Raw genomic sequence first — 118,890 nt, 5'->3', positions numbered from 1 at the left:
CTGCGTTTTTGGGTCTGGCATTCTGCATCTTCCTTTTCACAATACCCCACAGATTTTCTATGGGGCTAAGGTCAGGGGAGTTGGCGGGCCAATTTAGAACAGAAATACCATGGTCCGTAAACCAGGCACGGGTAGATTTTGCGCTGTGTGCAGGCGCCAAGTCCTGTTGGAACTTGAAATCTCCATCTCCATAGAGCAGGTCAGCAGCAGGAAGCATGAAGTGCTCTAAAACTTGCTGGTAGACGGCTGCGTTGACCCTGGATCTCAGGAAACAGAGTGGACCGACACCAGCAGATGACATGGCACCCCAAACCATCACCCAACCATGCAAATTTTGCATTTCCTTTGGAAATCGAGGTCCCAGAGTCTGGAGGAAGACAGGAGAGGCACAGGATCCACATTGCCTGAAGTCTAGTGTAAAGTTTCCACCATCAGTGATGGTTTGGGGTGCCATGTCATCTGCTGGTGTCGGTCCACTCTGTTTCCTGAGATCCAGGGTCAACGCAGCCGTCTACCAGCAAGTTTTAGAGCACTTCATGCTTCCTGCTGCTGACCTGCTCTATGGAGATGGAGATTTCAAGTTCCAACAGGACTTGGCGCCTGCACACAGCGCAAAATCTACCCGTGCCTGGTTTACGGACCATGGTATTTCTGTTCTAAATTGGCCCGCCAACTCCCCTGACCTTAGCCCCATAGAAAATCTGTGGGGTATTGTGAAAAGGAAGATGCAGAATGCCAGACCCAAAAACGCAGAAGAGTTGAAGGCCACTATCAGAGCAACCTGGGCTCTCATAACACCTGAGCAGTGCCAGAAACTCATCGACTCCATGCCACCCCGCATTAACGCAGTAATTGAGGCAAAAGGAGCTCCAACCAAGTATTGAGTATTGTACATGCTCATATTTTTCAATTTCATACTTTTCAGTTGGCCAACATTTCTAAAAATCCCTTTTTTGTATTAGCCTTAAGTAATATTCTAATTTTGTGACACACGGAATTTTGGATTTTTATTTGTTGCCACTTCAAATCATCAAAATTAAATGAAATAAACATTTCAATGCATCAGTCTGTGTGCAATGAATAAATATAATGTACAAGTTACACCTTTTGAATGCAATTACTGAAATAAATCAAGTTTTTCCAAAATATTCTAATTTACTGGCTTTTACCTGTATATATATATATATATATATATATATATATATATATATATATATATCTACATCCTGAAAATATGTAAACAAAACTGTGTTTAGATCATTGATACTTCAAACTTGCATAAATATAACATGAATATAACATAACTTGGCTTCTGAGAGCTTCAAAATGTAATAAATAAAATGCTAAAGTTTTTGATAAACAAACAATTATTTTAATAAATAAATATGGTCATTTTAAATGAATTATTGTGATAATTTAAAATTAATTATTTCAAATATGTTTATTTTAATGTACTGGTATAATTCTATGGATTGATGTAATAAGGAGTCAGAAAAAATAAAAATTAAAATAAAAATACAATTAATGTTGATGTTTTTAGCAAAATATAGTAAACATTTATTTAGGTTGTTTTTTTTTTATTAATAAATATATTTATTTTTAGGTAAGATAAACATAATAATACAATGTATCTTTAGTCTGGATGATTTAGTTCTTGTCACCCTGTTGTCCTCCTGTCTGATAATAGGCTGTCCTCACTTAGGTCCGCATGGAGCTGGAGGGGGCGTGGCCTCCAGCTCCGGCTGGAAATCGGGAGATTTTCGGGAGAATATTTGTCCCGGGAGGTTTTCGGGTGAGGCGCTGAATTTCGGGAGTCTCCCGGAAAATTCGGGGGGGTTGGCAAGTATGGCTTACACACAATTTTACTAACTATGTGTCTTTTTTCAAAAGGATTGACTCACTTTTCCAAACACAACATTGAATTTTCTTAGTTCCTAGATTATTTGCAAAATGACACACTTCGGTCAAAACATATGCCCATTTTATCAAAATAAAGCAAGGATTTGTAAAAATGCAGTTTTATTGTCATCTTACTCACACACTTCAAATGATAAGACACTATTGGAGTGAGTTACCCAGAAAAGTGATAAATACAAAACACATTTGTAAAAAACCCTATTTTACTATAAGAAATCACATGTTTGGGGCATTTTGCCCGACCTTTTTAGCATATTTGATGAATGATTACTGTAATTGACAAAATATATTGGCAAATCCATAGCAATTGTCATTGTTTACTTTGAAGTGGGCCTATACGTAAAGGACCTAAAGAGAAAGTAAAAATATCCTGTAATCTTTTCAAGAACTGCTCAACAATGATGCTGCAATGTGAACATATTTATTTTTACCACAGTCAGGTAAAGTAACATATCACAGTAGTCAACAATGGCATGTGGTACAAATTAAAATCTGAGACAAATAAAAAGGTTTGAAAAAAATCTGGAGATAAAAATTACAAATGGAAAAAACTGTATAGCAGTAGCACCCACTGAAAGCTGTATTTTCAATTTATCACAATCCTTATCTTTGTGTAAGGTTAAAGATGTGTGTATCACTATCGTAGTGTGTGTGTAAAGTGGGAAAAAGTGTGTATCACAATCGTTATCTGTGTGCAAGATGGGAAGGTGTGTGTAAAGCATTGTGTGTAATATTTCGCAAATAATGTGAAGCAGAGTCTATGCCTAATATTAGGCAAATCTGCACAGTGGTTTTGTTTACTGTGTGTAGACTTTTGTTAACTGTGTTAAAATGTAAAATTTAGTGTGCAAACAATTGGAAAAAACTTTAATATGATTTCGCACAACTGCATTTTATTGTATTGTACTTAATGTGTTACACCAGGGGTGTCAAACATACGGATCAGGCTCGCGAACTGGTTTTATCCGGCCCACGGAAAGATTTTGCTCAGTACAAAAATGAGCCAACATTTTTTAATGAAAGAAATTGCTGTTTTAAATGTGTCCACTAGATGTCGCAATAGCAATTATTTGTATCTTTGTAGATTATGTTACATATTTAAAAATAATAATAAACCACATTATGTTAGTGCACCAGTCGAGGAAAATGAGCAAACTACATAAATACCATCCTGTAATTTGATTTTGATGTTAATTTTTGTATCTTGATAGATTGAAAATGAACACCAATGAGTTGACTGATGAACATTATCAGATAATTTATTCAGAAAGTATAACTCACAACAAATAAAAATAGAATACTATTAACCGCAACACGGAAGTGGAAAAAAAAAACCCCAACAACATTATGATTTGTACATTTTCAGAATGTGCTTGTTCTATTTATAAACAAAGAAAACAATCTGAAGTTGTCTTTATTTTTAAGTTATCGTGCCGTGATTTTACCAGGCCGGCCCACTTGGGAGTAGATTTTTCTCCATGTGGCCCCCGATCTAAAATGAGTTTGACACCCCTGTATTACACTGTGATATTTACAATGTTGTTTATGAAAGTACAGTCAAACTTGTCTATAGTGACCACTCAAGGGAAACAAAGGAAGTGACTGCTGTACAGGTGGCCACTATACGCAGGTTGGCCGCCATTATTAATTTCCTTGCATGTTGACCTTTACACAATTACCTATGTATTCAGTTCAGTTTCAGTTTATTTCGAACATAAATACAATACAATGTAATTCATCACATATTTTCAGTTGTTTCATTACAGCACATGCGAAAAGGAGTAGGAAGAAGCTGAGCTTATTTAATCCTACCCCATTTCATATTATAGCAATTTTATCCTATTTCCTTGTTCTCTGTAACATAACAGTGAACAAATAAATACTAAACAAATAATATACTATAGTATGTAAACAAATATTAAATACACAAATAATCTTTGTCTCAATAAAAAATAAAGGTAACACTTTAGTATGAGGAACATATTCACCATTAATTAGTTGCTTATTAACATGCAAATTGGTAACATATTGGCTCTTAATTAGTCATTATTAAGTACTTATTAATGCCTTATTCTGCACGGCTTTATTATACAACTAACCCTAACCCTAACCCTAACCAAGACACTCTAAATTAAGTCTTTGTTACTTAGAATATGTTCCCCGAGTGTCCAAACAACTCTAAATTAAGTCTTTGTTAATTAGGATATGTTCTTCATACTAAAGTGTTACTAAAATAAAACTAAAAAAAGGGTTCAAGATATTTATCATAATTCTTGTTCTGTGTACTTTGTGAACATTTGTAGTTTGAACAGTCTCTTAAACTGAATCATATTGGTGCTTTGTTTGATTTATTTGGTTAATCCATTCCATAATTTAATTCCACATACTGATATGCTAAAGGTTTTAAGTGTTGTACGAGCATACAAATGCTTTAAATTAGATTTTCCTCTAAGGTTATATTTCTCCTCTTTTGTTCAGAATAATTGTTGTACATTCTTGGGTAGCAGGTTATCGTTTGCTTTGTACATAATTTTAGCTGATCGTTGAATTTCAATATTTGTGATTCAATAAAATAAGGGTTTGTATGTTCTCTATATCCAACATTGAGTATTATTCTAATTGATCTTTTTTGTAACACTGTTGGTGAATGAAGTGCAGATTTGTAGTTGTTTCCTCATATTTCTACACAATACCTCAGATATGGTAACACTAGCGAGCAGTAAAGAATATAAAGAGATTTTTGGTTCAGAACATGTTTTGCTTTGTTCATTATTGACGTGTTTCTTGCTACTTTGTTGTTATTTTTCACATGAGATTTCCAATTAATTTTTTCATCAATTGTTATACACCCAAAAATGTGTTTTCTTTTACCCTTTCAATGTCTACACCATCTATTTGTATTTGTGTTTGACTTTCTCTATTACTGTTACCAAATAGCATTATTTTAGTTTTACTGAGATTCAAAGTTAGTCTGTTTTTGTCAAACCATCTTTTTAATATGTTCATTTTTTCTGTTAATGTTTGTATTAGCTTCTGTGTGTTCTCTCCTGAACAAAACGCAGTTGCGTCATCTGCAAATAATACCAACTTTAAGTACGTATGTGTCCTGAATTGTAGTAAATTGTTTCTAAAATACAGTTTTGCAAGCTTTCTAAGCTTGAACAGTGCTATTGAATGTGAGCCTGCTCATTGTTGCTCATGTGAAGAGGATGCAAGTTTTCCATTCATGCTAGACTTTTGGGGATTAGTCTACTATGTAAACCTTAGGGGAGCTTCGATGACACGTACCGAGTCCCGGCACGGCTGCGTGATCTGGCTACACGCTCCCCTGGTTGGGATCCCGTTGCAGCCACCGCAAATTGCACTTAAAAATTACATTTCACGGACAGTGGTATAGCAAATTTTGATATCGGTGGCCGCTATACAGAGTCAAAAAACTGTTTTGGGATGCAAAATTAATTAAACAAGTGGCCGCTATAGACAAGGTATATAACACTACTTTTTTCTGCAGGGAATATTTTTGTGGTCGCTATTGGCAAATAACTGCCATAGACAAGTGGCTGCTAACAAAGGATCGACTACATTGTGGTACTTTCATTGATTGATTGATCGATAGTATTGTATTAAAAACAACAACTAAGAAATCACATAAGTATTGACAGCCTTTTCAATTAAGCTCAAAAGCAGTGTTGGGTTAGTTACTGAAAACCAGTAACTAGTTACAGTTACTAGTTACTTTATTTCAAAAGTAACTGAGTTACTAACTCAGTTACTTACACCAAAAAGTAATGCGTTACTGTGAAAAGTAACTATTTAGTTACTTATTTTTTTCTCCTTTTTTTTAAGGCTCCCATTAATGTCCTTTTAGCCTTCGTTTCAGTACTGTTATTGCACTGGAGAATAATACAATGTGTTGATCAACTTGACATGCATTTGCATCACTGAACTCTGCTAAGCAATGTGCTCTACATACAACACACAAAGACAAAGATATGTTTCAAAGGGCCAATTTATTTCAGGCCACAACAAATTGACAAAACTATTTTAAATAGCTGCAACATAACATACATAAGTAACAAACCGCATAATAACAACATAGCTGTAAAGCTGGCTTCACCCAAGGAAGGCACACATGACATACACAAAGCCTAATCAGGCATTTTTTTTCTCTCAAGGAATTGTGAAATAAAATCATGTATTCAGGAGATCAACACTGTAGTGAAGCCCAGAAGACTCTACACATTTCCCCAGTTTTAGTTTAGAGAAAATGAAAGATTGGCCTGGCCCACTAGCATCCCTCTTTATGTTTGTGAACTTTATAGTCTATACATTTAGAGTGATGTGATAATCAAACACCCTAGAAGTCTAGAATGAAATAGTATATAAGAGAATTGACAGTGTGTACCTTCAATGATGAGCAGAGGCAGAGTTTGGAGTGTTTTCTTTAGCTCGCTTTCCATGTTTATGTACTCACTGTCCAGGTACTTGGAACATGTTTTCTGTGCCATTTGTTGTTTGATGCCGGTATCATGCTATTTAGCTGCCAGAAAACGGGTGACTCCACTGTAGAAATAGCCTGCATGTCTTCTAGCACATACGCTGCAATGGCTCTATCAATGTTGTCCTGGCTAGCAGTCCCTCCGTTAAAATCCTTAGGTGGAGGTGAAGTGGCATCGGAGTCTGTGTCTCTCTTTACTAGCTTCGTCAAAGCATGTTGCTTATGTGGCGTGGCGAAGTTGGGAGAGTGGCCGTGCCAGCAATCTGAGGGTTACTGGTTCAATCCCCACCTTCTACCATCCTAGTCACGTCCGTTGTGTCCTTGAGCAAGACACTTCACCCTTGCTCCTGATGGGTCCTGGTTAGTGCCTTGCATGGCAGCTCCCGCCATCAGTATGTGAATGTGTGTGTGAATGGGTGAATGTGGAAATAGTGTCAAAGCGCTTTGAGTTCCTGAAAAAGGTAGAAAAGCTATACAAGTATAACCCATTTACATTTATGTAGCTGTTTCAGCAGATTTGAATTGCTGTTTTGGGCAGTATTCCCGGGTGCGGTCACTGTTGCTACTCACTGCTCCCCTCACCTCCCAGGGGGTGATCAAGGGTGATGGGTCAAATGCAGAGAATAATTTCACCACACCTAGTGTGTGTGTGACAATCATTGTCACTTTAACTTTAAGTAGATGGGATCTTTGATCCAAGACACAACTTACATTTAACTAAAATGTTATTTTCTTTGTGCTCGACAAAAGAAAAGTAGTGACAATGTCTCCATGTAACTCGACTTCTGGCTTCGCCATGATGTCTTTTTAGTTGTTATGAGAGTAGCGTGTGTGTGTGTGTGTGTGTGTGTGTGTGTGTGTGTGTGTGTGTGTGTGTGTGTGTGTGTGTGTGTGTGTGTGGCCCTTTAAGATATGACAGCATGTGAGGTGAGTGACGTCAGTGAGTGAGTGGGCGAGAGAGGCGAGGGAGCGCAACAGTGGATGCGTGCAGGTGCTCTAGCTTGGTGGATGGCTGCGTGCAAGACACAAATAAAGTCACAAAATTGCAACAAACCGCCGGCCTCGTCATTCACCCTCGAGTCCGGAGCTGTAAAGACCCACTGCCGGGTAAAGTGAAGGGTGTTAGCCCCGAAGTACATAGGCCCTGGAGGAACGTCTCCCCTGCGCTCCGCTCCTCGGTCGAGGAAAGCACGCCTTTTCTTTTCCTTGTGAGACAGAAGGACGACACTTCTTCTGTTTCTAGCCGGTACTACATTAAAAAATAACGTAAAATAACGCAGTAACGCATCATGTAGTAACGGTAACTGAGTTACTGGATATAAAAAAATAACGCGTTAGATTACTAGTTACCGCCGAAACTAACGGCGTTACAGTAACGCGTTACTTAGTAACGCGTTAGTCCCAACACTGCTCAAAAGTGACGAGCATCCTGTCTCAACTGATCATCCTTGAAATTATTTGGAAAGGCACACAACCATATAAAGTCTCACACTAACACTGCATGGCAGAGCAAAAACCAAGAATGAAATTGAAAGAATTGTCTTTAGACTTCCGAGACATAATTGTCTAGAGGCACAAATCCGGTGAAGAGTAAATATCTGCTCCCTTGAAGATCCCAAGGAGCACAGTGGCCTCCATCATCCGTAAATGGAAGACGTTTGGAACCACCAGGACTCTTCCTAGAGCTGGACAGCCGTCTCAACTGAGCAATCGGGGGGAAAGGGCCCAAGTCAGGGAGATGACCAAGAACCCGTAGGTCACTTTGCCAGAGCGACTGCGTTCCTCTGTGGAGAGAGGGGAGCCATCCAGAAGGACAATTATCTCTGCATCAACTCACCAATCAGGCCTGTATAGTAGAGTGGCCAGATGGAAATAATGTCTTAGTAAAAAGTTTGCCAAAATAAACCTCAAAACTCTCAGACCATGAGAAACAAAATTCTCTGGTCTGACCAGACAAATATTGAACTATTTAGCGTGAATGGCAGGCGTCATGTTGGGAGGAAACCAGGCACCGCTCAGTACTAGGCCAATACCATCCCTACAGTGAAGCATGGGGGTGGCAGCATCATGTTGTGGGGATGTGTTTGAGGGGCAGGAACAAAGAGACTAGTCAGGATAGAGGAAAAGATCAATGCAGCTATGCACAGAGACATCCTGGATGAAAACCTGCTCCAGAGCGCTCTTAAACTCAGACGTAGGTGGTTCATCTTTCAGCAGGACAACAACCCCGAGCACACAGCTAAGATATCAAAAGAATGGTTTCAGGACAACTCTGTAAATGTTCTTGATTGGCACATATAGCCAGAGCCCAGACTTGAATCTGATTGAACATCTCTGAGAGATCTGAAAATGGCTCTGCACCGACGCTTCCCATCCAACCTGATGGAGCTTGAGAAGTGCTGCAAAAAGGAATGGACGAAACTGCCCAAAGATTTGATTTGATTTTTGATTTTTATTAAGGATCCCCATTTGCTGGTTGCCACAACAACCCACTAGTCTTCCTGGGGTACACAAACTCAATACAATTACAAGTAAAAGCATATAATTCTAACTACACAATACAGAAAAAAAAATAAAAGCATCAATAAGAAAACAAGCAAACAATTTACAGTCACAGAATAATAATTACCATATACATATAACTACACAATACAAAACCAAACAAAATCATCAACAAGCAAACTAATTGAAAGACTCAGATAAAATATTACTTTCCTTTTAAAAACCTGTTTACTTTCAATGCCGGTGAGAATTCGAGGCAGGTTATTCCAGAACGATACAGATCTATAAATAAAATATTTCCGCAAAGCATTCTTCCTGGGACGAGGGGGTACAAAATGCCCCTCGCTAGACGCCCTGGTATTATGATTATGTATAGTGCTACTGTGAACTATTTGGGCCATGAGAAAAGCATGAGTTTTACTACCGGTTACTGATTTGAACAATATTAGAGTATTAGCTGACAACCTGTTCTGCACTGTTCGCCAGGAAAGAGAAGCATGCATTTGGTTAAAATTGGTTCTTAGTGAACAACCCAGAACTAGCCTTGTTGCCCTATTCTGGACAATCTGCCCAAAGAGAGGTGTGCCAAGCTTGTGGCATCATATTCAAAAAGACTTCAGGCTGTAATTGCTTCCAAAGATGCATCAACAAAGTATTGATCAAATGGCCTTAAAGATTTTTTTTTTGTAAATTTACAAAAATGTCTATATAAAAAAAAAACACTTTCACAATGTCATTATGCGTTATTGTGTGTAATGCCCAAAAATTTATGTAATCAATTTTGGAATAAGGCAAACATAACAAAATGTAGAAAAGTGAAGCACTGTGAATACTTTTCGGATGCACTGTAATTTATTTAAATCTTGTTTTCAAGATAGATATCTATGATAGACACTGGTTTCACTTGCTGGGTGAATCAACAGCTCAAATAGTCACAAAAATATAATATTATTAAGAAAAATGCATTGATACAAATAAAGGTGTCCTCTAATAAATACATCACACCTACTAGACACTTGCAAAGCTCTGTAGTTAATTTCATAATTTTCCTGTATTTTAATCACATTGTGTTAGCTATACGTCAGAAACGTACTATCAAAAAAGTCATAAGTGGGGAAATGCATGCACACGCCGGAGTAAATACAGGAATTTTAAACATATTTTTTTCCATGGTATTTGTAATAACGCCATCCGCAAAGGGGTCCCTTTTCGGTGTTACACAGGAAGTAGCCCGAATGTAATTTAATGTAACGCAGCCAGACGCCTTTTCCGGTCTCTTTTCCCTCGGCCAGTGGGTGAGAATGGTAAGCAGTAATATCGTTCTGTTAAAATCTTTGGACATCATACAAATGTGACACCCATCGACTACAAATTGTACATATTTTACAGATAGCGAAACCCAGCCACTGGTTTGTTCTCGTATTGTTTGAAAATAAGCACATATTTGACTTGTTTAGCGCGTATTCTGTAGTAGCTAACCGGCTAGTGGATCCTTTTCCATATTAGAGACCCTTCGATACCATCACGTTATATTGAATTAGTGTTCTGTGGTAACTTTTTACTATAATAAATGTTTATTGGGCTCGCTTACATCTCGCCACTGTGCAGTGGCTTTAATTCAAATAGTTATTTGAGAACTAAGCTAAGTGGTGGCTAGCGCCGTTAGCTATCCGCGTCTTGGAAGTGCAGTAGTTTCAATGTGCAGATGCTAGCAGTATTACCGACATGTGGCCCAAGTGTAAGATAAAAAAACGTTGCAAAAACTAAAAATATACGTCAGTTTTGAAGTGACTGTTTGCACCATACGTCTTGTCAGTGATGTTCTCAATGTCCGAACCAATGATAAAATGTGATTCCAGCATATCTAGATAACTGAGACAAGACGTAGCAGTGCTTTTGAGTAAGAGGTATTTTGGTACCGATGGCTTCTGATTGTCTGCATCTTACGTTTTCCAGACGAAGGGAACATCATCTTTTGGTAAGCGCCGGAACAAGACGCACACCTTGTGCCGTCGTTGTGGTTCCAAAGCCTACCACCTGCAGAAGTCCTCCTGTGGCAAGTGTGGATACCCCCAGAAGCGCAAGAGAAAGTGTAAGTTTGGATTGTACTAGTGGTTTATTTGGGGCACTTTTAATGTGTAAGTAATACAAGTAATCTAAACAATACTGATACAGAAATATACATATGTGCATTATGCCTGAGGATCTCCGATTTTCCCCAAAAACATTTTTTTAAAGAAACCAGTGAATACAAAGGAACAGCAATAATTCAAAACACATTTAACTTTCATTTTATCAAAAAGTAGTGTTTTGAAATCACAATGCATACACTACATCTTAGCGAACTTGTATTGTTTTAGACCAGACATACATTTTACTTTTCATGAAATTTTCAAATAACTTAATTTGGCGCTTGCTTTTAGAAGGCAATACTTCTGTCTAGACAATAATTACCAGGCATGTGATTTTACCGTCTTTAGTCACAAGTCCGTCTTTTTATCCCTGTAAAAATATAAAAAATTATGTTCCGTTTTTCTTTTTTTCCAACCATGTGTGTTAAAATCTCGATCCGTCTCTTTGCCATACCTACCAACAACTACGGTTTTCTCATAATAAGTACAGTTTTTGATAATCCAGTGGTAAAAACTATGGTTTCCCATTTTAAAAATGATGAACGTAAAAGTTGAAGCTACGTAGCGAAGCAACTCCACGGGCAGGGGACAAACTATACGGGAAACATCAATGATGATTGGTTGGTTTACATATTAAAAAAATCGGTGGTTGGTTTGTATACTAAGATGCATCATGATCGCTTAAGCTTAGGGAAAACATTACAGACAGGCCAATCAGAGTCCAGGTAGGGCGGGTCATCGCACATCCCAAATGACAACGAGAGAGTCAGAAGAGGGAATATTTTAGCGGGCGATTTATATATTTAAAAAATTAGTGGAAGATGGCAGAGGGATTCTCTTCCTTAGATTTTAATTTTATCGATGTATACGACGTCCAGGAAACCTACAATGCGTCTACTTGGTTGGTCACATTTGGACAAATGTATGCGTCTGCATAAAACAATGCCCAAAACATTCATTTTACTTGTTTAGATTAGCATGTAAGCCCAAATCAAAACTGCTCTCTTGAATAAATTACTTGTGGAAAAACACTAATGTTCAATTGTTGCGTTTATATTTTTCTTTAGTGTGTGTTGGAGCAAGAGGAGGCATAACATTGATTTTTTTATTTTAATTCTTTTAAATCATCTGACACAGAACTTGAATTTATCGATTATCGCCCAGAACCAACGTGCATGTAGAAATACTAAGTTACGGGAACACCAACAAATGAGTAAATAAATACCCCAATATTAAACAATGTAAACACTTTGTGATTATTAGAAGCAGCAATTAACCTATTTATAAGTGCATGCACTGACATTGAGCCATTATGACGTGTTAAATGTTTTATAGACAACTGGAGCGCTAAGGCCAAGAGGAGGAACACCACTGGTACTGGCCGTCTCAGGCACCTGAAGGTTGTCTATCGCCGATTCAGGTAAGATCATCTGGATGAATGATAGACTGCTTTGGTCCACGCTAAAACAAAGGGCCTCTGTAGAAAACGACTTCATGTTTCATGTCGCAATACATCAAATGATTAAATTGGCAAAATCGACTGTCAACATTTAACGTTAAATTTGTTTATTCGGTGACACCACTTTTGTGGTATTGTGTATTTATACGGTATTATCAACTGCTGTAAACTGTCCATACTGCTTTGTGAACTAGTGGCCTCTGTTCCAAAAGATGCTGCCCACCAATTAACTTCTGTGAGCATCATCCACTTAAAATTCATTTAATCGTTTCCTGCTCAGGGATTAAAATAGCATGTCGACCACTCGGTGATGCCACCATCGCACAATCCTTTCACAGCTGACGCAACTTTTGTAAATTTGTATGCGTGACTTTTGTAAAGTTGTTTGGAAAGGGCTGCTCTATGCAGTGAGGAGCTGTGAAACATTTTGTAATGGAACATCATGTGTGTGTCGTAAATGCACAATACTCTGCAGTTGAGTATTTTAATATTTGTGCCACTATTTGAGTATTTTTTGAAATTTGTTTGAAGAATTATAAACAGGTTGTTAACCAAATACTGCTCAGCTTGATAATATATTTGAGTTCTGGTCGCAACAACTTGAGCACTGCTTGCCATTGATGATGATCTTATAAACCAAATGTCTGAACAACTGACTTCAGAGTGATTATCCTTTTTATCTGAGGCAAGTGTAGCAGAACAAGTTGTTGCTTATGATGTCCCACATGTCAAGTCTTGCATTTATCTCTTAAATGTTTGTCAGAACCATAAAAGATTTAAAACCTGGGTGTTGTGTATTTAACATATTTCACATCTTATTATCCAGAAATGGCTTCCGGGAAGGAACCACCCCCAAACCCAGACGTGCTGCAGTGGCCGCCTCCAGCTCCTCCTAAATGACACATTTTTGTTTAAATAAATGTGATGAACAAACGCCATCAGATTTTGTTTCCTCAATGCACACAAAGTAAAATTTTGTTAAAAAGGCACTTGATTTCTCTTTGCTGTTCTAGATTGTCAAGCAACATATGTTCTCTTTTGGATGCTTCACACAAATGCTACAATAAACAGTGATTTCAGTAATGTACTTTTGTTCTGCTAGACTGGAGTCTGCTCAATAACATTCTACAAATCAATGTACTGGCTTGTTTACGCAAGCTGAACCATTTGGTACAGGCTCAAAACGTGATGCCCCTCCTCAACTTAAGTTACTCAACATCCTCATCAAAAAGTGTCTAAATATTTGGATTTTTTTCCCCCCTCTTGACAGTGTAAGCCAAAACGCACCATTCTCACGGTTTCAGCTGGAAGACTGAAAATAGAGGTCTTAATAGTTAAGAAAAACAGACATGTTGGACATCATATAATTATGTTGGTTCGAATTGTAAGCTTGTAGCTTTTCGTCTGACAAACTGGTTTGGGGTTCAAGAAATTTACAGTTGGATCTATCTGTGTTGGCCCTGCGATGAGGTGGCGACTTGTTCAGGGTGTACCCCGCCTTCCGCCCGATTGTAGCTGAGATAGGCTCCAGTGCCCCCCGCGACCCCAAAGGGAATAAGCGGTAGAAAATGGATGGATCTCATTTCTCACCCCCCTATTGTCTGGAGAGTATCATGCTATAACCACCTTTACAACTCAATATTTGCAGTGTCGTCACTTTACTTTCTGCTCACAAAACATTTATTTGCATCTTTTTTTTTTTTTATTACTTTGGATGATTATATTAAATCTCCGCAGGGACTTAAAGATGACCAGCAGGGGGTGATATTGTGTGCCAGGAGGCGGGCCCCTGACCCCGCTCCACTCCTCCCTCTGTGGCCGCAGGTAATAGCTCGCTGGGCGGGCTGCGGCTCTCACACACAGCGGAGGTAACCTCCTGTCGACTGGTTGCTGACTCCCAATTCCTAACGCGGGCAATTCTATCACCGGCGTGGATTTTAAGGTTGTTTCCTGCATTGGGATGAACCTTCGTTGAGCTGCTGTAATGAGATGTCAGTCGACTTTTACTGGTATTTTTTTTGCACATTATGCTTTAAAATTGATCCTGTTTTCCTCCTGGGCGAAGCCTCTATACTAGGATCCTTCTGTGCTCTGCTCTTGTTGCTGCGAGAGCCTGCATGCCGAGGTGATGAGGTGACTTCCAGCAAAGGTAAGCCACAGGTCAGCAGGTCACGGGGAAACAAATTGCACTTTTTGTATACTTTGCTTATCGTCTTTGAAATGTGTCAGCTGAACATTCTTTTGATCATCACATCCCGACAAGCCCCAAGTGTGCTGACACAACATTTAACTAATACTTTTCAGTCTCTTTGATGTTTGTTTTTGTAAAGTTCATAACGTGGCACAATCCATCTTGACTGTTGGTTCCTTGTAGGAAATAATGAAAACTGAAATAGTCTGTTTGGGTCAAACTCATGCAAATAGCTGCACATGTTCCTGTTTTATGTAAAACAATACTATTTGTAAAAGGTGTACAAGTGTAAAAATATGTTGGAATTTGGAGGTAATCCTCCTTTTTCATTGTCCCATGTACTCTCTGTAAAGCACCAGTTCCATTGGCAGCAAAACAGGCCAACACATGTCAAAAGTGGTAAATGAATGGCTAAATCAGGCTAGAATTAAGGTTTTAGAATGGCCTTCCCTAAGTCCTGACTTAAATGTGTGGACAATGCTGAAGAAACAAGTCCATGTCAGAAAACCAACAAAGTAAGCTGAACTGCAGCAATTTTGTCTAGAGGAGTCGTCAGAAATTCAACCAGAAGCTTGTGGATGGCTACCAAAAGCGCCTTATTGCAGTGAAACTTGCCAAGGGACATGTAACCAAATATTAACATTGCTGTATGTATACTTTTGACCCAGCAGATTTGGTCACATTTTCAGTAGACCCATAATAAATTCATAAAAGAACCAAACTTCATGAATGTTTTTAGTGACAAACAAGTATGTGCTCCAATCACTCTATCACAAAAAAATAAGAGTTGTAGAATTTATTGGAAATTCAAGACAGCCATGACATTATCTTCTTTACAAGTGTATGTAAACTTATGACCACAACTGTATATATTATTATTTGGGTTTTTTTTTTTCTTCTATCTTGTTAAAATGATTTTGTGCTATAAAGATCTCTTAAGTGAAGGAAAATGCAAAAATAGTAACGTCATTATCAAAGCATGACGATTTAGCATCACCTTATGGAATGTTTACAATGGAAATACAAATATTTTGTCAATATTTCTGAATATTTCCCTCCATGGAGTAATATTGGTTTACATATTGCTCTCATCCTAATATATTATAACTGCTACCAGTGATTGTTTCCTTGATTAAAAACTGCTAAAAAAAAAAAAAAAAAACTATTATCATTATAATAGTTGTTGTTTTTTTTGGTTGGAAACTAGAAGGGATTTATGGCTCTTTTTGGATCTTGTGGAGCCGTTCCTTTCAAAGAGTCGTTCAAAAGACTGACTCGTGTCAGTCTTTTGAACGACTTGAATGATTATTGACAGATGTAACAGTTATTGCGCACGTATAGAAACCAACTAGAGATGTCCGATAATGACTTTTTTGCCGATATCCGATATTCCGATATTGTCCAACTCTTAATTACCGATTCCGATATCAACCGATACCAATATATACAGTCATGGAATTAACACATTATTATGCCTAATTTTGTTGTAATGCCCCGCTGGATGCATTAAACAATGTAACAAAGTTTTCCAAAATAAATCAACTCAAGTTATGGAAAAAAATGCCAACACGGCACTGACATATTTATTATTGAAGTCACAAAGTGCATTATTTTCTTTAACATGCCCCAAAACAGCAGCTTGGAATTTGGGACATGCTCTCCCTGAGAGAGCATGAGGAGGTTGAGGTGGGCGGGGTTGGGGGGGGGGGGGGGGGGGGTGAGTGTAGCGGGTAGTGTATATTGTAGCATCCCGGAAGAGTTAGTGCTGCAAGGGGTTCTGGGTATTTGTTCTGTTGTGTTACGGTGCGGATGTTCTCCCGAAATGTGTTTGTCATTCTTGTTTGGTGTGGGTTCACAGTGTGGCGTATATTTGTAACAGTGTTAAAGTTGTTTATACGGCCACCCTCAGTGTGACCTGTATGGCTGTTGACCAAGTATGCATGTATTCACTTGTGTGTGTGAAAAACTGTAGATAGTATGTGATTGGGCCGGCACGCACCCAATATTGTTGTCTGGGTGGAAACCGGGAGAAATTCGGGACAATGTTTGCCCCGGGAGATTTTCGGGAGGGGCACCGAATCAGGAGGGTTGGCAAGTATGACTGGGAGACGCCACTGCTCTGTACTTCTCCCTACGTCCGTGTACCACCCTTTACAGCGGCGTTTTAAAAAGGCATACATTTTACTTTTTGAAACCGATACCGATATTACATTTTAAAGCATTTATCGGCCGATAATATCGGACATCTCTAAAACCAACTATTGTAAAAATAATAATAAAATACAATACAATAAAACAGTCCACCCTTACTTGACAAGTGATAATATGCATATTTTAGCGCAAGTCCGCTGACTTCGAGTAACTTCCGATGTCACTGAAAAGCCGAGAACTTTTTTGAAGTCTTGTGTGACATGATAATATCTTGTCTTACTTTATCTGTTCCATTATTAATTTCTGTTTAAATTTGATTCATAAAGGTGCACACTAATTGGAATCAGTTTAAAATCTGGTCTCAGGACAAGTTGTTCTTGTCGCAAAACAGCCTTTTCCTGTCCAACTGACTTTCCAACGCCCCCCAACCTTTTAGAGACACATACACACACACACACACACACACACACCCTATTATGTTATCAGCTCTTACACAGGTGAACAAACAGTTTCACCTCCTTCTCATCTCATTGCAACTTTATCTTCTTAACGAGATTACACATGTTGTACTTTTTCTGATGATACAGTCATCTATCTGTAAGATGACACTTTCTCTCCATAGCAGGCGGATGAGGTTTACTCTGAGTGTCTTTGGCATGGCAGCAAGGCCAAAAAAGGGGTGCTGCATGAGCCAAGAAGGGCATGCTGTAGCACGTTGGTACGCACTCTGGCAGCGTTTCCTTCCATTTGGAGTTGGGAGGGTTTTTATTTTTTCCCCCTCACTCTCTCTACACAATGAACTAATCTGGAATTAATTTGTGTGCAAGGATGATGGGAATTGGGAATCCTTTGGAAGATTTGGTTTCCCCGAAACGTTTAAGCTTTCCTTCACCTGTCGGGTCGTGTTAAAGAACACGTACGCGCCCACTTCCTCTGTTTGGACAAGAGCACACGTCCCTCGTGTGTGGTTTTTGGCCCACGGGTATCTGACGAAACTATAAGGGAGTTAATGTATCTGTGAAGATAAACGTGACACACAATACATATTTTATGTATGACTTATACATAGTACAATTTTTATCGCTATTTCACACGAAAAGAGGAGGAAAAATGTGATTATCTACTTTGTCATACAAAAAAAGTACATAAATCAAAATAATATATCACTGCATACCAGGGGTGTCAAACTTGTTTTAATTGAGGGCCACATTGCAGTTAAAAGCCTACTGAAATGCCATCCATCCATCCATTTTCTACCCCTTATTCCCTTTGGGGTCGCGGGGGGCGCTGGAGCCTATCTCAGCTACAATCGGGCGGAAGGCGGGGTACACCCTGGACAAGTCGCCACCTCATCGCAGGGCCAACACAGATAGACAGACAACATTCACACTCACATCCACACACTAGGGCCAATTTAGTGTTGCCAATCAACTTATCCCCAGGTGCATGTCTTTGGAGGTGGGAGGAAGCCGGAGTACCCGGAGGGAACCCACGCAGTCACGGGGAGAACATGCAAACTCCACACAGAAAGATCCCGAGCCCGGGATTGAACCCAAGACTACTCAGGACCTTCGTATTGTGAGGCAGATGCACTAACCCCTCTGCCACCGTGAAACCCGCCTACTGAAATGTGATTTTCTTATTTAAACGGGGGTAGCAGGTCCATTCTATGTGTCATACTTGATCATTTCGCGATATTGCCATATTTTTGCTGAAAGGATTTAGTAGAGAACATTGACGATAAAGTTTGCAACTTTTGGTCGCTGATAACAAAGCCTTGCCTGTACCGGAAGTAGCAGACGAGTAGCGTGACGTCACAGGTTGTGGAGCTCCTCACATCTGCACATTGTTTACAATCATGGCCACCAGCAGCGAGAGCGATTCGGACCGAGAAAGCGACGATTTCCCCATTAATTTGAGCGAGCATGAAAGATTTGTGGATGAGGAAAGTGAGAGTGAAGGACTAGAGGGCAGTGGGAGCGATTCAATAGGGAAGATGCTGTGAGAGGCGGGTGGGACCTAATATTCAGCTGGGAATGACTAAAACAGTAAATAAACACAAGACATATATATATACTCTATTAGCCACAACACAACCAGGCTTATATTTTATATGCCACAAATTAATCCCGCATAACAAACACCTCCCCCCTCCCGTCCATATAACCCGCCAATACAACTCAAACACCTGCACAACACACTCAATCCCACAGCCCAAAATACCGTTCACCTCCCCAAAGTTCATACAGCACATATATTTCCCCAAAGTCCCCAAACTTACGTATGTGACATGCACATAGCGGCACGCACGTACGGGCAAGCGATCAAATGTTTAGAAGCCGCAGCTGCATGCGTACTCACGGTACCGTGTCTGCGTATCCAACTCAAAGTCCTCCTGGTAAGAGTCTCTGTTGTCCCAGTTCTCCACAGGCCAATGGTAAAGCTTGACTGTCATCTTCCGGGAATGTAAACAATGAAACACCGGCTGTGTTATCCGGCACACCAGTCAAGGGGTGCATTCTACGGTGGGGGTGCGTTATCCGGCACAACACCTGCCGCAATACACCGCTTCCCACCTACAGCTTTCTTCTTTGTTGTCTCCAATGTTCATTGAACAAATTGCAAAAGATTCACCAACACAGATGTCCAGAATACTGTGGAATTTTGCGATGAAAACAGACGACTTAATAGCTGGCCACCATGCTGTCCCAAAATGTCCTCCACAATCCGTGACGTCACGCACTGACGTCATCATACCGAGACGTTTTCAGCAGGATATTTTGCGCAAAATTTAAAATTGCGCTTTAGTAAGCTAACCCGGCCGTATTGGCATGTGTTGCAATGTTAAGATTTCATCATTGATATATAAACTATCAGACTGCCTTTAAGGCCGCCCTCAGAATATATATGGATATTAATGTATAAGAAATTTCCTAATGCCATCCATCCATCCATCTTCTACCGCTTATTCCCTTCAGGGTCGCGGGGGGCGCTGGAGCCTATCATTACATAATTGCCTTTGCATTTGATTATTATATTTTTTTACATACACCGTCAAACACCATCGTTATAATTTAAAGCAAAAACTGGCAACTCAGTCGCCAGAATTGTACTGTAAAATTTAGCCATTTTTGTACAGCATACTACTTACTGTAAATGGCAAAACGGGTACCACAGTTTTGAAATTGGAAATGGAAAAAATAGGCGAACGAGCTGCAAGTGTTTTACTGTAAAATTTACAGTTGTTGTTTTTACAGCAAACAATTGGATGGATAACTTGCTTTGAAATCAGAAGTCAAGCAGAGATTTAAGTATTTTTTATTTTAAAAAAAGACGTTTGGAATGTATGATAATATATTTGTGGGATTATTGGATATTACTGAAGTTTAAAATATGTACAATTGCATGCAGTATATGCATTTTTTTCTGTCAATATTAATGCATTTTGATGCATAGTATTTTCAGGCTTTTGCAAGCCACATACAATGACATGGCCGGCGGGCCTTGAGTTTAACACCTGTGCTCCATACCAGTGGTTCTCAACCTTTTTTCAGGGATGTACGCCCTGTGAACATTTTTTTAATTCAAGTAAAAGGGACGGCGTGGCGCAGTGGAAGAATGGCTGTGCGCGACCCGAGGGTCCCTGGTTCAATCCCCACCTAGTACCAACCTCGTCATGTCCGTTGTGTCCTGAGCAAGACACTTCACCCTTGCTCCTGATGGGTGCTGGTTAGCGCCTTGCATGGCAGCTCCCTCCATCAGTGTGTGAATGTGTGTGTGAATGGGTAAATGTGGAAGTAGTGTCAAAGCGCTTTGAGTACCTTGAAGGTAGAAAAGCGCTATACAAGTACAACCCATTTATCATTTATTTATAAGTACCCCCTAATCAGAGCACAGCATTTTTGGTTGAAAAAAAGAGATAAAGAAGTAAAATACAGCACTATGTCATCAGTTTCTGATTTATTAAATTGTATAACAGTGCAAAATATTGCTCATTTGTAGTGGTCTTTCTTGAACTATTTGGAAAAAAAGATATACAAATAACTAAAAACTTGTTGAAAAATAAACAAGTGATTCAATTATAAATAAAGATTTCTACACATAGAAGTAATCATCAACTTAAAGTGCCCTCTTTGGGGATTGTAATAGAGATCCATCTGGATTCATCAACTTAATTCTAAACATTTCTTCACAAAAAAAGAAATCTTTAACATCAATATTTATGGAACATGTCCACAAAAAAATCTAGCTGTCAACACCGAATATTGCATTGTTGCATTTCTTTTCACAGTTCTTTTTGACAGACATTTTAGTGAGGGTCAAACCATCATGGCTTGGTGGAAACTCTGAGTTTATGGAATGGAATAGCCTACTTGATTTGATGTACAGTTTATGAACTTACATTCATATTTTGTTGAAGTATTATTCAATAAATATATTTATAAAGGATTTTTGAATTGTTGCTATTTTTAGAATATTTGAAAAAAATCTCACGTACCCCTTGGCATACCTTCAAGTACCCCACCCCCATTTGAGAACCACTGCTCTATACTATTGTTCACTTATAATTAATTGAACAATTATTATTGTAGTTTAGTGTTGTACTATCAATCAATCAGTCAATCAAAGTTCACTTACATGGCCCTAAATCACGAGTGTCTCAAAGGGCTGCACAAGCTACAACGACATCCTGGGCTCAGATCCCACATCAGGTCAAGAAAAAAGTAAATCCAATGGGATGACAATGAGAAACCTTGGAGGGGACCGCAGGAGATTATCTTGAGTGGAGACAGGTCAGCAGCGCAGAGACGTCCCCAACTGATGCACAGATGAGTGGTCCACCCTGGGTCCCGACTTTGGACAGCTAGCGCCTCATCTGTGGTCACCGAATCTGTGTGCACCCCCCCCACACACACACCCTCAGTGTGACCTGTATGGCTGTTGACCAAGTATGCATTGCATTCACTTGTGTGTGTGAAAAGCCGTAGATATTATGTGACTGGGCCGGCACGCAAAGGCAGTGCCTTTAAAGTTTATTGGCGCGCTGTACTTCTCCCTACGTCCGTGTAAACAGCGTCGTTTTAAAAAGTCACAAATTTTACTTTTTGAAACCGATACCGATAATTTCCGATATTATATTTTAAAACATTTATCAGCCGATAATATCGGCAGTCCGATATTGTCGGAAATCCCTAGTCACAAGTGTCATTAATTACAATATTGATGGGAATATAAGACGACGATATGATAAAATATGTTTCTTGTTGGAAAAAAGAGGCGTCTTATATTCGGGGTCTAGAGACCCTTGGCGAGTCAGAGCTGTTCTTCCTTTCAACTACGCACACATGCATGCAGCCATTACATAGACCCCCACAAAGTGTCTCAAAGGCAATGGTTATGAGTAAAACAGTCATTTAGCAACTACAAATATATATATATATATATATATATATATATATATATATATATATATATATATATATATATATATATTTATATATATATATATATATATATATATATATATATATAAATATATATATATTTATATATATATATATATATATATATATATATATATATATATATATATATATATATATATATATATATGTGACATTACAAAAACAGATTAATTATGTATTTTTATGTCGTCCCCCCCTCAAAAAAAAGAGGGGTGGTCATATTTTTTTTATTATTTTGTATTTTCCCAGCTGTATCACTCTGGGTCACTGTTGTATGTGAAAGAAGGGGTAAAAAAGCTCTGTTTTTTTTTTTGTCATTGACATTTCTCCCCCCCCCCCCCAAAAAAAAAAAAACCTCAGCAAGAGGGCGTATTATACATTTTGCAACTTTTTCCAGCCACATCACTCTGCGTCACTGGTGTGTGTGAATGAAAGGGAGAAAAGCTCTGACTCATTTGGTGCCACCCAATGTAAAAAAACAAAACTATTTTATACTGCTCGTGCCCCAACAGTGATCAAGAAACACCGCTGTTGAACATATGCAATTGCATGTGCAACATTTTTCTGTAAAAATTAAAAGAACAAATACATTTAGCCAGAAACGGCCTTTTTATGATGTTGTGTGCCACGTAACATGATTTGGCATGCCAAATTAAAAAGACGTGGCTGGCCACGTAATTGACTTAGCAAGCCACTTAAAATGATGTGAAGGGCTTTGATTGATTGATTGATTGATTGACTGAAACTTGTATGAGTAGATTGCACAGTGAAGTACATATTCCGTACAATTGACCACTAAATGGTAACACCCGAATAAGTTTTTCAACTTGTTTAAGTCGGGGTCCACGTTAATCAATTCATGGTAAACATAATGGTAACGGGCCACGATAAAAATGATGTAGTGGACGACATAAAATGCCACGTTAGAATTATGTGGCATGCCACATTAAAATTATGTAGTGCTCCACATTAAAATTATGTGCGGTGGTCCACAGTAAAATGATGTAGGGGGCCACATTAGAATGATGTGGTAGGCCAGATTTGGCCCCTGGACCTTGAGTTTGACACCTGTGATGTAGTTAAAATGATACACAATTAGTGGTGTCCGATAATATCGGACTGCTGATATTATCGGCCGATAAATGCTTTAAAATGTGATATCGGAAATTATCGGTATCGGTTTCAAAAAGTAAAATGTATTACTTTTTAAAATGCCGCTGTACGGAGTGGTACACGGACGTAGGGAGAAGTACAGAGCGCCAATAAACCTTCAAGGCACTGCCTTTGCGTGCCGGCCCAATCACATATTATTTACGGCTTTTCACACACACAAGTGAATGCAATTCATACTTGGTCAACAGCCATACAGGTCACACTGAGGGTGGCCGTGTAAACAACTTTAACACTGTTACAAATATGCGACAAACTGTGAACCCACACCAAACAAGAATGACAAACACATTTCGGGAGAACATCCGCACCATAACACAATAGAACAAATACCCAGAACCCCTTGCAGCACTAACTCTTCCGGGACGCTACAATATACACCCCCCGCTGCTCCCCCTCAACCTCAACCTCGCCCACCTCAACCTCCTCATGTCCCAAATTCCAAGCTGCTGTTTTGAGGCATGTTAAAAAAAATGATGCACTTTGTGACTTCAATAACAAATATGGCAGTGCCATGTTGGCATTTTTTTCCATAACTTGAGTTGATTTATTTTGGAAAACCTTGTTACATTGTTTAATGCATCCAGCGGGGCATCACAACAAAAATTAGGCATAATAATGTGTTAATTCCACGACTGTATATATCGGTATCGGTTGATATCGGAATCGGTAATTAAGAGTTGGACAATATCGGATATCGGCAAAAAAGCCATTATCGGACATCTCTACACACAATTATAACTTATATTTGGTCGCAGTATGACTAATTTGGGGCTTAACTGTACCCAAAATGAAGAAGGTCGAGAAACTTGAGAGGGCAATTGATTTTCCATCCGGTTCCTACAAAGGAAGTGCATTTCATATGACACTTCGTTATGTATTTCCACTATATGGTCCCAATGGTTGCTTAATGACTATTGCAGCGACAGCCTGTCATTGCCTTTCATTCATTTTTTTTATCATAAAGTATACAATAAACCAGATGTTGCAGCAGCTGTAGAATGTCCTCTTATGTAAGAAAATGCTTCCCAGCAGGCCCAAGACATTAACACAACGTTGAGAACTTGACGTTGAGCAGAACTCAGACATAACGTTGAAACAACATGCTTTTTTTGACGACGTTCACACTGCAAAAAGTCAGTGTTCAAAAACAAGAAAGAAAAAAAATTAGGGGTATTTTACTTGAACTAAGCATAATGTTCTGCCAATAGAACAAGAAAATTCCGCTTGTCAAGACTTTCCAAAACAAGTAAAATTAGCTAACCTCAATGAACCCAAAAATACCTTCAAATAAGTATATTCTCACTAATAATAAGTGCACTTGGTAGAAAAAAAATGAGACCTTTTTGCTCAATATGTTGAAAAATATTCTTAAATTAAGTAAATGCTAGTGCCATTATCTTGATATGCATGATTTTTTGTTCCATGCTTGAAGTAAGAAATTATTACTTTAAAAAAAGTAGTTTTATACTTGTGAGCTTTGCATCAGTTGATATTCTAGTTTCAAGCATGTTTTACTCAATATAGGTCATCAAATCTCAGCTACAAGCTGTAATATCTTACTGAGATCATTAAGGACCAAAACCCTTAAAACAAGTAAAACACTCTAACATCAAATCTGCTTAGTGAGAAGAATTATCTTATCAGACAGAAAATAGGCAAATATCACCCTTTTTTGAGATATTTAATCTTACTTATATTTCAGTTTTTGCAGTGTAATCAATGTTGAGTTCCGTTGAAATGTGGTCATTTCCCAACCAATATTCTACGACACAAATGCAGCGTTGAAACAACATGCTTTTTGACAACGTTTATTCAACGTCAGATTGTGACGTTGATTTGACCTTTGAAATGTGGTCATTTCCCAACCAACAACGCGGATCTGGCGTTGGACACCGTCGTTGTCTCAATTTACAAACTATTTTGCAATGTTGTTTCAGAGTCAGCTTTAAAGGACATGTACGTATAATCAACGTTGTCTCAATGTCATGTGCCTGCTGGGTTATATCGAGTCTTCTTCGCCTCTTTCTCCCCTCTGCAGTGAACCCGTGCTGTTACTTCCCCTGCCAGCACTGGGGAGTGTGTGTGCGATACGGCGAGGACCAGTACGAGTGTGACTGCACCCGCACAGGTTACTATGGGGAGAACTGCACCATCCGTGAGTCCGTTCATCCCAGCCCACCCTTATGACATTCATTCATATCCGCTGTAGACTAGCGAGGAATTTGAAATATTCTGTGCTAGCAGGGGAGAGAGTGCCTGTTAAATGAGAGAATAAAACCGTTGTCTTAATGGTTTAGACCAGGGGTCGGGAACCTTTTTGGCTGAGAGAGCCATGAAAGACAAATATTTTAAAATGTATTTCCGTGAGAGCCATATAATATTTTTTAACACTGAATACAACTAAATGTGTGCATTTTTAAGTAAGTAACATTTTAAGAGTATAACACCGGTAAGTATCTTATTTTTTTTTAATAACATTGTTATTCTGAAGCTAACCAATAATGAATAAAATAGTTCTTACCATTAATGCGACTTCTTGAACAGGTGCGGTAGAAAACGGATGGATGGATTAAAATGCATGATAATGTTTTATATGTTGAACGTTATATTTAACACTGTGAGTACCAGCGGAATTATTCATTACTTATCGCTGTGTTTTTCAACCACTGTGCCGCGGCGCACTAGTGTGCCGTGAGATACAGTCTGGTGTGTCGTGGGAGATTATGTAATTTCACCTAATTCTGTTAAAAATATTTTTTGCAAACCAGTAATTATAATCTGCAAATGTGCCATTGTTGAGCGTCTGTGCTGTCTAGAGCTCGGCAGAGTAACCGTGTAATACTCTTCCATATCAGTAAGTGGCAGCAGGTAGCTATTTGCTTTGTAGATGTGGGGAACATGGTTTGTCGTGATCACTAAGTGCCGCTAAGAAAAGGCATTGAAGCAAAACGAAACCAAAACTGAACTGGCTGCAAAGTAAACAAAAACAGAATGCTGGACGACAGCAAAGACTTACAGTGCGTGGAGCAGACGGCGTCCACAAAGTGTAGACATAGACATTTTTGAAACTACACTTGTGTGGATGGACATGGCATGACAATCAACAATGTCACCACAAAGAAGGAGTGCGTCCGCACAACTTAAATAGTCTTGATTGCGAAAACAAAGCAGCGGCGAGGAATAGCATTCAAGGAAGACATGAAACTGCTACAGGAAAATACCAACAAAAGAGGAAAAGCCACCAAAATAGGAGCGAAAACACCAAAAAACTCAAAATAATTACGGCGTGATGAGACAGGTGGTGACAGTACACCTACATTGAGACAAGAGCTATAGTGATGCATGCTTGGTTATGGTTTAAAGTCATATCCAACAATTGCGAGAACGACTTTTTATTGTCAGTATCGGCTACTGAGTTTCATTTGTTTATGTTTTCTGCTGGTGGTGTGCCTCAGAATTTTGTCAATGAAAAAAATGTGCCTTGGCTCAGAAAAGGTTGAAAAACACTGACTTATCGTGTTAAGCAATGTCAGCTACGATTTATCTGAGAGCCAGGTGCAGTCATCAAAAGAGCCACATCTGGCTCTAGAGCCATAGGTTCCCTACCCCTGGTCTAGACCCTCCACCTCTACCGCTCAGCTTCACTGGAACAAAGAAGCCTCACAAAGTCTTGTTATGCAATCACATTGGTTATTAACGATTAACCACTGAAGCAGAAAAGTCTCACAGGACATGCCAATTACTCAGTTCATTGAAAGTGTTTTGTTTTATCCCAAAAAAGAAAGTTTACTGGCAAACTGTTGCTGCCAATTTGAGGTTTGCTCACTAGAAATGCTAACTTAACTATCAATCAATCAATCAATCTTTATTTATATAGCCCTAAATCACAAGTGTCTCAAAGGGCTGCACAAGCCACAACGACATCCTCGGTACAAAGCCCACATACGGGCAAGGAAAAACTCACCCCAGTGGGACGTCGATGTGAATGACTATGAGAAACCTTGGAGAGGACCGCATATGTGGGTAACCCCCCCCCTCTAGGGGAGACCGAAAGCAATGGATGTCGAGTGGGTCTGACATAATATTGTGAGAGTCCAGTCTATAGTGGATCCAACATAATAGTAGTAAGAGTCCAGTCCATAGTGGGGCCAGCAGGACACCATCCCGAGCGGAGACGGGTCAGCAGCGCAGAGATGTTCCCAGCCGATGCACAGGCGAGCGGTCCACCCCGGGTCCCGACTCTGGACAGCCAGCACTTCATCCATGGCCACCGGACCTGTGCCCCCCCCCCTCAAGGAAAAGGGGAGCAGAGGAGAAAAGAAAAGAAACGGCAGATCAACTGGTCTAACAGGGGGGCTATTTAAAGGCTAGAGTATACAAATGAGTTTTAAGATGGGACTTAAATGCTTCTACTGAGGTAGCATCTCTAATTGTTACCGGGAGGGCATTCCATAGTACTGGAGCCCGAATAGAAAACGCTCTATAGCCCGCAGACTTTTTTTGGGCTCTGGGAATCACTAATAAGCCGGAGTTCTTTGAACGCAGATTTCTTGCCGGGACATATGGTACAATGCAATCGACAAGATAGGACGGAGCTAGACCGTGTAGTATTTTATACGTAAGTAGTAAAACCTTAAAGTCACTTCTTAAGTGCACAGGAAGCCAGTGCAGGTGAGCCAGTATAGGCGTAATATGATCAAACTTTCTTGTTCTTGTCAAAAGTCTAGCAGCCGCATTTTGTACCAACTGTAATTTTTTAATGCTAGACATAGGGAGACCCGAAAATAATACGTTACAGTAGTCGAGACGAGACGTAACGAACGCATGAATAATGATCTCAGCGTCGCTAGTGGATAAAATAGAACGAATTTTAGCGATATTACGGAGATGAAAGAAGGCCGTTTTAGTAACACTCTTAATGTGTGATTCAAACGAGAGAGTTGGGTCGAAGATAATACCCAGATTCTTTACTGATTCGCCTTGTGTAATTGTTTGAGGATAATGACACACTGAGGAAAAATGGAGTATTGTTAAACATAATGATTGTAATTGGGGGCGTTTGTAAACAATTGGTAAGCCATTACCACTAACATTAAGTCGGCTACATACCAGGAAAGTGACTGTACTTTTAAAAGAATGATATGTGGATTATTAATTTCCACCACTTGTTGTTAGGCAGATTTCATGGGGCTCACTTAGAACTGCCCCATTAAGCCAAATTAACACAATTAGTGACAGTCAAACCTACTTGGTTACGGTACTTGGAATGACCAACTAGTTTTATCTATACACATACATTTTTTTAATCACATGTTATAATCAGGCAGAATGGTGGGACAGGGGTTAGTGCATGTGCCTCACAATACGAAGGTCCTGGGTTCAATCCCCGGGCTCGGGATTTTTCTGTGTGGAGTTTGCATGTTCTCCCCGTGACTGCGTGGGTTCCCTCCGGGTAGTTCCCCTTTAATGAAACAGAGTAAATGTAGCGCATTAATACCCACCTTTGATCATATATGAACTTTACTATGTTCACTTCGTGGCACGTTTTGAGGCCGAATGTTTTTAGAAAGTTTACTTAGCTGCAGCAACAAAGACAGGGCGCCGTCATCTTGCACTGACGTCATTAACGTTGTACATGAAATGTACATGACATTTTAGGCTTTAATATCATGTATTTATGAAACATGCCTGATTTACTTGAGTTAGATGTGTTTTATGTACAAACAAAAGAAAAAACATGTTAAAATGAAAAATTGGACCAAAAATCTGCAAATTTGCGAGGTCACAACTGCTGAATCGGGAACATGTAGGAACTGACTGTTCTCCAAATCCAAAAACAACACTACAAGGGTTATAGTTTATTTCGAATAATCGCTCATCCTAATGACCATGATCAAAATCACATGTAATTTTAAAAAATGGAGAAAAAAATGATTGGACCAGCCTCCACCACTTAGCTAGGCTACATACATGGATATTTGCTGTAATTTCTCTTTTTTTGGTAGAAAAGTCATAATTGATAAAACATGATAAATAATTAGATTTTTTTCATGGGAAATTTTATATTAGCTGTGTACTCTTGACTCTTGAACGCATCATAATAATCCCCTCAATTCCCCCCAAAAATGGATTAACTCGCTGGAATATAAAGAGAATATAACATACATCCATAAACGTGGATGCATCTGCAAAAGTGCAATACATTTATCTGTACAGTAATCTATTTATTTATATCTGCACCTTATTGATTTTTTATCCTGCACTACCATGAGCTAATGCAACACAATGTTGTTCTTATCTGTACTATAAAGTTCAAATTTGAATGACAATAAAAAGGAAGTCTAAGTCTACTTTACAAAATATTGAGGTTTGTTTGACCTGTTCTTGCACACAGTTGCCCAGACATTTTGTTGTGAGGTAGATTTTATAGAGCTCAATCACAGGGAAAATGTGTCAATTAAAAAATATTTGTATCTTTTTGTCCCATATTGTCCCTGCTCTTTATTAAATGTAGACTACATGTATATTGTATTATACTCCAGAAACAGCACAAAAAGGGTTATACGTAGGGATGTCCAATAATGGCTTTTTGCCGATATTCTGATATTGTCCAACTCTTTAATTACCGATACCGATATCAACCGATACCGATATCAACCCATATATGCAGTCGTGGAATTAACACATTATTATGCCTAATTTGGACAACCGGGTATGCTGAAGATAAGGTACTTTAAAAAAATAATAATAAAATAAGATAAATAAATTAAAAACGTTTTCTTGAATAAAAAAGAAAGTAAAACAATATAAAAACAGTTACATAGAAACTAGTAATTAATGATAATGAGTAAAATCAACTGTTAAATGTTAGTATTATAATTAGTGGACCAGCAGCACGCACAATCATGTGTGCTTACGGACTGTATCCCTTGCAGACTGTATTGATATATATTGATATATAATGTAGGAACCAGAATATTAATAACAGAAAGAAACAACCCTTTTGTGTGAATGAGTGTAAATGGGGGAGGTAGGTTTTTTGGGTTGGTGCACTAATTGTAAGTGTATCTTGTGTTTTTTATGTTGATTTAATAAAAAAAACCAAAAAAAAACCGATACCGATAATAAAAAAATGATACCGATAATTTCCGATATTACATTTTAACGCATTTATCGGCCGATAATATCAGCAGGTCGATATTATCGAACATCTCTAGTTATAAGCACTAATTTTCATTCACTAGTTGGTATTAAATGTAACATACACATAAGAATCACCTCCTACGTGCATCTGGTCCCCGAATAATAATTGTTTATAGTCAACCACTTGTCTTCACACAGCAAAGTTCTGGACTCGTGTGCATGACTTCCTGAAGCCCAGACCGGATGTGGTGCACTACATTCTCACCCACTTCCGCTGGATATGGGACGTCATCAACTACACTTTCCTCCGGGACGTTCTGATGCGACTTGTTTTGACAGGTCCTGACAGTCACTCCAGGAAATTGAATGAATGTCTTTTCTCGATAGCGAATGGCATACATGACATATTGTTTCCTTTCGTGCATGTGTGAAAGCAGTGAGGTCCACTTTAATTCCCAGCCCTCCAACCTTCAACTCAAAATATGGTTACCTCAGCTGGGAGTCTTACTATAATCTGAGCTACTACACTCGGATTCTTCCACCTGTGCCAGAAGACTGCCCTACACCTATAGGGGTCAAAGGTTAGTTACTATTTATGTTTAGGCCTGCTATTTACAGTATGTATAGATATATAAAACAATGTCTAAATGATCTCCTCATAGGCAAAGATGGCCTGCCAGACCCTGAGCTGCTAGTGGAGAGCCTATTGAAGAGAAGAACTTTCAGGCCAGACCCGCAGGGCTCCAACCTCATGTTTGCTTTCTTTGCACAGCACTTCACCCACCAGTTCTTTAAGACCTACAATCGTATGGGACTGGGCTTCACAAAGGCTCTGGCACATGGGGTCGGTTCATGTTATAGTTCCCAGATGCTTTTTTTTAATGAATCATTGCTGTGGAAATGAAAAAAAAAATGGATTGAAAGTTTGTATAGTTTCGCATACAAAATATTAATTGAAATGGTGCTTACAATGGACTCTTGGGGGATACCACAATAGATAGATTGAATAAAAAAAAAAAAAGTATATATATATATACATGTATATATATATATATATATATATATATATATATATATATATATATATATATATATATATATATATATACAGTATATACTTGTTTTCATATGTACTGTATGTATGTGCGTGGGTGCGTGCATGTATAAATATATGTGTGTGTGTATGTATGTGTATATATATATGTATACATATATGTGTGTGTGTGTGTGTGTATATACATACTCATACACGTATACATTATACATATAAAAGCATATATATGTGTATATATGTATGTATATACATACTCATACACGTATACATTATACATATAAAAGCATATATATGTGAATATATGTATGTATACATATATATGTACATATATATATATACATATGTGTGTGTATATATGTGTATAGATGTATATATGTACATGTGTATACCTGTATATGTATATATGTGAATGTGTATATATCTGTGTATATGTATATGTACAGTATATATATATATATATATATATATATATATATGCGTGTATACATATACCGTACATGTGTATGTGTATATATATATATATACAGTATATATATATATATTTAAAAAAATGTATACCATTTAGTGTTAAATTTTGGAGTGAAAAAAACATTCATCCATTTTCTACCGCTTGCAAAAAATTTAAAACTTTTTTAGATTAAAAATGTATTTTTTTTTAAATGTATTTTTATATATATATATATATATATATGTGTTTTTTATTTATTTTTTTTATTTTGTGGAGACGGGGTTGATATTGTTCCCATATTGAACATCTTCCTACCATTAATCTTTATTGGGAAAATGAAAAAAAATGGATTGATGGTTTGAATGGTTTTGTTTACAAATGTTAATTGAAAGGGTTTTTACAAAGGACAATTACGGGACACCATAATAGATGCAGCGGAAAATGTTAGTTTTTTGTTGAAAATCGTTTAATTTAATATTTTTGAATGAAAAAACTATTTTTAAAAAGTATGATTTTTTTATAATAAAAAACAAGTAAAATATTTATTAGATTTTTATTGTTGTTGTTTTGGTCCAGGTAGATGCAGGACACGTTTATGGAGATAACCTGCAACGTCAGCTAAAGCTCCGACTTCTCAACGACGGGAAACTTAAATATCAGGTGCACTTTGGTCTTGAAGACAATTCCTGATACTTTTGTTGTTGTTTGTTTAATGATATTTTCCAGATTTTGTATTGAAATTTGAACGATAGATCTTTGACTTCTGCCTCTTGTATTGTTGTTGCCTTATCTGAAGTACATTACATTGTTTTGCCCATCAGTTGATTGATGGAGAGATGTACCCTCCCACTGTAGCTGAAGCCCCCGTCAGGATGAGCTATCCCCCGGGCGTTGCTCCGGAGGATCAGATTGCTATTGGTCAGGAGGTGTTTGGACTCCTGCCCGGATTGGGGTTGTACGCTACGTTGTGGCTGAGGGAGCACAACCGAGTGTGCGACGTGCTCAAAGTGGAGCATCCCACCTGGGATGATGAGCAGCTGTTCCAGACTGCACGGCTCATCATTATTGGTAAGCAGGGTCAGCTCTTTTTTTTTTAACTTAATCTATCTATAGTTGAGTTCCTATTTTCAAGCTGTTGCTTGGCAGAGCTCATCGGGCTCAAATAGATATGCCCCCGTAGAGGCCAATAAAAACACTGGCATATGTCAGCCAGTGTTTTTATTGTAAAAATTTGCATTTTAAGGTTTTTGTCATTGATCACTGCTCTGTATTGATGATAAAATGTACAAACCCTGTTTCTATATGAGTTGGGAAATTGTCTTAGATGTAAATATAAACGGAATACAATGATTTGCAAATCCTTTTCAACCCATATTCAATTAAATGCACTACAAAGACAAGATATTTGATGTTCAAACTCACACACATCGCACTGTATGGAATGGCCTCAGTCTCGTTACCTTGCGTAATGACAATAAAGCTGATTCTGATTCTGATTCTGATAAACTTTTTTTTTTTTTTTGCAAATAATAATTAACTTAGAATTTCATGGCTGCAACACGTGCCGAAGTAGTTGGGAAAGGGCATGTTCACCACTGTGTTACATCACCTTTTCTTTTAACAACACTCAATAAACGATTGGGAACTGAGGAAACTAATTGTTGAAGCTTTGAAAGTGGAACTCTTTCCCATTCTTGTTTTATGTAGAGCTTCAGTCGTTCAACAGTCCGGGGTGTCCGCTGTCAAATTTTACGCTTCATAATGCGCCACACATTTTCGATGGGAGACAGGTCTAGACTGCAGACGGGCCAGGAAAGTACCAGCACTCTTTTTTTTCGAACCCACGCTGTTGTAACACGTGCTGAATGTGGCTTGGCATTGTCTTGCTGAAATAAGCATGGGCGTCCATGACAAAGACGGCGCATAGATGGCAGCATATGTTGTTCCAAAACCTGTATGTATCTTTCAGCATTAATGGTGCCTTCACAGATGTGTAAGTTACCCATGCCTTGGGCACTAATACACCCCCATACCATCACAGATGCTGGCTTTTGAACTTTGCATCGATAACAGTCTGGATGGTTCGCTTCCCCTTTGGTCCGGATGACACGATGTTGAATATTTCCAAAAACAATTTTAAATGTGGACTCGTCAGACCACAGAACCCTTTTCCACTTTGCATGAGTCCATCTTAGATGATCTCGGGCCCAGAGAAGCCGGCGGCGTTGCTGGATGTTGTTGATAAATGGCTTTCGCTTTGCATAGTAGAGCTTTAACTTGCACTTACAGATGTAGCGACGAACTGTATTTAGTGACAGTGGTTTTCTGAAGTGTTCCTGAGCCCATGTGGTGATATCCTTTAGAGATTGATGTCGGTTTTTGATACAGTGCCGTCTGAGGGATCGAAGGTCACGGTCATTCAATGTTGGTTTCCGGCCATGCCGCTTACGTTGAGTGATTTCTCCAGATTCTCTGAACCTTTTGATGATATTATGGAGCATAGATGTTGAAATCCCTAAATTTCTTGCAATTGCACTTTGAGAAACGTTGTTCTTAAACTGTTTGACTATTTGCTCACGCAGTTGTGGAGAAAGGGGTGTACCTCGCCCCATCCTTTCTTGTGAAAGACTGAGCACTTTTTGTGAAGCTGTTTTTATACCCAATCATGGCACCCACCTGTTCCCAATTAGCCTGCACACCTGTGGGATGTTCCAAATAAGTGTTTGATGAGCATTCCTCAACTTTATCAGTATTTATTGCCACCTTTCCCAACTTCTTTGTCACCTGTTGCTGGCATCAAATTCTAAAGTTAATGATTATTTGCAACAAAAAAAATGTTTATCAGTTTGAACATCAAATATGTTGTCTTTGTAGCATATTCAACTGAATATGGGTTGAAAAGGATTTGCAAATCATTGTATTCCGTTTATATTTACATCTAACACAATTTCCCAACTCATATGGAAACGGGGTTTGTATGTTATAACGCAAAAGGGGACACAAATGGACAAGCCGCATTATTGTTTCACTTTGTTTTTCCTCCGAAAGGTGAAACCATCCGAATAGTGATAGAAGAATACGTGCAGCATCTCAGTGGCTACCTGCTGCAGCTGAAGTTTGATCCCACCTTGCTGTTCAACACCGACTTCCAGTACGGGAACCGCATCGCCCTGGAGTTCAGCCAGCTCTATCACTGGCACCCCTTAATGCCAGACAGTTTTTTTATAAACGGAGACGAGCTCAACTACCCACAGTTCCTCTTCAACACTTCCGTGCTATCACGCTACGGCGTGGAGAAGCTGGTGGACGCCTTTTCTCGGCAAGTGGCTGGCCAGGTAACGAACAAAAGATAATACTGTGCATTATAGTACTCAAATACTTGAGTGATGGTTTTTGGCATCCACGCTTTTTTACACTCCTTTTCCATTAGTGGTTCAGTTGGTAATGTCTGACAGTTTGTGGTCGGGCATGATTAGACAATGTCTTTTTTTTTATGAAGTAATGTTGCATCCCAATACTGGATTTCCAAAAATGTTCCAAACAAAACAGGCAAACCGAAAGTACAGTGCATATGAAAAGTATTCACAGCGCTTCACTTTTCCCAAATGTTGTTATGTTACAGCCTTATTTCAAAATGGAATACATTTTTGTACTCAAAATTCTACACACAATACCCCATGATGACAATGTAAAAACATTTTTAGGAATATTTTCAATTGTATTCAAAATATAAAATCACATGTACATAAGTATTCACATCCTTTTCCATGAAGCTCAAAAGTGGGATCAGGGGCATCCTGTTTCAACAGATCGTCCTTGAGATGTTCCTACAGCCTAATTGGAGTCCACCTGACATGATTTGGAAAGGCACACACCTGTCTATATATAAGGTCCCACACTTGACAGTGCATGGCAGAGTACAAACCAAGAATGAAGATCTCTGAGACAGGATTGTCTTGAGGCACAAATCCTCCATCGTCCGTAAATGGAATAAAATTTGGAACCACCAGGACTCTCCCTAGAGCTGGTCTAAACTGAGTGATCGCAGGAGAAGGGTTCTAGTCAGGGAGGTGATCAAGAACCCAATGGTCACTTTGTCAGAGCTACAGCATTCCTCTCTGGGGAGAGGAGAACCTTTCAGAAGGCTGACCATCTCTGCAGCAAACCACCAATCAGGCCTGTAGGGTAGAGTGGCCAGACGGAAGCCATTCCTTCGTAAAGGTTTTCCAAAATGCACCTGAAAGACTCTCAGACCATGAGAAACAAAATTTTCTGGTCTGATGAGACAAAGACTGAACTCTTTGGCGTAAATACCAGGCATCATATTTGGGGGAAACCAGGCACCGCTCATCCCCAGGCCAATACCATCCCTACAGTGAAACATGGTGGTGGTGGCAGCATCATGCTGTGGGGATGTTTTTCAGCGGTAGGAACTGGTAGACTAGTCAGGATAGAGGGAAAAAAGAATGTAGTAATGTACAGAGACATCCTGAATGAAAACGTGTTCCAGAGAGCTTTTGAACTCAGACGTAGGCAACGGTTCGTTTTTCAGCGGGTCAACAACCCGAAGCACACAGCCAAGACATCAAAGGAATGGTTTCAGGACAACTCGAGTTAATGTCCTTGAGTGGCCCAGACTTGAATCCGATTGAACATCTCTGGGGAGATTTAAAAATGACTGGCCACTGATGCTTCCTGAAGGACAGTTAAATTAGACCAGTCTTTCTCAAATTCCTAATGGAGCTTAAGAGATGCTACAAAGAGTAATGGGTGAAACTGACCAAAGAAAGGTGTGCTATGTGGCATCGTATTCAAAAAGACTCAAGACTGTAATTGCTGCCAAAGGTGCATCAACAAAGTATTAGGCAAAGATTGTGAATGCTTATGTACATAAATGTCCAAACATTTGTAAAAAAAAAAAAATCCCTTTGTCACTATTGGAATTCGGCTGTAACATAACACAATGTGGAAAGAGTGAAGCGCAGTAAATACTTTCCAGGTGCACTGTAGAATTGCAATTCTAATTCTATTTTACAAAAGTAAAATTTAGTATTTCCACATTTTTAATGATTACAGCAAGTGTTTTTAATCGGCAATTATGTCATTATAGGTACTAACATGCGAACAGTTAACATGTTCTCCTATTTGGTGGGCATAATTGTAGACCAGGGGTGTCAAACTCATTTTAGATCGGGCGCCACATGGAGAAAAGTCTACTCCCAAGAGGGCCAGACTGGTAAAATCACGGCACGATAACTTAAAAATAAAGACAACTTCAGATTGTTTTCTTTGTTTAAAAATAGAACAGGCACATACTGAAAATGTACAATTCATAATGTTGTAGTTATTTTTACACTTACATGTTGCGGTTAATAATATTCTCCCTTTATTTGTCGTTATTTATACTTTTTGAATAAATGATGTGATAATAGCCGATATCTTGCTAGCATGTTAACAGTTGAAGGTATGAAACGATACTAAAACTTTTTGTCATAAATATGACAAAAAGGTTGTTAGCAAGTTAGCAAGCAACAAATTAGTTGTGATGCTAGCTTTAAGGTAATGGTGCTCAATAAGTCATTATATATATATATATATATATATATATATATATATATATATATATATATATATATATATATATATACATACAGGTAAAAGCCAGTAAATTAGAATATTTTGAAAAACTTGATTTATTTCAGTAATTGCATTCAAAAGGTGTAACTTGTACATTATATTTATTCATTGCACACAGACTGATGCATTGAAATGTTTATTTCATTTAATTTTGATGATTTGAAGTGGCAACAAATGAAAATCCAAAATTCCGTGTGTCACAAAATTAGAATATTACTTAAGGCTAATACAAAAAAGGGATTTTTAGAAATGTTGGCCAACTGAAAAGTATGAAAATGAAAAATATGAGCATGTACAATACTCAATACTTGGTTGGAGCTCCTTTTGCCTCAATTACTGCGTTAATGCGGCGTGGCATGGAGTCGATGAGTTTCTGGCACTGCTCAGGTGTTAAGAGAGCCCAGGTTGCTCTGATAGTGGCCTTCAACTCTTCTGCGTTTTTGGGTCTGGCATTCTGCATCTTCCTTTTCACAATACCCCACAGATTTTCTATGGGGCTAAGGTCAGGGGAGTTGGCGGGCCAATTTAGAACAGAAATACCATGGTCCGTAAACCAGGCACGGGTAGATTTTGCGCTGTGTGCAGGCGCCAAGTCCTGTTGGAACTTGAAATCTCCATTTCCATAGAGCAGGTCAGCAGCAGGAAGCATGAAGTGCTCTAAAACTTGCTGGTAGACGGCTGCGTTGACCCTGGATCTCAGGAAACAGAGTGGACCGACACCAGCAGATGACATGGCACCCCAAACCATCACTGATGGTGGAAACTTTACACTAGACTTCAGGCAACGTGGATCCTGTGCCTCTCCTGTCTTCCTCCAGACTCTGGGACCTCGATTTCCAAAGGAAATGCAAAATTTGCATGGTTGGGTGATGGTTTGGGGTGCCATGTCATCTGCTGGTGTCGGTCCACTCTGTTTCCTGAGATCCAGGGTCAACGCAGCCGTCTACCAGCAAGTTTTAGAGCACTTCATGCTTCCTGCTGCTGACCTGCTCTATGGAGATGGAGATTTCAAGTTCCAACAGGACTTGGCGCCTGCACACAGCGCAAAATCTACCCGTGCCTGGTTTACGGACCATGGTATTTCTGTTCTAAATTGGCCCGCCAACTCCCCTGACCTTAGCCCCATAGAAAATCTGTGGGGTATTGTGAAAAGGAAGATGCAGAATGCCAGACCCAAAAACGCAGAAGAGTTGAAGGCCACTATCAGAGCAACCTGGGCTCTCATAACACCTGAGCAGTGCCAGAAACTCATCGACTCCATGCCACGCCGCATTAACGCAGTAATTGAGGCAAAAGGAGCTCCAACCAAGTATTGAGTATTGTACATGCTCATATTTTTCATTTTCATACTTTTCAGTTGGCCAACATTTCTAAAAATCCCTTTTTTGTATTAGCCTTAAGTAATATTCTAATTTTGTGACACACGGAATTTTGGATTTTCATTTGTTGCCACTTCAAATCATCAAAATTAAATGAAATAAACATTTGAATGCATCAGTCTGTGTGCAATGAATAAATATAATGTACAAGTTACACCTTTTGAATGCAATTACTGAAATAAATCAAGTTTTTCAAAATATTCTAATTTACTGGCTTTTACCTGTATATATATATATATATATATATATATATATATATATATATATATATATATATATATATATATATATATATATATATATATATATATATATATGTATGTGTGGGGAAAAAAATCACAAGACTATTTCATCTCTACAGGCCTGTTTCATGAGGGGGGTACCCTCAATCATCAGGAGATTTTAATGGGAGCATTCACATACCATGGTTTATATAGGGCACAGAGTGGGTGGGTACAGGCTGGCGTAGGGGCGTGGTGATTGGCTCATGTGTTACCTAGGAGGTGTTTCCGTCTGTGGCGGCATGCTGTTACAATTTCGCTGCGCTTGTTGAGGGATGACAGGTCTGGACGGTAAATAATAAACAGTTTCTCTTTCAAGCATAGGTTGCATCTTTTATTACCACTATTGTAAGGTGTCCTGGATGCAAGAATTTGCCATGTTATTGAATATTCAACATTATTGTATTTGAGGTCCCAAATGTGTTTGCTGAGTTCTGTGGTATTCCGCAGGTTTTGGTTCCTGAAAGAAGCCTTGTGATTGTTCCTTCTGGTTTTGAATTCTCCCTCGGTTAATCCTACATATGTGTCGGATGTGTTAATGTCCTTGCGTAATACCTTAGATTGGTAGACAACTGATGTTTGTAAGCACCCCCCGTTGAGAGGGCAATCAGGTTTCTTTCGACAGTTACAGCCTTTGTTGGTTTTGGAGTCGCTCTGTCCGGGGGCCGACGGCTCATTTGCAATTGTTTTGTTGTGGTTTGAGATGATTTGTCGTATATTGTTCATACAGCTGTAGCTCAATTTAATGTTGTTCTTGTTGAATACTTTTCTTAGGGTGTTGTCTTTGGGAAAGTGTTTGTCAATCAGATTGAGGAATTTGTGTCCAATGTTAGTTGAGACGTTTTTGCTGTATGGGGGGTTGTACCAGATGATGTCGTTTCGTTTTCTGTTCTTTTTTGGCTGGTTTCCTGGCGTGGGTTCATAGGTGAGGGTGAAATTGTATCCGCTTTCATCAAGGGCTTTTTGGTACGGGGGGGTTGCTTGGTCAAATTCAGCTTTGCTAGATGACAGCATCGATAGCCTTTTATTAATTCCGGTAGGTATTCTTTTCGTGGTGGTGGGTGGGTGGTTGCTGTCATGGTGCACGTATTGGAGTGTTGTGTTGGGTTTCGTGAATGGTTGGTAGCTGTTATTTCTCAGGTTGAAAGTGACGTCAAGGAAGTTGACGGTTTGCTTGTTGGCTTCAATCGTGATCCGTAGGCCGTTCTCTTTGAAAATTTGGCATATGCGCTTCTTGGTATTCTCGCTGCTCCTTGGCGAGGCGCGACACACTGCCAGTCCGTCATCACGGTAAATACCAAGGTTCAGATTGAGGCTAGCGAGCTGGGAGAGGAGGAAACTTCCAACGAGTTCACACGTTTCTGCTCCGTCAAAACGTCCCATAGTGACGTCAAATGTTGCATTGTTCTTTTTTTGCCATGGTGTACTGTTGTGGATGAGAATGGAGTTTTTTGCGTGGATGATGATGTTTCTTTCGTTGCCTGTGATTGAGTCGTAGTCTGAGGCGAAGTCTAGTGCTTGAGTCAGTAGGTCTTGCGTGATGGAAGGGTAAAATTCTTCGATATCAAAGGAGATAAAGTTGTGCTGTTGTTTGTCTTGGATGTTGTTGAACCATTTGATTACTGCTGCTGTATTTCTCCATTGGTTGAGTGGTGTTTTGTCCTATACATATATATATACACACATATATATATATATATATATATATATATATATATATATATATATATATATATATATATATATATATATATATATATGTATATATATATATATATATATATATTTATATATTTATATATACAGCCTGTCCCTCGGCCAAATTGTTTTAACACATCGCGGCTCCCGAGTCAAAAAGTTTGGGGACCCCTGTTCTACCAGATAAAAAAATGTGATATCCTCTTTACTTGCAATTTAACAATTATTGTTGCACTGATGTTAAAGAAATTAATATTTCAAAGACGTGCCTTGAAAATTAGTTTTTTTATTTGAGTCAATTTGATGCACAGCAGCTTTACAATCTCTGTGCACGTCTATTTGTTTTGTCCACAGATAGGCGGCGGCTATAACATCCACTCTGTGGCAACGCCAGTCGCCGTGGGAGCCATAAAGGAGTCGCGCCAGCTCCGCATGCAGCCCTTCAACGAATATAGGAAACGCTTTAACCTCAAGCCCTACACTTCCTTCAGAGAGTTCACTGGTGAGCAAACCAACATAAACCTTTGTACCGACCACTGCAAAACACCCTGGACCAGCCTTCAAAACATGTGATTGTTAGATTTTACAGGACAGTGAGATGAGCTTGAAATACACACTCCGGGAAATTGACACCTGCTGCAAATTGTTGCTGCTCATCGTGACCGTTGTCATCATTTTGGAGTTAATTATTGGCCTTACTTAGATCAAAAACAACCCAAAACTCTGTAATATGCATGCCAGGCCACAAGATGGCGTTGTGTAAAAACTTGCTTGTCCTCCCACCCGCGATAATTTGGGCACTGTATGTCATAACATATACTGACAACTTATTGGAGTACAAAATACTTCTGACAACTGATGAACTATTATTTACAAAAATTGATGGAAAGTCCAATGTAGTTGTTCTGGGTTTTAACTCCAACACGAGTGTGAGTGGGTGCAAGGTGACGACTAGTGGTGAGTATAAGGAAAGGCAAGCTGGAGTTACAGCGACAACTCTTTTTACAACTTCAAATTGCCGCACGCACACAACTTTTACACCGCAGAAGTGTCGCACAAGTCGTGTGTAAAAAGACAGCCTATCAGAGTTCCTGCTTTACACCAATCTGATTACAGACAGACATTTTTTACACACATACAACTCTTAGACACATATTTATTCACACATACACGCCTCTGAATACGGATACACAACTTTTTAAGGGCGGAAACGTAGCAAAAAGTTACGTATAAAAAGACAGCCAATGGAGCAGGCCTGGGCAATTATTATGACTCGGGGGGCCAAATTTAGAGAAAAAAGTGTGTCTGGGGGCCGGTATATCTATCTATCTATGTATACACACATATATATATATATATATATATATATATATATATATATTGTGGTACCTGATTCTCACCAAGACACAGGATTGGTTTCGCAGCAAGCCGAAAAGGGCATTTATTGTACAAGTCTTTTTAGGAAGGGCGAGGTGTGGAATTTAGCAAACTTAAAGTGTCCATTAATAAACATAAATCTCCCATCTGGGGCTCTCAGTCCTTCACACAGCACACTTCTTTAAAGGTCAAAGGTCATTGCCGCCTGATGCACCTGCCTTGACACAGAGGAGAGCCAGACCTGAATGAGGCAGAGTTAAGAACAGTTTGTAGCTGGGCCCCACCTGGCTGCACAGCTGGTGGAACTTCAGGCTGATTGAGCAGGTACAGGGGAATGTACCGCCCCTCGATGATGCGGCCAAGGCTGGGGCGTTGTCCTCTGTGTTCCACTTTGCCTCCATGCCCTGGCTCCTCCCCTGTGAGGTGTCTACCTGTCAGGCGGTGCCTGAGTGAGACTCCACATATCCCCGCCCTAAGCTCGCCGGTCGGTCCGGGAGCTTCTTTGTCCTCTTCATAGAGCCGGGACATGGCGTCTGCATGTGGGATCGCCTTCCCAGGCCGATATTCCACGGTGAAGTGGTAATTCTGTAGTTCCAGGAACCAGCGTGTGACGCGATCATTTCGATCCTTATTTGTGGACATCCACTTCAAGGGGGCGTGGTCTGTTACCAAGGTGAAGGTCCTACCCCATAGGTAGTAGCGGAGGTGGTGTATTGCCCATTTGACTGCCAAGCACTCCTTTTCCACTGTGGCATAGTTTCGCTCATGGCTCTGGAGCTTCCGACTAATAAATGTCACTGGGTGCTCCTCTCCATCCACGAGCTGGGCGAGCACGGCTCCAATTCCCGTGCCTGAGGCGTCAGTGTGGAGGATGAACGGCTGGCTGAAGTCGGGGGCTTTCAACGCCGGTTCTTCACATAGGGCTTTCTTCAACATCTTGAAGGCAGTCTCGGCCTCAGCCGTCCAGGTGACATGATGGGGCAATTTGTTCCGTGTCAGTTCATACACCGGTGTTGCAATCGTAGAGAAATTTTTAATAAACTTTTGATAATATGATACCAGGCCAATAAATGATTTTACTTGCTTTTTCGTCAAGGGTCGGGGTCATTCCCTGATGCGCTCCACTTTGCGGGCCTGGGGTTTTACGCAGCCTCTTCCTATGGTGTAGCCAAGATAATCAGTCTGTCAGACCCAGTCGGCACTTCTTAGCGTTGACAGTCAGTCCGGCACGTCTAAGGGCTCCTAGGACTGCGTCGAGATGCTGGAGATGGAGAGACCAGCTGGTGCTGTGAATCACAATATCGCCTAGGTAGGCGGCTGCGTATTCTTGGTGGGGCCGTAGAACTTGGTCCATCATCCTCTGGAATGTTGCCGGGGCCCCGTGGATCCCGAACGGCAAGACAGTATATTGGAACAGCCCCTCGGGTGTGGAGAAAGCCGTTTTAGGTTTCGCCCTTTCCGTCAATGGCACCTGCCAGTAGCCCTTGGTCAGGTCCAGGGTGCTGATGAAACGAGCAGGTCCGAGCCGCTCTATCAGCTCATCTACTCTGGGCATGGGATAAGCGTCATACAGTGAAATCTCATTCAATTTGCGAAAGTCATTACAAAATTTCAGGGACCCGTCTGGTTTTGGCACAATAACAATCGGGCTGGACCATGGACTATGGGATTCGTCTATTACTCCAAGTGCTAACATTTTCTTTACCTCTTCTTTTATAGCCGCCCGCCTGGCTTCTGGGATTCGGTAGGGCCTTTGTCTTATCACCTTTCCGGGTTTGGTCTCAATGTCATGTTTGATCGCCTGGGGTCCTTCTTGGCAGTTCCGAGAGGCGGTCCTGGTTCCGTCCCAAAGTTTCTTCACCTCCTGTTTTTGGGACGGGGAGAGGTCCTCTCCTATAGGTACCAGGGGAGTGGTCTGGGGAGAGTCTGCAGTTAAAAACGCAGTAGATGGCAACGGCTCTGCCGCATGCCATTTTTTCAGAATATTTACATGGTAAATTTGGTGACCTTTCCGCCAGCCTGGCTGGCTTACCTTGTAGTTGACGGGGCCCATTCTCTCAATTACCTCGTAAGGCCCCTGCCATCTGGCCAAGAACTTGCACTCGCTGGACGGAACTAATACCAGCACTTTTTCCCCAACTTGGAACTCTCGGAGTGTGGCACCTCTGTTATACGTTTTCGCCTGTTCTCTTTGGGCTTTTTCCATATGTTCTCTTACCATGGGCCAGATTTTGTGAGCCCGGGCTTGTAGTTGGGCGACATGGTCGATCACACTGCGGTGTGGCGAGGGTTGGTTCTCCCAGGTCTCTTTCGCAATGTCCAGCACGCTTCGGGGACATCGGCCATAGACTAGCTCAAAGGGGGAGAAGCCAGTGGACGCCTGGGGCACCTCTCTGATGGCAAAGAGGACATATGGAATGAGGTGATCCCAGTCTTTCCCGTCTTTGCGGCTACTTTTTTTAGCATCTTCTTCAACGTACAGTTGAAACGTTCCACCAGGCCATCTGTCTGAGGATGATATATAGAGGTTCGTATGCGTTTCACTTTCAGTCATTTGTACAGCATGGTTAGCACTTGTGACATAAAACATGTGCCCTGGTCCGTTAAAATCTCATCGGCAATTCCCACTCGGCTAAACATCATAAACAGTTCATGTGCTATCGCTTTGGCTGAGGCTGTGCGTAATGGTACAGCCTCGGGAAATCGGGTGGCATAGTCTAGTATTACCAGTATGTAGTGATGTCCTCTGGCTGACTTTGGGAGTGGTCCAACGATGTCCATTGCAAGATGTGAGAACGGGGTGCTAATGATGGGGAGCGGGACCAAGGGGTTTCGATAGGTGGGTCTCGGTGCATTCTTTTGGCATTCGGGACAGCCCTTGCAAAAGTCTTCTATGGCTCGTTTCACACCGGGCCAATAGAAGCGGGTTATTATGCGGTCATACGTCTTTTGTACACCTAGGTGAGCTCCCAGCTGATGAGTGTGGGCAAGATAAAGCACTCGGGAGGTATAAGACTTAGGCACCAGCAGTTGCTCAATTATGTCCACGCCCTTAGTTAGCACCCCTCTATACAGAAGGCCATTTTTTATCAGAAAATACGGTGAATTAAGTGCACTCACCCCTTCACATTTCTGTCCGTCAATTTCCATGACTTGCTGTCGGGTCCAGCTGAGGTTCTGATCATTCCACTGGGCAGTGGCAAACTCGCCCGTTTTTTGGTTGATGCTCTCTTCTGGTACGGGGAACTCCACAAAGGGGTCCCCTTCCTCTTCTGCCTCCTCCTCCTCCTTCCTGCTCTCCCGTCGCTCCTCTTCAGCCAAGCTGTCACTCCGTGGGGCCTCTGACGAGGGCCTAAACGCGGGGCTAGCTGCAAGCGGTCTCATATTCTTGAGTCCATTGTTGCGACGGCGACGCTGCCGTGGAACGGCACCTGGAATGTAGCCCGGGGTCCAGTAACGGCCAAAGAGTACACAGTCGGACCCGATGAGTAGGGGAACAGGCAGGTTTGGTACCACTCCAGCTGCTACCAGTGCATCACCTCGGGGTGTCTGAACGTGTATATGGCTCACCGGATACTGGCGGCCATCTCCATGTACACACGTCACTGGAACGGTGTCTTCGCTGAGGGGTCCGGCCAGGTCAGCATGTACCAGGGTCACGGCACTCCCACTGTCCAGCAATGCATGTGCATCGGTCCCCCCGATCTTCACTGGAAGGCTGGCATGCTGTCGTCGTCCACTCCCCGTGTGGAGGCATGGTTTTCCTGCATCTGAGCTGGGGGCTGTGGCCATGGAGACATCACGGTCACGTTCCGGGCACGCCCAAGACATGTGGTCCAGGTGTCCACACACATAACATTTCCGATGTGGGGCCCGACTGGGTCTCTCGGGGGCAGCGCCCTGAGGTCGGGGTGGGGACGGAGCTGGTGGTGGCGCTCTTCGGCGGTCGCGCCCTTGCCTCTCTTCCCCGGTGGCTCTGGCCGTTTCCATACGGGTGGCTCTTAGCATTTCCATGCTCACTTGGTGGTTCTCTAATAATGCCACCAACTGCTCCACAGTTGAAGGGCTTACTTGTGCGGCATACTTCTGGGCATCAGGCGGCAAGGCTCGGATACAGCGGTCTATCACCAATCTGTCTACAGAGGGGGGGGTTCCCTTCACTTATTAGCCAGCGGTGTGTTAGGCGGAGCAGTGCGGCTACCTGCTGTCGCGGGGGTTGGGTGGGCTGGAAGGTCCAGTTGTGATATCGCTGGGCCCTGGCAGGCAGACTGCACCCTTGGCTGTCGAGAATGGCTTTCTTTAGTTTCTTAAAGTCTCGAGCATCCGCCAATGCCAGGTCGCTACACACCCGCTGGGCTTCTCCAGTGAGGAAAGGTGCCAGAATGAATCCCCATTCAGCTACCGGCCACTTCTCCCGGGCCGCAGTGCGCTCGAAAAGCTCCAAGTAGGCTTCCACGTCATCCTCACCCGATAACTTAGTTAGGACCGCAGCGGGTGGCCGTGTACTAGCCACATCTTTAGCAATTTTTTTTACTAATTCTTGTATCGCACCTTGAAGTTCAGCTTGGCTTTTTAACAAAGCACTCAGTGCTTCCGCGTGTGACATCATCAGAGGTTGACGTGAATCAGAGTACTTGCATTATCCACCATATGTGGTACCTGATTCTCACCAAGACACAGGATTGGTTTCGCAGCAAGCCAAAAAGGGCATTTATTGTACAAGTCTTTTTAGGAAGGGCGGGGTGTGGAATTTAGCAAACTTAAAGTGTCCATTAATAAACATAAATCTCCCATCTGGGGCTCTCAGTCCTTCACACAGCACACTTCTTTAAAGGTCAAAGGTCATTGCCGCCTGATGCACCTGCCTTGACACAGAGGAGAGCCAGACCTGAATGAGGCAGAGTTAAGAACAGTTTGTAGCTGGGCCCCACCAGGCCGCACAGCTGGTGGCACTTCAGGCTGGTTGAGCAGGTACAGGGGAATGTACCGCCCCTCGATGATGCGGCCAAGGCTGGGGCGTTGTCCTCTGTGTTCCACTCTGCCTCCATGCCCTGGCTCCTCCCCTGTGAAGTGTCTACCTGTCAGGCGGTGCCTGAGTGAGACTCCACAATATATACACATATATACATGTATACATACATATACACGCATACAGTACAGGCCAAAAGTTTGGACACACCTTCTCATTTCAGTGCGTTTTCTTTATTTTCATGACGATTTACATTGTAGATTGTCACGGAAGGCATCAAAACTATGACACCTGTGACGTGAAACCCCTTTCAGGTGACGACGTCTTGAAGCTCATCAAGAGAATGCCAAGAGTGTGCAAAACAGTAATCAGAGCAAAGGGTGGCTATTTTGAAGAAACTAGAATATAAAACATGTTTTCAGTTATTTCACCTATTTTTGTTAAGTACATAACTCCACATGTGTTCGTTCATAGTTTTGATGCCTTCAGTGACAATCTACAATGTAAATAGTCATGAAAATACAGAAAACGCATTGGATGAGAAGGTGTGTCCAAACTTTTGGCCTGTACTGTATGTATACATAAACACACACACACACGTATATATATGTAAGCTGTGAAAATCTGCTGTACAGTATGTGTGCTTGGGTCCTATTTTTAGGAACACCAACACAAAACCTATGTCTGATTGAACGGTAGAAAATGAATGAATGGATGGATGAACGAATGCAGCTGAGATAGGCTCCAGCACCCACCGTGACCCCGAAAGGGACAAGAGGTAGAAAATGGATGGATGGATGAAAGCTAAAAACGTTATAGACAGACCGCCTTAAAAACTGAATGGAATTTAAAACATTTTTACTGAATGAGACACCCAGAGTGTACATGAAAATAAAGGATGTGGGATTTACAATATTAACTATGAAGCATAAAACACTGAATATTGACAACATATGAACGTCACACACCCTCTCGATCGACATATTTTACAATCAAGCGAAGCGCAACAAAAATGCAACAAACACAGCGAAATATGAACGCGAAGGGTAAAAAAAAACCCACCTACAATGTGATGCATCTGATACATCACTAAGCATTAGAACTTTGTTGTAAAAATTTCCTTCCGCGTCTGTCCCTGACACCCGCATTTCAGGCTGGCCGCTCTGGAAACACTCTGTGGAAACGCTCCCCACCCACAGTGCTTGGTGCCTTGTCTGAGCTGCTGTGACTTAGATGACCATAGTAACTAATTAGATGACCATAGTAACTAATTAGATGACCATAGTAACTAGTATATCATGCAAAAGCACAGATTCCAACCATTGAAATACTTTGTATAGTTCAAGACTTACGGTCATTTGAAAACACCCCTGCGCATCATAATGGCAGCTACAGTTTCTATCTTTAAGATCTAAAAAAGTAATTTGGGAATGTCCAGCGGGCCAGATTGAAAAGCTTAAGGGGTCGCATGCGGCCCCCGGGCCTTAATTTGCCCAGGTCTGCAATAGAGGAAATAAGGACAGACAGGTTTTTTTTACATTCAGTAAAATCATAACATGTACAGACAACTTGAAACACACACACATTGAGATACGCATTTGCAAATAATTGTTCTACAACAATGCTTCCATAACTATGAATATAACTAAATAAGTTGAAAAAACTACTGACTGCATCTGAAGTAAACAAACTACAGCAATGCCTTAAATCACATTACAAAAAATGTGTAACTGCCAAAAAGGAGAGGACTCAAATAGAGTGCTATAAGGCAGTGTTTTTCAACCATTTTTGAGCCGAGGCACATTGTTTTCATTAAAAAAAATACGTAGGCACACCACCAGCAGAAAAGGTTAAAAAATGAAACTCCACCAGGTTGTCGTGCCTTATTTTAAGTTTGTTGTTGTTTCCTGTGTGTAGTGCTTTCGTTCCTGTCTTGCGCTGTTATTTTGGTGACCCTTCCTGTTTTGTTGGTGTTCTCCTGTAGCAGTTTCATGTCTTCCGTTGAGTGCTATTGCTTTGTTTTCGCAATCAAGACTATTTAAGTTGTGCGTACGCTATCCTTCTTTGTGGGGACATTGTTGATTCTCATGTCATGTATGGATGTGCTTTGTAGACGCCGTCTCTGCTCCACATGCTGTAAGTTTTTGCTGTCGTCCAGCATTCTGTTTTTGTTGACTTTATAGCCAGTTCAGTTTTACTTTTGTTTTACATAGCCATCCCTATGCTTCAGTGCCTTTTCCTAGCAGGACTTGCCTTTTGTTAATTTTTGGTTTATCGTTACATACCTTTTTACCTACAAGCTGTCTCCCGCTGTGCTCTGCATATTGGGATCACGACAAACCATCCTTGACGCGTTCAGACTTCTACAAAGCAATGAACTACCTGCTGCCACCTACTTAAATGGAGTATCACAAGATTACCCTGCCAAGCTCCACACAGCACAGGCACTAGACAACGGTACAATATTATGATTATTGATTTGCAAAAAATATTTTTTGGACCAATTAGGTAAAGTTGCATAATTTCCCACGGCACACCAGACAATATCTCACGGCCCACTAGTGTGCCGCGGCACAGTGGTTAAAAATCCCTGTTTTAAGGAATGCCTCAGTTATGTGAATCACAAGTTTGGACCATAGTGTTTTATGTTTGCTAGCAAGGTTAAAATGTCAATGCAAGGACCTGACAATGTGTTTACGGTGGTCAAAGTTCCTCTATACCAGTGTTTTTCAACCTTTTTTGAGCCAAGGCACATTTTTTCATTGAAAAAATCCTGAGGCACACCACAAGCAGAAATAATTCAAAAACGAAACTCAGTAGCCGATATTGACAGTAAAAAGTCGTTCTCGCAATTGTTGGATATTAATTTAAACCATTACCAAGCATGCATCACTATAGCTCTTGTCTCAAAGTAGGTGTACTGTCACATCACGCAGTGACTTATTTGGAGTTTTTTGGTGTTTTCCTGTGTGTAGTGTTTTAGTTCTTGTCTTGCGCTCTTATTTTGTCTTTTTTTTCCTCTTTTGTTGGTATTTTCCTGTTGCAGTTTCATGTCTTCCTCGAGCGCTATTCTCCACGCCTGTTTTGTTTTCGCAATCCAGACTATTTAAGTTGTGCGGACGCCTTCCTTCTTTGTGGAGACATTGTCGATTGTCATGTCATGTACGGATGTACTTTGTGGACGCCTTCTCTGCTCCACACACTGTAAGTCTTTGCTGTCATCCAGCATTTTGTGTTTTGTTTACTTCGCAGCCAGTTCAGTTTTAGTTTCGTTCTGCATAGCCATGCCTAAGCTTCAATGCCTTTTCATAGCGGCACTCGCCTTTTGTTTATTTTTGGTTTAAGCATAAGATACCTTTTTACCTCCACACTGCTTCCTGCTGTCGTCTGCATATTGTGATCCCGACACGACGTGTTCCTGACATCTACAAAGTAATTAGTGTAACATAGTTACTCTGCCACATTATTTACGGATTGTAATTACCTGTGTGCAAATAATATTTTTAACCCAATTAGGTGAAATTACATAATCTCCCACGGCACACCAGACTGTATTTCACGGCACATTAGTGTGCCGCGGCACAGTGGTTGAAAAACACTGCTCTATGCAACAGGAGCACTCTAGTGTGTTTAGGAATTTGTTGCAAACATTTTTTTACTCCCAAGTTTTAAACTGAACTCGGGGGCCAGTATGATGTCTTTAGCAGTTAAATGGCCCTGCTGTGCACACTATGTTGCTTTTTTTTATATTTATGTTGCTTTCAACGATCTTTGTGTCACCTTTTTCAGACAACGAGGAAGTAGCACTCACTCTGGAGGAGCTCTACGGCGACATTGACGCTCTTGAATTTTACCCCGGTATGCTGCTGGAAAAGACCCGTCCGGGGTCCATCTTCGGAGAGAGCATGGTGGAGATGGGTGCTCCCTTCTCCCTCAAAGGCCTCCTGGGCAACCCCATTTGTTCCCCCGAGTACTGGAAGCCCAGCACGTTCGGGGGCCGCGTAGGCTTCGATATTGTCAACTCCGCCACCTTGCAGAAACTTGTGTGTCTCAACTCCAGGACGTGTCCGTACGTGGCGTTCAGAGTGCCACAAAGCGAAAAGGACGACATCAGGACTGATGAGCTGTGAGGTGTTTTCAAGCGTCCCTGTCAGGAACTCAAGTAGGTTTAGGCTTAAAAAGGAACAAGGGGAGCATTGCGTTGTTTTTGCACACTTGAGCGAAATGAGGGGGAAAAAACAGTTTGCGTGCAGACATGGTCTCACGGTCCAGTGATAACCGTCTATGTCTGAAACTACAGCGGATCAAAGTGAATTCATTAAAATTGGAGGTGGTTCAAATATATGTTTTGACTCTCCATTGTTCTCCACTTTTACTGGTTCTCTATTTCCACTTGTGAGTCCTGTGCTTATTTTGGCAAGAGATAGTACTATGAAACAGGAGAATTTAATCACAGGATGTATGTTTTTTTTTTGCCCCTCAAGATAATACAATGTTATAAATCAGTATCAGTATCAATTTTCTGTTAACATTTTAAATTATATTTTTCCTACCCTTGAGATGTTTTAACCACCCAGCATTGATCTAGTGCAGTGATTTTCAACCACTGTGCCGCGGCACACTAGTGTGCCGTGATATATTGCCTGGTGTGCCGTGGGAAATTATGTAACTTCACCTGCTTGGTCCAAAAAATATTTTTTGCAAATCAATAATCATCATAATGTGCCGTTGTCTAGTGCCTGTGCTGTGTAGAGCTTGGCAGGGTAACCATGTAATACTCCATATCAGTAGGTGGCAGCAGGTAGTTCATTGCTTTGTAGAAGTCGGAACGCGTCGAGGATGGTTTGTCGTGATCCCAATAGGCAGAGCACAGCGGGAGACAGCGTGCAGGTAAAAAGGTATGTAACGCTTAAACCATAAATGAACAAAAGGCAAGTCCCGCTAGGAAAAGGCACTGAAGCATAGGGATGGCTATGTAAAACAAAAGTAAAACTGAACTGGCTACAAAGTCAACAAAAACAGAATGCTGGACGACAGCAAAAACTTACAGCGTGTGGAGCAAAGACGGCGTCCACAAAGCACATCCGTACATGACATGACAATCAACAATGTCCCCACAAAGAAGGATAGCGTACGCACAACTTAAATAGTCTTGATTGCGAAAACAAAGCAGGGGCGGGCAATAGCGCTCAAAGGAAGGCGTGAAGCTGCTACAGGAGAACACCAACAAAACAGGAAAGGTCACCAAAATAACAGCGCAAGACAGGAACTAAAGAAATACACACAGGAAACAACAACAAACTCAAAATAAGGCACGACAACCTGGTGGAGTTTAATTTTTTAACCTTTTCTGCTGGTGGTGTGCCTCCGTATTTTTTTTAATGAAAAAAATGTGCCTTGGCTCAAAAAAGGTTGAAAAACACTGATCTAGTGTGAGAAAAATGTGTGTCAGAGCTGTGTATAGAGAGAGTATGGCCGACACAGTTTTGAAGTTGCCTTCGAGGTGGCTTTTGACTAATCATTTAGGGCAGGGGTGTCCAAAGTGCGGCCCGGGGGCCATTTGCGGCTCGCAGGTCATTTTTTAACGGCCCCACGGCACATTCTAAAAATACGATTAAATAAATAAAAAACATAAAAAGTGGTATAAAAGAGCAAACCAGTGACAAGAAAATGTTGCAATGTTTACTCTAATGCAGTGGTTCTTAACCTTGTTGGAGGTACCAAACCCCACCAGTTTCATATGCGCATTCACAAACCCTTCTTTAGTGAAAAATAAAAAACAATTTTTTTTCAAATTCAAGACAAAGTTATATGTTTATGGTAACACTTTAGTATGGGGAACATATTCTAAGTAACAAAGACTTAATTTAGAGTTATTTGGTTAGGGTTAGGGCCAGGGTTAGAGGGTTATAATGAGGCCATGCCGAATAAGGCATTAATAAGTATTTAATAATGACTAGTTAAGAGCCAATATGTTACTAATTTGCATGTTAATAAGCAACTAATTAATGGTGAATATGTTCCCCATACTAAAGTGTAACCATGTTTTTATACTGGTGTATAAAATGAACCGTGCATGAACATTACCTTGTTCAAACAACAAAACCAACACAGTGCATAAACTCACAACAAATTACACACCTGAAAATCAGTCTGACTTCTGCTGTTGCCGTATCCTTAATACGCCGATAGGGAGAAGTTTTTATTTACACGATGAGTCGGGTGTGTCTTGACCACCGCCGAACCCCTGAGCCCGACTCACCGAACCCCTAGGGTTCGATCGAACCCAGGTTAAGGACCATTGCTCTAATGACACAAAGCTGACATGCAGGCTGTTGTTTCCTTTAAAAAATAATAATGAATCAAAATCAATGTCATTATGAATTATTGACCTATTCAAGGCTCCAACTACGTCACATCACTTTGAGATATTTTTTGGGGGAAATGTTGCATATTTTGTGTTTTCCATATAAAAAACTAAGTTTTGTTTTATTTCTAAAGAAGGGCCTAAAAAGAACAAACAAAAAACATAAACAACAATAAACGTTATAATTGACGGATGGATCTGAAGTTGATCTCAAGACGATTGTGTTTTAAAGTAAACAGTAAAAAAAATATATAATACATTTTTTAACACTTTAATGACCCTTTTGGATCCCCAATAATTTTTTGTGTCATTGCTCAAAAAATAATAATACATTTAAATCAATGTTATGTGTTGACATTTTTAAGGCTCCAATTATTATATCTCAAATATTCCACTTTAAAATTTTATTGGGGGAAACTATTGCATATTTTGTGTTTTTTTTCCATAACAAAACAGGGTTTTCTTTGACAAGAAGGGCATACAACTTAAATCTTTAAAAACGTTATATTGACAGATAGACCTAATGTTGATCTAGAGATTTAACACGGTCACTACTGCCTAGTTTCTCTTGTTATATTCTTATTTTACTGTTATATTTTTATTCTCATTGTTACTTTTTATTTTTATTCTTATTGTAATATTTTTCTATTTTGTTTCCATTTATTCCCCCATTATTTACTTTTTACCTTTTAAATTCGATCTCAATTCTGTACACTGCTGCTGGAATTTTAATTTTCCTGAGGGAACTCTCCTGAAGGAATCAATAAAGTACTATCTATCTATCTATCTATCTATCTATCTATCTATCTATCTATCTATCTATCTATCTATCTATCTATCTATCTATCTAAACCTTGAATAATAATAATACAAACTAATGACACATTTTAAATATTTTTTTGACCAAAATCCTTTGGGGTCCCTGGGATCAAGCCTGAGTGGAGGCCTAAATGTATATTTTTCATACATATATTGTATTGGTTTTTAAAATAAAAAAATATAAAAATGGCCCCCACTTGCTTTGGTTTTTCAGTGTGCGGCCCTCAGTGGAAAAAGTTTGGACACCCCTGATTTAGGAGATTATCTGACTTTACTCTCTCTGGTTGTTTAAAAGCCGGTCACGTGACTATAGGGCGCCATTTTGAGGGCCAATTTTGCAACCGGGTTGGCCATACTCGCTCTATACATGTCTTATTTCATTCTGCCCTCTATTTGTTCAAACCGGTACTGCATTTAAATCCACACTAACAAGACCTCACCAACGCGTTGCCTTTAAGTGATTCAGGTGATGCGACCCTTCCAAAATTAAAACGGCAGTTTGAAAGAACAGCAAGCACGTAAATATGTCAACTACATTATAGTAGTGTTTAAAGTAGTGCGTAGTAGCATGGTAAGCTTTTTTTAAAAATAAATACTGTATGCGATTGGCAGCTAATGTTGGTCAACGCTGTGATATCCACGCGTGTAACACTGATATGGCGGATTTTCCTACCCAACACTAGAATGCATCACAACCAGAAGAGTTAGCGTTCTAGCTGGAGCAAGTAATCTACTGTCACTCGGAGACATCTTTCCCGACGGTATTTGGTCGCTCAAAACAAGGTAAGAAAATGTTGTTTTCGGTGGGTATCGATGGTAATTATATGTGGTGTATTAGAGATAAATGTAACGCTCATTTCCGCGTATAGCTAGCTAAAGCGGTGTTGTAGTGACAGGCAGTTTTGAGGCTAAAGATAAACTAGCTTATAATGTCTAGCATGTTGTTAGCATTGCGAGTCCTAATTGTTCTTATTAAACGAGATAATTAGGTTATTACTTTCATTTCACTTCAAACACCACGCTCAAAACTAGTCCTATTTATTTTATTTTATTTTATACAACCACCCAGACAGCTGAAGTCACGCCATCCTTCATTCATATATATTATTCAATAAAGTGATATTAAGTGTTTTTATTTGCTGTTGGGTCATAAAATGTCACACAACACTTTGAAATATAATGTTTACATTTCCCCGCTTCCAGTGTCCATCTGTGCAAACGTACTGCTAAGTAGAGCATGAAGGCGTCTATAGTTGGATTTAAACAGAATGACACACTTAATATAAGGCTGCACTTAAGTCCAGATGCCCTAATTTTACATAAACCCTGCAGCTTAAAAACATGTCAACCAGAATTATCACACTTCAATGGCTGCAGAGGACACGTTTATAAGGTGTGTCTTTGAGCTATTGGGTTTGCGTGTGTCAGCACTTAATGCAAAATATCAACCAGTTGGTGTTCGTATCTTAATGAAACAAAAAACACACTGAAAGGAATATTAATAGTACAAAATGTTGCTTGCACATGCCGTAATTGTTAAACTGCGATATTGTTACAGCTTTAGTGTATTTATCCTAATACTACGACTTTAATTGTCGTTGCTGAAGAAAAATACCGTATTTTCTAGGGCTGCAACTAACAAGTAATTTGATAATCGATTAATCTGTCGATTATTACTTTGATTAATCGGTTAATAGTCGAATAAAAGAGACAAACTACATTTCTATCCTTTACAGTATTTTATTGGAAAAAACAGCATACTGGCACCGTACTTATTTTGATTATTGTTTCTCAGCTGTTTGTAAATGTTGCAGTTTATAAATAAAGGTTTAAAAAAAAAAAAGTAGCCTCTGCGCATGCGCATAGCATAGATCCAACGAATCGATGACTAAATTAATCGCCAACTATTTTTATAATCGATTTTAATCGATTTAATCGATTAGTTGTTGCAGCCCTAGTATTTTCCAGACCATAGGGCTCACCGGATTATAAGGCGCACTACCGATGAATGGCCTATTTTTTATCTTTTTTTCATTGAGATATATATATATATATATATATATATATATAATATATATATATATATGTGTGTGTGTGTGTGTGTGTGTGTGTATATATATATATATATATATATATATATATATATATATATATGTATATACAGGTAAAAGCCAGTAAATTAGAATATTTTGAAAAACTTGATTTATTTCAGTAATTGCATTCAAAAGGTGTAACTTGTACATTATATTTATTCATTGCACACAGACTGATGCATTCAAATGTTTATTTCATTTAATTTTGATGATTTGAAGTGGCAACAAATGAAAATCCAAAATTCCGTGTGTCACAAAATTAGAATATTACTTAAGGCTAATACAAAAAAGGGATTTTTAGAAATGTTGGCCAACTGAAAAGTATGAAAATGAAAAATATGAGCATGTACAATACTCAATACTTGGTTGGAGCTTCTTTTGCCTCAATTACTGCGTTAATGCGGCGTGGCATGGAGTCGATGAGTTTCTGGCACTGCTCAGGTGTTATGAGAGCCCAGGTTGCTCTGATAGTGGCCTTCAACTCTTCTGCGTTTTTGGGTCTGGCATTCTGCATCTTCATTTTCACAATACCCCACAGATTTTCTATGGGGCTAAGGTCAGGGGAGTTGGCGGGCCAATTTAGAACAGAAATACCATGGTCCGTAAACCAGGCACGGGTAGATTTTGCGCTGTGTGCAGGCGCCAAGTCCTGTTGGAACTTGAAATCTCCATCTCCATAGAGCAGGTCAGCAGCAGGAAGCATGAAGTGCTCTAAAACTTGCTGGTAGACGGCTGCGTTGACCCTGGATCTCAGGAAACAGAGTGGACCGACACCAGCAGATGACATGGCACCCCAAACCATCACTGATGGTGGAAACTTTACACTAGACTTCAGGCAACGTGGATCCTGTGCCTCTCCTGTCTTCCTCCAGACTCTGGGACCTCGATTTCCAAAGGAAATGCAAAATTTGCTTTCGTCAGAAAACATGACTTTGGACCACTCAGCAGCAGTCCAGCTGGTGTCGGTCCACTCTGTTTTCTGAGATCCAGGGTCAACGCAGCCGTCTACCAGCAAGTTTTAGAGCACTTCATGCTTCCTGCTGCTGACCTGCTCTATGGAGATGGAGATTTCAAGTTCCAACAGGACTTGGCGCCTGCACACAGCGCAAAATCTATCCGTGCCTGGTTTACGGACCATGGTATTTCTGTTCTAAATTGGCCCGCCAACTCCCCTGACCTTAGCCCCATAGAAAATCTGTGGGGTATTGTGAAAAGGAAGATGCAGAATGCCAGACCCAAAAACGCAGAAGAGTTGAAGGCCACTATCAGAGCAACCTGGGCTCTCATAACACCTGAGCAGTGCCAGAAACTCATCGACTCCATGCCACGCCGCATTAACGCAGTAATTGAGGCAAAAGGAGCTCCAACCAAGTATTGAGTATTGTACATGCTCATATTTTTCATTTTCATACTTTTCAGTTGGCCAACATTTCTAAAAATCCCTTTTTTGTATTAGCCTTAAGTAATATTCTAATTTTGTGACACACGGAATTTTGGATTTTCATTTGTTGCCACTTCAAATCATCAAAATTAAATGAAATAAACATTTGAATGCATCAGTCTGTGTGCAATGAATAAATATAATGTACAAGTTACACCTTTTGAATGCAATTACTGAAATAAATCAAGTTTTTCAAAATATTCTAATTTACTGGCTTTTACGTGTGTGTGTGTGTGTGTGTGTGTGTGTGTGTGTGTGTGTGTGTGTGTGTGTGTGTGTGTGTGTGTGTGTGTGTGTGTGTGTGTGTGTGTGTGTGTGTGTGTGTGTGTGTGTGTGTGTGTGTGTGTGTGTGTATATATATATATATATATATATATATATATATATATATATATATATATATATATATATATATATTAGGGATGTCCCGATCCAGGTTTTTGCACTTCCGATCCGATACCGATATTGTTTTTGCATTTCCGATCCGATACCGATACTGGCCTATCCGAGCATGTATTAAAGTTTAAAGTTATTTAGCCTACTTAGTTGTCAGAATCATGTTGAAAAGGGTTTTAGTACTCTTGATAACAACTAGCCAGCTGAATTAGGGGAGTTTGAATAATACACAATGGTTGGTAACAAGAAACTGACCTGTTTATTCAAGGATAAACACAAAATAGACAAAATTATACATGACAAACAGAAATGGCATCATTGAACTAGGGCTGGGCGATATGGCCTTTTTTTAATATTGCGATATTTTAAGGCCATATTGCGATACACGATATATATCTCGATATTTTGCCTTAGCCTTGAATGAACACTTGATGCATATAATCACAGCAGTATGATGATTCTATGTGTTTTGATTGATTGATTGAGACTTTTATTAGTAGGTTGCACAGTGAAGTACATATTCCGTACAATTGACCACTAAATGGTAACACCCGAATAAGTTTTTCAACTTGTTTAAGTCGGGGTCCACTTAAATTGATTCATGATACAGATATATACTATCAGATATATACTATCATCATAATACAGTCATCACACAAGGTAATCACATTGAATTATTTACATTATTTATAATCCAGGGTGTGGAGGGGGGCGCCGGATGTAAGTGTCAAAAAGACAGCCAAAAGAGTTTGATATGAGAATAAATCTAAAGTTAAAATATAGGGTAGAAATGCACCCATTTGCAGGAAATGTAGTCTTGATTTTCAAAATTTTCTTTCAAGGCTTGCATGTCTACATTAAAATATTCTTCTTCATACTGCATTAATATATGCTACTTTTAAACTTTCATGCAGAGAAGGAAATCACAACTAAAAAAATCCCTAATTTTTTCATACGGTGTTGATGTGGAAATTTTTGCCTCGGCATTTTGATGGTGTGGGCGTGTGGCACCGAATGGAGATAAGCGTCTCGACAGACGTCACAATATTTGAACAATGATGACGAAAACTGTTTTCTCTGTCGTGTCCGTGTGTCGAAAATTGTTATGCGCTTATTTTTTTATTTGATTTTGTGCGTGGCATAGATTTGCTATGCGCAGAGGTCGCTTAAACAGTGCGCAATTGCACAGGCGATCACCTTAGAGGGAGCGTTGCTCGCACGGCTGCGCTAGCATCACAGCTAACGTTAGCCATGCTGCTACCTCTCTGCTCGGGGAGGACGTATACGTATGTGACGTATGTCGTGACAGCATGTGACGTGTGTAAGAAGGTGCACTTGCTGTCTGTGAGAGGGAGACATAGGAAAGAGTGAAAAGAGCCTGTCGTGTAATGCCAGCAGCTAAAAGCAACTGCGTGAGAATTCACAGACCTGTGGATGTGTTGAAGGTGTGCTGGAAAATGCGGAACGGAAATTAGGGAGCAGCAGAAAAGTGGAATGTATTATTTAAATCGGTGCGTTGGAAAACACGGACCGGAGTTTTTTTTTAAACTGGATCTGGATCGGCATTTTCCCATGCCTTGCCGATACGCAATTTTTGGCAAATATCGGCAGCCGATCCGATCCAAATATCGGATTGGGACATCCCTAATATATATATATATATATATATATATATATATATATATTTATTTATTTATTTATTATTTTTTTCTAAATTGAAAATACTCCCGGGGCAGCACGGTGGTACAGGGGTTGGTGCATGTGCCTCACAATACGAAGGTCTTGGGTTCAATCCTGGGCTCGGGACCATTCTGTGTGGAGTTTGCATGTTCTCCCCGTGACTGTGTGGGTTCCCTCCGGGTACTCCAACACTAAATTGGCCCAAATGTGTGAGTGTGAATGTTGTCTGTCTATCTGTGTTGGCCCTGCGATGAGGTGGAAACTTGTCCAGGGTGTACCACGCCTTCTGCCCGAATGCAGCTTAGATAGGCTCCACCACCCCCCCGTGACCCCGAAAGGGACAAGCGGTAGAAAATGGATGGATGGAAACCACTTCCCTGTGGTCTACATAACATGTAATGGTGGTTCTTTGGTCAAAATGTTGCATGGATTATGTTTTACAAATCATCTTCAAGCCGCTTTCTGACAGTTGCTTCTGGATGCGCCGTTTTGTGGGCGGTCTTATTTACGTGGCTCACCTTCGGCAGCGTCTTCTCCCCGTCATCTTTGTTGTAGCGGTTTAGCGTGGAAGAAGTGTGAAAAGATGGAGCTAACTGTTTTAATGGCATTCAGAATTTACTTAAATAATAACGGAGCAGCATCCTATCATCCGGAAACAACAACAAAGGAAATGTCCTGGGAAAAACTGTCCCACCGGAACTCTAACAACTAAAGTTCCTTGGGTGAATAATGTAAACTCACTACACCGGTATGTTTTAGTGCTTTAATGGCGAGTTTACTGACAGATATAACTAAGAACTTTACACTACTTTATATTAGAAATGGCAACAGCAGAAGATGAATGTCCCATAACAAGAAGATAGAGGAAAAAGCTTATCGACTCGCGGACGCGCGCAATTTTTCAAGACTTTTACAGATCCCAAATGCAGATCAGCAGGTACCAGAAGGTAAGAAAAATTTATTTTGCATAATATTGCGAAACAAAACGCCAGATAATGTCTTACCTTATACACACACCATTATAATACTTGTATGTTTAATGCGCCGACAATCCTTCAAGCGGTGCGGCTTCATAGCTTACCAAAGTCGTACTAAAACATTTTGATAGATTTTTGAGTGCCGTGTGTAGTGTTCTATTTATTCAATGGAACATTTAAAATATTGGTGTTGTTTACTTGAGACATTTTGCAATCATAGTGTTGTCTACACTCTTATGTTTGGCTGCCATCTACTGGTTACACTAATCATTACACCATGTACCAAATAAAATAGCTTAGAGGCGAGTAAGCTCAACCAAACGTTTTCCTTACATTAGGCGCACTGGGGAAAAAATGATTTTATGTGCGCCTTATAGTCTGGAAAATACAGTATTTTTTTTTCTTTGTAATATTTTTGTGTAATGATTACAAATGTACTCTAGTCGATTCAAAAATCCAAATGACTGAATGTGAATTTCGACTTATATTTGTACATTTCCAAATATAGTCCCTTAATGTTATTATATAGTCATGTCAAATCATGTTTTTCTTCTTAATATTACATGTTTTCTGGTAACATTTAGAATGTATTCTTGTCAAATTAATTAGTTTTTTAATCTTAGAACTACAATTGTATACTAACTAGGGCTGCAACTAACAACTAATTTGATAATCGATTAATCTGTTGATTATTACTGTGATTAATAATCGGATAAAAGAGACAAACTACATTTCTATCCTTTCCAGTATTTTATTGGGGGAAAAAATACTGGCACCATATTTATTTTGATTATTGTTTCTCAGCTGTTGGTAAATGTTGCTGTTTATAGATAAAGGTTTATAAAATATTTTTAAAAAGTAGCATAGATCCAACGAATCGATGACTAAATTAATCGCCAACTATTTTTATAATCGATTTAATCGATTAGTTTTTGCAGCCCTAATACTACCAATACTACATGATACAGTAGATATTATACTATACTTTAAAGTTACAACTTTATATTCTTAAATAAACTTTTCTGTGCAAAATATACTGCAGAGAGTACATTTCCTCCAGGAGCATTATATTTTGTACAATATATTAAATTGTTTAAAAAATCTTTATAATTCAAAATTTAAATTTAAAAAAATAATAATAGAATTAAAAATGTATTGTCATATATTATTACTTTTTTTTCTTTTCTTTTTTTTAAATCACAACTATCTTCTCGAAAGACTGCGTCTTTTTTGTCGCAATATTCTAAATGTGTTTTTGTACTTTCACTTTATTCTCCAGCTTTTTGAATTTTTACTGTAGTTGTCATTAGTGTACTCTTACATTGTCTATGCAAAATTAAGTGTGACTTATTTTGGTTCAGGAGAAAAATGAGTGAAAACAGCAAAGACGTCTCGCGGACATAGTTGCACTGATGAAGATGGACTGTTTTCAGGTGAGCTGTTGCCATGACGACTTTGGATGACAAGATCCTTGGAGAGAAGCTGCAGTACTACTACAGCAGCAGCGAGGACGAAGGCAGTGATAACGACGATGACGAAGGGGAAAGGAAGACCATCCACGACGCAGCAGTCACTGAGCCGGAGATAGACTACAGTCTCGATGGCAGTGCGGTCAACACGGGTAGATAACACACTGTCATGCACACACACGGCATGCACATACAAGTTATTATACACATTGTTCCTACAGGTCCGAAGGGTGTGATCAATGACTGGAGAAAGTACAAGCAGTTGGAGGTGGAGCAGAAGCAGGAGCAGAAGAACGAGATGGAACGTCTGATCAAGAAGCTGTCCATGACCTGCCGCTCTGACCTGGACCTGGAAAAAGACAAGGAGAAGCAGAAGGAGCTGCAGGACAAAATCAAAGGCAAAGTAAGCACCAATGAGAAAGACAACGTGGGAAATGGCATAACTACAGTCTTTGACTATTGTTTGTTTTACAAAGATCAGTGATTGTCAGCCAAATATAATGCTGACAAAGTACCTACCTTACCCGTCAATAATAAGGTGCACCTCTTTTTGCAAATCTTAAAATAAGTAAATGTGTCAGTTAGGGCTGCAATGACTAGTCGACATTGTCGACAATAAAATTTGTCGACAATAAAATTTGTCGCCGACAATAGTCGTGACGTCATCACTCATGTTTTTTCAAATATAGAATTCTACACCTTGAGTCTATTAGAGTGCTAAAACTGCCAGGAGTTAATCAGTAGTCAATATACCTGTGTGCACCTTTTTAAACGTCTCAAAAACAGTTTTTTAAATACATAAAGAAGGGTAATTGTTTTTTTTTTAGCACTTTGCTTTTCCTTTCTTTTAAATGGACAACATTTTAATAGTCAATTTAGTTTTTGTAACAGCTGAATGAGCAAGCACAGTTACAGTATAAATAAATATTTATGAATGAATTAGTCATTTGTGTTGTTCGTAAGCACATGCCTAAAATAACTTAAGATGCATTTAGAAGTCGATGGAAAAATTAGAGTCATTAAATATGTGTACCGGTACGCTTTATTATCCGACTAATCGTTACTATCGTCAATTATTATTGTAATCAAATATATAAATGTATTATTAAATATGTATTTAATGTAAATGTGCATTTACTTTTTCTAATACTTAATTTAATGTAAACCTGCTCTACATTTTTTGCTAATTATTTGATGATTTCATTATTTCATAATTTAATGATTTATTTAATTATTTCATGAACCTGTGTGTCAAGCTTTTATCTGTCAAACTCTAAACTATGTGTTAGCCCCGCCCACTGACTTTGATGGCTGAGTTTGACAGATTAAATAAATCCATTAAGCCCTGACACAGAGGTCCATTAAATGATGGGGGAAAAAAATAATTAAGAAATAATTGATTAATTCATGAAATATTTCATTAAATAATTAATCCAATGTTGAAATAATCAAGTAAATGGTTGAATAATTAAATGTGCTTTTACATTAAATAAATTAACGGAAAAATAAGACATTTTTGGAATCATAAAAAATTATATTAATGAAATAATACAACAGGAAATAATTACATTTTGAAATAATGAAATCAATAGTTATAAAATGACTACATAATTAATCAAATATTGAAATTGATAATTAAATGTGATTATAGATTAAATAAATGAATGCCACATTAATTTATGTAATTTTATTCATATATGACACATGTAAGTAATTGTTTGAAATTTATTTTGTCTTTTTTTTTTCCGGGTAGAGTTTAATTGTTACTGCATTATTTCCTATTAAGATCCAAACAACCAAGATTACCTTTTTCAAATCTGTGTACAGATGACCATGCAGGAGTACAACTTGCTGCAGGAGGGAAAAGACGACGAGAACTTCCTCCAGCATTACCGCATGCAGCGCATCGAGGAGATGCGACGGCAGCTGTGCCGAGGCAAGCGCTTCGAACGCGTCCACGAGCTTACGAGCGGGGAGGACTTTCTGGAGGCCTTGGACAAGGAAGACAAAAGCACGCTGGTCATGATCCACATCTACGAGCCCGACGTGCCGGGCTGCGAGGCCATGCGCGGCAGCCTGATGTGCTTGGCTCAGGAGTATCCTCTGGTGAAGTTCTGCAGCGTGCGCAGCTCCGCCATCAGCACCAGTGCGCTCTTCAGAGACAGCGCTCTGCCTGCCCTGCTGGTGTACAAAGGGGGAGACCTGATCGGCAACTTTGTGAGGCTGACAGACCAGCTGGGAGAGGATTTCTTCGCCGTGGACGTGGAGGCACTGCTGCAAGAGTACGGCATGTTGCCCGAAAAGTCCCCACTCGTCGCAAAGACGGTTCGCAATGGAGCCATCATGCAGAGCAATCAGAGTGATGACGACTCTGACCTTGACATAGACTAGAACAGTAATTGTCTTACTTTGTTGTACATGCTTGGAAAACCTATACACTTCCCTAATGGACTCTTTTGATCTAGTTTTTTCTACACAGTATGAATATTTAAAATAAAATCACTCACTGGGCACTCATCCTTCCACATTTAAGTTTTCTGCTTGTTGCCATGCTAAGTAATTTATGTGTTTTGTTTCATGTCTATTTATTGTTAGTTTAAACATTAGACGGAACCATCTCATCCCACTTATGCTATCCTTTTTAATATTTTAGTACATCTAGAATAGGAACCCTTTCACTTTGTTCTTATTTTTATATGTGCTGCAACGTTTCCGTTACTGTTGAAAAAAATAAATCAGTACCCTCCAATTGGTTGTATTTTTAATTGACCATGTCACTGCCCGATTTACTGAACTGCCAGATCCCTTTGCGCATGCGTCAATGGTAACTACCGTTTTCTATTTGACGGCGTCTTATAATTTATTTGAAGGATTTTCGAATGTATCTACTGATTAACCTAAAATAATTGTGAAATACACTTCAGAAATCAAAAGGAGTAGCACAGCTGGAAGTTGTTATATTTGCGCATGCGAAAACTGTTTCATACGTCAGCACGACGCCGCCTTTTTTCAATAAATGGCGACACTAGCAGTTACACAGTACAGTTACTTTTGGAGCAGTTACATGATGTAGTTCATGTCAAAAACATGAAAAACTATTTTATTTACATAGGTTATACAGCGCACAGTCATGTAGTATTGCTGCTTAAATCTTGATGAATGACTGCCGTAAGATGGCGGACAGCTTGACACATGATCCGACCTATCCGTGAGGCGCCTTGGTCCGAGTTTGGTACATTTTACTAACCGTTAGTTTGTGTAGCCTACTCATACTTGCCAACCTTGAGACCTCCGATTTCGGGAGATGGGGGGCGGGGGCGTGGTTAAGATATATATATATATATATATATATATATATATAAGAAATACTTGACTTTCAGTGAATTCTAGCTATATATATATATATATATATATATATACATAGAATAAATACTTGAATTTCAGTGTTCATTTACAAACTACAACTCACAAACACTTTAGAGTTAGGCTCCACCATCAGAATGTGTACTTAAACTTACCGGTATAAAGATCACATGGATATTATTCAGTGAGTTGATTCACCAAAACTAACCAGTTATACAGGAGGAAAAAGCACACAGGACGTTTCAATTGTTCACAGACTGGTCGCGCTCATCAGAATGACAAGACACTTCCGGTCTGCAGGTGATAGCATTCAATTGGGAAGAAACGCCCTACTGCCCCCTACTGACCAATGTGAATACTGATAAATGTGTAATGACAGCTCCAAAAACGAATTCAAACCACAAAATAAAATAAATAAATCAACACAAAAATGTGACACATTATGGGTGGGTCACATATGCATGTACAGTAGATGGCAGTATTGTCCTGTTTAAAAGTGTCACAACATTGCTGTTTACGGCAGACGAATTGCTTTAAGGTAGACACTGTTGTTGTGTGTTGTCAACACGTCACTCAGGTCCGCCTGAATTTCGGGAGTTTTTCGGGATAAAATTTGTCCCGGGAGGTTTTCGGGAGAGGCGCTGAATTTCGGGAGTCTCCCGGAAAATCCGGGAGGGTTGGCAAGTATGAGCCTACTTAGTGTTGACTTCGTAATGCATTTTATATTAGTACTCAACTCAAAATTACTAACGTTATTGCCAGATGTTATATTATAAAAGGACAAACGGTAAAAAAATGGATGGATATACTGTATGTCATGGATGTGTATTGTAGCATTAGCATGTTAATGAGCTAACGCCTCGTCTTATGGTTTACTACAAGAGGCGCTAGCGAGTCAATATGGCATTGAGTCTGCCTTCATCGATATCGATAAAATGTAAGTACACATTCGTTTGCATGATAATTATTTGTACAATTGGTTAATTGGTCAGTAGAAGTCTTAAGTTGTATTTATTTTTGACATCATTGGTTTTTTTCTTTCACAAAATGGCTGCCCTAACAAACTACACAACGCAAGAGTCCATCCATCCATCCATCTTCTTCCGCTTATCCGAGGTTGGGTCGCAGGGGCAGCAGCCTAAGCAGGGAAGCCCAGACTTCCCTCTCCCCAGCCACTTCGTCCAGCTCATCCCGGGGGATCCCGAGGCGTTCCCAGGCCAGCCGGGAAAGATAGTCTTCCCAACATGTCCTGGGTCTTCCCCGTGGTCTGCTCCCGGTCGGACGTGCCCGAAACACCTCCCTAGAGAGGCATTCGGGTGGCAACCTGACCAGATGCCCGAACCACCTCATCTGGCTCCTCTCGATGTGGAGGAGCAGCGGCTTTACTTTGAGCTCCTCCCGGATGACAGAGCTTCTCACCCTATCTCTAAGGGAGAGCCTCGCCACCCGGCGGAGGAAGCTCATTTCAGCCGCTTGTACCCGTGATCTTGTCCTTTCGGTCATAACCCGAAGTTCATGACCATAGGTGAGGATGGGAACGTAGATCGACCGGTAAATTGAGAGCTTTGCCTTCCGACTCAGCTCCTTCTTCACCACAACGGATCGATACAGCGTCCGCATTGCTGAAAACGCCGCACCGATCCGCCTGTCGATCTCACGATCCACTCTTCCCCCACTCGTGAACAAGACACCGAGGTACTTGAACTCCTCCACTTGGGGGCAGGGTCTCTTCCCCAACCCGGAGATGGCACTCCACCCTTTTCTGGGTGAGAACCATGGACTCGGACTTGGAGGTGCTGATTCCCATCCCAGTCGCTTCCCTGCGAATCGATCCAGTGAGAGCTGAAGATCTTGGCCAGATGAAGCCATCAGGACCACATCTTCTGCAAAAAGCAGAGACCTAATCCTGCAGCCACCAAACCAGATCCCCTCAACGCCTTGACTGCGCCTAGAAATTCTGTCCATAAAAGTTATGAACAGAATCGGTGACAAAGGGCAGCCTTGGCGGAGTCCAACCCTCACTGGAAACGGGTCCGACTTACTGCCGATGCGGACCATGCTCTGACACTGATCGTACAGGGAGCGGACTGCCACAATCAGACAGTCCGTTACCCCATACTCTCTGAGCACTCCCCACAGGACTTCCCGAGGGACACGGTCGAATGCCTTCTCCAAGTCCACAAAGCACATGTAGACTGGTTGGGCAAACTCCCATGCACCCTCAAGGACCCTGCCGAGAGTATAGAGCTGGTCCACAGTTCCACGACCAGGACAAAAACCACACTGTTACTCCTGAATCCGAGGTTCGTCTATCCGGCGTAGCCTCCTCTCCAGTACACCTGAATAGACCTTACCGGGAAGGCTGAGGAGTGTGATCCCACGATAGTTGGAACACACCATCCGGTTCCCCTTCTTAAAGAGAGGAACCACTACCCCGGTCTGCCAATCCAGAGGTACCGCCCCCGATGTCCACGCGATGTTGCAGAATCTTGTCAACCAAGACAGCCCCACAGCATCCAGAGCCTTAAGGAACTCCGGGCGGATCTCATCCACCCCCGGGGCCTTGCCACCAAGGAGCTTTTTAACTACCTCGGCAACCTCAGCCCCAGAAATAGGAGAGCCCACCACAGATTCCCCAGGCACTGCTTCCTCATAGGAAGACATGTTGGTGGGATTGAGGAGGTCTTCGAAATATTCCCTCCACCGATCCACAACATCCGCAGTCGAGGTGAGCAGAACACCAGAACATGTACCGTACTGCTTCCTCTTCCTGAGGCGGCGGATGGTGATCCAGAATCGCTTCGAAGCCGTCTGGAAGTCGTTTTCCATGGCCTCACCGAACTCCTCCCATGTCCGAGTTTTTGCCTCCGCGACTGCTGAAGCCGCACACCGCTTGGCCTGTCGGTACCTGTCTGCTGCCTCCGGAGTCCTATGAGCCAAAAGAGCCCGACAGGACTCTTTCTTCAGCTTGACGGCATCCCTCACCGCTGCGGTTTCTAGGATTACCGCCACGACAGGCACCAACCACCTTGCGAAAAGAACCACCCGGATTGTTATAGGCGCAAAGTTCAAAATCCAGCATCTGGCATGGGTAACTCACACATCTGTGAAGACACCATTAATGCTGAAAGGTACATACAGGTTTTGGAGTAACATATGTTGCCATCCAAGCAACGTTACCATGGACGCCCCTGCTTATTTCAGCAAGACAATGCCAAGCCACGTTGTTACAACAGTGTGGCTTCGTAGTAAAAGAGTGCGGGTACTAGACTGGCCTGCCTGTAGTTCAGACCTGTCTCCCATTAAAAATGTGTGGCGCATTATGAAGCCTAAAATACCCCAACGGAGACCCGGGAAATAATTCCACCTGAAAAGCTTCAAAAATGTGTCTCCTCAGTTCCCAAACGTTTACTGAGTGTTGTTAAAAGGAAAGGCCATGTAACACAGTGGTAAAAATGCCCCTGTGCCAACTTGTTTGCAATGTGTTGCTGCCATTAAATTCTAAGTTAATGATTATTTGCAAAAAAATAAAAAAAATACGTTTCTCAGTTCAAACATTAAATATCTTGTCTTTGCATTCTATTCAATTGAATGTAAGTTGAAAAGCATTTGCAAATCATTGTATTCTGTTTTTATTTACCAATTACACAACATGCCAACTTCACTGGTTTTGGGTTTTGTATATTATGTATTAAAAACATACCATAAATGAGGCTTGTATAAAGCATTGAGGCATATCAAGCTAATGTAGCAGCAAGCTGATGCAGGCTGTAGTCATCATTGTGAGGAGGATGCTGGGCCAGTCATGCAGAGGCCCTGCAGAGCCATGCAGGTCATGTCCACAGAATGCATGCTCCAGAAGAAGATGGGTTTCTTCGCTTACACCTACCAGAAAAAAACAGAAACAATTTGAACTGCATTAATGGCAACGTTTAAAAAAAAAAACGTTTTCACCAACAGTCAGAAGGTGATTAATGTGGCCCCCATTCGACACATGAATTGGGAGTGCGCACACTATCCACTTTAGCCGCCAGATAGCAGTAGAGGGATGAATGAATATCAAATCATGTGTTTTGTGGCAATTCCAGCTTTGACCACAGATGTAGAGTGGTGCTTTCCATCATTTTAATATCACACTGCATTGCAAAATGACTTAAACCCCCCTTCCTCTTACACGAGATCCACCCAGGAATGAATCCCTTCAATGATATCAACAACAGACTGCTAATTTTTTTAATGTAATACACACCCTGTTGGGACCACTCCTCCCAGAGATGCTGCACGTCCTCGTTGTGATGTTCATGGTGCTCGTGATGTGTTGGATCTGTAAGAAAAGATAAAGTCAAATAAAATTAAAAAAAAAAAAAAAAAAAGTAATTAAGACAGAGGTGCAACTTGATGTGTTGGATCTATCTACACAGAAAACAATTCAATGGAATGGTGCAAAAATGTCATTCTAGGCTGTGGTGAATGAAAGAAAACAATCAAAGAGAATTACAAACCCCGTTTCCATATGAGTTGGGAAATTGTGTTAGATGTAAATATAAACGGAATACAATGATTTGCAAATCCTTTTCAACTCATATTCAATTGAATGCACTACAAAGACAAGATATTTGATGTTCAAACTCATAAACTTTATTTTTTTTTGCAAATAATAATTAACTTAGAATTTCATGGCTGCAACCCGTGCCAAAGTAGTTGGGAAAGGGCATGTTCACCACTGTGTTACATGTCCTTTCCTTTTAACAACACTCAGTAAACGTTTGGGAACTGAGGAGACACATTTTTTAAGCTTCTCAGGTGGAAATCTTTCCTATTCTTGCTTGATGTACAGCTTAAGTTGTTCAACAGTCCGGGGGTCTCCGTTGTGGTATTTTAGGCTTCATAATGCGCCACACATTTTCAATGGGAGACAGGTCTGGACTACAGGCAGGCCAGTCTAGTACCCGCACTCTTTTACTATGAAGCCACGTTGATGTAACACGTGGCTTGGCATTGTCTTGCTGAAATAAGCAGGGGCGTCCATGGTAACGTTGCTTGGATGGCAACATATGTTGCTCCAAAACCTGTATGTACCTTTCAGCATTAATGGTGCCTTCACAGATGTGTAAGTTACCCATGTCTTGGGCACTAATGCACCACCATACCATCACACACGCTGGCTTTTCAACTTTGCGCCTATAACAATCCGGATGGTTCTTTTCCTCTTTGGTCCGGAGGACACGACGTCCACAGTTTCCAAAAACAATTTGAAATGTGGACTCGTCAGACCACAGAACACTTTTCCACTTTGTATCAGTCCATCTTAGATGAGCTCAGGCCCAGCGAAGCCGACGGCGTTTCTGGGTGTTGTTGATAAACGGTTTTCGCCTTGCATAGGAGAGTTTTAACTTGCACTTACAGATGTAGCGACCAACTGTAGTTACTGACAGTGGGTTTCTGAAGTGTTCTTGAGCCCATGTGGTGATATCCTTTACACACTGATGTCGCTTGTTGATGCAGTACAGCCTGAGGGATCGAAGGTCACGGGCTTAGCTGCTTACGTGCAGTGATTTCTCCAGATTCTCTGAAACCTTTGATGATATTACGGACCGTAGATGGTGAAATCCCTAAATTCCTTGCAATAGCTGGTTGAGAAAGGTTTTTCTTAAACTGTTCAACAATTTGCTCACGCATTTGTTGACAAAGTGGTGACCCTCGCCCCATCCTTGTTTGTAAATGACTGAGCATTTCATGGAATTTACTTTTATACCCAATCATGGCACCCACCTGTTCCCAATTTGCCTGTTCACCTGTGGGATGTTCCAAATAAGTGTTTGATGAGCATTCCTCAACTTGATCAGTATTTATTGCCACATTTCCCAACTTCTTTGTCACGTGTTGCTGGCATCAAATTCTAAAGTTAATGATTATTTGCACAAAAAAAAATGTTCATCAGTTTGAACATCAAATATGTTGTCTTTGTAGCATATTCAACTGAATATGGGTTGAAAATGATTTGCAAATCATTGTATTCTGTTTATATTTACATCTAACACAATTTCCCAACTCATATGGAAACAGGGTTTGTACAGCCAGAGATGACATAATAAAAAGAAAATAAAAAATATAAATGGTGGTGCTGTTGATCTTGCAGCTGGATAAGTGGTTAAAAACACAGGTTATGATAACATTATATTCAATTACGGGAGTTTAAATCTTACTCCAAGAAAGGGACACAATATTTTACAAAATCTATTTGGAAAAAGTTCAAAGTATAAACTTCTTAAGACGTTTGTTTGCACAATGCTAAAAGAAGAGCGTGTACCGTTTGAGTGACGCCAGAGAACACGCCTGAGCTTCCGGAGAGCTTGGGTGAGGTTCTCCAACTGGTCGTGAAGGTGGATGTTCTCCTCTATCAGCGCGTGGATGGTGTCCTGCAGTTCAAAGCAATGACCCGGTGCCATCAGGAGAAGCAGTAAGGTCACAGGAGGCCCAAGAAGTGGCCTCATGGTAAACACCACAGCATCCTTCCAAACACAATGTGAAGAGACGCGTTCGCTCGATTGATTCTTGCAGTGATTTTATCACTAAAAGGGGAGGAGACTTGTTTTTTTTCCCCTTGCCGGTTGCAATGGATGGAAAGCTGCCTGTGGGCTGTTTAAAAAAAATCTATCCAATGTTTCTGCATCAGCAAATATTGCCATGACGTAAGAATAAAGTTTGTATTTGTCACGTCCCAAAAAACAATAAAAGCATCACAATCAGTGTCATGAATTAATCAATTACCTCATGTAAAGTATTCCACTTTACAACAAATTTTCGGAAATATTGCATGTTACCATTTTTTTTTTTTTTTTACAAAGGCCATAAATTATATAAAAAACTTTTTTTTTAATAATAGGTCTGAGGCTGTTGATAAATGTAATGCTTCAAAAAATATTGTCTTAACACTTTGTGAGCGCATCCGTTTTTTTTTGGCTAAGGAGGGATAGTGTGTTTATTAAAAAAAATCTGTCATTATTCCAAAGAATAAGGCATCAAAATTAGTGTTATGAATTATTGACTTAATAAAGACTACTTATTTTATCTTAAGTATGACACTTGGCAAGTCCATCCATCCATTTCCTACCGGTTGTCCTTTTCTCCATCATCTTTGTTGAAGCGGTGTAGCGTGCAAGAACGGGGGTTGAAGTGTCAAAAGATGGAGATAACTCTTTAAATGACATTCAGACTTTACTTAAATCAATAACGAAGCAGCATCTCCTAATCCGCGGCTAACTTGTGCAATAACGCAGGAAAGGTGTCCTGTGAAAAAACGTTTTCACGGGAAACTCTAATAATTAAAGTTATTGGGTGAAAAATGAAAATTCACTATACCACCATGTTTTAGCGCATTCATGGCAAGTTTACTGACAGATATGACTTCACACTACTTTATATTAAAAATGGCAACAGCGGAGGATGAATGTCCCATAACAGAACAGAAAAAGAAGCTAATCGACTATGGTTTCGGCATGGACTACAGAGGCGGAGGCGCGCAAATTTTCAGGACTTATGCAGATTCCAAATACATATCAGCAGGTACCAGAAGGTTAAGAAAAGTATATTTTGTATAATATTTTAAACTACACTCCAGATAATGTCTTACCTTATACACACACCATAATACTGGTACTCGTATGTTGAAGCACAGTACAATCCATCAAGTCGTGCGGCTTCATAGCTTAGCAAAGTCGCACTAAAACATGTTGATAGACTTTTGAGCGCCGTGTTTAATGTTCTATATTTTCAATGGAACATGTAACATTTTGGTGGTGTTTACTCTAGTCATATTGTAGTGTACATGTATCTATTATGTGTGACTGCCATCATATTGCAGTCTACACGTATCTCTTAAGTGTGACTGCCATATATCTTTTATGTACCAACTTAGATAGCTTTGAGATCAGTAAACACAACCAAAATTATTCCGTACATTAGTCGCACAGGGTTATAAGGCGCACTGTCGAGTTTTCAGAAAATGAAAATGATTTTAAGTGCGCCTTACAGTACAAAAAATAATACGGTACATTCATTCAACAAAGTCAAGACCGTTTAAAAATAAACTGAATGTCAATAATCACTTTTCCCCCAAACACAAAGCCTTTATTTGTAATTCTGCATATCACTTTATGCAGTCTTTGTAGCCCTGGTGCGCTTCTTTTTGACCACGACGGGCTTCTGGCTCTTCAAAATGGCACTGGCACGACGCAGTGCAGCCTGGGGGGAAGAAATAACAAATGCTGGTGAAGAAATGATCAGTAATATGAGCACCCTTCGAAAGGAAAAAAAAGAAGAAGAGGACAATTAGGAAAAAAGGACAATTTATATCAGCACCAAGTGCTGCCACTCAAACCATCCATCCATTTTCTACCGCTTGTCCCGTTCAGGGTTGCGGGGGTGCTGGAGCCTATCTCAGCTGCATTCGGGCGGAAGGCGGCGTACACCCTGGACAAGTCGCCAGCTCATTGCAGGGCCAACACAGATAGACAGACAACATTCACACAATAGGGCCAATTTAGGGCCAATCAACCTACACCCAGGTGCACTCAAACCATGAAAGTAAATTTTGTAAATCAAGACTATTTCTTGCAATTGGGTGCATTCCAACACTATTTCACTTTTGGCTGTCTTTTTGACACTTACATATCCCATGCAATGTACCACATAATTTTTAGTAGATAATTTACTAACATAATAGAAAATGTAAAATTGTATTAACATGCATACAAAGAACTCAAAAAACGTTTCCCATTTGGTAACTATCCTATAGCCACGGCCCCTCGGGTAATATACCTCCATTTACAACATGTCACATCAAAAATACACTTTCTCGCTGGCTACTAATAAATTCTTTAGAACTACAACTGGTTTGGAACTTACAGTGTGTTAACAGTATATTGATATTTCATTTACCGTATTTTTCGGACTAAAAGTCGCTCCGGAGTATATGTCGCACCGGCCGAAAATGCACAATAAAGAAGGAAAAAAACATATATACGAGTATAAGTCACATTTTTTGGGGAAATGTATTTGATAAAATCCAACACCAAGAATAGACATTTGAAAGGCAATTTAAAATAAATAAAGAATAGTGAACAACAGGCTGAATAAGTGTACGCCATATGACGCACAAATAATCAACTGAGAACGTGCCTGGTATGTTAACGTAACATATCATGGCAAGAGTCATTCAAATAACTATAACATATAGAACATGCTATACGTTTACCAAACAATCTGTCACTCCCGATCGCTAAATCCCATGAAATCTTTTTCCTCGGTGTCGCCTCTGGTATGCGCCCCGCTAGCGTCCTTTCTTTCTGCTGCTCGATTGCTGTTCTCTGCAGCATATTTCACTCGGTCCAGCTTGTAATCTGCAGTATATGATTTCCTTTTCGGTGCCATTTTAGTTCAGTCCTTCTCAGTTTTTATAAGTTTCCGCGATTGTTGATGTGATCCATTTTAATAGCTCCGGCAGTAGCGTATAGCAGTTAGCATATCATGACCCACAATGCACTTCTGCCATGACCCGCCCCCGCCGAATTCTTATTGGTTGGTGTGTGAGTGACGATTGGCGACGTGTGTGTGACGATTGCAGACATTTTTTCGTTGCTCACACGAATGAGATAAATAATATTATTTGATATTTTACAATGTGTTAATAATTTCACACATAAGTCGCTCCGCAGTATACGTCGCACCTACGGCCAAACTATGAAAAAAACGTCGACTTATAGTCCGAAAAATACGGTAAATAACCCCGCTGAGGTGATATTTAGACATGAAAAGAAAAGCTTAAAAACATGGATGTCCGCGTAAATTTCACATGCCTGAATGTTGGGATTGAGACTGTCACTAACAAAAACCTAACTCACCATGCGCAGGTCCTTCCTGTACTTGTTCTTGCTAATGATGTGCCTCAGGCTGCTGAGAGTGGCACGGGAGTTCTTGTTGATGGTGATCTTCTCGTAAGAATTGACGGGCTTGTGCTGACCTGTGAAACAAGCAAATATCTTAGCACACATATCCACTGTTATCTAGCTCAGTGGCGTTATTGGTAGTAGAGTCCTGAACTATTGTGGTCTTATCTTGTTTTTGTTTTTTTTAACAATAACCAACTACTAAGTTAAACACATCATACATGCTCCGGGGAACGCCTCTCTTCACTTAACAATTCACCATTTTTGTAGGATTAAGGGTCAGAAATGCTTTTCACAAAAACAACCCATACATTACTTTTTATTAGAAATGGCAACAGCAACACATTTTAACATCCCAACTGTAAATGTTTTTATAAGCCAGAGTTTGATCGGGAGCGAGAGGAAAGCGAAGAGGAAGAAACCAAACCAAGCCTTGAAATGTAATCGTATCAAAGGTTTATTAGCTTTCTTTTTCAACACTTTCAGTGCTATAAATCTAAGTATTCAGGCTAGGTATTATCATATTGTTTCCCGATTTGAAACATTATATATCATGATTATCAAGGTTATTGTGACAAAAATTATCACGGTTATCATTATAATCGCAGTATTTTAAAGAAACAACCACATTCAAAATGATTTCCTTTGTAGAATAAACATTATTGTAGATAAAAACACTTTCATGGACCTCAAGTAGAAATTGAATGTGCACATGAAAGCAACACAAGCATTATAAACAAAGTAATATGGCAGAAATAAAACAGTAACTTGGAATAAAATAAATGTGAAAATTGTGCAAGATAGCACTTTATGGACATGAGACATCCAAAATTTAAGAATTTCGCAAGGTGGCACCTGTTGGCTATAAGATGTAACTGCCCTTTTTGTCCATATAAATAAATAAATGATAAATGGGTTGTACTTGTATAGCGCTTTTCTACCTTCAAGGTACTCAAAGCGCTTTGACACTACTTCCACATTTACCCATTCACACACACATTCACACACTGATGGAGGGAGCTGCCATGCAAGGCGCTAACCAGCACCCATCAGGAGCAAGGGTGAAGTGTCTTGCTCAGGACACAACGGACATGACGAGGTTGGTACTAGGTGGGGATTGAACCAGGGACCCTCGGGTCGCGCACGGCCATTCTTCCACTGCGCCACTAGATAAAAATAGTGTTCTAGTTTATGAATAGGGCTGTACGATTATGGCAAAATGAATAATTAAGATTAATTATCGATATTAAAATCACGATTACTGATTATGTTAGGTAAAACAGAGTTGGGCTGGGGTGTGAACCTGACGCCTTCATGTAATTTGTTAATGTCTACCCAAAGACAAATGTAAGTTTTTTGTTCATTAATAGTATTAACGTGTCAGCTTTTTCCTAATTACATGTCGCCATTTAAAAAGAGCAGTGCGCTCTTAAATGCACGGAAATGAAGCGTGGAAAATTTAAAGTTGAACAAAACTCAGAGGGGAACTCTACATAGAAAAGTCCATGTACCGTATTTTCCGCACTATAAGGCGCACCTAAAAACCACACATTTTCTCAAAAGCTGACAGTGCGCCTTATAACCCGGTGCGCTTTATTACGATTCATTTTCATAAAGTTTCGATCTCGCAACTTCGGTAAACAGCCGCCATCTTCTTTCCCGGTAGAACAGGAAGCGCTTCTTCTTCTACGCAAGCAACCGCCAAGGAAAGCACCCGCCCCCATAGAACAGGAAGCGCTTCTTCTTCTACTGTAAGCAACCACCCGCCCCCGGAAGAAGAAGAAAAAACGCGCGGATATCACCGTACGTTTCATTTCCTGTTTACATCTGTAAAGACCACAAAATGGCTCCTACTAAGCGACAAGGATCCGGTTCATAAAAAGACGCAATCTCTCCATCCGCACACGGATTACTACCGTATTTCACAGCAACTGATATTCCTGTGAACCGCACTGTGGAACGGGAGCACGTACGGTGAATATTCGCACCACAGGGAATGAGAAGTCATCCTTCACTGTGGTTCTAGCTTGCCATGCTAACTTCCACCCATGGTGATATTCAAAAGGAAGACCTTGCCAAAAGAGACCTTTCCAGCCGGCGTCATCATAAAAGCTAACTCGAAGGGATGGATGGATGAAGAAAAGATGAGCGAGTGGTTAAGGGAAGTTTACGCGAAGAGGCCGGGTGGCTTTTTTCACACAGCTCCGAAGGCGAACACACCTTCACTAAGACGGGCAGACAGCGCCGGACGACATACGCCAACATTTGCCAGTGGATCGTAAATGCCTGGGCAGATATTTCGGTCACAACTGTGGTCCGAGCTTTCCGGAAGGCAGGATTCACAGAACTACTGGACAACAACAGCGACACTGACTCCGATGACTTCGACGAGGCGGAGCCGGCCATTTTTGGATCCCACGCTTGCGCAACTTTTCAATTCGGACACCGAAGACGAAGAATTCGAAGGATTTACGAATGAAGAATAACTTCAGAAGGTGAGCGCTATGTTTATTTTGTGTGTTGTGACATTAACGTTCGAGCAACATTATGTTGCTATTGCTCTACACCATTTTGAATTTTACTATGTTTGTGATTGCACATTTGCGTACATTTTGGGACAGAGTTGTTAGAACGCTGGTTTTCAATATATTATTAAAGTTTGACTGAACTATCTGACTGTTTTTTTGACATTCCCTTTAGCGCAGCGTAGGCGCGGCTTATAATCCGGGGCGGCTTATTGGTGGACAAAGTTATGAAATATGTAATTCATTGAAGGTGCGGCTAATAATCCGATGCGCCTTATAGTGCGGAAAATACGGTAGTTGTGTTTCGCCATGTTTTCTCCAAGCCCAAGGACGCTAGTGCGCATGTATTATTACAAATGTTTTATATACTATTAGACTTACCAATTCCAATTCACTGCATCTAGGGCTGCAACGATTAACCGATAAATGGATTAGAATAAAGCTTTCATTTATCGTTTAGGTGTATATTACCGTAAATTCCGTACTATAAGCTGCTACTTTTTTTCCTACACTTTAGACCTTGCGGCTTATTTATGGATTTTGTTTTTCTAATGGCCATAATAATGTGTGTTCAATAGTTTTCATTAAACCCAAGCAAAGGACTGAAATTGTGTTTTATTGTTTGTGCTATGGGGCCATCTTTTGGACGGGTTTGCTCACTGCAGGTAGTGCGGGTTGAAAATGTAATTCCTGTTTTAATGCTTTAAACCAGAAGTAAAACCATCCATAGCGTTTCTGCTCATAAGGATTCTTCATGCATCACTCCAAGCAACCTTTTTAAGTTTCACAATTTAAAACAATTCATACTTACTAAAACATTTAATGTGTAATGTCTGTAGTAGCGTTTTCCTGCATATTTGCACTGACGCTAGCGTCATTAGCATTAGCTTATGTGCTAACAGGCCTAGAAGTGTGTGTTAACTTACAATGGCATTATTTTTGTATTGTTTCAGTTTCACAAAGTGAAAATACACTACATTTCCCAGAATCCTCTGCACAGTGCGAGGTCAGCAAGGCAGGGAGCTTGGAACGGCGTAAGCACAAAGTGAGTTCGTAAGTTAAAAAGTTAAAAGTACCACCGATAGTCACACACACATTAGGTGTGGTGAAATTACCCTCTGCATTTGACCCATTCCCTTGTTCCACCCCCTGGGAGGTGAGGGGAGCAGTAGCGGTTGCTGCAATCGGGAATCAATTTGCTCATTTAACCCCCAATACCAACCCTTGATGCAGGGAGGTAATGGGTCCCATTTTTAGTCTTTGGTATGACTCGGCCGGGGTTTGAACTCACGACTTACCGATCTCAGGGCGAACACTCTAACCACAAGGCCACTGAGCAGGCTGAAGATAAGAGGAATTGTTTCTTGGATACTTCCTGAAAATGTCATCATTATCTATCCCTAAATGCTGGCGCAAACATAACCTCTTTGGGGGAGGTAAGAAAGTCGGTGTTCTGCAAAACAGAGTGCACCACTTTTGTCTCAAGCGTTTCCCAGCAAAAACAGATTCAGTCAGTCACGTCGCAACGCACACAGGGAAATCACCAAAAAGCTGTACACTGCGGGAAAATGAGGAAACTGAAAAACTACTTGATAAATTCTCTTTCCATCTTTCATTTTCTACCTCTTGTCTCTCTCGATGTTGTGAGGGGGGCTTGAGCCTATCTACACTCATGCACTGTACACCTTGGCAAAGTCGCCACCGCATAAACAGTCACCAAGAAAAGATGAAGCCAACAAAACTAAACATCAGTTTGTTAGGTATTTACATTATTAAAAGTTATCAAGTAAACTTTTCTGAGGAACAGCATTTTTAAACTGATATAAAACATGTCCAATGTCAAGAATGCTGCTATTCATAAAAGTAAAAGTTAAGGGAGACTAAACTGAACATAATTGCATTACACTTGTTACACCAGATAAAAGTTAAGGGAGACTAAACTGAACATAATTGCATTACCGTATTTTCCGCACTATAAGGCGCACCTAAAAACCACAAATTTTCTCAAAAGCTGACAGTGCGCCTTATAACCCGGTGCGCTTTATATATGGATTAATATTACGATTCATTTTCATAAAGTTTCGGTCTCACAACTACGGTAAACAGCCGCCATCTTTTTTCCCCGTAGAAGAGGAAGTGCTTCTTCTTCTACGCAAGCAACCGCCAAGGTAAGCACCCGCCCCCATAGAACAGGAAGCGCTTCTTCTTCTACTGTAAGCAACCACCCGCCCGCGTAGAAGAAGAAAAAGCGCGCGGATATTACGTTTCATTTCCTTTGTGTGTTTACATCTGTAAAGACCACAAAATGGCTCCTACTAAGCGACAGGGATCCGGTTCATGAAAAGACGCAATCTCTCCATCCGCACACGGATTACTATTTCACAGCAACTGCCTAAAGACTTTCAAGAAAAGCTGGCTACTTTCCGTGCATATTGTAAAAACAAGATAGCTGAAAAAAAGATCCGGCCAGAGAACATTATCAACATGGACGAGGTTCCACTGACTTTTGATATTCCTGTGAACCGCACTGTGGATACAACGGGAGCACGTACGGTGAATATTCGCACCACAGGGAATGAGAAGTCATCCTTCACTGTGGTTCCAGCTTGCCATGCTAATGGCCAGAAACTTCCACCCATGGTGATATTCAAAAGGAAGACCTTGCCAAAAGAGACCTTTCCAACCGGCGTCATCATAAAAGCTAACTCGAAGGGATGGATGAAGAAAAGATGAGCGAGTGGTTAAGGTAAGTTTACGCGAAGAGGCCGGGTGGCTTTTATCACGCAGCTCCGTCCATGTTGATATACGACTCCGTGCGCGCCCACATCACGCTCGTTTTTAATATATTATTAAAGTTTGACTGACCTATCTGACTGTTTTTTTGACATTCCTTTAGCGCAGTTAGATGCGGCTTATAACACGGGGCGTCTTATAGGTGGACAAAGTTTTGAAATATGCCGTTCATTGAAGGCGCGGCTTATAACCCAGGGCGCCTTATGGTGCGGAAAATACGGTACACACAATCAACTATAAATTATTTTTTTATATTTGTTTGAAACAGTGGATGTTCCTGCACAACTCTTTGCACTTACAAATTCTAGTAAGTATGATTAGAACCTTTTATCATTACCGTATTTTCCGCACCATAAGGCGCCCTGGGTTATAAGCCGCGCCTTCAATGAACGGCATATTTCAAAACTTTGTCCACCTATAAGCCGCCCCGTGTTGTAAGCCGCATCTAACTGCGCTAAAGGAATGTCAAAAAGACAGTCAAATAGGTCAGTCAAACTTTAATAATATATTAAAACCAGCGTGATGTGGGCGCGCATGGAATCGTATATCAACATGGACGGGGCTGCGTGAAAAAAGCCACCCGGCCTCTTCGCGTAAACTTAAACTTACCTTAACCACTCGCTCATCTTTTCTTCATCCATCCCTTCGAGTTAGCTTTTATGATGACGCCGGCTGGAAAGGTCTCTTTTGGCAAGGTCTTCCTTTTGAATATCACCATGGGTGGAAGTTTCTGGCCATTAGCATGGCAAGCTAGAACCACAGTGAAGGATGACTTCTCATTCCCTGTGGTGCGAATATTCACCGTACGTGCTCCCGTTGTATCCACAGTGCGGTTCACAGGAATATCAGTTGCTGTGAAATAGTAATCCGTGTGCGGATGGAGAGATTGCGTCTTTTCATGAACCGGATCCCTGTCGCTTAGTAGGAGCCATTTTGTGGTCTTTACAGATGTAAACACACAAAGGAAATGAAACGTACGGTAATATCCGCGCGCTTTTTCTTCTTCTACGCGGGCGGGTGGTTGCTTACAGTAGAAGAAGAAGCGCTTTCTGTTCTATGGGGGCGGGTGCTTACCTTGGCGGTTGCTTGCGTAGAAGAAGAAGCGCTTCCTGTTCTACCGGGAAAAAAGATGGCGGCTGTTTACCGTAGTAGCGAGATCGAAACTTTATGAAAATGAATCGTAATATTAATCCATATATAAAGCGCACCGGGTTATAAGGCGCACTGTCAGCTTTTGAGAAAATGTGTGGTTTTTAGGTGCGCCTTATAGTGCGGAAAATACGGTATATTTGTGATCAATTACAGTAATTACGTTTATCCTAAACATTCCTGCGACTGTAATTTTACACACTAACATTTTTTTTTGGACGTGCACCAAAACGTGGCCTTAATACCGTGATAATATCGCACCTCGAGATTTTGACAGTTACATCCCCAGTAAATAAACATTTACAAAATATTTATATGTAAAAAAAAAAATCATTACACAAGGTATATATATGCGGCGTATAGTCTAATGCGGCTGATATATGGAAACATTTTTTTTTCTTCTAAAACTGAATGGGTGTGACTTATATCCCTGTGTGCTCTATAGTCCGGAAAATACGGTAATAAATGAACGTGATAGCATGAAAAAATGTACATTTTAAAAAGAAAAGTTCAATATACCGTATTTTCCGCACCATTAGCTGCACCTAAAAACCACAAATTTACTCAAAAGCTGACAGTGCGGCTTTTAACCCGGTGCGCTTTATATATGGATAAATATTAAGATTCATTTTCATAAAGTTTCGGTCTCGTAACTACGGTAAACAGCCGCCATCTTTTTTCCCGGTAGAACAGGAAGCGCTTCTTCTTCTACGCAAGCAACCGCCAAGGTAAGCACCCGCCCCCATAGAACAGGAAGCGCTTCTTCTTCTACTGTAAGCAACCACCCGCCCGCGTAGAAGAAGAAAAAGCGCGCGGATATTACCGTACGTTTCATTTCCTGTTTACATCTGTAAAGACCACAAAATGGCTCCTACTAAGCGACAAGGATCCGGTTCATGAAAAGACGCAATCTCTCCATCCTCACACGGATTACTATTTCACAGCAACTGATATTCCTGTGAACCGCACTGTGGATACTGTGGATACAACGGGAGCACGTACGGTGAATATTCGCACCACAGGGAATGAGAAGTCGTCCTTCACTGTGGTTCTAGCTTGCCATGCTAATGGCCTGAAACTTCCACCCATGGTGATATTCAAAAGGAAGACCTTGCCAAAAGAGACCTTTCCAGCCGGCGTCATCATAAAAGCTAACTCGAAGGGATGGATGGATGAAGAAAAGATGAGCGAGTGGTTAAGGGAAGTTTACGCGAAGAGGCCGGGTGGCTTTTTTCACACAGCTCCGTCCATGTTGATATACGACTCTATGCGCGCCCACATCACAGATGGTGTCAAAAAACAAGTGAAGCACACAAATACAACACTCGCCGTCATTCCGGGTGGATTAACCAAAGAACTCCAACCGCTGGATATTGGTGTCAACAGGGCATTCAAATCACGACTGCGAACGGCGTGGGAACAATGGATGACCGAAGGCGAACACACCTTCACTAAGACAGGCAGACAGCGCCGGACGACATACGCCAACATTTGCCAGTGGATCGTAAATGCCTGGGCAGATATTTCGGTCACAACTGTGGTCCGAGCTTTCCGGAAGGCAGGATTCACAGAACTGCTGAACAGTGACACTGACTCCGATGACTTCGACGAGACGGAACCGGCCATTTTGGATCCCACATTTGCCCAACTTTTCAATTCGGACACCGAAGACGAAGAATTCGAAGGATTTACGAATGAAGAATAACTTCAGAAGGTGAGCGCTATGTTTATTTTGTGTGTTGTGACATTAACGTTCGAGCAACATTATGTTGCTATTGCTCTGCACTATTTTGAATTTTACTATGTTTGTGATTGCACATTTGCGTACATTTTGGGACAGAGTTGTTAGAACGCTGGTTTTTAATATATTATTAAAGTTTGACTGACCTATCTGACTGTTTTTTTGACATTCCCTTTAGCGCAGCGTAGGCGCGGCTTATAGTCCGGGGCGGCTTATAGGTGGACAAAGTTTTGAAATATGCCATTCATTGAAGGTGCGGCTAATAATCCGGTGCGCCTTATAGTGCGGAAAATACGGTAAGCTAAAAGATTGTAAAACAAGGTCAATAGAAGGTAAAACAATGTAAAAAAACAAAAACAAAAGGCAAATAGTAGGTAAAACAAGTTGGAGGGTAAAAATGAAGGTAAACAGAAGGCAAACGATTGTAAACCGGAGTATTAGAAGGTAAAACAAGAATAAAAAAGCTCGTAAAAGGTCAAATAAGCTAATTAAAGTGTACAAGATTAAAAAACGATAAGAAAATAAAACAAGGTAAGTAGAAGTAATTTCTTAATTTCAATTATTTTCCCTAAAATTCGCTTTACAATAAATTTAGTTTTATCTGATTACTAGTTTAACAAACTAATCAACAAGAGTACTCGATTACTACAACAATGAATAGCGGCAGTCTTAATTGTATCCACCATTCTCATATGTAACAGGCACTGATCCTGCTATTAAACAGTTTCTGGGAAAATCATTTTGTATATTGTTGGCGGAGGGTGGTAAAACAGCTGTTTTCAAAGAGGTTTGAATGTTGGGAGTGTGAATGGGAGCCAATGCTAATAAAGTGGTGGAAAACAAGAGTCTGAACACTATGAACATTTGAGTTTACACACTAAAAGAAAATGTACCTTTACGCTTCTTGAGGACGACAACCACACCTTTGCCATCAGCAGCTGGCTGCACACCCACAGTCTTCTTGTGCACCAGCCCGTTGAAGCGGTAAGAGTTCCTAGCCTTCAGGTTGTTAGGCTCCTGTCATCAAATAATATATTAACACACTAATCCTTCTTCTTTCCTTATGATTGTCACAAACACACATTGGTGAAATTACTCTCTGCATTTGACCCATCACCCTTGATCATCCCCAGGGAGGTGAGGGGAGCAGTGAGGTTCAGCGGTGGCGGTGCCCGAGGAATCCTTTTTGGTGATTTAACCCCCAATTCCAACCCTTGATGCTGAGTGTCAAGCAGGGAGGTAATGGGTTCTATGTTTATAGTCTTTGGTATAACTCGGCCGGGGTTTGAACTCACGACCTACCGACCAATCATATTACAACATGACTTATGTTATTTTTGGGTCCATTTTATCACGCATCTATTCTGCTATTGAAACTCACCAGTGAAAACATAGGCTGAATCAAATTTCTACCGTGACAAAAAAATGCTCGGTTTTGTAAGATGTATTCAACTACCAACATGTTCAGAAATGCAGCCTATTGGGGATCTTCACTTTATGGGGGGAATTCTGCCTACCATTCGCAAATTTTATGTAAGACAAGAACACATGTTCTTCTTTTTACAATGCTTTTTGAATAGTAAATGATGCGATCAAGTCTGCTTACAATGGAGCCTATGGAGGTCCTTCTATTCTGCCTATAAAAGCCCTAAAGGAAAACCCCATCTAAACACCCCCATTAAGGTTTTATATACATTCTGTGAGTATAAATGTAATGTAATAAAAGACACATTTATAATAACATTTATTATTTACATATTTAGCTAATTTTAAGCATACGAAGCACTTTAATTTAAAAAACATCACAACGTTCACTGATTTTTCCCCCCAACATCACAGATTACTCACTGCTGACTTCATGAGAGCCAATAAACATCACTAATGGTACAATGCCTGCTGTTGTTATAGTCCCGTTTAGATGAAGAATGACTCTTAATCCTCAAAGAAAAGGGGCGAGGAACCAAGCGACTTTTCGTGCAGTTCTCTGGTCTAAATTGGCTGTCAAAGTGTACTAACTTGTTGTAATACATCCTCATCCTTTTACTATCAAAGTGAGAGGCATGATTCATGATGTATAACAAACCTCCGCAAGCGAAGAAGCAATTTACCACTCAATGTTAATATAGAGCGTGTGATCACGGTGCCACTATAGTTTGTCTGCATTAGTGATTATTTTAACATCACCCGGACAACAATATTGGGGGCGTGCCTTAAAGGCACTGTCTTTAGCTTCCTCTCTCACCTGAAAAGGAGACTATTATATATATATGTCTCCGTTATCCATAGGTTTATCTATAACCCATAAAGTAGGCAGTCACGGAGCTATTTCTCAGCGTGTGTTTATTGCAGCCGGCACGTTAATTAATACACTGACACACAACATCCGGATTCCCATCGTGCATTGCTTCAAAACTACGGCAAGTAGTAATGTCCAAAAACATAACAGAGACGAAGCAGAAGAACGACGAAGAGACATGGCGACGACGAGTAAGAAGAAGTACGCTTGCAAGTTCCAAAATGATTGGAAAAAATAATTTCAGTTCATCCAGGACAGCTCGAAGGGGAAGGGGTATTGCCTGCAAATTTTGTAGATCAGACTTCTCCATTGAACACGGTGGCCGAACGGATATACTCATTCATGACCGGATTATATATATATATATATGAAATACTTGAAAATATATAGACACCCCCCCCCATCTCCCAAATTCGGAGGTCTCAAGGTTGGCAAGTATGCTGATACATGGTTAATATTCAAGTTACAAAATGTTAATTGAGTATTGTTAGCGGTTTTTGGATGGTTATTTATTGGGTTTTGTGGGTGGAATAGAGCAGTGTTTTTCAACCTTTTTTGAGCCAACGCACATTTTTTGCGTTTAAAAAATCTGGAGGCACACCACCAGCAGAAATGTATTAAAAACGAAACTCAGTTGAATGTAAAAAGTCGTCGCCGCAATTGTCGGATGACTTTAAACCATAACCAAGCATGCATCAATATAGCTCGTCTCAAAGTAGGTGTACTGTCACCATCTGTCACATCACGCCGTAACTTATTTTGAGTTTTTTGCTGTTTTCCTGTGTGTAGTGTTTTAGTTCTTGTCATGCGCTCCTGTTTGTGGTGTTTTCTCTTTTTTTGGTATTTTCCTGTAGCAGTTTCATGTCTTCCTTTGAGCGATATTTCCCGCATGTACTTTGTTTTAGCAATCAAGAATATTTCAGTTGTTTTTACCCTCCTTTGTGGGGACATTGTCGATTGTCATGTCATGTTTGGATGTACATTGTCTTTGCTCCACAGTAAGTCTTTGCTGTCGTCCAGCATTCTGTTTTTGTTTACTTTGTAGCCGGTTAATTTTTAGTTTTGCTCTGCATAGCCTTCCCTAAGCTTTAATGCCTTTTCTTAGGGGCACTCACCTTTTATTTTTGGTTAAAGCATTAGACACCTTTTTTACCTGCACACTGCCTCCCGCTGTTTCCGACATTTACAAAGCAATTACCTACCGGCTGCCACCTACTGATATGAAAGTGTATTTCAACCCAAATAGGTGAAATTAGATAATCTCCCACGACACACCAGACTGTATCTCACGGCACACTAGTGTGCTGCGGAACAGTGGTTGAAAAACACTGGAATAGAGGATCTCACTTTGGCTTCATTGCAGGTGGACTTTTTACGTGTATGTTCAAGTTAGGATCCAATAAAAAAATATGTTTGTCGTCATGTCTCATGATTGTGAACCATAGGCAAAATTCCCCAAAAAGTGGAGTTCCCCTATAAGTAAGCAGTGTCTGTTCTATATATTGTCTACTCAGTATGTTGAAAAACAAGGGAATTGAATAGTTTTATACACAGTATATGCAGCACTTACGGTGCTGTAAGTCTGTCCATTCCTCTTGATGAGAAAGCTGGAGCAGTTCCTGATGACCATCCACTGCAAATGGGACGACATGATGAACCTAGAAAACAAGACCAACATGTTAATAGATAAGGTATAGTAATTTTAATGAATCGCAAAAGACACCATATACGATTGGTATTCGTGTAACATAGCATATTTATGTTTAACGTTAATGAACAGCGTGATAGCTAATCTGTGCTTCTTTGCTAATGCTAGCTCGACACGAGGCCTATCAAACACGACATATTACCTAATATTTTAACTACACTGGGATATGTATTAGTACATGAGGTGTGAAAAATTATACTGTACAATAATATCTTACTCAAATTCCCCAACCTAACGTGAAAAATATGCTTTTTTAATAGTTTAATAGCCGTGTGGTAGCAGCCGACACGACCACGTTACCTTTTAGCAGAAGAAAAGACCGGAGAGGGCGGAAACCGCTTTACCCAACCTCAACTAGAGATCACTCCGCGTCGGCGTCAGTTTCTTTTTTTGTTTTGATAACATTTTTTACTTTCAAAATCGTTCATTATATTACGAGTTGCACAAAACAATACATTTGAAATATTTTCTATGCGGTCAAAATGTACAATTCACCTTAGCACTAGTTTTTAAATAAGAAGCGAATGAACACATCGAAAATGCACGCGTCGTTGGTCCTCTACGTCATTATTAAGCGCCTCTTGTTTATGAACAGCCGTTTTTTGACAATCAGGTTAGGTCAAATATTTCAACCGACAGAAAGACTATTTGAGAAACAAATTGCATGACTGCAACGAAAGTTATGCGGTTTAAATACTCCGATAGTGGGAGTTTGATTAAAAACGAAATGAGGAAAACCGTTCAAAAGATATGCCCCATCCATCCATCCATTTCCTACCGCTTATTCCAGTCAAATAACGCAGTTGCTTAAACGTGAGCAAACATGGAGGAAGAGGAAGCACTTGGTGAGCAGCTGTACGGTCGCATTTACCCCAAACACAGCGACGATGCTGGTAAACTGACAGGTGAGTAAACATAATTGGAATTGGGGGTTAAATCACCAAAAATGATTCCCGGGCGTGGCACCGCTGCTGCCCACTGCTCCCCTCACCTCACAGGGAGTGAACAAGGGGATGGGTCAAATGCAGAGGACAGATTTCACCACACCTAGTGTGTGTGTGACAATCATTGGTACTTTAACTTTAACTTAATATCCATCATATGCCAGTGTAACCTCTTTACTAACACTGTATATGCAAACCATGTGAAGTATGTACCTGCATCCATTCCCTCCAGGTATGCTGCTGGAACTTCCTGGTCATGTTTTGAGTCAGATACTGCAAGATGAGACCATGCTCAATGCAGCTGTGGAAAAAGCAGTTGGCGCTTTGCAGTTGGACCAGAAGGAGCCCAGGTACATGCAGAAGAGGAGACTGGATTGAATTAAGTTTTAGATGTATTTGACTCATACACATGTTTAGTTGCAGCGAAATAAAGAGTAAAGAAGAAGATGACCTTTCGGTGTCTTCAGACTCTTTGGGCGAGCAGCTTTTTGACCTTGTAAATGTTTTCGACACTGGTTACTCACAGAAGATCACAGGTTTGTTAGCTTCTTGTTTAATGTACTGCTTCATATCAACATCTCTGAACAACACATTGGCCAAACAGTCTTGCTCAAAGCATTGTTTATTGTGTAAGAAGATGCACATTTTGCTTAATATCCACAAGGTATGTTACTGGAGCAGCACAAGAAGGCTGTTTTAAACCTTCTCTCAGATCCCAAACAGCTGGAAGAGCAGGTGAACAAAGCGCTCAGGACTTTAAAAGAGTATGTGACTTATATTCTGGCTTTGTAGATCATTCTCATATTTGCACTTAAAGGTGAATTATAGTGAAGCCTACTTTGTATTTACTTTTTCGCATTGAGAAATGAGAACATTTTAATCAATCAACGGTCTAATATAAGATTTTCTTCCTGATATGTGATGTGTTTACAGACAGCATGTGGAGGAGACAGACATCAGTGACTCTTCAGACACTGAAGATGCAGAGAGGTTCGGAGAAAAGCTCTTCTCACTGGTGGAGAAATTAGACCAGTGTCATGCACACGACATTACCGGTAAACTTGAGACTACAGCGTGTTCCGCCATCTCAACCAACAACGTAAACATTTATTTCCAGTTCCCTCTTTGTGTAGGCATGCTGCTGGAGATGGACACAGGTGTTCTCCACCAGCTGCTAAGTGAGCGTACCATGCTGGAGGCTGCTGTGCAGAAAGCACAAGCAGCTCTGGAGACATAAGCAAGAATACAATCCATATTGGTGTTGTGAGATGGACAACTGAACTTTGGACTGAAAACAATGAGTAAAAGTTTAACCTTTTGACACACTGAGTAATGTGTATTTACGATTTTGTTATAACTTTGAACTTTACAAAATGCTAATTTGATGACTTAAGTTACACTGAAATTGTTTTGACATTCCTCAGAGGATATTCTCCATAAATAGTGCAGGTGTGGTAATCCATGTTACATTAAACAAAATACACGTTTCAAAGCGCTACAGAACACAAAAATACCTTTTATTCAGTATTTGTCTGTGTTTTACATGATCAATTGAAAGCTCTACTTTCCTGAAACAAATTGGGACCATTTCAAATAATACAAATTTACAAATAAACTGAATTAAATATGAGGTGAGAGTAGGAATTGTGATACAATTAAAACTGTCATTAAATTACAATGTGTACTTGAAAGTACACTTTTTCATATACAATGTAGATTTGGGGGATGGGCAATTAGTACAAACACAAAATTCATGACATTTTTGGTGGATCAAATGCTTCTCTTCTAAGCTAATTACACACAAAAATTAAGTTCTCCACACATGCACTCTCTCTTACACACATTTATGCATAAAGCCCATAAATACAATCAATAAAATATACAATATTTGGATAGATTTATTTTTTATTTTTTGCACTGTTCATGATTCCTGCTGGTCTGAAGACACTACTCATTGGGCGGGAAATATTTGGTCCAAACTGGGACCAAACACCCTTCAAAGTTGACTCACTGATTGAAAGGACATGAAATAAATTATGTGGAAACATGCGGCATCTTCACATCGCTGAATTAGTCCAACTCCAGTCTGTTTGCTTGTAGTCATTGACAGGAGGAGGGAAAGCACACAACACAGCAGACAAAGCACTACAGACACTGGTCATTCTTGCACACAGCATGCTGTCTCCAGTGGAACCCTGAAGAACGGCATACAACACCACAATATGAAACTTATAAAAAGGTGCTTCTTTCTCTCTATCCATCTCACACAAAATCAGTCAAACTATTGGACTTTTAAGACACAAGACTGAGAAGATACAGGATGCTGCTTGTGATTAAAGTGAAGCTGGACAGCAGAGAGGGCTTTTATTTGTACACTATGTAATGCCTGCATGTTTATGTGAAGGCAGCAGAGACTTCTGCTCAAGAAAAAAACACTAGATTTGTTAAAAAATATAATTTGTAGCCATTATGGAATTCAAGAGGAACAAGTGGCTAAACTGTTGACTGACACGATGGTGAATAGTCGTTCTCCGAGAAAGGTTCCTTCAGACACACAGCAGCTCATCTTCATGCTTCGTTGACTTCCAGGTAGCGGAACACTTAGTCCAACAAGTGCTTACAGTCGAGATGTTCACTTCATCAACTCCTCCAGATATCACTTACATGAGGAAAAACAAACAATGAATATAAAGTGGGGGGAAAAATATGAGGTAGGATTTGTTAGTCTCCACCTGTGTTCACATAGGTTACAAAAAGGTGCCACCCCCTACAGATGCATTCCTCAGGCTTGGACGACTCTGCAGAGACAAGCAAGAGTTACTACAGTCCTTGTGTCCCTTTCGTTGCTGGCGGAGCAGAGCCGTAGAACAAAAAAAAGACAAACTTCCAGCGCTGCCCTCATATTACAACAACACAAGCTAAATAAATTGTGTTATTATCAATACTGTAACTTTGTTTAGTAAACATGCAAATACTATGGAGGGTTAATGGAGCGGCATCACAACAAATAGACATCTTCAGCATGCTTCAATATTGACCGATGATGACCCAGCATGCTTCACTGTATGACCAATGACTACCAACCATGCTTCACATTAAGACCAAGGACTACCGACCGTGCTTCACTGTAGGACCACTGACTACCCAGCATGTTTTATTCTCCGACCAATGGCTACTTAGTCTGATTCACTCTTTGACCAATGCATTTTTAATATGCTTGGTTCTTTGACCAAAGAGCTCCCAGCATGACTTACTTTCTGACCAATGACAATCTGGCGTGCCTCACGTTTTGATATATGACAACCAAGCATGCTTTAATTTCCTACCAATGATTACCCAGATTCTCACTAGTTACAAAAACATAATTTCCGAATATCTATGGGTAAATAACCATTACTTAAAATAATGCATTGATTTAATAATTACCACGTTTCAACCTAATGCTGGCACTATACATACACTCACTATACTGCATATGACCACATCATGGCAATTTTGTTTTTGCAACTGTCAGGTGGCCTCCCTCACTCAGAAGCTAAATAAATGTTGGAGACAGCAGGCAGGTAGTGAGCAGGCACACATTACCACATTGAATGGACAGCAAAGCATCTTGGCAAACACTTAAAGCATGCTACTACTGATGCAATGAGAAGTGTGAGGGAGAGCAGCAGGCGGCGTTGTGTAGGGTAGGTAGAGGGGTAAGGAAGGTTATGAACCACTTGAAAAAAAACCTTATAAAGAAGTACCTGGTTTAAATGCTGACTCACTTCGCGTGATAAAGAACTCATTGAGCTAGAACGTGAGAGCTGAGGACAGCGGGAGGGAAATAAACAGTGGACAAGAAAACAAACCACAAAGCCTTATTACATTTCTCCCATGCATCGGTTTAAGTCACAGCTGACGAGCTCGGAAATGTGAAAATGGTTCTTCGAGTGAAAAAAAACAAACAGATATGAAGACATTTCAGTTTTTATCACAAAATGATTTTTAACAAAGATGATTATGAGCAAGGATTTTAAATGGACATGCTGTATTATATGGTGTCATGTGCTCAGTAAGACAAGTTAGAAAACTGCACTCGCGTGGCTGTTAGGTGTCGAGCGTTATGTTTCAGTGGCGGAATGGCGGTTCTAAGGGCGCCGAAGACAAAGCAACAATTGATCTCACCTCTCCAGACTGCGACCCATCATGCACAGAAGGACCTTGTGGGACAGGCGGTAACAGCGTTGGATTGAACATCTTGAAGATTTTAAGAAAGAAAATAATTAATTGGCATATGGAAAACTTAGTGTTCAAACTTAGCTCAAATCCCTTGAAGCAGACTTAAAAAGCATAAGTGCATTAAAGTTGGTAACGGTATTAATGTACAGAATGGTAAAGAAAGGGAAAATGGAACAAACAGTTAAGACATTTGTTAAATTGTTCTATAGGTAAGAACTTTTCAATAAATACAAAAATAACATTTGCTTGAATGTACATTTGAATAATCCTTAGGCACTGATGATGTTCTACCTAGGTACTGTTGGTAATGCACATTACAGAATTGTTGTAATAGCAAATACAGCAGTACCTCAACTTACGAGCTTGTATCTCAAAACTCAAATCAGCGCCACCAATAGAAATTAAATTGAATTGAAATTAGAATTAAATCAATTTATTGTGTGCTTTTCTGTCAAAACGGCACAATTTTACCACGTACGATGCCTTTTAAAAATAAAAATGAACTTTTAGATATGAAATTTTGTTTTAAACACAATAAAACAGAATGTACTACTATCTACAGTGGTTTCATTAAGTAATGTAATAATAATGTATCCAGAAGTAGCTATCAGGGGAACTGCACTTTTTTGGGGAATTGTGCCTATCGTTCACAGTCATTATGAGACAAGAAGACAAAATTATTTTTTTTCGCTTTCTAACATATACAAATGGTCTCATTCTTGGTGGCGAGCAATGCAACTAATGGGAACAATCAATTCTACCGCTACATCACTTTAAAAATGCATTCAAAATCCATCAACAATACTTCATTTACGTTCCGTGACGCGTAAAATAACCAAACTGTGACGACATTGTTATTGTAAAAGCGAACACTGAGGAACTCTTTCTATCGTAGTAACACATCGGCATGCTTCGGTATTAACTACGGCAAGATATAAGCTAGCTTCTACAACAACAATACTGTGATACAACACCAATTTGTACTGACTGAAAAACATGAACAATCATATTAGTGTCTGTAAAGTCTTAGCCCACATTTCATCTTTTGTTTGTACACAGCTGAGCTAGCCAGACAGCCTATGTACTGTAGTTGTAATAACACGCATGACGTGCTGCGTGTATCATGATCGATATTAAAGTGACTCACTCGATGGACAGTTGTTTGTCCAGTCTAGCTGGCCGGGGACGTTTCCTGTTGATTTTGGGTAAACAATCCATTTATGTCAAAATAGCTTGGCTCCAAGTTCCACATTTATAGCGTCAAAATCGGTTTCATCCCTCTCTCCCGACTTCCGTCTGCTACAACGTTTCACTCTTCCTTTGTGCTTGCTTCTATAAGCAGCACTATATTTAGCTTCAAACGTATAAGGTTGTAAATCCTCATTTGTCCAAAAATAGTAGTTTTCGTTGTCTGTTACCAAGTCTGCCATGATTAGAAAACACACTGATGTTCGATTCCGGAAGTAGGAACACACATGTTGCCAGAAGTCAGACGTGTGCTGCTATGAAAACATAAATCAATGCGTGGAAAAAAGTCCCGGAAATGATGAAATTATAAAAAATATGGTAAATATTGAACATATTACTTATTGTTATGAAAGTGTCTGTTACTACATTATATATAGACTTGCACTAAAACGTTGCTGCAGGGTTTTGAAGTTGTTTTAGAGGGCTTTGAAGGCTACAACGGTGACTTCCATTACCGTACTTACTTTGAAACGTTTTTTATCATCTTTAAAATCGTAAACAAAAAAAAAAGACGTGTGTTCTTGTCTCTCATTATTGTGAACAATAGGCAAAATTCCTAAAAAAGTGCAGTTCTCCAATAGGTGTGGTGGGCAGGAAGCGAGCCCTGGTTGGAAGAGCAAACCTCAGCAGCAGGACGACATCACAAACTTCAACTAAAAGGTTGTAGAATAAGCTGGACTGCTGTTAATGGTTTCCAATGGTTGGAAACTAAAGTTATTGTTCTCCCTATAAGTGATTGCCAGCAAGTAAGACCAGATGTTTTTGGGCAGATGTTCTGGGGTTCACTGTGGCAATTGTTATGCCAGCTAACGGCGGGAGGCTCTTAACTCAAATTATGTTTGCAAGTTGAAGCAAAACAAAAAGCAGAGAGACAGCTCGTACCTAAAAAACCTCGAAAGTTGGGGTGCTCATAATTGTTACATTTTAGTTCTGAGATGACAAATTATTTTGATGAAATTAGGCAGATACCTGTGGAACCGAGCTGTTTGATGAGGTCTGTTCCTGATTCGACCCTTCACTGCCCTCTAGAGGTTGTTGATCATTGGGAGCTATAGTGCAGTAAAGACAAATGTAGTCATCACTTCCCCTTTTCACTCTAATGCTATCATTATAAAATGAATTGTAATCTGTGCCACATACCTGAACTAGGCACAAATAGGTTTGCAGGCATTGACATTGGTGCAAGAGGAGCAAAAAGGTCCATAGGAGGAGCAGGAGCCAATCCGGCTGGTTTAGCAGTTACACCGGGGTTGAGCACATCTACATATCGACTCCTAATGCCTGAAAAAGCAAAAATACACTCAATTATTTTATCTTAAGGCCTCATTGAATAAACTTTATCTTACCGGCTCTCCTGGAGAACATGTTGACTGGAGGACCGCTGCTTGGGGATGATGCAGGCCCTGCAACAGCAGGCATGGGAGCCATCTTGGGGAACCCAGGAGGAGGTGGTGGAAGGAGCTTACTCTAATATAGGGATAAAGGCACCTTTGGTATTATTTAATTCACAATAAAGCATTGCACCTCAGTAAGAAATAGGGAACAGTACAAACCTCCTCCTCTGGCTCGTTTAAGTCTACCCATTTCTGCTTCGTTCCGTCCCACACAATCTAACAAAGAGATATTTTATCATTAGTGTTCACAGGTTTAAAATGAAGATTTTGCAAATATCGATGGCTTACAGATTTATTTTTATCATCTGGTAAGTGAGCCTCATTCTTGCCCTTCCTGTAAAGCCACGTCAGCCAGCCCACGCCGCCACCACCCTGTGTGTGAGTAAGACAAACCTGTAGTGAACACTTATTGTAAGATAACGGATCAGAATAACACGGGGTAAAAATGAACCTTTTTGGGGGAGTCCTTTTTGGCTTTCTTGGTCTCCTCTTTGCGGGGCTGTTCAGGAATAGAGGGAGGCGGAGGAGAGGCCTGCTTGACAGCCGAATTGCTTCTCTCACGCCCTCCGGAGTGAGTCGAAGACTCAGATGTAGTACGAGAACGACGCCCCGAAGCCTGTAAAAAGGCGACCTTTTATAAGACTACAGTGATCCTGCCGGTAACATTTGAATACAACTCGTTGGTAGAGTTGGTTAATTATTTTTGCCTTTTGACCTTTTCTACCACTTCTGTTCAGTGAAGACAGAATTTTTTTTCAAGAAAGACACAACAACGCACCCGGTGCACCGAAGACTGCGAAGTAGTCCTTGATCTCCTCCCGGGACCCTGCACAAAAAAATTACATAATTATTTTTTGCATGACACCATAAAGAGATCAATTAGTTTTTTGACGTGGGTATGACAGTGATGTCACTAACCAGCTGTGCCATGTGGTCATAGAAGTCCATCTGAGGTGTGAGGGAGAATTTGCGTGGGGAGTTGGATATTGATTGAGTCATATGCATCTCATGGTGGATGTGAGACGGGGGCTCGAGGGAGGGAACATGCCCAGGTGACGGTGGCATGTGCGCAGGCAGCTGATGGCTCATTTGCACTGGTGAATGCGGCACCTGGGGTGGGGGCATGACTGGTGACATCTGGCTCACTTGAGAGGGTGAGTGGCATGGTTGCTGATAAGCTCCTGGATACATTTCTGACTGCTCAGGTGAAGGATAGAAGTGGGGATGAGCATATGTGGGATCCTGAGGAGGGTAGCCTGACATAGGAATATGTCCGGGTGCTCCACTTGGTGGAACTGGGTAGAATTCAGGCATGTTGCAAGGGGGCTGAGACGGGGCCATTCCATCTTGGAGAATGGAGGTAGGAGCTAATAGAAAAGTGACATACTTCTAATTCATAACGGGTTGAAAGCAACAAATACAGTGATCAGATGAATCCACAAACCTGGCGGCATTAGCTGTACACCCTGAGGTGGAGACCCAGGCAGGAATGAGCTCATCAATGGATTGTCAGCGGTGGGGCCATCCACATCCATTGACATGTTGTAAGGTTCAGCTGGACTGGGGTGCTCGAGATCTGAGCTGGGGCTGCTGCTGGAAAACTGTGTTGGAGTCGTTCTGTCGGGGTTATAAGTAATTGCCCCAGTCTAAAAAAGAATATGGGTTGCATGAGTTTTTCCCCCAACTTGGGTTTTCATTTCAGAATGCCTAAAATTGTCCTCCCGCTCACCCTGATCTGCCCATCCAGCTGTCTGAGCTGGATCAGCCAATCTGGCTCAATGAACAATTCCTGCTCTGGCCTCTCCTTCAGTTGTGGGTCGAAGAATCTGAGCTTTTCAGACATCTGTCAACAATTAACAGAAGACCAGCATTTGTATGTCCTCTCAAGATTGGAAAAGAAGACAAATAGATAGATAGATAGTACTTTATTGACAAGACAAGAGAGGCGCTTACCTGGATGACTTGACTAATGAAAACAGGGGAGTAATGGGACGGCTGCATAAGGACAGTCCGAGAGATGACTTCACAGTAGTGGAAGGCCTGAGCACTCAGACCTGCTTCAGCCAAACGGCATGCATAGATCAACTTGAAGACCTTAGATGACACATAAGGTAAAATAACCATACAATTCCTCTTTCGATTAACAGAAAGTATACATCAACAACTATAAGCTGTATATTATTTACAAAATACCTGAAAATTGGGCAGTGAGTGAGGCTGGGAGCCCAGTGATTGCGCGTACTCATAGGCCTCTGTCCTCTGGATTGCTTCGTTGGTTGCAAAGTCGAAGAAAGACAAACTGAAGCAAAAATAGATAACACGTTTTATATGTGGGCTACTTTATCTAAATACACATGTCCCCATTGGTGCATTACCTGTGGTTGGAGCCTATCAGAACCATCTTGGTGCTCTTTTTCGTGTATACACCAAGGCCAACTTGAGCCATCAAGTAGCAGAAGTGTGCCGCATCAATGAGCCCCTTTGAAGCTGACAAACAAAATTAAAACAAAGCTAATGTGGTGCTTGAAATAACTAATGTTAATCATTTTGGTTTCATCATACCAAGAGTGTCTCCCATAGTTGTGATAGTGCGTGTATCAAGGTCCAACGTGTGTGTCAGGTTCGATAGAACCATGGCCAGGTGAGGGCGCCAATCGCCCCACTTTGCCTCACCGCAACACTAGGAACAGAAAATCTCAAGATGTAAATAGTGACAACATACTTGAATTGCCACATGTTTTTAATCGATCCAACAGACTTACAGTAGCTGATGCAGGCATTCTCCCTGACATGAGCTGATACACTGTCTGGAGAGGGTCATTAATAGGCAAACTGTTGGCAAACCTGGCATGGACAAATAATATGACAACTGTGCACCTTTTTAAAAGGATAATAAAGTGAAAAAAGGCATAGGCAAGTTCAGAGGTTACCTTGTCATTACACGTGCGTGTGTCCTGTTGTCCATCTTGCTGGCCAAAAGGAGGGCGTGTCCCCAGAGACCTCCCTTCATAGCGGCTTCAAGTGCATCCTATTGTGTAGAAAAAGAGCATGTTATGGAATTTTTTAATCGTAAAACTAACTATATTTAGAGCCTTCTTACCTTCTTGCGGCCAAACAATAGCAACTCTCTAAAGCGTTCAGTTTCTTTGCCAACGTTTTCTGGGACCGTCATGAAAGTGTCTGACAGAAGGGACAGCGGCCCAGTTCCTGGTTCCTCCTCCGCTCTTGCCAGTGGTTCATTGTTGAAATCAATTAAGTTTGCTTCATTAGGACTCTTGCCAGGTAGCCACACAGAGCGATGCTCTTTCAACAACAGGTCAGCAATATCGGTGCCAACTACAGTCTAAAAAAAGTGGTTTCGTATTACATCACAAAAAAAATATACACATTTATATTTTTCCATTAACTTACCCCATTTTGTCTACACAGCAAAACAATAAAGTCCCAAAGTAGGCGGGCAGAGTCCCGGTCTAAGAGGTTGTCGTCATAGGAACATGTTAGTGCTTTATTCTGGGAGAACTTTATGACGTCAACCTTGTGAGTTTCCTCCCTTAAGGGTAAACATGAAACAAATATGATTTGGTTTGGCAAGGACTTCTAAAACCAAATTAATACAAATCTAAAAAAAGACGTGAATCAATGATTAAAACATACTTAACAAGAGGTCCAGGAAAGGCTCGTAGTTCTTCCTGATCCGAGGTGTTCTGCAGCATCGTCTAAAAAGGAAACACAAATCCAACTAAGTGTCTAACAAATACCACATTTGAAATCATTTTCTTAAAACACAACAATGTAGCATTATCGAAAATGTACCTCAAGGTTGTGAATATCAACAAGAGCAGGTTGTCCAGCTGAGGGAAGATTAGGCAGAACCTGAACCAGATGACCACCAGGTCCAAAGCGGGCACAACGGTGGGGCATTGTAAACTTCTCTGGGGTTACTGGACGTGGCGGTGCTACAGGGAGAACATTTGCCATGTGAGCGAGAAATAATTATTTCTTAATATAACATTTCCTTAAATAGGAGTGCAAACTTACGCTGTTCAGCGGCAACCCAGGTGCTGTCTGCTTTGTAGCCAGAGGGATACAGATACTGCTCATAGTTCTGGGAGGCATCCGTCTGGTTTGGATACTGTCCATAGGAATAGTCCACTGCTAAAGTGGATGATGTGGCATCATAGCCTGCTGACACCAAGTCTGGCTGGCTCCTGTACACCTGACTCTGTAGGGGGAGAGGATAATCAACACTTGTTAGTATTCCAAGAGCAGCATGCATTTTAGGACCTATTGAGTTACTCATTATTGCCGCAAAAACATGTTTTATACATTAGTATGCGTCATAAAGAGCAAAAAGTACAAATTCAAATAATTTGATGGAAGAAACATTCTTGTACCGGTTGCGACCTTGAGCTGAAACTGCTACGCCTGCTGTGGTGGCTATGAGAGCTGTGCACGCTGTGTGCCGACTGCTCACTGTGTACACTGCGTCGGTCAAAGTCGTCATTGTATGCCTCTCCACGCCGGCGGTAATCATCATCGAAACTACTATCATAACCAGGGTAGTACCGCCACTGGTCATCATAGCCATCTTTCCTGTAAGAATGACAGTATTTATTTAACAGCCAGTGCCACATTTGCAAATGTAATACAATGGACAGCAAAAAAGAAACCTTTACTACGGCAAAACTAATTAATCTTGTGCAAGTTTCTTTTTATCAAATTAAAAAACGATACAAAAACGGACAGAAGTAAACTTTATTAGACATCAAGCATCCATTAAAGGGGACCTGCGCTTTTTAATTTTTTTTTTTATTTCACCTATCATTCACAATCCCTATGTAAGAAAAGAACACTTTTTATTTTTTTATGCACTAACTTATAAACATTAGCAAAAGCCTGCCAATAATAGAGCCAATGGGAGTCGCTCTATTCCGCCTATAAAGCGCTCCAAAAAACATGCAAACACCTCCATCATCCGTTTATATACAAGCTGTAAGTATACTGTATGTATATAATGCAGCAACCGGCACATTTATAATAACATGTAATATTGAAGTATTGTGGTCATTCTAGGCATACGGCGGCGTATTAATTTCACAGAAGCATCACAACATTTGCTTTTCCCTTTAACAACAACAACACTACTACTCATGGCAGACTTTGTGAGAAACAACAAAGACTACTTTGGGACAAAGGATGATCCAGAACCTTATATTTAGCCTAACCATTAAGAGGATGAGCAGCAAGTTTTAGAACCTGTGTGCTAACAGATCCAGCTTTAGAGAACAGGGGCAATAGTCCCGTTAGAAATCTGTTACGCCCCAGTTGAGCCTCCCTGGATTTTAGACTTAGACTTCCTTTTTATTGTCATTCAAATTTGAACTTTACAGCACAGATAAAAACGAAATTTCGTCACATAAGCTCATGGTAGTGCAGGATAAAAAAGCAATAAGGTGCATATATAAATAATAAATATATATATATAAAATAAATATATATAAATAAATAAATAGATTACTGTACAGATAAATATATTGCACTTTTTCCCATGCGTCCATGTTTATGGATGTATGTTATATGCTCAATTATGGGCCCAATTATGCAAAAACAACTTTTCTTACCTATTGGTACCTGCTGTTGTGTGATCTGCAAATGTCCCAACATTTTGAAATCAAACCGTGGAGGCATTGGGAAGATATTTATAAAACAATCTTGCCTTTCCATCATACTTCCTTCAAAAGAGCCGTTTGGAATTCACCCCATTTGTGACGTCAGTGAATTATCCATATATGGTAGAAATAGATAAGACCGCCGACAAAACGGGACAGCTTCATAGCAGTCAATCGTCTCTGCAAGTCCATCTTTACTAAGCCCATCACCGGGCTGAGTCCATCATTCTGTGGCCAATCACGCAACCTAGTCCATCTTTCTAAATGCCTATCAAATGTAGTGCTCCATCCTTTGGTTGCCAAATCACAGCGAAAGTGCAAACTTTTGTGGCCCGTGCTTCCGGAGCGATCATTTGTAAATTGAGCTGTTTGTGCTTCTCGTTGTGGCAATGCGGGTGAACTTTGTAGCCTATAGGCCTAATATTAATTTCAGTCTTTCACAAATTTCTTAAAGCAGCACTAAGTGAAGTGAATTATAATTATTCAGCGCTTTTATCTAGTGACTCAAAACACTTTACATAGTGAAACCCATTATCTAAGTTACATTTAAACCAGTGTCTGTGGCAATAGGAGCAGGTGGGTAAAGTATCCTACTACGGCAGCAACTAGAATGGTGGAAGCGGGGATCGAACCTGGAATCCTCAAATTGCTGGCACGGCGGCTCTTCAGACTGAGCCAGCCGTAACTTTTCAACCTTCATAAAATATTTTCATAACTTTTGGGATAATATATCGACTTACAACTCATTGAATAACACCCCTGTCATGGCCTGAGGTGGTCTTCATTGTTTTTACAGGCACTTAGCGGCATTGAGGAGGGTGGCAGGAACCCTGCCACACATAAAACTACAAATGTGCTGACTTGCTATACAGCATGCGCCACTTACCCTCTACCACAGTTGTTAATAAGACAGAGTTGATGCAAACGCCTACGTGACTCCAGAAAACAATAAGAAGGAAATGAAGAACGCCGACTTGCAATTACTGCTATCATGACCGAAACGCCAAAATAACCAAATAAATGAAAAGTTTTGTCTGAGGAAATCAAAAAATGAAAAACGGAGCTTACCCGGGTAAAAGAACATTCAAAATTAACATTGCCCCGGATTTCACTCGCTGTTGTAAGCTTAAAGACGAAGAACTTCAGACCGATGCTGCCTTGGCTTTGTTCCTGCTAAACTAGTAAGTCATTTTCGACACTCAAATCAAGATGATAATGCCAGTGTTAGCTATCGGAAATTTGGATGGTCGTAATAAATAGCCACCAGCGTGATAGTTTCACTACTACTTCCTTAAAAAAAATATCCCGCTGGTCTTTCTTTGCTTCGGACCTGCATCTGCTCTGATACATTCTTGGTAGTAGCGTCATGTTTGTAGGGCAATGCTAGATCATTTCTTGATAGTGTCTGCTATTTAACATCAGCATAGCCATTAGAGATGTAATATTTATGCCAATATTACAGCGGGCATCATGTCAGTATGACGCTATATGCACTAGTCATCATGGGCAATGTGGTCTTCTGGTAAAACACTACCATTTTGGTCCACTGGCGCCGCCAAAATCAACCAAAACTGTTTTTTTGGTTTTCTTAAGTGGTGCTTTTAAGTTATGTTGTGTTCCAAAACAATATGGCCTATGCATTAATGGCGTCAAAGTAAATATTTTAGAATTAATTGTGATTCTTAATTGTAAACATTTTTAATCGATTTAAAAAAATCAACAAATCAATGAAAAAAATAAATAAAAAATTAATTTGTCCTGTCCAGCCACTGAGGCAAATCATATTGTTGATGTAGATGCTATTTGCTGTACAGATTTACTTTAGAATAGAGAAATCTTGGATATTTAGCTTATTTGTATTTGAATTTATTAAATGTTTGGGTAGAATTATTATTTTTTTAAACAGTTTTCTTTGAAGTTATATACCGGTATACATTTATCAGAGCTGTTTATCTATTGTATGGAGAAATGTAGTTAACCATAGAACTGGCACCCAATGGCATTAAACATTTTTTGATTTTGAATCGAGAATCGTTTTGAATTGAAAATCGATTCGGAATCGAATCGTTACCCACAAGAATCAAATCGGAATCGTAAGGTGCCCAAAGATTCACAGCCCGACTATGCATAGCTGTCGGTTTTCAATAATTATGATGCATGTAGATAAAGACTCTTGTTGCATTTTGGATGTATAGTCTGGTTATTAGCAGGCACATGAGCGCTGTCCGTTGCTGTATCTGTCACCTCTGCACAAGAACATTTTTTTCCATTGTTGCTTGTTAGGCTTAACTATTTTGTTGAATATTTTTTGGTCAACTTTAGTTGAAACTACTTGCATAATGAACATACTTCTCATGAGTATCATAACTGATTTTTCTGACAAAATGAATGAGTCAATTAAACTGAAGTCATGAAAATTGAGTGTATTTTTTTCAACCCCCTTAGCAACGAGAGAGAAAGAATCCTGGAGCCGTCCCTGTAAGTGAAATTGCTAAGTTCTAAACAAGAAATACGAATCAACATAATAAAACAATCACGTACTTTACAATGTCTGCTCTCACTGGGATCCCAACTAATAGGATGTTATTATATTCCCATGAAGAAGCAATCATAATCCTGACGAAGGGTTAACAACAAAAAAAGTTTCCGCAGACGAACATGTCTTTCTGTCCGTCTCTGTGTCAGAGATGAACGACTTCTCGATTTATGGCTACAACCTTTTATTATCCAGATGAGAGGCATAATTTATAATGTAGGATTAATTTAGAAACAATCATGATGCTGTGGCTCAGTATGTTAATGTCCACACTGAAGCTGCACGAGCTAAATACCTCTCTGTGATCACAGCGCAGCTAAACATAGTTCATACTCGGTTAATATTCAGAGTCATGAGATGTAAATGTAATATTGTTGGCGGTTTTTGGATGCATTTTTAGACTGATTTCGAGGCAGAATGCATTACTCCCATTATCTGTATTGCTAGCCACCATAAACCAGTCGATTATTATAAATTAGAATGCAATATATATATATATATATATATATATATATATATATATATATATATACATACACATACATAATATACATATACATATATATATATATATATATATATTTATTGAGGGTTAGGATTGTGAATGATAGGCAGAATTCCCCCCGAAAAGTGCAGTTCCCCTTCATATCAATCAGTCGAACAGTAAACGAATATTGACTCAATAACTCTCTTTAAAGTAATATGTAATTATCATGTTTAAATCAGAACATGTGTGTACCTAGTAGGATACATTTGTTGATTGTAGTAGTTTTCTCTGCCTCTGTAGCTGTCATCATAAGTGGACCAGTAGGACTGGTCATAATATGCTCTGTATCTGGGATCAAATTGTCCATAGTTGTATCCTTTATTTAGAACAGACAGAAGTTCCCATCAAACACCATTATCTATACAGAAAACTTTACAGGTATGTGCAAACATATTTTTTTAACTAAGAATGTCTCATACCTGCATATTCATAGTGCTTGGCGTAATTTGCATAATATTCATCATAGGCACTTTGGTTCGCTCTGTGGTAGTCATCAGGATAGCCTTGCCTTAAAGAGAGGGAAGCCAAAACGAAGTGAAGCTCAAAGTTGAAGTACAAGGAAAAATCATACATTAATGTACCTGGATGGTGGTCTATCAGAGTACTGACTAGCCCTGGAGTTAGGTCGCTCCTGCTGAGGCTCTTTGTACTGATAGTTTGGGTCACGGTATGCTGGGTTCGGGCCCTCGTATCTGCCAAACCACGGATCTCCTCTGCCTCTATTGGATCCATCCTAAGGGAAAGGTAACGTCCTGTTTTGTGATTTCCTCTTTTGCTAATATTATAATAACAATGAAAAAAGGTGTAATGAAGGTAGTTTTAAGCACACAAAATATTCCATACCTGATAATACTGCTGAGCTCTAGGATCCCCAGGTGGGTATGGTCCAGGAGCATACGGTGCTAGGCCATCTGGGTATTCTCCATAGCTTCCATAATAGCCTCCGTACATCTGCCCCGGCCCAGGATGAGGGAGACCATAACCCTGCTGACTGCCAGCAGAAGAAGGTGGTCGAGGTGGCTCAGCTGGAGCTGGCTGGGAAGACCCATGAGGAAGTGGCCCAGGAGGTCCAGGTGGACCTGCATCAAGGCGTGGACCTGCAGCAGGAAGAGCACCTGCAGCAGGAAGAGCACCTGCAGCAGGAAGAGCACCTGCAGCAGGAAGAGCACCTGCAGCAGGAAGAGCACCTGCAGTAGCAGGATCAAGTACTGGATTTGGATACTGGCCAGACAGTGGCGGTGCTCCCTCCATTGGAACAGCTGAGACACTTTGTCTCTGTGTTGTTTCATTTGAATCTGGCCTTCTTGGAGGTTCCAGTTGTGGCTGCGAAGTGTTAGCAGCTGAGGTCGGTCGGGCCCCTGGGATTGATGAAGAGGCCAGTGGCACCTGTGTGGTGGATGATGAAGCTGGCTGTACCTGTACATTCTCTTCCACTCTTACCCCTCGCTGTGCATCTTTGGTGACCTGCATGTAAAATCCATTACTAAACTGTGGAGACTCGTGTAAAGTCGGAGGATGGCTAGGTGCTTGATTTTTGCTTTGTGATTGGTGCATAGAAAAATCAAGCAGTTCATAATTTGAGGGCTGATTGTGATTGGTGACAGAAGCAGCGGCAAGAGAAGTCGCATAATTAACTTGGTGCCCAAAGTGGGGGTCTCCACTCAATGACTGGCCTTGAGAAAAAGGCGGGCGGACTGTATGAGGTTGTGACAAAGCCACTCCTGAAGTTGCCGCTTCTCCGTCGAGGGTCAGATCGAGCGGGGCAGGGTTTGAGGTAGAGGCAGGTGAGCAAAGTGGATTCTGATTCTGGGGCAGCGCAGTTGCGTGGGATGTACTAGCACTTTTTGTTCTCACAGTTGGGGTACCCTGACTTGCCACTTGCACAGGGGCAGTAGGGATGATTACATTGTAATTAGACACAGGTGGCGCAATCAGAACAGGCTGCTGTAGCGAATCGGAAAGCAGGAGAGACGCGTAGCCCAGGTTGCCTTGGGAGTCTGTTGCATCTAACTCACTCACCTTTGGTGGGTTTTCAAGGTTCTCTAAATGTTGCTGTGGTGTTGGTTGGATTCTCTGAGGATGAAGTTCCAGTGGGCCATCCTCTGGAGGCTGAATGACATCAGCACTAGGCTCCCTTAGAGGCGCAAGAACAGTCGGGGCAGCAGGCACTAAAAGAATGTTAGTGGCCAAGCTCGTAGGGTCACCGTGAGCCCATAAAGTAGTGGCAGGGCTGTCACAGGGCCGACTGGCACCAAAAGTACGCGAAGAGGGTCGTGAGAGTGACTGAACTGTGGGGTTTGCCAGGTGAGGAACACCAACAGGGAGAGGGTGTCCTGGCCCATAAATATTTTCCATATTATCTGGTGGCTGCTCCAGGTTGCCAGGCGTAGCATCAGTGCCAGCTTCTGCAACCATTTTTGCTCTATCAACCTCAATTGGCCGCACCCCGACCCCATGTGAGCGAACAGGCTCAAAGGAGCTGTTAGCACTGGCCTGAAAGTTGCCGGTTGGTTTTGGGGGGCTCGGTGTTGCGGACCACATCTGCTCCGAAGACTTCTGCTGTGTTGCCACATCTCCAGCTGGAAAAGAGTCAATCTGTTCAAAGTAACCTCCACAAGCAGCAGAAGTGGCAGGAGGAGAGTTTGTATCATCAGTGGGTCGTGGGCTTTCCTGCTGAATAAAGGTACCAACTACACCCTGATGTCGACGGCTAACAGTCCCACTTCCGTGACTAATATTACTGTAGTTTGATGATGCACTAGCAGACCTCATTGGTCTGGGAATAGAATCAGGAGTCTCCAGGTTAGGCCCAGTTTCAAATGTGTTAACTTCAAGAGTACCTTGAGTTTCACTGGGCAATACCTCCAGATTTGGGACACATTCAAAATTCTCTACATGGTCATAATGGGAATCAGAGGGATTTGCCTGTGGCGTGGCGTTTCCGTCACTCATGTATGGTATGTGAGAATTGTCCTGAAAACATGATCCTTGGTTATCAAATGGAACATCTGCAGGAACATTGTGGGCAGGTGGAACAATTTGTGGGTTACTCACAGGTCGCAAAGATTCAGGAATACCATTTATGACATTACTTCTCTCTCCAGCCAAAGTTTCCTCATTTTCGACATCATTGTCATTAAAAAACATAGAGAGTGTGCCAGAATTCTGAGAGTATGGGACTGTTGCTGAGGCAGAGCCGCCATTCTGGGGAGCTGTGTTTGACGCTTGATGGGCTCTACTATCAGAGTTCGGTTGCAGATGCACCGGGGCAGTCCCCATTTGGTGGTAGGCCGGGTCACGTGGCGCTTGGTTGAACCATGCCTCATGCGGGGCAGAACTTGGCATTTGGTAGGTCTGGTTCTGGGAATGTGAGTTATTCTGTTGGGTTGTATTTGGTACAACCCATTGAGAGCTGGTGGCGTTTACAAGGTTCTGATGAGGAATAGGATTCTGTATTTGGGGATGACCAAGTTGTGTTGGAGGGGTGGGAGTATTTGACGGGTACATAAAAGGCTGTTGTGGAGGGTCATTGGTAGGCTGAAAATAATTCTGAACAGATGGAGGGCGACTTCCATGGTCAGAAGATCTATGAGAAGAAGTGGTAGCAGGAGGCAAAGGCTGAAAGGAGACAAACTGAGGAAGAGACTGCCCGTGGATATCCTGATTAAAAGTCTGACTTTGTACCGGAGCTGACGGCACAGACGGCGGTTCTGCGGCCATGAATGTCGGTTGCGCTCTCGAGTTAAGGTAACTCTGTTCAGAATGTGAAGGGGCATAAGCAGTATGACTTGGTGCTGGATAAGCTCCAGGATTGGCTGCACTATGAGGGCTGAACATGGGCACACCGGGCAGAGAGGACGGCAAGGGGGCAGATGGAGCAGCTGGGACATTCTCCAGTGTGTGCGGCAGCGGAGGCACACCTGAACCCGCCAGGGTAGAGGTGGTATCAGGTGGGGCTTGCGATAAAAGAGAGTTGCTGTTGGGTACTGGGAAACCATCTGCAGCCATAGAAGGAGGGGGACCTCGGACAAAAGCAAAGGGATCCGTCATGGGTTGGGTAGAAGGTGGCATTGAGTGAGACGCTATCCCTGCTGTAGCCTTTTGAGGCCTGGTCCTGCGGAACATATTGGGCCCAGAAGGAGGAGGAGGGCCGGAAGCTCTCGGAAGTCCAGTCCGAGGAGGAGGCTGCATGGCAGCAGTGTTGCAACCAGTCACTCAGAAGATCTCACTTGAGAGTTGAAATCAGTCATAGCTGAAAAAAGAAAGAACAGGTTTGAAATAAAAAGCACCACATGAACCTTACCACACCTATATTTGCGCAGTTGTCTATATTGGGCAAACTGGGCAACATCTGTGAAACACTATGGCTATTAGACGGTACATACTTACTGTTCTAATCATGTGCAAGCAGCACATTACTCATTCTTAATGCTCTTATTGACTACTGATCACACAGCCTACATAGGTAAAATGACACACTTTATAAATGTAATGGCCTAAGTAATATTGTGAGGTGCAAACATAAAACCACTGCCAGCAAAAAATAACGAGCTAATTTTCATGATATAACAATATTTGAGACAACTATGGTGTTATAACGAATTATTGGGCTATTATGAGTTGGGAAAGTAGGCATGACTCTATCACAAGATAACTCCTGTTCATTACCGAGGCGGCATCTGATAAGAAACGCTGCAAACCTACCCTTAACAGACATTCGACCCAGCGACTCACATTTCCTCATTAAACCTTAAAACCTCCGCTATGAGCTCTTGTTGTTGGCTTGACAGCTAACGGTGTTGCTCCACAGCCTAAACCCAACATGTCCTTAACGCTAGTAACTAGCATAACATTGTCGTCCGAAGTCGACGGAATGTGGCCATATTAGAGTGCCACTCGCGTAATCTGCGCCAAAAATATTTTTCTAGTGGATTCAGAGCTATCAAGGGCTTCCAGGGAGCATGTTCGAGTCGCCTGTCAGCCGTCGAGTACATTTAAACAACTACATTGCCTGCTTGAGCTAATGTTAGCATTCGAGGATGTTAGCACAGCCGCTAACTAGCTAACAGAAGGGAAACAACGACACATTTGCCGCGCAGACGTCAGAATACACCTAAAACTGAAAACGGTGTTTTTGTTTTTATGTGTCCTCCCACTTCCCGGATGGTACAAAATGTGTATACATAAGAGTAAATTCTTACAAATGCGCAGGATGGCGAGTATGACACTCGGCCACCATCTTCAGGCTACGTGTACAAGCCGCGTCACCCGGCAAACAACTCTTGCGTCATTACAGGGGCGGGACTTAACTTCTGTTTTAAAGGTCCTTTTCGTCCGTTTACCTGAGTGCGTCCAAATTATGCATAGATTAAATGATGTAAATACAATCTAATCAAAATGCAATATTCGCAGTAAATGCAGTATTTGTTCAAATATCTAAATGTGACAATCATAACAACACGTCAGATATAAAACAAAATCAGAATCAGAAATACTTTATTAATCCCCGAGGGGAAATTAAAATTTTCAGCACAATCCCATTCAAGATCAGACAAACATTACAGAGAGACAGAACAGGATCGCTGACGGATCTGCCAACTTCCGGAGCCCCTTACAAAAAAGGTGAGATAAAGCCAGGTAAACAATGGGAGGGGGGTTGAGAAAAAATAAAATAGGTCTAAGCCTTGGCCCCTGGAGAGGGGGTCCAGACTGAGGCCAAGGGGAAAAAACAGCTCATAGCCATAGCACAGTAAGAGGGAAGCATCAAACATCAAAGAACACAAAGGACATTAAAGACATTAAAAAAGAGCAGAGCTGATGCAACCAGCCACTTCTACAAACCTCATTTCCATATGAGTTGGGAAATTGTATTAGATGTAAATATAAACGGAATACAATGATTTGCAAATCTTTTTCAACCCATATGCAATTGAATGCACTACAAAGACAAGATATTTGATGTTCAAACTCATAAACTTTATTTAATTTTTTTGCAAATAATAATTAACTTAGAATTTCATGGCTGCAACACGTGCTAAAGTAGTTGGGAAAGGGCATGTTCACCACTGTGTTACATCACCTTTTCTTTTAACAATACTCAATAAACGATTAGGAACTGAGGAAACTAATTGTTGAAGCTTTGAAAGTGGAATTATTTCCCATTCTTGTTTTATGTAGCTTCAGTCGTTCAACAGTCCGGGGTCTTCGCTGTCGTATTTTACGCTTCATAATGCGCCACACATTTTCGATGGGAGACAGGTCTGGACTGCAGGCGAGCCAAGAAAGTACCCACACTCTTTTTTTACGAAGCCACGCTGTTGTATCACGTGCTGAATGTGGCTTGGCATTATATAAATAAGCAGGGGCGTCCATGAAAAAGACGGCGCTTAGATGGCAGCATATGTTGTTCCAAAACCTGTATGTACCTTTCAGCATTAATGGTGCCTTCACAGATGTGTAAGTTACCCATGCCTTGGCCACTAATGCACCCCCATACCATCACAGATGCTGGCTTTTGAACTTTGCGTCAATAACAGTCTGGATGGTTCGCTTCCCCTTTGGTCCAGATGACACAATGTCGAATATTTCCAGAAACAATTTGAAATGTGGACTCGTCAGACCACAGAACACTTTTCCACTTTGCATGAGTCCATCTTATATGATCTGGGGCCCAGAGAAGCCGGCGGCGTTTCTGGATGTTGTTGATAAATTCGCTTTGCATAGTAGAGCTTTAACTTGCACTTGCAGATGTAGCGACAAACTGTATTTAGTGTCCGTGGTTTTCTGAAGTGTTCCTGAGCCCATGTGGTGATATCCTTTAGAGATTGATGTCGGTTTTTGATACAGTGCCGTCTGAGGGATCGAAGGTCACGGTCATTCAATGTTGGTTTCCGGCCATGCCGCTTACGTGGAGTGATTTCTCCAGATTCTCTGAACCTTATGATGATATTATGGACCATAGATGTTGAAATCCCTACATTTCTTGCAATTGCACTTTGAAAAACGTTGTTCTTAAACTGTTTGACTATTTGCTCACGCAGTTGTGGACAAAGGGGTGTACCTCGCCCCATCCTTTCTTGTGAAAGACTGAGCATTTTTTGGGAAGCTGTTTTTATACCCAATCATGGCACCCACCTGTTCCCAATTAGCCTGCACACCTGTGGGATGTTCCAAATAAGTGTTTGTTGAGCATTCCTCAACTTTATCAGTATTTATTGCCACCTTTCCCAACTTCTTTGTCACGTGTTGCTGGCATCAAATTCTAAAGTTAATGATTATTTGCAAAAAAAAAAAAAAAAAAAATATATATATATATATATACAGGTAAAAGCCAGTAAATTAGAATATTTTGAAAAACTTGATTTATTTCAGTAATTGCATTCCAAAGGTGTAACTTGTACATTATATTTATTCATTGCACACAGACTGATGCATTCAAATGTTTATTTCATTTAATTTTGATGATTTGAAGTGGCAACAAATGAAAATCCAAAATTCCGTGTGTCACAAAATTAGAATATTACTTAAGGCTAATACAAAAAAGGGATTTTTAGAAATGTTGTCCAACTGAAAAGTATGAAAATGAAAAATATGAGCATGTACAATACTCAATACTTGGTTGGAGCTCTTTTTGCCTCAATTACTGCGTTAATGCGGCGTGGCATGGAGTCGATGAGTTTCTGGCACTGCTCAGGTGTTATGAGAGCCCAGGTTGCTCTGATAGTGGCCTTCAACTCTTCTGCGTTTTTGGGTCTGGCATTCTGCATCTTCCTTTTCACAATACCCCACAGATTTTCTATGGGGCTAAGGTCAGGGGAGTTGGCGGGCCAATTTAGAACAGAAATCCCATGGTCCGTAAACCAGGCATGGGTAGATTTTGCGCTGTGTGCAGGCGCCAAGTCCTGTTGGAACTTGAAATCTCCATCTCCATAGAGCAGGTCAGCAGCAGGAAGCATGAAGTGCTCTAAAACTTGCTGGTAGACGGCTGCTTTGACCCTGGATCTCAGGAAACAGAGTGGACCGACACCAGCAGATGACATGGCACCCCAAACCATCACCCAACCATGCAAATTTTGCATTTCCTTTGGAAATCGAGGTCCCAGATTCTGGAGGAAGACAGGAGAGGCACAGGATCCACGTTGCCTGAAGTCTAGTGTAAAGTTTCCACCATCAGTGATGGTTTGGGGTGCCATGTCATCTGCTGGTGTATATATATATATATATATATATATATATATAAATATATATATATATATATATATATATATATATATATATATATATATATATATATATATATATATATATATATATATATATAAAATAACACATGAAGACAAGAGGGAAACACAAAAGGATGACACAAGAGCACAGAGCTCCTGTCAACAGCCGCCACTACAGCGGTGCCATCTTGGAAAAAAATGGTCCAAATGTTAACTTTATATCTTCAGTGTTATTTATTATGTCTACATTTTGACACATTTTGAACAATGCAATCCAACAGTTGTAGCAGCAAAAGATTAATGGAAGTCGGGGTGCAGTTGCCTTGTCGGTGATGAATCGCTAGGGGGCCAAATAGAGTTATCAACTAAAGCACAGTAATATGTATATAAATATAAACGCAGTTCAGTTCAGTTCAGTTTCAGTTTATTTTGAACATGCCTACGATACAATGTAATGCATCACACAATTCCAGTTGCTTCATTACAGCACGTCCAAAAAGGAGTAGGAAGAAGCAGAGCTCATTTAATCCTACCCCTTTTCATACCATAGCAATTGTATCCAATTTCCTTATTCTCTGTAACAGAACAGTGAACAAATACATAATAAATAAATAATATACCATATTAAGCAAATAAATATTAAATATATAAATAATCTTTGTCTCAATAAAAAAAAGGAAATAAAAAGGGTTCAAGATCATAATTCTTGTTTGTTTGTGAACACTTGTAGTTTGACCAGTCTCTTAGACTGAATCATATTGGTGCTTTGTTTGATTTATTTGCTTAATCCATTCCATAATTTAATTTTGCATACTGATATACTAAAGGTTTTAAGTGTTGTACGAGCATACAAATATTTTATATTAGATTTTCCTTTAATAATTCTAAGGTTATATTTCTCCTCTTTAGTTGAGAAGATCTGTTGTACATTCTTGGTTAGCAGGTTATAGTTTGCTTTGTACATCATTTTAGCTGTTTGCAAATGCACCAAATCGTTGAATTTCAATAATTCTGATTTAATAAATAAAGGGTTTGTATGTTCTCTATGTCCAACATTATGTATTATTCTAATTGATCTTTTTTGTAACACAGTTAGTGAACGTAGTGCACATTTGTAGTTGCTTCCCCATATTTCTACACAATAACTCAGATATGGTAACACTAGCGAGCAGTAGAGTATATATATATATATATATATATATATATATATATATATATATATATATATATATATATATATATATATATATATATATGTATATAAAATGTATATAAATATAAACGTACAATAGCTTATCTACACAATTTGCAAGGACAACTGTTTTTAAATATTATATTTTTTTACAGATTGATGGATAACTTAGTGTAAAATTATAAGTAAAGATGACAAGCAGATATTTAAGTGTTTAAGTCCTCTTTTATTTCCAGCCATTTGCAGGCCACATGAGTGACATGGTGTGCCACTTAAAAATGATGGTGGCAACCACATAAAATGAAGTGGCAGGACATTTTAAAATGATGTGGCGGACCACTTTAAATGATGTGGTGGACCACATAAAATTACATGACGGGCCCTTATTTGAATTATGAGTCGTGCCATGTGAAAATTATGGGACGGGCCACTTTAAAATGGAGTGACGGTCCACAGTAAGATTATGGGGCGGAACGATGAGGTGGACCACACAAAATAACTTGGTGGCCAACATAAACGACGTGGCGACCATATAAAATTATGTGGTGGGCTACAATAGAATGATGTGGCGGGGTATGTTAAAATGAGGTGGCGTGCAAGATTTGGCCCCCGAGTGTTGTGTTTGACACAAGCGAACTTAAAGCAAAGTTCACCAAAAGTGTAGGCTGCGGCCATTTTCGGTCCACAGCCCATTTTGATTGGCCGTTGGCATGTTCTAAAAATTCTACAAAAAAATAGTCATTATTATTGTGAGAGGTATAACTAAAAAAATATCTTATTTTCTTTGTCACATACAATTAATGAACCCCCCCCCCCAATGTGTTAGTGTTCACACTTGTATTTGTGTTCAGCAGACCAATTTATGCTCAGTGTAGCATTTGCATTTTAGTAGCTGAAATGTGACAAAGAGGAATTATACACAGTCGTCCATTGCCAAATCGCACTTCTTGTTCACGGCTTCACTTTATTGCAGATTAAGTCTTTTTTAAATTATTTTATACGTAATTTTGGCCTCAACTAAGCAGGTTTTTTTTGCATAAATATACTGACAGAACGAAAAATATCAATAATACAGTAGTATTAGCAGTACTAGTAGATGAGCTCAAACCCACCAGAGTGCACTGTTCTGTATCATTCATGGTCACTGACTGGCTCAGTCGCAGTCAGCATTACTATATTGTATTGGAGTAAAAGTGACTGTGTTATTTTGTGTCTCGAGGGCTCTCATAATGTAAAAAAAAAACCCTATGTTTGTTTCAGTCAGCTTTTCAATGATTTTCCCATGTCTGCTTTGTACAAATCCACCATCAAATATCTTGGCTGAATGTCTGCCTTAATCACTCACTGTAGAGAAGCTCTTACTCACATGCCTCATTTGTCTTATATTTCTGCTTAGAGTTGTCCACTGAAACCTACATTAGAATCCTAAGTCTGGGCACGTTGGGACAAACCTTTAAGTGTAAACCCTCCGATTCATGTTTACTTTTGGCACCGTGAGTGTTTACTAATCTCTGTACCGCTTGTTAGGACATCCTTACACTAGTACACTTTTGCACGGATCTCCTAATGAAACCCAGTATTTATCATTAGGACATTGTTTACAGAACAGCTACACACATGTTTAATGTTTGGTTATTTCACAGTCATGTGTCGTGTGATAATGATGCAGAATCTCTGAACAATGGCGGTGGAGTAAATTCACCCATGCTGAGGCATGCATGGCAGGTGTGTGATGGTCTTGATAGGAAGCATAAAGATGTGTTCTTTGAAGTGTATATCACCACATCACTTGTATTGACCAAGTGATAAAACTCTGAAAAGGTGTATCCATGTGGGCTCTGAGTTTACAAGGTGCTAAGATAAAATACATTGTCAGCGCCCAATCATATCTGATAATCACAAACAACCCTTCCCTACTAGGTTTAGGAACTTCCATCACACTGCTTTATAACTTGTGTTATTGTCTGGAGTAGTTTGTCAGTACAGTACATAGGGATGATGTTCAAAACCGGTTCTCCCGGTTGTTCAATAAGAAAAGAACCGTTCGATAAGAAAAGAACCGATTCCATGGACTCGAATCCCTTTTTGAGAACCGGTTCCCATTATCGAGGACACAATAGTAAAGAAAAAGAGTTTGTTCTTTATTCGAATCCCTGGGAACGAATCCCGTCTCAGAGGAAATGCCCTTTGGGACATCACAGGAAATGACGTAGCTCAGTCTAATGACTGAGCTAAAAAGCAGACATGCTAATTTTTTGGAAGACGAATTGTTGATTGATGACTATGGCGTTCTTAGTGTCATAGTGTGTGTAGTTGGTATGTTCCAATAGCAGCAGAAGTGCACTTTTTGGAGAGCTGTATTATTTTCAGTTTTGTGCCCAAAGGACTGATTTTATTTAACACTATATTATTATTTATACACCTATAGTGATCACAGAGACAGGTTGTTTTTGTGTTACTGTATATATTTGTTTTTCTGAAAAATTCCACTTAATATACTTTGGGTAACAACAGTCAATATTTATTTATTTTATTTTTTTAGGTGGGTAACAGTCAATATTTATTTATTTATTTATTTTTTATTTTTTATTATAAAATAAAAGTGAGCTTTTGTTAAACCAAATACTTTGATTTTTTCCATATACAACAACCTATCTGGATTCGATAAGAGAATCGATAAGGAATCGGTTCGATAAGAGGATTCGATAATGGGCTCGAACTCGATAATTTCTTATCAAACATCATCCCTAACAGTACAAGACAGTATTTTAAAAAGCGTCACAGTTTAAAATTTAATTTTAATTAAAACAGTTATGGTTGTCCCAAAAGCAATTTCATGTCACAAATAGGGGAAACATATTAAACATATAACAATACTGAGATATTCATAATCATATCAGTGATTGACAAATGTATCCACATACATACAGATCAAAAAATAACAGATATATTTTCTGATAAATACTGTTGAAAACCTACCATATATATTTTCAACAGAATTGTTTTAAATAAGCAACACTTTTTTTCTTTAATATTTTGAAATCATGTACAAATTTAGTAAACCCATATACATTGCTTTTAATTGGTTGCATGCCTAACCGTGGTAAATGATGGCTGTTAATTGGTTTCAGGTCTGACTGTGGTAAATTATTTATTAATTATAAATTGAATATTTCCATAGTTAAAGCATACAAAACGTGTTTACAACCTTCTAAATAAGTTTCTTAATGAGTCCCGTCGACGTGAAATAGTGGTACGTTCCAGTTGTACTGGGATGGTAAAATGTCTGAGTTTCCTATAGTCGAAAATGTAAACTGGAACGTCGCCTGAGGTCGGATTTCTTTCTCAGAAAGTCGGAGTGTCCTCACCACCCGGCTGCAAATTATTCTCAACAAAAGATGAGAAATATAGAGAAAAATATAAATAAAAAATGTGTGTGCACACACAACACTTAAGACCTCAAGCATATCAATATGTCAATTTAAATTATGGAATGGATTTAGCAAATAAATCAAACAATGAACTGATTTGATCTCTTTCAAAAAACTGTTTAAACTACAAGTGTTTACAAAGTACAAGGAAGAAGATTTATGATAAACGTCTTGAACTTGTTCAGTTCAGTTCAGTTCAGTTTCAGTTTATTACGAACATGCATTCATCACATATTTCCTGCTGTTTCATTACAGCACGTCCGAAAAGGAGTAGGAAGAATCTGAGTTTATTTAATCATACCCCTTTTCATACCATAGCAATTTTATCCCATTTCCTTGTTCTCTGTAACATAACAGTGAACAAATAAATAATAAACAAATAATATACCATAGCAAGTAAACAAATATTAAATATATAAATGATCTTTGTCTCAATAAAAATGAAAACAAAACAAAACAAAATAAAACAAACAAACAAAAAAAAAGGTTCAAAATATTCATTATAATTCTTGTTCTGTGTACTTTGTAAACACTTGTAGTTTCTTAAACTGAATCATATTTGTGCTTTGTTCGATTTATTTGGTTAATCCATTCCGTAATTTAATTTTACATACTGATATGCTAAAGGTTTTAAGTGCTGTACGAGCATACACATGTTTTAAACTAGATTTTCTTCAATGGCTATATTTCTCCTCTTTTGTTGAGAAGAATTGTTGTACATTCTTGGGTAGCAGGTTATAGTTTCCTTTGTACATAATTTTAGCTGTATGCAAATGCACCAAATCGTTTAATTTCAATATTTGTGATTCAATGAATAAAGGGTTTGTACGTTCTCTATAGCCAACATTATGTATAATTCTAATTGATCTTTTTTGTAACACCGTAAGTGTATGAAGCGCACTTTTGTAGTTGTTTCTCCATATTTCTGCACAATAACTCAGATATGGTAACACTAGTGAGCAGTAAAGAATATTAAGTGATTTTTGGTCCAGAACATGTTTTGCTTTGTTCATTATTGATGTGTTTCTTGCTACTTTATGTTGTATATTTTTTACATGAGATTTCCAATTCATTTTATCATCTATTATTACACCCAAAAAATGTGTTTTCTTTTACCCTTTCAATGTCTACTCCGTTTATTTGTATTTGTGTTTGACTTTCTCTTCTACTGTTACCTTGTTGAAAATGAGATATTATTCATCTCATTATGTGAATTATAACCAACTTAACTATTTATGAAGAAAACTG

General features: G+C 40.3%; 5 protein-coding genes and 1 non-coding gene across 9 annotated transcripts; 4 read left to right on the top strand and 2 right to left on the bottom strand.

Moving 5' to 3' along the window:
* The first annotated feature begins 10,091 nt into the window (after nucleotides 1-10,091).
* On the top strand, nucleotides 10,092-13,446 carry rpl37 (ribosomal protein L37). The gene is made up of 4 exons (XM_061927129.1): nucleotides 10,092-10,221; nucleotides 10,874-11,009; nucleotides 12,385-12,469; nucleotides 13,335-13,446. Exons 1-4 carry the CDS (start codon nucleotides 10,219-10,221, stop codon nucleotides 13,402-13,404), a joined length of 294 nt encoding a protein of 97 aa, XP_061783113.1. The 5' UTR covers nucleotides 10,092-10,218; the 3' UTR covers nucleotides 13,405-13,446.
* On the top strand, nucleotides 13,117-13,200 carry LOC133575038 (small nucleolar RNA SNORD72). The gene has a single exon (XR_009811452.1). It is a non-coding gene; the product is annotated as a small nucleolar RNA SNORD72 (small nucleolar RNA).
* Nucleotides 13,447-14,264: 818 nt separating the features above from the next.
* Nucleotides 14,265-65,465, top strand: LOC133575005 (prostaglandin G/H synthase 1-like). The gene is given in 14 exon segments (XM_072912097.1): nucleotides 14,265-14,499; nucleotides 14,574-14,657; nucleotides 25,527-25,643; nucleotides 30,830-30,970; nucleotides 31,069-31,212; nucleotides 31,294-31,475; nucleotides 32,710-32,793; nucleotides 32,955-33,201; nucleotides 35,182-35,468; nucleotides 41,483-41,630; nucleotides 51,264-51,605; nucleotides 61,108-61,113; nucleotides 62,914-63,021; nucleotides 64,503-65,465. Coding segments are annotated over 14 exon segments (2,502 nt in total). The 5' UTR covers nucleotides 14,265-14,492; the 3' UTR covers nucleotides 65,108-65,465.
* An 8,718-nt stretch (nucleotides 65,466-74,183) lies between these two features.
* Nucleotides 74,184-88,590, bottom strand: rpl28 (ribosomal protein L28). 2 transcript variants are annotated; one of them, XM_061927017.2, is made up of 5 exons: nucleotides 88,539-88,590; nucleotides 88,101-88,188; nucleotides 85,128-85,251; nucleotides 75,982-76,100; nucleotides 74,184-74,323 (listed from the first exon to the last, which is right to left on the bottom strand). In XM_061927017.2, the coding sequence occupies exons 2-5, from the start codon at nucleotides 88,179-88,181 to the stop codon at nucleotides 74,234-74,236; spliced, it is 414 nt and encodes a 137-aa protein (XP_061783001.1). In that variant the 5' UTR covers nucleotides 88,182-88,188; nucleotides 88,539-88,590; the 3' UTR covers nucleotides 74,184-74,233. The 2 variants fall into 2 exon arrangements, with proteins under 2 accessions (XP_061783001.1, XP_061783002.1); XM_061927018.2 differs by lacking the exon at nucleotides 88,539-88,590 and adding an exon at nucleotides 88,456-88,494.
* A 211-nt stretch (nucleotides 88,591-88,801) lies between these two features.
* On the top strand, nucleotides 88,802-90,911 carry LOC133574759 (uncharacterized). Its single transcript, XM_061927016.2, has 6 exons — nucleotides 88,802-89,143; nucleotides 89,415-89,532; nucleotides 89,600-89,718; nucleotides 89,847-89,946; nucleotides 90,116-90,237; nucleotides 90,316-90,911. The coding sequence occupies exons 1-6, from the start codon at nucleotides 89,062-89,064 to the stop codon at nucleotides 90,417-90,419; spliced, it is 645 nt and encodes a 214-aa protein (XP_061783000.1). The 5' UTR covers nucleotides 88,802-89,061; the 3' UTR covers nucleotides 90,420-90,911.
* Nucleotides 90,912-91,069: 158 nt separating this feature from the next.
* sec16a (SEC16 homolog A, endoplasmic reticulum export factor) lies at nucleotides 91,070-110,124 on the bottom strand. 3 transcript variants are annotated; one of them, XM_061927015.1, is made up of 32 exons: nucleotides 109,999-110,124; nucleotides 106,817-109,049; nucleotides 105,641-106,261; nucleotides 105,379-105,530; nucleotides 105,217-105,305; nucleotides 104,990-105,113; nucleotides 100,440-100,638; nucleotides 100,084-100,267; nucleotides 99,859-100,001; nucleotides 99,700-99,761; nucleotides 99,457-99,595; nucleotides 99,146-99,388; nucleotides 98,976-99,073; nucleotides 98,808-98,889; nucleotides 98,608-98,725; nucleotides 98,421-98,532; nucleotides 98,239-98,344; nucleotides 97,999-98,139; nucleotides 97,775-97,888; nucleotides 97,490-97,691; nucleotides 96,964-97,412; nucleotides 96,824-96,871; nucleotides 96,497-96,661; nucleotides 96,334-96,417; nucleotides 96,205-96,261; nucleotides 95,998-96,118; nucleotides 95,792-95,932; nucleotides 95,621-95,700; nucleotides 93,350-93,421; nucleotides 92,929-92,988; nucleotides 91,915-91,980; nucleotides 91,070-91,841 (listed from the first exon to the last, which is right to left on the bottom strand). In XM_061927015.1, the coding sequence occupies exons 2-31, from the start codon at nucleotides 108,986-108,988 to the stop codon at nucleotides 91,930-91,932; spliced, it is 6,429 nt and encodes a 2,142-aa protein (XP_061782999.1). In that variant the 5' UTR covers nucleotides 108,989-109,049; nucleotides 109,999-110,124; the 3' UTR covers nucleotides 91,070-91,841; nucleotides 91,915-91,929. The 3 variants fall into 3 exon arrangements, with proteins under 3 accessions (XP_061782999.1, XP_061782997.1, XP_061782998.1); XM_061927013.1 differs by having other exon boundaries at nucleotides 105,641-109,049; XM_061927014.1 differs by lacking the exon at nucleotides 92,929-92,988 and having other exon boundaries at nucleotides 105,641-109,049.
* Nucleotides 110,125-118,890: the final 8,766 nt, after the last annotated feature.

The sequence above is a fragment of the Nerophis lumbriciformis genome, linkage group LG32, assembly GCF_033978685.3.
Source record: "Nerophis lumbriciformis linkage group LG32, RoL_Nlum_v2.1, whole genome shotgun sequence".
NCBI classification, from domain to species: domain Eukaryota; kingdom Metazoa; phylum Chordata; class Actinopteri; order Syngnathiformes; family Syngnathidae; genus Nerophis; species Nerophis lumbriciformis.
Note: the sequence above shows the minus strand (reverse complement) of the source record. Positions and strands in the feature narration are given on the sequence as shown.

Coding starts and splice junctions, on each gene's coding strand:
- rpl28 (XM_061927017.2), bottom strand. CDS start 88,181: ATGTCGTCCCATTTGCAGTGGATGGTCATCAGGAACTGCTCCAGCTTT. Junction 85,252..88,100: donor ATGGACAGACTTACAGCACC/GTAAGTGCTGCA, acceptor ATTTGATGACAG/GAGCCTAACAACCTGAAGGC. Junction 76,101..85,127: donor CGTCCTCAAGAAGCGTAAAG/GTACATTTTCTT, acceptor CTTGTTTCACAG/GTCAGCACAAGCCCGTCAAT.
- LOC133574759 (XM_061927016.2), top strand. CDS start 89,062: ATGGAGGAAGAGGAAGCACTTGGTGAGCAGCTGTACGGTCGCATTTAC. Junction 89,533..89,599: donor TTGGACCAGAAGGAGCCCAG/GTACATGCAGAA, acceptor ACACATGTTTAG/TTGCAGCGAAATAAAGAGTA. Junction 89,947..90,115: donor GCGCTCAGGACTTTAAAAGA/GTATGTGACTTA, acceptor ATGTGTTTACAG/ACAGCATGTGGAGGAGACAG.
- sec16a (XM_061927013.1), bottom strand. CDS start 108,988: ATGCAGCCTCCTCCTCGGACTGGACTTCCGAGAGCTTCCGGCCCTCCT. Junction 99,596..99,699: donor TTTCCTGGACCTCTTGTTAA/GTATGTTTTAAT, acceptor TTTACCCTTAAG/GGAGGAAACTCACAAGGTTG. Junction 98,345..98,420: donor CTGATAGGCTCCAACCACAG/GTAATGCACCAA, acceptor TTTTTGCTTCAG/TTTGTCTTTCTTCGACTTTG.
- rpl37 (XM_061927129.1), top strand. Junction 11,010..12,384: donor CCAGAAGCGCAAGAGAAAGT/GTAAGTTTGGAT, acceptor AATGTTTTATAG/ACAACTGGAGCGCTAAGGCC. Junction 12,470..13,334: donor GTTGTCTATCGCCGATTCAG/GTAAGATCATCT, acceptor CTTATTATCCAG/AAATGGCTTCCGGGAAGGAA.